The sequence below is a fragment of the Nuphar pumila genome, chromosome 5 (assembly GCF_984573655.1).
Source record: "Nuphar pumila chromosome 5, dmNupPumi1.hap1.1, whole genome shotgun sequence".
Taxonomy (NCBI): domain Eukaryota; kingdom Viridiplantae; phylum Streptophyta; class Magnoliopsida; order Nymphaeales; family Nymphaeaceae; genus Nuphar; species Nuphar pumila.
Window position 1 is genome coordinate 106,163,468 of NC_143253.1, and position 120,065 is coordinate 106,283,532.

The following is a 120,065-nucleotide window of genomic DNA, read 5'->3' on the forward strand; positions in this document are numbered from 1 at the left end:
ATTGGATGAACCCTTTTAGAATATTATTTATGGCATGTGGCCTTGTTTTGTTGTAGTTAAGTTGGTTCTTCAGTTGGCAAACTGTTGGCTTTAAATTAACAAATTTTAATAAGTTTTGTCCTTATTTTTGCTTGTCATTCCAAATGTACATTGGGTTTTATCTTGAGCAATTTTCTTTTTTGAAAGAAGCTTTTGTATTATACTTGGCATCGTTCAATCAATTTTCTTGTAACTTCTAAAGACTCTGTTTTATTTTATCATCTCCATGGTGCAGTGTAAGTATGCTCTAGATAAAAAATATAGTGATTATGTAATTGTTCATTTAAACAAATGTTGATAAGCATCAGCTAGCATGTGTAATTTTGTGATAGCTTCCTAAAATCTTGAGCAGTGGTAATTTCATTCAGAAAACAACTTGAAAGTCAGGCCCTCCAGCATGTCATTTTTACAAGTAGTAGAAAAGAAAAAAAAAATATTCGGTTTTTAACAAAAATATGACTTAATAAACCTATGGCAAAACTTTCAGTCACTCTCTCTCTCATCCTCCTCTTGGGAAGAAAAGCATGATGCTTCTCATAGTCCTGGCCCTCAATCGCCTCCTCCGGATCAGCGCTATTAGGCCTCCATAGTAGAAGGCGGCGACAACGCTAGGGCTTGCTGGAAACCGCAACGAGAGAGAGAGAGAGACGTCGGGAATAGGCGCAGGCGAGATGATTTGGCACGCCCGTTCAGAAATTTTTGTTCCATTGGTTCCTGTTATTTTTGTAACGAAGGAGGGTGGAACGAAAATAACATAGAAATAAGAACATGGCGGACACGCAGAACATCGTCCGCCACGTCCAACATTTGTTGAAAATCATCGTTCTTAGCGTAATTTTCGTGTGAATCACACCGAGAACGACTCATCAAACGTACCCTAAAGGCATCGATGGTGCAGACAGGCGAGACAATGCGTCTAGAGATTTCTGCTGCTCGTCACGACAAGATGCTAGTGTCATTCAAATGGTCCTTATTGACTGGGTTTTCCGTGGGGGGTAAACCCTCATATGGACTTCCCGTAAGTAGTCTATCAATGATGCGAAGCGGCTTTGAAATTTGCGAAGCATCGGTAAACTTTTCAAAGTCTGTGATCTCTTTGAAAATTCGTAGCATCGATAAAGTTCACTTCTCTACATCAAGGTTTGTTCATCATGCGATTCAGTAATGCTGCAGATATGTCACGAGTCCTGTTTGGAAGGCCATGGAAGTTTGCCGAACGTACTTTGGTGGCCCACAAATGGAACCCTGGATTACCACCAGTTTAGTGGCAAAAGGCATGGAAATTGACGGAAAACTGCTTCTGGATTCATCTGAGTCGCAACCTCAGGCGACCGATGGTCCTCAGCACCCTCCCTCCACAATGAGCATCCCACATGCGCTCCTTCCTGCAGTGTCGTCGGAGGCCATGGAGACCGAGGAAGCTGCTAGTTCGTCTGACCGTAGTGATGCCGGGAAACGTTTTGACGGTGACGAGAGGGTGTTGCGTGTTTGGGGGGGAGGGGGGAGAACATATAACCTGCCCCTGACGGTGACTGTCCTCATGTGACCGATGAGCGGTTTCTTAACAATTCACAAGGCCACGCTGATCGAGAAGAGTTCCATGTGGCTTCCCCCACGAGGACTCATCTGCCACATCAGAACCCCCCTCCTATTTCTAAGGACCATCCGGCCACGTCGGCTAGGCAAATGGGCACCGCCGAGAAGCCATGTACTTTTGCTCCAACACAGCAGAAACTGAACCCCGTGTTTCATGTTCGCTGCCTGTGCTTTAGACGATAAAGAGAATGTCCCTTGATTTGGTGAGGGTGACTTCTGCAACGCCCAAGGCCAGTCGAATGCATGTTCTCACCGCAATCACATGATAGGTCTTTCGACCCAACAAAGATCTCTCACTAAAAACATATTTATGTGGGGAAGCTCATTCAATCAGAGCGACTTTAAAAATGCCGAACAACAGGTGTCAACCCTCTCTACGATTCTAACTCTGTCTCAGCTATAGCGGATCCACAACAATCCAACAACGTTTCTTCCTGTAAAGATAGAGATAGTGGTTCAACTGCTCTGACAGAGGCCAAGGTGACGACCAGAAATCAGGTTCCTTCCTTCAAATCTTATGAAAATCTTAAATTGGAATGTACGGGGCCTAAGTAGAAGCTGGGCTCGGTAGCACATCGTCGATGTGCTTCGCCACCGTCAGGCAGATGTGGCTTTCTTCCTCGAAACGAAGATCTCAGAGGAGGGTCTTAATTCTATTAAATTGAAGTTCCCTATGTACCATATTGTTGGGAATTTTGAAGTGTTCCCGGCGAACCGTATTCTATATTTATGGAAGCCGCAACAAATTCGTGTTGAAGTGATGTGGTGTTCAACTCAGACTTTTTCTGTAATGGTGGATGACATGTTAGGCATCCTCCTCATTTCTGGAATCTATGCTCATAATTCATATCTTGATCGTAGATCTCTATGGCATGAGCTCCTTAACCATTGGTGGGGGTTCCTTGGCTAGTGATAGGCGATTGGAATGCCACCCGTAGCCTATCAGAGCAATGGGGCTCTACTTCTTTTCATGTTGGTGCAGATGAATTTAATCAGTTTTTAGACTGTACTGGCCTTATGGAGATTGGTGACAATCCTACCCAACTTACAAGCGGGTCCCAACTTCCGTGCAAGTAAATTAGATCATTGTTTTATCAACGATCATTGGCTTCTTAAATTTCCTACCACTACCTTGTCCCTTCTTCCTAAATTTGTTTGTGACCATAATGCCCTTCTTGTGGCTACTAACCAGCGTATCCATGGCCCTCGTCCCTTTAAATTCTTTTCCTCATGGGCAACTAAGGAGGTGGTCAGAGAAACATGGAATACCAAAATTTGGGGTTACCCCATGTTTTGACTGGTGTCAAATTTTGGGTTGGTTCGACGCCAGTTGAAAGAATAGAGGAAGCATATAGTGGTGGGTGATCTGCACAACAGAAAGGAGAAAATCAAGGCTGCTATTGAGGATCCTCAGCCTCGTGGTTGTCCTTTGGCGATTGATCACAAACTCCAGCTACATGATGAATTATCAGATATCCTTAAGTTGGAAGAAGCAAATTGGCATCAGAAATCTCGATGTAGGTGGATTAATGAGGGAGATCAAAACACTCACTACTTCCATTTATTGGCCACCAGGAACATGCAGAGAAAACAGATTCGCCGGATCCAATGGGAGGATGGTTCGGATGTAGTCGATAGGATATAGATTCTTCAGGAGGTCACTGTTTTTTTCTTTACTCTCTTCACTCGTTCCTATGTTTAAGCATTTTTTTATGTCGAAATTCATGCAGCAGTTACGAGTATCAATAGGGAGAGTGCTCCCGGACTAGACCGATTCCCATGTAGTTCTTTCTCTAGTCTTCTATTTCTAAGGATATATGTTTGGCCATCAAGGATTTTTTCTCAAAAGGAAAAATTCTTACTAGCATCAACTCGATGTTGGCGAATCCATTAAAACAAATACTGACAGGAAGCGTACCTGAATTCACCATAGTGCATGTAGTAAAATTCAGCGTTCTCCTCAGCCGGTCGACGCCCACAATGAGCCCAGGCCCTAGGTCGATGGTGAGCAGGACCCTGTTCCGCTGTATCCGAATGCGGAACTGAATTTGGCGGGGTAAATGCTATGAATGTCTCATCATCCTCACATCCCCTAACCCCTTATGTAATGGGAGATTAGGCAGTTACGTGAATGTGGTTTTCTCCACATTCACGTAACTCCCACCCACTATCCCCATTACGTGGCCACTAACGTGACCCACTAATGGGTGTCAATCCGGGTCACACTGTGGGTTGAAACCATAACTCATAATGTCCAACATTCTCCCACTTGACCAATTGACAGCAAAAGTGTACTAAATCGAGGTGTATACCGTTATCTCGATTTAATTCTTTATATGGGTTCACATGCCACCCTTTATCACAAGGATGAATCGTATGAGTCATGGATATGAACACCCCTTTATGAAATGTCATATTCCCATGTACTACGCTACAATTTACCTTCAGTGCTTAGGCATGTAGAAAATTACCTTTATGAATATGTTGGTCTCTTACCTATTCTATTGGTCCTCTAATATTGTTATTCTGTTATTCTCTTTAACCCATATGAGAGATTTTTTATGCAAAATCAACAATAACACAAAATCTTAGAGACTCAAAACATAAACACAAATGTGATCACATAATATATTGTCATACATCAGAAGGAATAAAAAAGACCCATTCCCTTTACATGTTGAGAATACAATCCCAGTGCTAGCCCTTTAGTAAGGGGATCCGCAGTCATTTCCTTCGTCCTAATTGTATCAATACATACCAGATGATTCTTAGTCCTTTCTTTAACAACAAAATATTTTAACTCCATGTGTCGACATGATGTTGAGCTCTTGTTGTTATTTGAAAAGGACACAGCTGCTTCATTGTCACAAAAGATCTTTAGTGGTCTCTCAATAGAGTCCACTATACCAAGACCCATAATGAAGTGTCTTATCCAAATGGTCTGTGACGAAGTCTTGTATAGAGCAATAAATTCTACCTCCATGGTATGAGCAGCAGTGGTAGACTGTTTTCCACTTCTCTATGAGACAACAGCACCCGCTAGAAGGAAAATATATCCAGTAGTGGATTTTCTACTGTCAATACACCCTCCTAAGTCCACATCAGAGTATCCAACAACCTCTAGGTGGTCAGCTTTCCTATAGGTCAACATATAGTCTTTCGTTCCTTGTAAATAGCGCATGACCTTCTTCGCTGCTTTCCAGTGCGCAATGCCTGGATTTGACTGATATCTACCAAGCATTTCCACAACAAATGTTATATCAGGTCAAGTGCAGGTTTGTGCGTACTGTAAACTCCCAACTGTCGAAGCATATGGACAACATCCATCTGAGCATTCGCAATATCATCCTGAGGACAGTCTTTTAAGCTCAATTTATCTCCTTTCACTATAGGTGCCGAACAAGGAGAACAATTCTCCATCCCATATCTTTTAAAAACCTTAAGGATATAGGATTTCTAAGATAGGCCAAGGACACCCTTAGTTCTGTTACGACAGATCTCGATTCCAAGGACATAAGTGGCCTCACCCATGTCTTTCATATCGAAATGAGAGGAAAGAAAATCTTTTGTTTTTTGTAAAAGACTCAAATTATTAGTTGCAAGAAGAATATCGTCAACATATAAAACCAAAATTAAGAACTTACTCCCACTAGTCTTAATGTAAATACACTCATCAACAATATTTTCAGTGAATCCAAAGTTCATTATTACCTGATTGAACTTCTTATACCACTGGCGGGAGGCCTGTTTAAGTCCATAAATTGACTTATTCAATTTGCAAACTAAGTTATTTGAGTCATCTATACTGAAACCAGGAGGTTGTTGCATATATACCTCCTCATCCAGATCCCCATTCAGGAAGACAATTTTCACATCCATCTGATGCAGCTCTAAATCAAAATGAGCTACGAGGGCCATGATTATCCTCAATGATTCCTTAATTGAGACAGAAGAAAAAGTCTCATTATAATCAATGCTCTCTATCTGTGTGAAACCTTTTGCAACAAGTCTAGCCTTTTACCTCTCCACATGACCTTTAGAGTCTGTTTTGGTTTTATAAACTCATTTACAACCAACAGGTCTAACTCCATCAGGTCGAGGTACAAGATCCCACACTTGGTTATTTGCCATAGAGTCAAGCTTTTTTTTTATGGCATTAATCCAATGTATTGATCTTTCACTTTCAATGGCTTCTGCAAATGTGAAGGGATCTTCATCAATGGCTATGAAATCATTTGACTCTTGTAAATACACCACATAGTTCGGATGGATAGCAGATTTCCTAATTCTGGTGGACCTCCATACAGGTACTACAGGTGGTTCAAAATGAGCCTTTGTATCTTGTTGTTGTTGTATATCATCATCAACAACCGGATCTATTTAGGATTGATGTTCATTGACTAAACTTTCTCTTACATTACTCGAAGGAACAATGATAGAGAAAATCAGGTCTTTATCTTTAGCAGGTGTGAAACCTGAATCCTGCATTTCCTCAAAATCAATATTTTGAGACGTATCTATCCCAACAGAACCATTTTCAAGAAATCTTGCTTTATCTGTTTCCACTATCTGTGGTGTATGAGATGAACAATAAAACCTAAAGCCTTTTTATCTTTCTGGATAACCAATGAAGAAACCACTAGTTGTTCTAGGATCAAAAGCTTTTATATGTGGGTTATACAATTTAGCTTCTGCTGGACATCCTCATATGTGCATATATGATAAAGAAGGTTTTCTACCTGTCCATAACTCGTAAGGAGTCTTTTGAAAAGTCTTCGTAGGAACCTTATTTAGAATATGCACTGCAGTCCTAAGAGCTTCACCCCACAAGGTCAAAGAGAGATTTGAGTGATTCAACATTGCTTGAACCATTTCTTTAAGCGTACGGTTTCTCCTTTCAGCTACACCATTCTGGTAAGCACTATCAGGCATGGTATACTGAGGTACAATGTCTTCCTCTTTTAGAAACGCGCTAATGGACCTTTCTTTTGTCCCATCTCAGTGAAACGACCATAATATTTGCCACCTCTATCAGACCTGACAACCTTAATAACTTCACCGGTTTGTTTCTCTACTTCTTTCTTGAAGTCCTTAAAAACCTGAAAGACTTCTGATTTTTCAAATAATAAGTAGAGATACATATACCATGAGTAATCGTCTATAAAGGTGACAAATATTTTTCACCCGTATAACACAGTGAAAAAAGGCCGCAGACATCCGTATGCACTATTTCTAACTTTTCATTGCTGCGTTTGCCATCTTTCTTATATGTGTTAGACTACTTAGCCTTTATACAGTCAACACATGGCTCTATATTCGTAAAATCAAGAGATCCAAGGATTCCCTCTTTCACGAGTCTTTGGACTCTCTCTTTCGAGATATGTCCTAACCTCCGATGCCAAAGCAAATATGATTGATCATCCTTTAGGCCACGTTTATTGCCAATCATTGTGTTCTCAATGGAGTGAGATTCCCGAATTTGGAATTTGGTTCTTAATCGATATAAACCATCACACATATATGCAGAACTTATATTCATTAAATTTTTTATAATAATAAGTTCAGATTTTTCAAATTTAAATACAAAGTCAAACTTATCAAGTTTTGAAATTGAAATTAGGTTCCGACTATAAGATGGCACATAAAATGCATCGACCAAATCCAATATAAATCCTGACTCCAACACAATTCTGCAGGTCCCAACGTTCTTGACATGTGAATGCATCTTATTTCCTGAGAAGATGCTTCTTTCATGCTCCGATGGTTCCCTTTTGTTCAGAAATGCCTGCAAAGAGTTGGCAATGTGCACTGTAGCACCAGAATCAATCCACCAACTATGCAATGAAACATGAATTAGATTGCACTCATGAGAAACAAATGACTTATTATCTTTATTTTCGAGCCACTTCTTGTACTTCAAACAGTCCACCTTATTATGCCCATTCTTTTTGCAGAAGAAACACTTTATAGAAGGGCCTCCTAACTGGGATTTGGCTTTCGCCTGAGAGTTTGATCTCTCCCCAGTGGCTCTCTTCTGATTCTTCTTTTTGAATGAGCTTTTCTTTGACCTCGACCTTTGTTTATCCTTATGAGAGATCATATGTGCACTTGGCACCCTCTCACCCTTCAATCTCTCCTCTTCTTTAACACACTTGGCCAATAAGTCATTAAAAGACCACTCATCATTATGTGTGTTGTAGGAGATTTTAAAGGGTACATACTCAGTAGGTAACGAGGTTAAGATCAGATGGACTAAGAAGGAGTCAGAGATGACGAACTTCATGTCATTCAGTTAAGTCGCAATATTTCTCATTTTCAAAATGTGCTGTCGGATGTGACTATCACCAATATATTTCATAGACACTAATTTGGACATGAGCGTATTGGCCCTTGCCTTATTAGAAGTGATGAACTGAGCCTCAATAGCTCCCATAAATTCTTTCACAGTCCTACAATGAGGAATGACACCTCGAATATTCTTAGCTACTCAAGATTGCAAAAGCAACAGGCTAAGTCTGTTCGAGCGCTTCCACTTCTCAGAGGCAGCCTTCTGATTGGTTGTACTTTGCTCTGTAAGAGCGGGGGGTTCATCAATTCTAAGGGCCAGATCTAAATCCATATAGCCCAAAGTGAATAACACAATTTTTTTCCAATAAAAAAAAAATTGATCCGTCTAAGAAAAGGATATTACTTGAACCGTCAATATGGAAGGAACCTGATAAAACAAGGAACGAAAATGGAAAGACATTACTATTATTGCTCAGACGAGACTCGTGTTGAAAAGGTAAAAGTGAGACCCTTTATTTTCACCTTTTCTGAGACAAGCATAGTTGAGCCATTATCATTCCACTTTGGTGAAAACGATAATACTCATAGTTGCTCTGTCTCTTCAATTCTCAAGGAATTGACTTCAGTTGGTGAAACTAGCAGATCATGTAACTAGAGGCAATTCAACATTGTACCTTTGGGTACGAACATGCTTCATGGGCTGGAATACACATCTACTATCACACCCTGTGTAAATTTGGAATACAACGACCTACCTTTGAGTAGAATCGATATTTCATAAATTCACACACAATCATAATTACGAATCTTAATACGGCCCAAAGAATCCCTAATTAACATGACTCAGATCACTTTAGTGATTACAAGAATCGGTCAATCAAGATCTTTTACCGAAAATCCTATTCGTATTATGGAGCACGCTCATGCAACATTTTAATGCACATATATCCATAACATAATACAAGTTCATGCTTCAACTAATATACATAAATTAATTGTCATGAATTTAGTTACAATTCATACTTAAAATCATCATGGATAACTTAACCACCACATAATACATGAATTAACATGCGTAAGTCATGCATTATTTAAAATAAATACTTTATAAAGCATGAAAAATAACAAAAGCATGCTCATATGGGTAAAACCTAGGGTCCTTAAGTAGGAACCGATCTAAAAACACTCTGAACCGGTCTGAAACCGCCCCGAACCGGTCATCTAAGGGTATGAACCGGTTCTAAACCTTATAAACCAATACTTAATATGAACAAAAGTTCATAAAACCCTATAACCGTATGCCAAAATCCTTGCATCTCTTTATATCTATGAAACAAGGTCTCAACATCTCAAAACCGGTGAAAAACTGGAAAGAATCGGTCAAAAACAGCTCTGAACCTGTTCTAGAAGGGGTCAGATCAGGTTTCTGATATGATTCAGTCTTAATAGTGTTTGGATCCTGCTTAACATGGATCTGACCCAGTTCAAATGGGATCCGGGTCTGACCCGACCCATACTTGATATGGGTCGGACCCGACCCGAACAGAACCCGGGTTAGACCCGCTCTGAAACAAACCCCGGGTTAGACCCGGTCCGAAACAGGCCCGGGTCGGACCCGACTCTTAATGGATCCGGATCAGACCCGATCCTAAATGGATCTGGATCAGACCCGGTCCTAAATGAACCCGGGTCGGACCCGGTCCAAGGGAGACCCGATTCTTTTCGGATCCGACCAGACCCGAAACCATTACGGGTTCGGGTCAGATCCAAGAATCAATGACAGACCCGGTCCATCCAAAAATGGATTTGGATCGGGTCTATCATCGGATCTCCACGCCGGACCCGATCCAGTACCCCTTTTTAACACAAAAAACAGAAAAGCCGATGGTTTTTCTGTTTATAGTTTTCAGGAAAACCAAAATGGTTTCAGCCATTTTCGGCTCCACAGCGACCCACGTCGTCGAACGGCGACCGACGTCGGTTGCCGGTGTCTGATGCCACCTACCGGCAACCGGCGTCAACCCACCGACGAAAGATGTCGCCCCACGATGATGATGCGAGATTTTGTCATCCGATGGCTGAAGAAGCAGAGGAATAAAAGGCACGACTGGTGCAGCAGCGCAGGCAAGATCGCCGGCGACCGACAGTCGATCCAGCCGACATATCGCCCTATGGCAATCCTCCGATCCGACGATAGCCCCGACACCACTGATCCTGCTGTTGTTTAAGGATGCCCAAAAAAATCCTCCGGCGACCCCACGTCACCCTCCCATTGGTGAATGATGTCGCCCCACGACGACGTGCGATTGTCGGCACCGGCTACCGGTTGGAATCGCCTGCAGATGCTCTGGCGACGATGACTCCACTGGCAGCCTGATGGAACGCCGGGCAGAGAAAAGGGGGTTTTCAAACCCGAGACGCCGGCCACCCGGCGTTCTCAACCCCGGCAACACCTCCGGCATATGCCAACCACCCTGCAACCCGACGGTACAGGGAATCTCAGGCGATGGCTCCGACGACGATCCCGGCGATGGCAGATGCTCTCTGCAGCCCGACGACCACAGGTATACATCAATCTGGTTTTTTTTTAATGAGGTTCGCCTAAGCCGACCGCTGTCGAAAAAAAAGATGTTGCCCCCATGGCGACAATTGCCGATGGAGGTTGTCGCTCCACGACAACAGTTTGTCGGAAAAATGATTAACATCCTCTGTCGCAAACAGTGATGTTTGCGACAGTGTGCAAGGATGTCACCCCACGGTGACATACTGTCGCAGAATCCAGAATTCAGACAACGGGGCGAAACGCCGAAAGGGCCTACACGGCCACGCGCAGCGGAAGCGTGGTGGGCCCATAACCCAATGTTGGTGAATCCATTAAAACAAATATTGACAAGAAGTATACCTGAATTCGCCATAGTGCGTGTAGGAAATTCGGCGTTCTGCTCAGCTGGTCGATGCCCACAATGAGCCTAGGCCTTAGGTCGATGGTGAGCAGGACCCTGTTCCGCTGTATCTGAATGCGGAACTGAATTTAATAGGGTAAATGTTATGAATGTCTCATCATCCTCACAACCCCTAACCCCTTATGTAATGGGAGATTATGCAGTTACGTGAATGTGGTTTTCTCCACATTCACGTAACTCCCACCCACTATCCCCATTACGTGGCTACTAACGTGACCCACTAATGGGTGTCAATCCGGGTCACACTGTGGGTTGGACCCATAACCCATAATGTCCAACACTTCATTCATGTAGTCCTCATTCCTAAAGAAGAAGGAGCTCATTCTCTCTCTAAGTTTTGTCCCATTGGCTTGTGCAATTTTGTGTACAAGATTATCACTAAGATAATGGTGATGGGTATGACCCCTATTCTCCAACGTATTATCTCTCAAAACTAGAGAGTGTTTCTAAAGAGACGTACTATTCAAGAGAGCATTCTCATTACCCATGAACTTGTCTCTTATATGGCTTCTAGCAAGTCTCCTGTAGTTTTTTTTTTTTTAACTGATATTGTTAAAGCCTATGATCAAGTGGACTGGCATTTTCTGGGGGGATACTTTTCATCATTTTGGTTTCAACGAGGGGTGGATTCAGTGAGTTATGCGATGTGTCTCCACCCCGAAATTTGCGGTAATCATGAATGGGGAGTCTAGTATTCAACAAGGGGATCCTCTCTTCCCATATCTTTTCTCCTTGTTATGAAGTGACTTGGTCGGAAATTGAACCAGGCTGAATATATGGGAGTTTTCAAGCCTGTGATTGTTAAGGGCTTTAGCGAGCCACACTTTCTTTGCCGACTATGCATTATTCTTTATTCGGGACAAAAAAAGAGTCCATCCGCAACTTCTTGGATGGTCTTGTGGTCAGCCAAGGTAAATCGATGTTCACTCCCTTCAATATCGCTTATGGCCGGCTCCATAGCATTAATTCCTTATGCCTGTGGCAAAAAAACTTCCCATTAAATATCTGGTCCTTCCTATTTTCAAACGTCGTTTGAGCCTCGCATTAATTATGTCAACCACTCTTTTCCAAGTTTCGTGGCAGACTTGAAAATTGGTGCAATCGATGGCAGGAAGATTAGTTCTCATTAAATCAGTACTCTCTTCCTTTCCTATTTTTTGGAGTTCATGTTTTCTATTACCAAGTGTTGTGATTTTAAAGATGAAACACATGATGAACCAATTTCTTTGGTATGATTCATCCACTAACCGGCATATTCATTCGATAGCATGGGACAAGGTTTGCATGCCCAAAGAGGAGGGAGGTTTGAGGAACAAACCTTTAAGGGAACACAATTTATCCTGTTTGGCCAAGCAAAGATGGTCGATTCTACAAGATTCACCATCTCCAGTGGTTCATCTAATTCAGGATAAACATTTACAAACCTCATCCTTATGGTTTCTCTAATTTTCATCTCACAGATCATTGGGGTGGAAAAGTATATATATGCCAAGGCTTGCACCACATTCGTGACAATCTTTCACGGCATATCGGCGATGGGCGAAGTACTTTGTTTCCGACTGATCCATGGCTTTCTTCTTCTCCTTTGATATTCAAATCCTAGCTACCACTCACCATGATAGTTTTCAAGTCCCTTCACTCTTGCATAATGGTGGACGTGTTGGACACTAATGATAGTCTGGATATAGACATTCCAAGGCATGTTTTGCAACGTTTGGAGAGCAACGAGATCCGTTTAGAAGAAATGGCCATTCAACCAGATATCAAAGACTCCATCAAATGTCAAGGATCAGTAGGCTTTCCCACGAAGGCAGCTTGGGTTGTTATTCGAACTAAGCACAATAAGGTTCCCCCACGCCAGCCTGATTTGGTGCAAGGCATTCCACTTGACAGAGGCCATCACGTTGTTGCTCGCTTCCTATCAAAAACTCCTCACTCATGACAGACTTAAGTCGCTTGGTTTTGCGATAGTGAGCAGATGTTTTTGTGAGAAAGAAGAGGAAACTACAGACCATCTTTTCGTTCAATGTCAGTTATCTCAAAAGATTTGGAGACAAACGTACACCGTGTTCGGTAAATAGAATCTCCCTCGAAGAAAGTTAGGTGAAAGATGGGGAAGGAAGAGATTAGCAATCTCACCCAGCGTTTACAACCACAAAAACCCACCCCCACTGTACTGTAGCTCAGTATAAGTTGGACCCATAGTGAGGTGGGCCAAAGCTTGAGGTTTGTGCATGATGGATTATACATCGTTGAGATTCAAGGAAGATCTGTCGAAGAAAAAGGAAAAAAAACTGATGGATTTGTTCGAGTAGAAAGAGGAGTGTTTTTGCTGGAGTTAGGGAGAAGTCAATAGTCCTCAAGGTGATTGGGACGACATCTGTTGCAACTGTAGCTTTTAAACTGGCAGATTGATATCCATGATCCATCACCACTTGGGGAAGAGAGCTCCTATCCTTATTAATATTTCTACACAGGTTAAAGGGGGCCTTACTTATTGCATAATCAATGAGTCAAAACTTATAGTTGTGACTTATTTCGACTCAATCAGACACCATAGTGTGTTCTAAATGTTTTATTTAACGAGGATCTACCCTTGGATCAGTGGATTATGATGTATGGTCAGTTTTTTTCTGACAAAGTAAAAATTCAATGGCCATTATTTTTATGTCAAAAGAACATGATCCAAAGGTCAATCTTTATTAAATAAAATATGACTTTGGTTTGCTTGAAGTAGTTTGAGGAAAAGTGGAAAAACTCTAAATCACATCTATGGTGTAGATTGATTAGAAACAAGTCACACCCATGGGTTCCAACTCATTGATACCATACAGATGCGCCTACCAAAGACATCCTATTCTTGGTTACTTTTTGGATAGAAAAATCATAACTTTTATATTATAATTTTTTTTTTTGGATTTATAATCCGAATAAATTGCACCTGTCACCAAGACCTAGTTGCATTGGCTCAGCCTGCCATACCTACAGCTGCCGTGCCAGCAGTGTAAAACTCTGAGGCTATGACCCCTGCCCCCGAGCTTATGCTACGTGTCAGTGTCGGCTTGCATAGCATCGGAGTTTTATGTTGTCGGCATGACAACCATAGGTATAACCGGCTGAGTTAGCGCGACCAGGTCTTCATGACGGGTGCGATTTATTCGGGTTATAAATCCAAAAAAAAAAGAGTCTGGGCCTAAGCTTGAGCTTTGTGCATTCCCGAGTAGGGGTGTCAATGGGTCAGGTTTACCTGGAACCGACCCATACTAACCCCATAGGGTCCGGGTATGGTGATAAATAATAAGATCTGTTTAAGACTCGGGTCTGGACCCGAAGGTCCGATTAATACATGAATCCGGGTATAGTTTGTGAAATTTTATACCAGACTTAGGCTCGACCGAGTTCTGATTAAGACCAGCAATTTTCAATATAAAAATGATAAAAAATATTATTTTTTCAGGTATGGCCTGGGTCTGGTTCATGTAGTTCTTATCAGGTCCGGGTATGGTTTCTCTTATAGTGGGTTCGATTAAACCTAGGTCCAGTCCCAATACCATACCCGAAAATCGGGGTCAGGTCTGGTTCCACCTGGGTCCGAACCAAACCCGACCCGTTGACACCCCTGATGTGTGTGTGTGTGTGTGTGTGTTTGAAGAGTGACAACTTTGTTGGTAATGTGTGTTTGTATTTGAGGTCTGATAGCATTGTTGAATTGTTGCCTTCTTTATTTCATCTGGAAGTTTGCCTTTTTTCTCTAATCTCCTTTGTTGGTATGTCAAATCAAGCAACCAGTTGCCAATGAAGCTTATCTTCTCATCACAAAATACAAATACCCGTTACAATTTTGGCCCCATCACCATTAGAAACCATACAATAGAGATGAGAAACCAAATTAAGTGGTTCACAAAGTGATCCTCTTATCACCAAGAGCCTTTAAAAATGGGGAGTGCAGTTCCTGCCCTTGCATCAATTCAACTCGGCCAAGAAGAAGAGGAGGCAAATGGAGAAGCAAAATGAAGATCCAGACCTTCCGAAACCAAGTATAGAAAGAAAGGTGCAATTTGTGTCGAGCTATGGACTGAAAGCAAACCAGAGAACCTTTTCTTTGAGAGAAAAACAAGCATCTGAATTTTGGATGCAATACTGCCCACAGTTTATAGAGCTGTGGTGTAGCCAGCAGTGGAACACAAGCCATAGAAATGAGCATGAAGTGCTGGGCCATCTTCTTAGGTTCTGAATAGTAAAATTTATTCTGCCATGCATTTATCAGTTGTCTGTACATTATGTTTTTGAAAAGGAGAGCAAGAAGTTTTCTTTTTCATCTACTTTTTATTCTACTCATTTATAATGTCTTTTGTGTTGATGAACAATTCTTGGAGCCAGCAGGATGTTGGATTCAAGAAAGGCACCAGTAAGGGGCTCACGTCATTGTCTAAGATCTGCATCTTCCAGGATTCAAGAGCATACCTTAGTTCATTTTCTTGCTCATTTTGGCATTAGCTTAGGACCCTAGTAAGCAAGGTTGATTGAGTTAGAGATTCCAACCTATGTCATAGCTCATTAAAGAAAACCTGTCATAGGGATACTTCAATTTGCACCTATGTCATGTCCCTTACTATTCCTAGTGGAAAAGTGCAAAAAAATGACATGTCTCATGCCCTTTTGTGTGTGTATGTGCGTGTGTGTGTGCGTGCTAGACATAGATTCCGATACAACCATGAGAAGATCCCTCATTTAAAGTTATGCACTCGGTCCAATTCTTCCACTAAAGCTTGCATTGATCAAGTTATCACATATATATGCACACACATGCACACAAAAAACACATGCATATGCACGGAAACATTGATGCTGGACTGAAGCAAGATATGTTGGGCTTCAGGATCTATTTGATCGTAGAAGACACACACACACACACATATATATATATATATATAGAGAGAGAGAGCTGTTAAATAAAAGAAAAAAATCATATGAAGGCCATAAACTTTGGTGTTTTGCAAATAAATTTATTTGATTATGATGCCTAATTAATACCAATGATTAGCTCTCTAAATATATATTTAATTCCCAATCAGTCAATCCATAATCAGCTACGCAGCAGGGCAGCCCAACACTAATATAGCATGGGAAATGGCCAAAGGCCAACGCATACGGTTGCATATGCATCCGCGTAAATAAAAGTTAACCACCGAGGGATATTCTGGTGATTCTTATAACAGAAAATGAATTAATTTGTTAAAATTACGGTTGCATACTATCCTGAAATTTGCCCCGTTCTCCCAAATACCTACTAATTTGTTAAAATTTTCTACCTATCCAAGAACTTAGATTCCTGACTTTTTATGAATCATTTTACCATTTGCATGTATTTGATGCGGATCTCCGACATTCATTGATTCAGTGCAGAACCACTCTGCACCATTACCACCACCATTATCATTTCCACCACCTCCACCTTTGCCACCACCACCATCCATCACCATCAACCGCCACCACCACTACCATAATCGCCATTGCCACCACCTCCATCCACCATCACCATTAATACCACCACCATCATCATCACCACCACCACCACTATCACCATTGCCACCACCACCATTGCCATCATCACTGGTTCTGATGATTTAACTAGTTTGCTGGGCAATTTTGGGTGAGGCCTCAGGAGGTAAAAGTGTTGAGGGAAGTGGGATAGGACGGCTGGGGGTATGGGTCCAAGACGTAGTTTAGTTCAGCTAAATACAATCGCTAAATACACACTGCATAGACAATGGTGATGGACAAGTGGTAATGGTGGTGACAATAGTGGTGGTGGTGGGAGTGATTGCTGGTGAAGTAGTAATGGTGATAAGGGTGTGAAATTATCGACTTGTCAAACCGCACAATGAATCAGATTACACAAAAAAAAAAGTGACTTTTTTACATGGTTCCATCAATGTGATCTACATCCACGATAATGGAACCTCTCTTTCTTTTTATTTTTGAATTTACTAAATGGAAAACTCAAAGGAACGTTTCCTATTTTAGATAGGAGTCTCACTTGAGGTAGGTTATATCCAATAGTTTTTATCTTCTTTTTTAAAACCTTCTTAAGTATTCTTCCTTTCATGGCTTTAAAACCTGTTGACTCATCACTCATTTTGTCCTTGAGTGACCCGTGACTCGGCCAGGTCATGTTAACTTTATATTTTATATAAAATATATAAATATACGTAATACCATGTATATTTTATAGTATTTTATCAATATATTATATATAATATGCATTATATAATATTTTTTTATAATATATTTAATGTATAATTTTATTAATAAATGTAAATTATATTTTATATACAATATACATATATTTATATTAGATTTCATATAATATATGTAATTATATATAAAATTATATTATATATATATGCATAACTCGACTGACTCGTTCCTGACTCGGCCGAGACAACTTGGTGACTCCATCCAGTTTTATACAAAACAAGTTTGTACTCGTTTTTTACTTAGTGACTCGACAACCTGGGCCGAGTCAACCGAGTCACTGGGTTGACCAGAGTCCAAACATGTGAGACGTGTGAATCACTTGGACCTGCGACACCAACTGAATCTACATCTCTAACAAAAAGAGATGTGCACTGAGTTTTCGTGAAAGTCCTGACCTCCATTGGTAGGCCTTGTAAAAATGTAAATCATATGTGCATGACACAGACCTTCGACATTAGCATCCATGTCAAATACCTATGAATGTGCATATTTGATTTGCATCAAATACCTACAAATGTCAAAGATCAGCTTCAAATACCTACAAATGTGCACAGCTTATTCACATTTTTAAGAGGCCTACCAGCAGAGGTCAGGACTTTCGTGAAAATTCAGTGCACATCTCCCCCATCACCATATATCACCACTTTTTCGCCACCAATTTAGTGCAGGACCACCACCATCACCACACCACCGTCATCACTCCCACTCCCACCACCTCCACCTCCACCTTTCCATTCATTCTTCCTATATAAGAGATCTGGTCCCTCAAAGCTCAGCCCAGCTTGTGCTAAGGTGACCTCCCTAGGTCTCGCCCAAAATTTGCATGGAAACTAGTTATATCATCAGGACCAGTGATATGGCAATGGTGGTAACATAGTGATGGCAATGGTGATAGCGGTGTTGTTGTTGTTAATGATGATGGTCGATGGAGGTGGTTGCAATAGCGATGATGGTGATGATGATAGCAATAGTGGTGGCGGTAATAGTGATGATGGTAGTGGTAATGGTGGTGATTGGTGGTGGTAATGGTGGTGGTGGTGGCAAAGGTGGAGGTGTTGGAATGATAATGGTGGTGGTGGTGATGGTAAAGAAGTGGTGGTCCTGCACTGAATTGGTGAATATCAAAGATCCGCGTCAAATACCTGCGAATATCTGAGATCTGTCTCAAATACTTGTGAAGGGTATTGTTGATAAAAAATCAGGAATCAGTGTTTTTGGATAGGCTGAGAATTTTAGCAAATTAGCAGATATTTGGAATAACGGGCCAAATTTTTTACGATCATTTTCTGTTGTTATAAATAGTTTGGATTCGAGTGGAATGTGGTCATTGCCAGATTCAACTAATCAGATATCAGCTAAAGGGATCCAATTTCAGATGGTGAGAATCTCATAGCAAATCTGATTTTTTTTCATGTAATCGGATGCTAATATCCATCAAATTTTGTTGTGAAAAATCAAAACCATATCCTCATCCATAGGCGAAGGGGCGGGGAGGCAAAACTGGGCTATCCTCCCAGCCCAGTTAAATAAAAAATAAAAAAAATTTAAAAGCCGAGCCCTGATTCCATATGAAATAGATTTTTATCCATTTTTGTAGCCCAGCCCTGACTGCAGCAAATAGTTTGATTTGTCCATATGAAATAGATTTTTATTAATAATTGTAGCCATTTTTTATTTTATCTCAAAATTTTATTTTCGGGGGCACTGCCCCCAAACCCCAGACTATCACAAAATTTTTTTTTTTTGCTACACCCCTGTTCATCACCCCCCACCCCACCACACACACACACACATGAATCCTAGCTACGCCCCCGTCCTCATCGAATTATAAATGAATATGATTTTAGCTTACCAAATCCAATTAAATAGTGTCAGATATCCGACAAAATCAAATCCATTGGCATCCCAAGGACGTTTATTGATCCTATTACTTGAGAGAAAAAAAGAAAAATTAAGGCACTACAAGAAAAATCATTTTTGCTAGGGCACAAATAGCGCTAGCAAAAACCTTTGCTAGCTCAAGAAGGCAAGGGGTCGAATGAGATGGCTGAATGGTTAGGTCACACCAACATATGGAGGAGGGGTCTCAGGTTCGAACAATATGGAGGTTCTTCTCCCCCTAAATTCTTTTCATTTACATTCTTAATATTTGTGAAAAAATAGTGGTGGTATTTTGAAAAAATATTACAAAATTCTTTTCATCAAGTTATTTATGAAAGCAGACACATTCTTGAGAAAATATTATGTATTTTAAAATCTCTTTTTTTTAATATATTGCATTTTTGTTGTGACAAAAACTCTTTTTTGTTTTTTTATATATTTTATTTACAATTCAATCTGTGTAATTTTTTTTTTATCTTTGTATATGGTGAGATTCCAACAAACAAACTCACGTCGAGAATTTCCCCAAGAGACTTGTGACATTGCCTCTTCCATCATGTAAAATTAGATTTTTTTTTATATATTTACACGGCGAAACCACCTCTATGAACATAGACGTAACCGTGTTGGGGCTGCCTGCCATGCTTATGGTCACTATCCTGATAGCTTAAAACTCTGTGAGCTTACCCCCTTGCCCCCAGGGAGCCGCCATGCTTGGGCTTGCGCAGCCTGCCTAATGGCCTAGGCCCTATCCCACTATGCCAAACCCTCCTTTAATTTGTACAAGCAGGAAACAGGGATGCACGAGTCAAGGTTGGTATGTTCAAGCTCTGCTTGCCCAGGTAAGCTGTTGTACAAGCTTGGCTCGAGCTCGACCCATTGTGCCAAGTATCGAGCCGAGCTCAGCACTGAGAGAGAGAGAGAGAGAGAGAGAGAGAGTCGAAAGTAATTCAACATTACCACTCATGAAGATCAACAAAATGTTGAACCCATGAACTGAACAAGAACAAAAGCCAAAAAAAATAAAGAAAGTACAAGAGAAAAGAACATTAGATAGATAAAATGGGCTCACGCCGGAGCCGCTTGCCTAGATTGCGACAAAGGATAGATAGCATCAGCAGAAGGGAGTGGAAGATCACTAAGATGCATACGCAAGATCGCATAAACATCTACCAAGATTTTATGCACCAGGTTTTGAATGTTAACTCGAATATGACGAAATGAGCATCGTTTTGCGCCATCCAAACAAACCACCAAGAAGTAAGCAACCACGTCAGCCAGATGAACCTCCACCTCTTGCTGCGCCTAATACAAACCGGCCCCAAGATCAGATCTAGCACAAAGGACTCCTCCTTAACAAATACTTCTGGATGCCTCCAGGTCCTGTTAAAGATTTTCATAAATATTGGGCAAGACCAGAACAAGTGAAACGTAGATTCTTCTGCAGCTTGACAAAGCACGCACCAACTCGGGAGTTGAATGCCCCACTTCTTTAAATTATTGTGGGTCTGGATCCTATCATGCAAAATTAACCAAGCCGGGACTCAAGAACATGGGGAAGGACCCTTCGCCCAAAGCACATCCTCGGGCAACCAATCAGCCCCTGGCGGTAGCAACTATCTATAGACTTTTTTGGTGAGAAACTCTCCGCTTGGTGCCAACGCCCACTGCAACCACTGACCAAAATTTCCGGAGACCTCAAAATGGTCTCTAAAGCAGGCTAAAGCACTCAACCACGATTTACGCAAGTGCGAGAGTGCCAAACCTCGGGTTCCCAAACGAACCAGAATAAGAGTTGGATCCCCATATTTAGCAAGAAGAAAACTAGCACAAGGGTTATCCGGTTGGTGGGCCAACCAACATTGCTTGGCGACAAGAACAATGCTTCGCAGTCTGGGCACCAGAATGCCTAAACCACCCATACGCCGAGGTAGTACCACCGAACGCCAAACAATCAAGTGACGCTTACCTTTGAGTTTACACCCAGACCATAGAAAGCCTGCCAGCAAGCGCGTCAGCTGCTTCTCTACTCCCACAGGCATCACAAACAGAGACATGAAAAATTCTGGAATAGTTGAAAGAACATGTCTGACTAAAGTTAGACGTCCAACACTAGAGAGAGAGAGAGAGAGAGAGAGAGAGAGAGACGAATCTAGTGAGGCGTCAGGCCTCGGTGAGCTTCCTGGCTATACACCACCCCTTGACGAGCGTCTCGTAGATAGCATTTTTCGAGAAGAGTCGATTAACGATCTTATTTACGAGGGACTCGACGTGATTGCAAAGCCGTGGTCATAGAGCGTTGAGACGACGATCAAGAGGGCCTCCTAATGGTCAATCTCGAACTCGAAGGTACATATCGATCTCGCCAGATGGTGGTGGAGGATCTGACGGAGGTGGAGCGCCGCTCTACCACCTTTCGTTTCCCGGTGAGAGAGAGCTTAGAGAGATAAATAGGAGAGAGAGATGGAAGCTCAAAGAGAGAGAAGCTCAAAGTGAAGGGGCTGGGTGGTCGGGGCTGGGTGGTCGGGGCTGGGGTTCAAGTTGGGCTAGGGCTCAAGGCAGGGTGATGCGATGTTTTTTAATTAATATATATTATGTATTTTATATTATATAAAATGTAATATGAGCCAAGCCTTATCGAGCTCGATAAGCCGACATGCTTGGATCATTTGCTCAGCTGCGCCTCGTAGCCTAGCTCGAGCTCGGCTCATTTAAGGGATGAGCCAAGCTTTACAGAGCCCGCAGGAAATGACTTAAGAAAAGATCGCATCCAGATCTCTCATCATATTTCACAGGATCCGAATCGACCTCAACGCTCGGGTTGGATCCGACCCGTAAAAGCCAATCATCGGATCACGAGACACCTGCCCTCCAGAACCGTTTGGAGGTACGACACACGAAAGGAAAAGTACGGAAATATCACCATTCAACGAGCCTCACGTGTCAGCAGCGACCCCCAACGTCTATAAATACTCTACCTCTCCCAGGGTTGATCCTTCTCCCCGTGAAGCTCGGAAGGACACTTCCGCCAGTATCCACCGTAGGAGTCCTTCGGAATCTGGCAACAAATAGGAACTTCCGGCGAGTTTCGGCAGAGAGATGGACCAGAAGTGGAGTTTGGTCATGGAGGGGAGGGCTGAGTTGAGAGAGTTTCAGAGGCTCGAGGGGCACCAGGATAGGGTTTGGGGGCTCGCCTGGAATCCGGTGACTGGAGCCGGCAGGTTGCCGCCGATGCTCGCGTCGTGCAGCGGAGACAAGACCGTCCGGATTTGGATGCAGGCAGACCCCAGGAATCCGTCTTCCTGGGAGTGCAGAGTAAGATTCTCTCTGCCTCTCTCTGTAATTTCATTGAATCAATTGTGCTTGCGAAGCTAGAAACCCTAGATTGGAAGATGATGGGCAGCTCTTGGTGGGGTGAAAGCAGAAAAATAAATCTAATTCTTGTTTGGGCTTTGTTTATTTGGATATGACATTATTATCCTCTGTAGTTTTAAAGGAAATAGAGGTTAGAAAAGACCCATTTCAGGGGTACGATCGTCATTTTTCTGAACATGAAGGAATGATGATGGCTTTGACTTTGGTGGAGCTGGTGGCAACATTATTTTGTTGAAGTAAACGACTTCGATTGGTTTTGTTTATGAAGAAATTGTGGAGTTGGTGGAAGGAGGGATGCCCCAAATCGATATTGTAAGAGTTTCAAGAGAAAAGATCATCACCAGAATGGGTTGCTTGACATGTACTGAGTTAGACAAGAATTTTTCCTGCCAAATTAAGTGAGAAAGAGAATAATGTGTGTATGTGACTGTATGGGTTGCTTGACATGTACTGAGTTAGACAAGAATTTTTTCTGCCAAATTAAGTGAGAAAAAAGAGAATGTGTGTATGTGACTAACCTAAAGAAGTTTTTTTAAACGACCAACATATTTGTCTCGTTTGGTCTAAGACTCTAAATTGTTTGGTTTGTTTATGTGCAAATTGGATCATGCAATTCTTATGTGATGGAAAAAGCAGTGCCTTTTTTTTTCTTTTTCTTTTGATAACTGGAGAAAGACCATCTCGCTCACCGAGTTCGTTGGCATAAAACCCCAGGAGGTGTACCCGCGGTTTTCGAATTCATGACGTAGTGTCAATTTGGTTACATTCATGAGTCGCTTCTACCAGATGAGTGGAGCCCTCTTGGGCAAGGAGCTGTGCCGTATAATGAGAACGCAATAGATAAAAAATCAAAAGCCACACAATAAGCTTTTAAGAAGAAAGAGAGGATGTATACATTTGTGATTCAAACGACAACTAGACCAAGCAAGTGATTTTATATCTACTGGCATATTTGTCTTGGATGTCCATCATGTAATCTTGGCAAATGAATTGGTTATTTGTGAATAAATTGGGGCGTGTAGTTCATCTTTGGTTGAAGGTGGGCTACCCCACCCTGATGGTAGAATGGAAATTTGTTAAGCTGTATTCCCACAATGAATTCGTAGTCACAAGCTAAATTGCTGAAAAGTTCCTACCAATGTTGGATTAAATGAGAAGAAATACTATACATGTAAATGCTAGTAATTCATATGATAACTAAAATAAGAAAGCGTTTTCCAATCAATCAGCATATTTGTTTTGAATCTAAAGGGACATCCATTTTGTACACTTTGCAATTGCTTTGTATTTTATGGTTGCAGGTATACTATTTTAAGCCTTTTAATGTTTATCTTCAGGTTAGGCTTTAGATTATTGCCAAGATTGCAGCTTTGATCCCTCGTTGAAGTGATTTCTGTTTGTACATAGTTGTTATGTATATTATAGGTGTGTGTGTACAAATATATATATATATATATATATATATATATATATATATATATATATATATATATATATATATATGTATTATGTAGGCATGCGTGCATGCGTATGTATACTGTAATTGAATACGTTGGGCATGTATACACTCTTATTCAGGGTTAAGATCCTTAGACATTTTTCTACTCACCTTTTGAATCTCTGGCACTCAAAAGACATTATGTGCTTAAAGTGTATTGCGTTATGAAATTTGCAACAGCTTACTGCCTTTTGACTATCCTCCACTGTTTTATATCTACCAAAGTGTCAAACTATTTTATTTGTTGTAAGGTGTGTGAATAAACTCCAGTCAAAATATACAATGCTGTTTTTGGTAATTCTGAAGTTCAAGTCAGTTTCAGCTGTTAGAATGTTTGTTGAATGACTGTGCGTTTATCTTCTTTGCTAGGGTGTTCTGGATGAAAATCATACTCGAACTGTACGGTCCTGTGCATGGTCACCATCTGGAAGGTTGTTAGCTACAGCTAGTTTTGATGCTACAACTGCAATATGGGAAATTTCTGGCGGTGATTTTGAATGTGTTGCTTCCTTGGAGGTATGCTTCTCTAAAGTTTGGAATTTGTCATTCATGTTATTATCTCTTTCTATAGTTCATTCAACTTAGTGTGTGTTTCCTTTTACTAGGGACATGAGAATGAAGTTAAGAGTGTTTCATGGAGTCCATCTGGTTCACTGCTTGCCACATGTGGACGTGATAAATCTGTTTGGATCTGGGAAGTACAGCCTGGTAATGAGTTTGAGTGTGTGTCGGTGTTGCAAGGACATACACAGGATGTGAAGATGGTGCGATGGCATCCATCAGAGGATATTCTAGTTTCCGTCAGCTATGATAATTCTATAAAGGTAGGTGGAGAATTTTTTTTCTAGGATGTTGCCTTTAGTGATAACCCTTTTTCCACCTGCTCTTGAATAGCATGTAATGTGTTGATATGCATCTAGAAATGCCAATTATCTTCTTTCTCTAATGGTAGGTTTGGGAGGAGGATGGAGACATGGACGATTGGCATTGTGTGCAGACATTGGGTGAAGGAAGCAGGTAACTATTCTGAAATGGTCTCACACTCTCATTAGCATCATTTGATCTTTGTCATATTCAATTTTATGAATGGTGTTTTCTTTTTGTTTCTCTTTGATGAATTTGTTGAAGTTTCTGAATTTGGGATTTGATATAAATTTGGTGGAGGGAAACCACCTTTTTTCCTCTCTGTTTTGAAGAGTGAATCTTCTTATTTTCCAGCAAATATTCAGTTCAAGCATTATCATAACTCCACTTGCCTAGAACAACTTTGTATGGTCTACATTGATTTTGACCTTTTATTAATGAAAATCATCATTGATGGGTGCAATTGATTTGGTATTTTTTTGTATCCAAATCTTGCATGATACACAGATACTTTCTTGAAATTTTATTGAATTAACATCCAACCTTTTTGCCTTGTGAAAGTGATAGTGCACAAGTGGAATGAGTAGGGATTCAAAACCAATAATGATGATTAAATGCCAAAAATGAGATTTTCCTGTATTTTTTTCGTTATTATGTTGGTATCTCTGGAATTTTATAGCGCAGTGAGTTTTGATATCTTGCAGTTACAAAGTATTTTGTGTGATTAATTGATGGTATGCCACGATTAATTTATGATAGTCCATAATAATGGATTCTTGCTATTTTCAGTGGACATTCATCCACAGCATGGGCTGTGTCTTTCAACTCCAAAGGAGACAGAATGATCACATGTAGGTATGTCTATTTTGGAGTTTTTTTTTTTTAATTTGCCCGTTTTGTCATAAAATGCTGCTTTTTTAGTTCTAGCTTCTAAGACATGGCTGGTTTCCAGTGATGATCTGACATTGAAGATATGGGATACTAGTGCCAGTCCAAAAGAAGCTAGTTCTGACAACAATAGTCCATGGTAATAAACCAACTCTTTTGCTCTGTTCACTTCTACCAATCTTTTGGAAGCACTTTTACCAGTTCTGTGGTCTAATTTGTGTTTGAGCCTTTGAGGATGCTGACTTATTGGTATAAGAATGTCTTATCAAAAAGAGATTGATGAAGATTTGAATAATAAAAGGTTAACTTGTGGAATAAAGAATGACTATCCTATACCCTTTTAATTGGAAACAACAAAATCAAATCCTTAAAGAAGATTAGGCAAAAAAAAGAAATGATACTTTAGACAAGGTTTAATATTAATGGCAAGTAGGGCTGGTATATAAGCCTAACTTGGCCTGTTCAAGCTTGTCTCCTAAATGAAACTGAACTCGAGCTTATAAGGAGCCGAGCCACGCTTGAGCTCATTATGAGCTGGGCTCATGCTTATTACAAGCTGAGCTTTAGCTAGTTCATTTAAGATAAAAGACAATTTTTTGTCATTTGTTCACAGCAGTATTTGAAGAGCTGTTTCCCAGCTATGCACCCCAACCAGCTATACTATAACATGTGACACACACACACACACACACGCACACACACGCACACACACACACACACACACACACACACACACACACACACATATATATATATATATCAGAGTCAAGCACCCCTTGTTCATACTCAACTCATGTAGCCTTCACTAGCTGCTCATGGCTTGCTCTCCAAACCCAATTTACAAGCCTGAACGGGCATTTGATGAGCTGAATCACTAGCTGCTCATCTCATTTCCCAGTCCTAATGGCAAGCACTACATATCGTTGGAAAGTGGAACCATGACTTGATCTGTCTGGCATCACACATAAGAATTGGTGCGAGCAATAATCTTTGTTCTTTATTCCTTGATTTTGTTTTCGGGGAATGAGAGAGTTGTCTTATGTTTTCTTGTGAACCTAAAAGATTGCTTGTTTGTTTTTATAGATACATCTTCCAGCCTGCTTCTAGCATATTTTGGAACTTGCAATCTCAAAGAACAATGACATAGCCTTGCTGCCTCTTAATGCTTATATGCTTCATCTAAATGAAATTAATCTCACGAGTTGTATTTGTGATGTTTTCCCATGGAATTCATAATCCCATTCCTTGTGAAATGACTTTGCAGTTCTTCTGTTGTTACTTTTGAAAAGAAGTGTTTTCCCTTGTTACGGGTCGTGGATCTGGAGATCCAGACCCGTGACATTAACTTCTCATTAATGGCATTGTGTAATTTATTTTATTGTAATTAGGGTACTTTAGTACCCTAATCTTTGTAATAGCATGTTAATATAAATGGGTTTACACAACAGCCGACCCTAAAAAAAAGGGTATCGGTTTTTCTCCATCCTCTCTCTCCCTTTCTCTCTCTCTCTTTGTTTCTCAGCTCTCACGCGTGGAACGACTTGAATATTGAAAACTTAACATGGTATCAGAGCCACGCTTCAGCTGAAATTGGAATCGATCTCCAAGGTACGTCTGAAAGATCTATCTCTTCTCGATTTTCTCTTCTAAGTCAAGGAAAACTTTTTCTGTCTCCCCAATCTCGTCTGTTTTTTTCTTCTTCTTTCCTTTCCCTGTTTACGTCTGACCTAGTATCTTCTTTTCTTCTCGATATTATTTAGATCTGATCGAAAATCAGATCTATCTATACTCTTTTTCTGTCCCTTGAACTCGATCATATCTGACGTTAATCAGAGTTGATCAAACCACAGCGTGGACTGATCTGATGTTAATCCCTACCTAATCTGAGTTAACTCAGAGAGGACTGAGTGACTCAGCCCAGATTTCCGACCCAAACCCTTTGTTGAATATACCTTGTTCATTGTTTTGATCACAGCGTGATCTAATCATGCAATCGGGACCCTACTTTTGATCCAGTTGCACCCTTGATCAGATCTGATCAAGTTGATCCAGCTACACCCTCATTTCTACCATTTTATCTCCTTTAGCTTGAAAGCCTTGCGTCAATACCGAGTGGGTATTCATATTCACAATTTTTTTGTGATTTTCATATCCGATATTCAATTTCTTATACAAATAAGAAATCTGACAGATATTCAATCTCTGTTTCAAATCAGAAATCTGATAGCCATTGATCTGAAAAAAAAAAAGAGAGTTATAGAAACAGATTGTGCAGATTGTGCTGAACACACTCTTAATACTGTGAAACATGGATTCACTTCCTAGCCAGTCGGTTCTTTCTTCAAGTTTCCTCAGTCAACTCGTGTCTGAAAAATTAAACAATGGTAACTTCTTGACTTGGAAGAGGCAAATCATACTTTTCATTAGGAGTCAGGATCTTTCTGGACATCTGGATGGATCTATTCCAGTTCCTTCTGAGTTCATATCACGAGAAGAAAGGGACAACAAAGGGGAATCTACTACAGTATATGTTAGAAATCCTGAATTTGTGGCTTGGATGAAAAGAGACTAAGCGCTAGTTGCTTATATTACATCTACACTGTCACAAGAGGTACTTGTAGCCATTCCAGATGACTGCACTGCCATGCAACTTTGGAACAGACTTGTTCAGACATACTCACAGGTTTCTCAGGCCAGGATTATGTTTCTTAAAAGAGAATTTCAAATGTTAAGAAAGGATTCCATAACCATCATGGAATACTTGAACAAAATGAAGGTTATCACAGATCAGCTAGCAGTTGTTGGAAGTACAGTAACTGATAAAGATTTGGTACAACAAACCCTCAGTGGATTGGGACACGACTATCATATGATTGTTACTTCCCTGTTATGTTTACCTGAGCTGCCCAACTTTGAAGATCTGCGTGCAAAATTGTTGCAATATGAGATGAATTTGAAGGGATTTTCTGAAGAACCATCTATGCATACTGGGGCACAAGAAGTTCTTGCTACAGGGGTTACTTATGCACGAGGTATGAGATTTCGATCTCGTATGTGTGGTTCAGCCTGCAAGAACCTGCACAGGAAAGTAGAGAGAGAGAGAGAGAGAGAGAGAGAGAGAGAGAGAGAGAGAGAGAGAGAGAGAGAGATGTAGAATCGGCTGGCGCGGCACACTACATGCTCGACCTCCAAACCCTAACATTTATAAAATACAAGGAGTATACAACGACTCTGATATTACAAGGATTCCATTAATGAAGATGAATTTAGCATGTGTGTTTCATTTAATATGCCATGCGTATGGATCTGGATTGATCCAGATCCATACGCATGATATATTTTAACACCCTCCCTCAAGTTGTACGTGATTTTGGAGCATGTACAACTTGCTCTTCAATAACCAAAATTGACGTCCTGTTAACCCCTTGGTAAACAGGTCTGCCACTTGATCTTCTGTTCGAACATGACGCAGTTCTATCTCCTTCATCTCGACTTTTTGCCGTATGAAATGTTGATCAATCTCAATGTGCTTCGTTCTGCTATGCTGGATAGGATTACATGCAATGTTTATTGCGCTTTGATTGTCACATAGAAGAAATGATCGAATAATTGTCTCCCCAAGATCACTCAATAAGTGTCTAATCCATGTGGCTTCTGCCGTGCCTGCAACCATCGATCTGTATTCAGCCTCTGTACTCGATCGTGCCACTGCCTTTTGTTTTCTGCTGCTCCAGGACACTAAATTGTGTCCAATATATACACAATATCCAGAGACAGATCGTCTCTCATCTGGATCTCCTGCCCAATCTGCCCAATGTCCTCTATGCAAATTATCGTTCTTGCGATAAACAAGTCTGTCTCCTATAGTTCCTTTTAAATAGCGTAGAATGCGCTTCACAGCTTCCATATGACCCTCCGTTGGAGCATGCATAAACTGGGATACCTGATTGACAGCATAAACTATATCAGGTCTGGTAAAAGTCAAGTATTGTAACATCCCCACGAGACTTCTATACGTTGTAGGGTTGACACAAAGATGCCCATCTTCAGAGCTCAGCCTTTGATGTAATACACTAGGAGTACTGACTGGTTTGCAATTTGTCATCCCGGCTCTTTCCAGAAGGTCAAGAGTGTATTTTTGTTGCATGCGTGTCAATGTGTCTTGTTGTCTGTCAACTTCCACACCAAGAAAGTACCTCAACTCCCCTAAATCTTTCATCTTGAAAGTTTTCATTAAAAACTGCTTCACGCCTTGCACATGATTATCTGAACTCCCAGTGATCACAATGTCATCAACATATATAAGAAGAAGTATAACAATGTCTGCCTTTTGGTAAATAAAGAGTGAGTGATCCAGAGGGCATCTTCTAAAACCATAACTCTGAATTTGCATAGAGAAACTTTCAAACCAGGAACGGGAGGCCTGTTTCAGCCCATACAGAGATTTCCTTAGTTTGCACACCCAGGCAGTAGGATCCTTCTCGGCATAACCAGGAGGTTGCTCCATATACACTTCTTCCTTTAAAGTTCCATGTAAAAATGCATTTTTAACATCCATCTGGCTAAGGCTCCAATCTCGATCGACTGCTAGGGATATGATGACACGAATAGTACCCATTTTGACTACCGAACCAAAAGTTTCATCGTAGTCTTCACCATATTGTTGTGTGAATCCTCGAGCAACGAGTCGTGCCTTATATCTGTCAATGCTTCCTTCAGGCTTATACTTTGTTTTATAAACCCATTTTGAGCCAACTACATTCTTTCCTTCTGGTCGAGGGACTATTTCCCAAGTCTGGCATTCATGAAGAGCTTCTATTTCTTCATTCATAGCTTCAGTCCAATGACGGGATTGAAGAGCTGGATTAAAACAAGTGGGTTCATCCTGTTTTGTGAGCTGAGACATAAACAACTGGAAATCAAGGGAGAAGGTCTCATAACTCACCCATCGTTGAATAGGATGCTTAATGCGTGACGGCCTTTGAGTCGGATCATTGGTGATGCTTTCCACATTCCTCGGCTCTGTATTTTTGTCCCGTCTAGTGTATATCTGCCCAGAGAAGCGTTCTACTGGGGGTGGTTCAACTGAAGACTCAACTGGAGATAATTCAACATGCATATGTGAGTCATTCAACTCCCTACTCAAGCCGAAGGAAGGACAATTTGTCTGACATGTTTCTCCTGTATTAGCAAAAAGATCTGCGCTTATCCATGGATCATATACTTCTAATTCTCGAGATGGCAACGCTGCGGAGTCATTGACCTGCAAATTTTGTTCGTCGAAAACAACATTTATGGAGGTCCTAATACGTTTTGTAGTAGGATCATAGCATCAATAACCTTTGTACTCATCTGCATACCCAACAAATCTGCACTTGACAGCCTTGTCCTGAAACTTATTTCGCAGAGATGAATCAACATGTACGTAGCATACATAACCAAAAACACGCAGCTCATCGTAAGAGGGATGTTGCCCGAATAAAGTATAATAGGGAGATTTCCGATCCAAAAGTGTCATAGGAAGACGATTTATAATATGGACAGATGTGTGAAAAACTTCTGTTCAGAGACTAACAGGCACATTGCTATCATGTAACATGCTCATCGCGCTCTCTACAATATGCCTGTGTTTCCTTTCCGCAACCCCATTTTGTTGAGGAGTATGAGGGCAAGAAACCAGTTGACTTATTCCTTTATCCCGAAGAAAGGCAATAAACTCGTTCGATGAATACTCTCCTCCACCATCACATTGTAAATGCACAATATCACAAGCAAACTTTGTTTTGACCATCGAATGGAATTCCCGAAATATTTGAAAAACTTCATGCTTGTGTTTTAAGAAATATATCCAAGTATAACGGGAATAAGAATCAATAAAGATAACATAGTAACGACTGCCAGAAAGAGAAGGAATAGGTGCGGGTCCCCAAACATCAGAACAAATAATCTCAAATGGCTTTGAAGCTCTTTTATTTATAATATGAAAAGGAAGAACATGACTTTTGCAGAGTTCGCATGAAGAATATTTATTATTATTATAAAAAAATGAACATAAACTAGACTCTGGAAGGAGACCATCAAATACAAGGTTTTCAACGAAACCCCGACTACAATGTCCCAAACGACTATGCCAAGTATCTGACTTATTACAATGAGATGAATTAAAAACTTCCAATGAAGGGAAAAACAAAGACTCTGAAGGTGAAGACACTGAAGAATGCTTGGACGACTTCAACTGGAGAACTGAGACTGAAGACACTGAAGGAATCTCCTTGAAGACGTACATGTTTCCTTGTCGCTCCCCCTTAGCGAACGTCTCCTTCGTTCGTAGATCCTTAACATAAACAGAAGAGGGAGTAAATTCGACAGAAGAATTCATATCGTCAACAAGTTTAGCTACAAAAACAATGTTCTTTTTAATATTAGGAGCAAGAAGGACATTGGACAAGTGAAGTGAGGACTTTGACATAGGGATATGTGCACTGCCAGTATGACTAATGGAATGATAAGTTCCATCTCCCGTAACTATACTACCTTTTTCAAAATAAGGCAATAAGTGAGATAACTTACTTGCATTACCCGTAACATATGTGGCGGCACCTGAATCAACATACCATTCGCCTTGTTCATTTTGCTTGATCGTCATCTGTGACAATGTTGATAACAAAAGTTGTTGCACATCTGTGGATGACCCTTTTGTGTCCACAGTAGTAGCTGATTTATTCTCAATTTTGTTTATTTTTCCTCTATTCTGTAGATTAAACCAACAATCAGCTTTCACATGTCCTCTTTTGTTACATAAGAATCAAGTGGGCACTCTCCTCTGATTCCCTGTATTAAAAACCCCTGAAATATTAGGTGTAGGTAAGATACCACGTCCTTCCTGCCCAAAACGTCCGCGGCCTCTGCCTCCTTGATGCCCTCCATTCCCTCGTCCAAAACCTACAAAAGTGTCCATGGCCAAAACTGAATGAGGACGAGCTGATTCATTTCCTTCTGCCCTTTGTTTCATAATCATCTCATGTTGGAGAAGTTTCGCTTGAAGGTCGTCAAAAGTGGGCAACTGCGGAAGGCATGATAAAGCCGTGGTAAGCATGTCAAAATCAGAACCCAATCTATCGAGAAATTGTTGAACTTTATCTTTATCTGCAATAGCACTTCCAATTACCGCCAATTGACTGTCATGGATCCTTTCTTCAAACTTTGAAATTCATTTTTTAAGTACATAACTCGGGCTTCTGATATCTGAGAATATGTCTGAGACAACTTACTCCACAGATCCGCCGCAGTGCAAGCATCTAAAAGAGTAACCGACACTTCTTGAGAGAGTGTTGACGTAATATAAGCAACCAAAGACTGATCCCGCTTCCTCCAAGCTGTATACTCTCGATTCTTAATAGAAATGGTAATTGTGTCACCCTTCTCATCCTTGGTTTCTTGCATGAGAAGGCGTGGTGGTATAGGAACTAAACCATCCAGATGTTCATCGAGATCCTGACTACGTATAAAAAGAAGGATTTGCCTTTTCCAAGTCAGAAAATTAGAATGAGTAAGTTTTTCTCTAACGAGCTGACTCAAGAAATTTGCAGAGGGACCAGATGACGATGAGTAATCCATATCAATGGGACAATGAATAAGCAAACAAAACGAATGGAAAGAAACAAACAGGTTTGAGATCACTTAATCAATAAGTAATTTTTCCTTTTTTTTTTTTGCAGTTCAGAATCAAGATTGTAAAAAGTTACAATATGCCTGTAGGCGTTGCACAGGGGACACTAAAATAGCAATAAAGAAAAATTTTTGGAATCAAAGAATTTTTGGAATCAAGGAATGAATGAAACTGACAGACATTAAAAGTTCTACGTTAAAAGTTCTGGAAATCAAAGAATGAATAAAAAAAAATTTCTGGAATAAAAGACGTTAAAGAGTGGAAATCAAAGAGATTGTTATCACGTTAAAGAGTGAAATTTCTGGAAATAGAAAGAATGAGTAGCAGGCGAAGGGAAAAGAAATGAGTAGCAGACGTTAAAGAGATTGTGATCACGTTAAAATTTCTGGAAATCGAGAACTAGCATAATAGAAAAAAAATGGTGACTACAACCAAAAAATTGAATCAAACAGGCTACAATCAGTCGTTTATGGCTGCAGTCAGAGAGGAGAATGAAAAGGGGAAAAGGGGAAAATGAAAAAGGGAAAAGATTGGGAGAGGAAGACAAGCCAAAACCTGTGATCTCGCTGAACACAATCCTAATAGTATTCCGCAACCAGGGAAAGCTCTGATACCATATGAGATTTCGATCTCGTATGTGTGGTTCAGCCTGCAAGAGCCTGCACAGGAAAGTAGAGAGAGAGAGAGAGAGATGCAGAATCGGCTGGGGCGGCACACTACATGCTCGACCTCCAAACCCTAACATTTATAAAATACAAGGAGTATACAACGAGCCTTGTAATATCAGAGATATTACAAGGATGCCATTAATGAAGATGAATTTAGCATGTGTGTTTCATTTAATATGCTAAATTCATAGGTTTTAAGTTGAGTAAGAGTAAGACAGAATACATGGAATGTCGATTTAGTAAGCAACGAAATAGAGATGGGAGTGTAGTGAAGCTTGGTGAGCAAGAAATACCGGTGGATGATTCTTTCAAATATTAGGGATCTATCATTCAAAAGTATGGAGAAATTGATGGAGATGTAAATCATAGGATAAAGGTTGGGTGGATGAAATGGAAGAGTGCAACTGGAGTGTTGTGCGATCGTAGAATGCCATTGCGGTTGAAGGGAAAGTTTTATAGGACGACTATTAGGCCCTCTTTACTATATGGTACGGAATGTTGGGCTGCCAAGAGACATCATATTCAAAAAATGAGTGTAGCTGAGATGCGTATGCTGAGATGGATGTGTGGAAATACAATAAAAGATAAGATTCAGAACGAGGAGATACGTAAGAAGGTAGGCGTTGCACCCATTGAAAATAAGATGAGAGAGAATCGTTTACTGTGGTTTGGACATATTCGACGAAGGCCTAATGATGCTCCAGTTAGAAGGATGGAGAAATGGGAAAATATATTAGTTAAAAGAGGTCGGGGTAGGCCTAGGAAGACATGGATGGAGGTGATAGAAAAGGATAAGAATGCTTTGAACCTCACCGAGGACATGGCATTGGATAGAAATGAATGGAGGAGAAGGATTCATGTGGAAGACCCAGAATGATTTTCTTTGTTGGTTCATATCGCCGACCCCAATTGTTTTGGGATGAAGGCGTAGTTGTTGTTGTTGTTGTTTCATTTAATATGCCATGCGTATGGATCTGGATCCAGATCCAGATCCATACGCATGATATATTTTAACACGAGGACGAGGAAGCTATGATATCAAGGGAAAAGGAGCACAAGGGAAAAGTGGTCAAGGAGGTCGTGGATTATGCCTACACCTAACACATATACCAATTCACAAAGACAGAGGCCAATTCCTACCTGCTTTCTGTGTAATAAAAAGGGGCATATCAAAGTTAACTACTGGTTCAATCCCCTAAATAAAGGAAAATCACCACAAACTGAAGCAAAAAGAGGCACAGACAGTACAAGGACCAACGGAGAAGTGAAGGAATTATTGATGTCAGCTTTAGCAGAATTGAATCTGAAACAAAATGAGCAAGGTACTTGGTATGTGGACTCTGGCGCAGCGACTCACTTTACTGGTGATGCAGGTAAGCTCTTAAAACTTGTTCCTTACATTGGTAGAAGTAGTATAGTTACTGGAGATGGATCACACCACTCTGTCTCTCATATTGGAAACTCCATTATACCCTTGCCCGAATCTTCCATCAACCTTTCAAAAGTTCTTTATGCTCCTAATATCAAGAAAAACATCGTTTCAGTTTCTAAACTTGTTGATGATATCAAAGCCTCAGTTGAATTTACTCCCTCCTCTATTCTTGTCAAGGATCTCTGCACGAAGGAGACGTTCGCTAGAGGAAAACGACAAGGCAATATGTATGTCTTTCAAGAAGATCCTTCAGCACATATTCGCTCTGCAGACATAAACTTGAAGCTTCAATCATCGTTGCCTTCTGAAAATCCTGCTTGTGTTTTCAGTGTCTCTGAAATCAATAAGCCAAATCTTTGGCATGGTCGTCTAGGTCACTGCAGTAGTAGTTTCATTGAAAAGCTTGTTTCAAATAACCTCATTCCCAAGTCAAGTTTAGGAATAAATGTCAATAACAACAAATGTTCTAGTTGTCTCTTATGTAAGAGTCATGTCTTACCGTTTCATTCTATCAATAAAAGAGCTTCAAGACCTTTTGAGTCTATCTGTTTTGATGTTTGGGGGGATGCTCTAGTTGCTTCTATATCTGGAACTAGATATTATCTTTTATTTGTTGACAATTATTCTCGCTATTCTTAGATATTTTTCATGAAACACAAATCTGAGACTTTCAAGTTCTGAAACTTTCATTCATTTGTCAAGAACCAATTTTCTGAAAACATCCTAAGTTTCCAATGTGACGGAGGAGGTGAATTCTCTTCCATTGACTTTACTAACTTTCTTCAAAGTAACGGGATAAGGAAAAAGGTGTCTTGCCCACACACACCTCAGCAGAATGGGATTATTAAAAGGAAGCATCGCCATATTGTTGAGAGTGCGATGAGCATGATGCATGACAGTAGTCTTCCGATCACTTTATGGACAAAGGCTTTTCATTCTGCAGTTCATGTGATAAATTGATTGCCCATGACTATTTTGGAAAACAAGTCTCCTTACTTGTCTCTTTTTGGTGTACATCCCAACTACTATGATTTGCATGTGTTTGGTTGTTTATGCTATGTTCATGTTGACAGTTCAATGAGACATAAGTTTCAGGTCAAGGCCCTGAAGTGAAGGTTTGTGGGTTATGCTGATGACTATAAATGGTACAAGTGTTATGATCCTGTGAGCAAGCACATCAAAATATCAAGAAATGTCATCTTCGATGAATTGAATTTTGATTGTCGATGTACTAGTTCTTCAGAATCAAAACCTAAAGTTGAGGCTTATTATCCTTGGTTGAATTATGAACTTCTCTCAGGAGCTAGTGATGTTTGATCAAATTGCACTCAAAAGGATAAGAAACATGTGTCTACTGATGAAATGATTGCTCATGAAAATACAAACCCAACTTTGAATCCAGAAAGGTATAAAGGCCTTGTCTACACTCGACGAGAAAAAGAGCCGCCCACCATAGTTAATTCAGACATGGACACATCCTCTACATCCAACATCGTTGATACTAGAAGATCCACACGTTCTTGCCATCCAATTGAAAGGTGGGTCAGTTATGAAAATTTCTCATTAGATTTTCAACTCTTTCTAACAACCTTGAATAAAGAAGATGAACCCACAACGTTCTCTCAAGCATCAAATTCCAAAAGATGGATTGAAGCAATGAATGAGGAGATGGAAGCTCTAGATGAATGTGGTACGTGGGATGTCGTATCAAGACCACCTGACAGAAACGTTGTTGGTTCGAAATGGGTGTACAAAATAAAATATAAACCAGATGGGACTATAGAGCGATACAAAGCGAGACTTGTAGCCAAAGGTTTTACACAGAAGCAAGGACAGGATTATGATGAAACCTTTAGTCCAGTGGTGAGGATGGGGACAATCAGAGTCATACTTTCTTTAGCTATTGAACATCAATGGACTATTAGCCAACTTGATGTGAAGAATGCTTTTCTTCATGGAGATTTGAGAGAAGAAGTATACATGGAACAACCTACTGGTTACGTAGAAGGCAATCCTATAAAATATGTCTGCAGACTAAAAAGGGCGATATATGGATTGAAGCAGGCATCTCGATCTTGGTTCGACAACTTTTCTCTTGAAATACAAAAATATGGTTTTAAGAAATCTCTTCTTGACCACTCCTTATTTATATTTAAGAACCAAGACACAATTACTTTGTTGTTGATATATGTAGATGATATCATCATCACTGGTAATTCCAATGAGCACATTGAAGAAGTCAAACATCTCTTGAATCAGGAGGTTCAAAATGAAGGACCTTGGCAAACTACGATACTTTCTTGGAGTTGAAGTCGACAGTACTTCTGAAGAGATGACTCTCACTCAACATAAGTATACCATTGATGTTCTCAATAAAGCGGGTATGAAAGACTGCAAGCCCTTGAGCACTCCTAGCGTTCTTCATCAAAAGCTTAGCTCTCAAGATGGAGATCCATTTGATAATCCTACACAATACCGTAGCATAGTGGATATGTTGCAATACCTTACCTTTACTCGCCCTGATATAGTCTACTCGATGAATCAAGTTTCTCAGTTTATGCATGCCTCATGTGAAGGGCATATGGAAGCAGTTAAACGGATACTTCGATATCTGAAGGGAACGGTTGGGGATGGCCTCATATATCAGCGAAAGACAAATGGGCAAAATGCACATGAGATCACTGTTTATTCTGATGCGGACTGGGCAGGAGACCCAGATGAACGCAAATCAGTATCCGGCTATTGTGTGTTTGTTGGGATGAATTTGGTTTCTTGGAGTAGTAAGAAACAAAAGGTTGTTGTCAGATCCAGTACAGAGGCTGAATACAGGTCAATGGTGTTAAAATATATGTAATACCTATATTTATATATATATATATATATATATATATATATATATATATAATATAGTTCTCATTCACTACCCGATAAGGGGTAGTTTTGTAATCTCGCCCAATAGGGGCATTTTAGACTTTTTCCTTTTTCTTTTTCTATTTTTTCCTTTTTCTTTTTTGTCTTTTTTATTTCTTTTTGTGCATTTAATGCACAGCCATTGGGGGCCCCAACAAAGAGTCGTTGGGCCCCCAACGGTCACAATTGTGACCGTTGGGAGCCCAACGACTCCTTGTTGGGACTCCCAATGGTCCCTCTCTCTTGCTTTTCTCTAACTCTCCCTCACTCCTCTCTTGCCTATAAATAAGTGGGGTCTCCCCCTTTGTAATGTGTGGCTTCTTCAAGCCCTTTTGTGCATTTATAAGATTTTATGCTTTCTAGCCATTATTGGCTTTTGTGTATGTCCTCTTTTGGACTTGTTCTTTGATTTCTATGTGTGAATGTCCATTGTAGGACATATATTTCTTTTCCGCATATTTCATTACATGGTATCAGAGCCTTGGTTGTGCTCTTGATTCATATTGCTAGTTGTCTTGTTTTATCTCTCTTTGTTTGTCCTCCATTCTTGATTATATAATGGAAGGAGAACAAAAGATTGATCTCTCCTTCAAGCTCAATGGTACTAACTACATGATGTGGGCCACCGCCATGGAGAACAACCTCAAAGGTAAAAAGCTTTGGGGATACGTTATGGGCACCATTAGGGAACCTCAACTTCAACTTACGAAAATTGATGGTGATCAAGAAAAAGCTCTAGAAGGAAATGCTCGCATGAAAGCTATTGAAGATCACCAATCCAAGGTAGAAGATTGGGAAAGTAAGCATGCAAAAATTCTTGCATGGTTCATGAACAACGTGGAGTTAAAGATTTGCGCCAACATTGCTAAATTCCGCCTAGCAAATGAAGCATGGTTCTTTATGAAAGGTATGTATACCCAAAAAGACCTTGCTCGTCAATTCTTCATCCAAGAAAAAATTCGTACCATTAAGCAAGGTGAAATGAGTGTAAGAGATTACTATAGCACTCTTGGCCCTTTGTGGGATGAGCTATCCCTTCTTGAACCCAAATGGGTATCAAGTGAAGATGTTGAAATGAGGAGAGAACAAATGGAGAAAGAACACTTTTTCCAATTTTTACATGGGCTTAGGCCCGAATATGAACAAGTTAGGTCCTCCCTCCTTCATAGATCCAAACCACTTCCATTGGAAGATGCCATAGCCGAAATATGCCAAGAAGAAACACGTCTTGGCATGATTAAAGGAGGAGATGAAGTTCTTGCCGTGTCTAAACCCGGCAATCATATGAAAGCATATAAGCCTCCACACTTTGGGAGGCAAAATAACTATAATGGCAATTATAGGAAAGCCATTTGCCATCATTGTCAAGAACCGGGTCATATAAGACCTAATTGTCCAAAGATAAATGAACCTCCAAAAGGTAAAGTTGCTATTATTGAAGAAATCCCACAAAAGAAGGAGGAGACAATGAAAGGGAAAGAGTCCTTCTCCCTTGCTCAACTATCCGAAGCACTACAAATTCTACTCAAGTCGCCATCAACTTCGGGAGCCGCCATTGCCTCTTCTTCTCCTCCAGGTACGCCTTCTTGGATCCTTGACTCTGGAGCATCTTTTCATATGACCCCTATTGAAAATGGACTATCCAATGTATGTAGAAACTCCAAAAATTCCTTTGTTTCCACCGCCGATGGTACCTCTTTACAAGTTAAAAGTTTTGGAACCTTAGATTTTTCAAAAGATTTTTTTGTGCCAAATGTAAGAGTAGTACCTCAACTTAATTTAAATCTTTTATCGGTCTCCCAAATATGTGATCATGGATGTGAAATCTCCTTCTCAACCAAGGATTGTTCTATACAGGATCTCCAGTCCGGGAAGCGGATTGGGCAAGGCCATAGGAGGGGAGATCTCTACTACATGACCCACTTGAAACTTCCTACTAACTCATTTTGTAATCATGTCTAAGATAAAAATATAGAAACTTGGCATCAAAGACTTGGACATCCAAGCTTCTCAAAAATGTACTCCTTTCCCTTTGGAAAGAAATTTTGTGATGAGAAACATTTTGTTTGCAAGAGTTGTATTTTTGGAAAAATGAAATCCACCCCATTTCCAAAAAGAACATTTGTGTCAAAAAGACCCTTTGAATTAGTTCATTCGGATGTTTGGGGTCCTTCTCCGGTCATATCAAAAGGAGGATACTCATATTATGTTACTTTCATTGATGATTTCACTCGATATGTGTGGATCTATTTTCTTAATTTAAAATCCGAAGTTTTTAACTTCTTTAAAAAATTTCATATGATTGTCAAAAATCAATTTTCAACTAATATCTCCATTCTTCGATCCGACTCCGGTGGAGAATATCTATCAAATGAATTTCAAGAATATTTGAAAACCAATGGAATTTGTCATCAAAGGTCATGTCCTAGGACTCCCCAACAAAACGGTCTAGCCGAAAGAAAGCATAGACACATCTTGGAAACCACTAGGACTCTTCTTATTTCCAAAGAAATTCCAAAATGCTATTGGGCCGAAGCCGCCTTAACCTCCACTTATTTGATAAATAGAGTGATATCCTCATCCCTACAAAATATATCTCCATATGAAAAACTTTTTGAAAGAACACCCAATTTTAATAGATTAAGAATTTTTGGGTGTAAGTGCTTTGTCCTTACACATAAAAGAGATAAGTTATCTCCCAAGGCTATCGAATGTGTGTTCTTAGGATACGGAGAAAATCAAAAGGGTTTTAGGTGCTTCGATCCCAAAAGCAACAAACTATATGTATCAAAAGATGTTACATTTTTAGAAAATGAGAACGGTTTTGAGAAAAATAAAGATATTGATGAAAGCGAATATGCTTTCTTATTTGATCTTCTCTCTCAAGAAGATGTGACTCCTCACGAAGAGGATGTTCCTAATGATTTAGAGGATACTCCTCTTAGTAATTTTGAAAATGCAAGTAATGATGTTGAAAATAGGTCCATTCAAACCTATGCTAGGCGTGGTCAAGAAACTCCCATTAGCGCTTTAGAAAAATATTCTCAAAATTCCAACATAGAAGAAACCTCTTTAAGGAGATCTAGCCGGATCTCCAATCCTCCTAATAGGTTTGTTTCCTATGAGTCCCTAACACCTAAATATAGGGCATGCCTAATTGCATTACACTCTTATCATGAACCGTCACACTATAATGAAGCCAAAAACATTCCTCAATGGGTTGAAGCCATGAAACTTGAACTTAGTGCCCTTGAAAAGGCTAAAACTTGGGAAATAACCTCATTACCCACTGGAAAGAAGTCTATTGGATGTAGATGGGTCTTCAAAATTAAAACTAAAAGTGATGGGTCATTAGAACGTTATAAAGCTAGGTTGGTAGCCAAAGGATATGCTCAAGAGTACGGAATAGACTATGAAGAAACCTTTGCTCCCGTAGCTAGAATGACTAGTGTTAGGACTCTTATTGCGGTTGCATCCGTTAAAAAATGGCCTGTCTATCAATTGGATGTTAAGAACGCATTTCTTAATGGCGAACTAAGTGAAGAGGTCTATATGGATCCTCCACCAGGAGTATCTATTGGTGAAAACAAAATTCTTAAACTAAAAAAGGCACTATATGGTTTAAAACAAGCTCCGAAAGCTTGGCATGACAGATTTAGTACTGTAATGACTAGCTTAAATTTTCGTTCATGTTATACTGACACTGCGTTATTTGTGAAAAGTGCAGGGTCCTCTGTAGTTATTCTACTACTATACGTTGATGATATGATCATCACTGGAAGTGATGAGCAAGGAATCCATAATATTAAGAAAATTTTAAAAGAAAATTTTGACATGTCTAACCTTGGTTTCTTAAGATATTTTCTAGGTATTGAAGTTGCATATTCACCTCGAGGGTACATCCTCTCTCAGATGAAACTTGCTGCTGACATCTGTGCCAAGTCTGGAATTTCGGATGATAAGAAGACAGAAACCCCTGAGGTTATCAATGCAAAGCTGAGATTGGAAGATGGGACACTTCTTGGGAATCCTACTCCCTACCGTCAACTCGTTGGGTCTCTGACATACTTATCCATCACTCGGCCAGACATAGCTCATGCAGTTCACTTCGTCAGTCAGTTTCAACATGCACCTACAACTGTGCACATGAGTGCAGTCTTAAGAATTGTCAGATATATTAAAAACACCATAACTAAGGGAGTTTTTCTTTCCTCTTCATCATCCCTTGATTTAATTGCTTATACAGATGCTGATTGGGGAGGAAATCCCAATGATAGAGTCTCAACCACTGGTTTTTGTGTTTTCCTAGGTGACTCTATGATTTCTTGGAGATGCAAGAAGCAACATAAAGTATCATTGTTCTCAACTGAAGCGGAATATCGTGCAATGGCCACTACAACCATGGAGCTTGTGTGGCTTAGAAGTCTCCTCTGTGATATGAGCATCGTCATACATCTCAATTCCTTCGAAGATGTGTTGCGATAACAAGAGTGCTATCTATATTGCCAGCAACAACACCTTCCATGAGCGTACTAAACACATTGAGATGGATTGCCACTATGTTCGAGATGAATACCTAAAAGGAACCATAGCACTGCCCTATGTCACATCCGAGTACCAGTTGGCGGACTTTTTCACCAAAGCTCTTGTTGCTCCTCGTTTCATGTTTCTTCTCAACAAGCTTTCCGTTGTATCCCCGTAAAGCTTGAGGGAGGGTGTTAAAATATATGTAATACCTATATATATATATATATATATATATATATATATATATATATATATATATATATATAGTTCTCATTCACTACCCGATAAGGGGTAGTTTTGTAATCTCGCCCAATAGGGGCATTTTAGACTTTTTCCTTTTCTTCTTTTTTCCTTTTTCTTTTTCTATTTTTTCCTTTTTCTTTTTTGTCTTTTTTATTTCTTTTTGTGCATTTAATGCACAGCCATTGGGGGCCCCAACAAAGAGTCGTTGGGCCCCCAACGGTCACAATTGTGACCGTTGGGAGCCCAACGACTCCTTGTTGGGACTCCCAATGGTCCCTCTCTCTTGCTTTTCTCTAACTCTCCCTCACTCCTCTCTTGCCTATAAATAAGTGGGGTCTCCCCCTTTGTAATGTGTGGCTTCTTCAAGCCCTTTTGTGCATTTATAAGATTTTATGCTTTCTAGCCATTATTGGCTTTTGTGTATGTCCTCTTTTGGACTTGTTCTTTGATTTCTATGTGTGAATGTCCATTGTAGGACATACATTTCTTTTCCGCATATTTCATTACAAATGGCAGCCGCCACTGTTGAGGCTACTTGGATTAGACACTTACTGACAGAAGTATTAGAATATGGATCCATTGAAGGATCCATATCACATGTATATTTATGTATTTTGTATTACTAATGCAGGGCAGTTTTGTCCATGCAAAAGAAGTTGTAACCCTATTAAACTTAACAGCAGAATAGAGAGATTGGTGTGGCGGCCGATTCTTAACAGGTACCCGAGTTATCTTTCTTCTTTTTCTCTTCTCATTTCTCAATCCTTGCAGCAGTTTTCACATGGTATCAGAGCATCGACCCCTCTGGGAATAAAAAGGGCCTTCATCGGGACCGAGAAAAGCTGTGTTCCCCTTCTCATCAAAGCTGTGTTCTCCAACTTCATGTCTTCCAGTTTGTCTCACGCAAGGCTGCTGACTGAATAAAGCTGCACTTGGTTTTCTTGGTTTTCTAGCCATCAAGTTTGTCTCGTCTGAATAAAGCGGCACCCTTGTCTTCTAGCCATCAGGTTTTACTCATTTATTTCTTGTCTCATCTGAATAAGGCTGCACCCTCTTTCTTCTTGTCAGGTTTTATTCTTCTTGCCTCATCATTTCTGTCTCATCTGAATAAAGCTGCCCTGGAACAGTTTTGATTCCTCATCTCACGTGACACACCTGGTAAAGTCTGGTCACACAAGTCCCTTTTATTTTTTATTTTTTTTTTTGGTCTACACAACTCAGCTCTGGTCACTTAAACACCCTGGTCACGTGAACACCTCCTGTTCACGTCATTCGTGTTTTTTTTTCCCCTGTTTTCACATCTTCTTGGTCCACGCAACTCATTGATTGAGTCTGATCTGAACCCTATATAGATTTGCTCAAGCACGCAGCAATAGAGTCTTTACATTCCTTTTCTTTTATCCACTGTTATCTATCATTGTTTGCATTTCTCATTGATTGAGTCAGATCTGAACCCTACGCAGATTTGCTGACTTAAAGCTGTTTTCCTCTTTCTTGATTCTCCATTACTCTGTCGTGACTAGTGACATAATCTCCTTTGTGTGCCGGGCCCTACCACAAAACTGTTCTCTATCATAAGTTTGCAAATGGACAATTCAGTCAGCTCGGGGCTTTCCTCCAATTTTCTTGGACAACTAGTTTCTGAAAAATTGAATACCAATAATTATTTGACCTGGAAACGTCAAATCACTCCCTTCATCCGAAGCCAAGATCTTTCAGGCCACTTGGATGGCTCTACTCCAATGCCTCCAAAATTTATTCCACAAGAAGCAAAAGAAGATGGAAACTTACCAAACATTGTTCGTGATCCTACTTTTGTTACTTGGATGGAGCGCGATCAAGCTCTCGTCGCGTACATTACTTCTACACTGACACAAGAAGTACTTGTTTCTATTCCTGATGATTGTACAGCTAAAGAATTGTGGTAGAATCTAGCTCAGACTTATGCTCAAATATCAGAGGCTAAGGTGTTGTTTCTCAAGCGCGAATTCCAACTTTTAAAAAAAGGGACAATGACTATTATTGAGTTCTTAAATCAAGTCAAAAGCATCACAGATCAACTAGCCATTGTTGGATATCCAGTGTCCGATAAAGAAAAAGTGCAGCAGACCCTGAATGCCTTGGGATCAGAGTATCATGTCCTTGTGACTTCCTTACTGTGCTTGCCTATGTTACCTAGTTTTGAAGATTTGCGTGCTAAACTGTTCCAGTATGAGATGTCCTTGAAAAGCATTTCTGATGCTTCAACAGGGCAATCGTCTATACATGATGTTCTTGCCACCGGGATGATTGCTGATCGTACACGAGGAGGGCGTGGCAACAGAGGTAGGGGAGTACAAATCCAAGGTGGACGTGGGTTGCTACCTACACCAAATGTCACTCCCAGTCTGACAAGGAATGTTCCCACGTGTTACCAGTGCAACAAACGTGGCCACATCAAAGCCAATTGTTGGTTCAATCCTCAGAATCCTCAAAATCGCAATAGAATACAAAACAATAGAAATGTTGCTACATCAGGATCTGCGGGTACCTTTCGTGTCAGTGATGATGCTAAGGATCTTCTCTTGTCAGCTATGGCTAACTTGAACCTGAAGCAGAATGATGATGGAATATGGTATGTCGACTCTGGGGCGTAAACACAGACATATTGTGGAGAGTGCAATGAGCATGATGCATGGCTCTAACGTGCCCATTAGTCTTTGGACAGAAGCTTTTCATACTGCCACTCATGTGATAAATCGTCTCCCTATGCCTATTCTTGAGAATCAGTCCCCTTATTATGTTCTCTTTGGAGTACATCCAGATTATGATGAGTTACGAGTTTTTGGTTGCATGTGTTATGTACATATTGATAAATCCGTGAGAACTAAATTTCAGGACAAAGCTTCTATATGCCAATTTGTAGGTTATGCAGATGAACACAAGGGATACAGGTGCTATGACCCTGCCAACAAGAAGATCAGAATCTCTAGAAATGTTATTTTTGATGAAAATAGTTTTCTGAAAAATAAAGCAGATCATGATTATGAACATATTGACGCATCTGTCAATTGGTATGATCCATGGCTAAGTGCTGAACTCATCTCACATGCTGCAGAACATACTACTTTGGCTCCTGGAAGCATAAACGATGAGATAGTTTCAGATGAGGCATCAGGAACAGAATGTCAAAGATATAAAGGAAATGTCTATACCAGGAGGCCCAGAGAACAAACTGATGTACCTACAGAAGGACAAGTGGCATTGTCCAGTAACAAAGAGGGACCAAGAAGATCAGGCAGGATAAGGCACCCCATTGAGAAATGAGTGAGTTATGATAACTTCTCTATGGATTTTCAGCTTTTTCTATCCAAGATTGAAAAACACGAGGAACCACTTGGATTGCCAAGCTATTCAATCCAACAAATGGATTGAAGCAATGAATGAGGAAATTGAGGCACTTCATGAGTGTCAAACATGGGAGATAGTTGGTCGTCCCCCAGATAAAAATGTTGTTGGTTCAAAATGGGTATTAAGATTAAATATAAACCTGATGGTAGCATTGAACGATACAAGGCACGTCTTGTTGCCAAAGGTTTCACTCAAGAATACGGTCAAGATTATGATGAGACATTTAGCCCAGTAGTGAAAATGGGAACCATTCGTATTATTCTTGGCCTGGCCATTGAACATGGGTGGACTCTTAGTCAGCTTGATGTTAAAAATGCATTCCTTCACGGGGATTTAAAGGAAGAGGTCTACATGGAGCAACCTCAAGGCTATGCAGAGGGAGACCCAAAAGAATATGTATGCAAATTGAGCAGAGCTTTGTATGGCTTAAAGCAAGCCTCCAGGTCGTGGTTTGAAAGCTTCTCCTTAGAGATTCAGAACCACGGTTTCCTCCGCTCCCAACTAGATCATTCGCTATTTATATACAGAGATGGATCCAATATAGTTTTCTTACTTATATATGTTGATGATATTGTGATCACTGGTAATGCTCCAGACCATATTAGACGAATTAAAGATTTGCTGAGTATGCGATTCACGATGAAAGATCTTGGAGAACTGAGATATTTCTTTGGTGTAGAGGTGGACAGACAGGATGGAAAAATGTCATTAACCCAACACAAATATACTCTTGATCTTCTTACCAAAGCAGGAATGATAGATTGCAAACCTCTACCTACACCTAGTGTTGTCAGTCAAAAGCTCAGTATTTGTGATGGTGAGTTATACCATGATGCAAGCAAGTATCGCAGTTTAGTGGGCATGTTACAGTATCTTACTTTTACTAGACCAGACATTGTATATTCTGTAAACCAGGTATCCCAATTCATGCATGAGCCAAAGACTGGTCACATGGATGCTGTTAAACGTATTCTTCGTTACCTAAAAGGCACAGTAGGTGATGGACTCACATATGTACAATCTTCATGGGGGACACCGAAACATGACATAGTGGCTTACACAGATGCAGACTGGGTAGGGGACCCAGATGAGAGAAGGTCTGTTTAAGGATACTGTGTTTTTATCGGAAGAAATCTAGCCTCATGGAGTAGCAGGAAACAAAAGGCTGTGGCACGATCTAGTACAGAGGCAGAGTATAGATCTATGGCAGCTACCACAGCAGAAGTGACCTGGATTAGACATCTACTTACAGAGATGGGAGAGAATATCTCAAGTTCGACTCTTATGTGTGATAATAGAAGTGCTATACAAATTGCGTTCAATCCTGTTCATCACAGTCGGACTAAGCATATTGAGATTGACCAGCATTTCATCAGACAAAAGAGTAATCATTTTTGGTATCTGAAGAACAAGTTGCACATGGTTCAATCCCATGCACAACTTGAGGGAGGGTATTAGAATATGGATCCATTGAAGGATCCATATCACATGTATATTTATGTATTTTGTATTACTAATGCAGGGCAGTTTTGTCCATGCAAAAGAAGTTGTAACCCTATTAAACTTAGCAGCAGAATAGAGAGATTGGTGTGGCGGCCGATTCTTAACAGGTACCCGAGTTATCTTTCTTCTTTTTCTCTTCTCATTTCTCAATCCTTGCAGCAGTTTTCACAAGAAGTAGGAGAATCGATCTCTCGATCACTTCTTTTGTGTGACAACTAGAGTGCCATTAGTATGTCCTTTAATCCAATCCATCACAGTCGTGCCAAACATATTGAAATAGACCAGCATTTTGTGAGACAAAAGGTAGAAGAGAAAGAAATTGAGCCTGAATTTGTACGAACTACAGATCAAGTGGCGGATATATTTACAAAAGGATTGACAAAAGACAGATTTTGGATGTTAAAAGGCAAGTTGTTCATGGTTCAAGATCATGCACAACTTGAGGGAGGGTGAAAAGTGTTTGAAAATGACTTGGAATACATTAGGTTCAACAATGAACCCATACACATGCACATAAAGTGCGAATATACCCATTAAAGGGAACAACACAAGCACATAATGTGCTAACACATAAACCCACAAAAGGGGAAAATGACTTAAAGTCATAAGTTGAATATTATTGAAGAAAGAAAGAGAAGGGGTGAAAACCCCATTACAATGAAGCAAGAGCTCCCTCAAGAAGTGAATAAATTACAAGGGGGAGACCCCTATTTATAACAAGAGAGGAGCCACATAGGGGGCTCCCAAAGGAGTCGTTGGGAGCCCCCAACGGTCACATTTGTGACCGTTGGGGGCTCCCCAACGACTCTTTGGGGAGCCTCCCTAGGTGGCGCAAACCACAAAAAATAAAAAATAAAAAAAGAAAAATAAAAATAAAAATAAAATTACAAACATATTCCAAACGGAATATGCGTAAAAAGGGGAAATGACTAAACTACCCCTATGCCTAATAATAGAGAAATATATATTTTATATATATAATTAGGAAGATACATATGCATATATACCATATATGTATATGTATCATCCTTTATATATATAAAATATATATAAGATTACAAGGATTGAATGATACATTTTAACAAAAAGAAGTGTTTTCCCTTGTTACGGGTCATGGATCTGGAGATCCAGACCCGTGACATTAACTTCTCATTAATGGCATTGTGTAATTTATTTTATTGTAATGAGGGTACTTTAGTATCCTAATCTTTGTAATAGCATGTTAATATAAATGGGTTTACACAGCAGCCGACCCTAAAAAAAAAGGGTATCGGTTTTTCTCCAGCCTCTCTCTCCCTTTCTCTCTCTCTCTCTCTGTTTCTCAGCTCTCACGCGTGGAACGACCTAAATATTGAAAACTTAACAACTTTGAATTTATGTTGCTGGATTCATTGAAAGATGATAACTTCATTCATTCATTTGAATCTCTCTCTCTCTCTGCACACATGCAAACCGAGAAATGATCTGTTTTTTTTCTCCAGGAGACACCTTTCCACGCTATCAGGATATCATGATCGGACAATATTTTCAGTTGACTGGTCAAGGTAATAAAATTTTCTGTTGTTTTGTCCATAGGATGTCATATTGTGGTCGGAGATAGTGGAAAGGACATTTATAGAGTTGCGCTATAGGTTTATGAAGGAGCTCTTGCATGTTCATGTGAGAGTTGGGACTTTCTTTTATCAGACAGATGTAAATGGTCCTTCTTGATAGCTGGAGATTTCATAGGAGCAGTGCCAGTTATATTGATTCTTTCAAGGATGCCTGGAGGTTCTCATAGGCCTTGTTTCAGTTATTTTGAATTGACAACTATTGTTGTTTAGTCTCTATAAGCCTAATTGGATGCTCTGTTAATTATGTCAGGGATGGTATAATTGCTAGTGGAGCAGCTGATGATGCCATCTGTCTTTTCTGTGAGCACACCAAAGAATTGGTACCCATGATTCCTCTCATCTTTCTAGCACATCATCCCTGATTTTGCTTTAAGAGCACACGCATTTGGTTACTTTGGTTCTACTGAGATCTTAATAGCATAAAGATATACTTCTTCAAGCAGTTACTATAATGAGGCTTACTACTTTGAAAAAAGATCGTCTCATACTGATTCAAGAAAAAAACTGTTCTTTGATTTTTCATCGGCTGTCTGTCCTGATTTCAGTAATAGACTAAATCTTAGAAAAGATTACTGTCAACTTCAGCTTTACCCTGGCGTGCACTGACTGTAGTTTATAGTAATGCAGTTCTCAGCTATGTGAATATTCTGGACATAAAAATTGATTCTTGCTTTGAAGGATAAATTCCTACTTGCATACGAAATTGGTTCATCTGTTACACATTATTGAGAAAGAGATTTCAATCTTTCATGATAAACATTTTTTACAAGTGTTGTCTAGATGCAGTCATGGCTGGAGGAATTGTTCTATTATGACATTTCTTTCTTCTGGGGTGGTGGTGTGTGTTGGTTTTGGAATGCATAACATGCTTGTCATGCTCGGAAGGGCTTAATGGAGGACTGTCATTTGTTGGTAAATTTTGCACACATAAATACATAAGCTAGCAAACACGTGTGCATGGATGCAGATGTTAAAATATGGCATATATATATTAGTATTTATATACATTATAATGTATATATGTATTAGTATATATAATATGTATATTGATTGTAGAATGTATTTTTTGGGTTCTTTGTATTTTATTTCTTTTCTTTTTATTGATTTTTTGTTTCTTATTTTTGTAATAGGTATGCCCATTAGGGGGATTTTTGTCCTGTCTCTAACATTAGGGGAATTTTTGTCCTGTCTCTAAGAGATGTTGGAGCTGGTCCAACTAGCTATTGGGCCTCTTCTCTTCTCCATTGTGTTGCCTATATATATGGGATTCTCCCCCATATATTATATGCTTTTCCAATGAAAGAGAAGATGAGGGAAATTCAGAGGAGGGAAGAGTATGAGCGGGCTCATACGACAAAGAGAAAGAAATGCCAAACGAGCCTAGGAACAGGAATATGAGAGGCTATAACCAGTGGGGTGAATCTCAGGTATCTGACCGAGAAAGAAAAGTTCACAAACCTCTGTTGACCCATCCGATCTAAACCACATTATCGAAATCAGACAGAAAATTAAAGTCCCTTGAGAACATGGTTTGAAACCTCAATACCAACATGAAGTATATGGATATGGATATGAGGGATTTCTCCCTGGAGGACATTCTGCCTGAAGGATGAGATGATGATGATGAAGATACTCCCCTAAAGTTTCTAAAGTTCAGTAAAAAAGAGGATCCCAAGAACTCACATAGCCCTATTCATGGGGAGTGCGGCTAAACACTACAACAGTGATAGACGGCTAATCAACTGGTTTCATAGAAGTTTGGAGGGAGAGACACTGGAATGGTTTGCTACCCTAAACCTCCAACAAATCAAGATGTTTAAACAAATCATTAACCTCTTCATGGACTATTTGTTAAAGAAGACGTGATGTGGTTCTGGATTTATGTATGGTCTAGATCCATATCACATGTTTTAGTAATTCTAATTTGCACATGTGCACATTTTGTATTTTGTATTTTGTATTTATAATCAAGGACATTATCTCCATTGTATTTGTAAGTCACTGTATATTAACACAACTTTTCTAGGTCACGAGATGACCTTTCTGTGCAGCCCTTGTCTCCCTCCATCTACCTTTCTGCTGATAATGAAGACGTGGCTGGAACTCTAAATTCTTACATGGTATCAGAGCAAGGTTGAATCGATCTACGTCGCCCATTGAAGGTTGGTTTCATTTTTTCTCTTCTTTTCTTTTATTCCTTATTCTTCCTCTCATCTTCTTTTCTGTTTCACGACAGATATGTTTTATCTTCAGATCTGGGCCCCTTTCGGAGTTACCGGAAGCGCGCTTCCCCGAAGCGCATTTCGGAAGTGCGAAACGTTGCGCTTCCGAAACGTGCAGGGAAGCACGTTTCCCTTTTATGGGAACCGCGCTTCCCCCTCGCTTCCCCTATTTTTTTTTGTAATTTTATTTTTTTCGCTTCCCCCTCGCTTCCGATTCGCTTCCTAGGTCGCTCCTGGTTCGCTTCCTAGGTCGCTTCCGAGACGGTTCATAATTTTCTTCTAAGTTATCCCACGCTTCCCGCTTCCTAAAATTTTGAAAGTGCCTCGCTTCCCGCTCCTGCTTCCCGTATCGCTTCCCGCTTCTGCTTCCTCGACTAGTAACTCTGGTCCCTTATAATCTACCTCTCATTCTTCTTATTTTTTTTCTAAAGAACATATTCGACATGCTATTTTTTGTCTAAAGAACATATCACGTCAGATCTGGTGTTGTTTTCTGTTATCATCCTTATTCTTTCTAACTAATCCTAAAATCAAATCACGTTAAATCTGTTTTGTTTTTTCTTCTCAAATCATCTTTTGTCCTTCATAATCATCTTTTATCTTGATTCCTTATTTCTTCCTTTATATTTCTCATATAAACAATCTTGATTTTGCATATTATTACTGTTGGGTGGAATTTTCTCTGTTTGACGTCAATTATTTTTGTTTTGGAATCACGTCATCGATTATCTTGGTATATTGGATCTTCATTAAGACCTGTGTTGCGGTTCTGGTACATAACCAGTAACCAGAACTCATTTTTCGCAAAAAAAAAGGTGCGCAGCACAAGGTCCAAAATTAAAGACATCTGAAAGTTATTATTTCTTTCAATCCATAATTGAAAGATATGGATTCGTCATCTACTCATTCTAGTCTTTCCTCTAGCTTTCTGAGTCAACTTGTCTCTGAAAAACTCTACCATTCAAATTTCTTGACCTGGAAAAGACAAATAATTTCCTTCGTACGATGCCAAAATCTTTTTGGGCACCTAGATGAATCAACTCCAGCCCCGCTTCAATTTATCACACAGGAAATACAAGATGATAAAGGGGTTGTCTCATCTCGGATTATTCAAAATCCTAACTTCACGGTTTGGATGAAAAGAGACCAAGCACTAGTCGCGTATATCACTTCTACTTTATCCCAGGAAATACTTATTGCAATTCCAGACGATTGTTCAGCCGCTGAACTATAAAATATGTTGGCTCAAACCTATTCTCAAATGTCGAAAGCAAAAGTTTTGTATCTCAAGCGAGAATTTCAGTCATTAAAGGACACTATGTCTGTTATGGAATATCTGAACAAGGTAAAAAGCATCACAGATCAGTTGGCTCTTGTTGGATGTGCGATCTCAGAGAGAGATAAGGTGCAACAAGTTTTAAGCGGGTTGGGAGGAGACTATCATATTCTTGTCACGTCTCTCACATGCTTGCATCTTTTACCCAATTTTGAAGACTTACGGGCTAAACTTCTACATTATGAGATCAGTTTGAAGAACCTTTCTGATGGTGATGGTGGGTAACTTGACTCACAAAATGTTTTCGCTACTGGGCTGGTTTATGGACAAGGTCGTGGTGGAGGAAATAATCATCGCGGAGGTAGAGCTCGAGGACGATATGGTGGACAAAGGGGACGTGGGTTGCTTCCTACCCCAAACATGCCTCCTAATGCTCATGTAGGAAATTTAAGAAATATTCCCACATGCTTCCTCTGTAATAAAAGGGGCACATTAAAGCTGATTGTTGGTTCAACCCTCAGAACAAAGGCAAGAATTCTATTATTCAGTCACAGAGGCAGACTGATGGGAGTAAATCTAGTGGAGATGTGCAACAACTTTTATTGGCAGCCCTTTCAAAGATGACCAGGGAGTATGGTATATAGACTCTGGGGCAGCCACCCATGTCACAGGAGATATAGGTAAACTCTCGAACTTATCTCCTTATTTCGATAATGACAGTATTGTTACTGGAGATGTAACTCATCATTTCATTTCTCACACTGGAAATGCCATAATACCCTTCTTAAATTCATCCATAAAACCGTCCAATGTTCTCTATGCTCCTAATATAAAAAAGAACATTATTTTTGTCTCCAAACTTGTTGATGATACACATTCTTTTGTCGAATTTACTCCATCTTTTGTGTATGTCAAGGACCTTCAAACGAGAGAGACGTTCGTTAAAGGGGAGCGACGAGGAAATATGTATATCTTCAAGGAAGATCCTTTTGTTCATGTTTCTGCTCTTGTCCTCTTGAAGCCTTCGTTGGAGTCCGATGAATTCTCTTCTAAATGTCTTTTTAGTCTGTCTAAATGTAATAAGTCAAATATTTGGCATAGTCGACTTGGACACTGTAGTTCCTCTTTTGTTGAAAAGCTTGTAAGAGATAATCTTATCTCCTTATCTAGTTTGAGTCCTCCTTTTGGCAATGAGTAATGTACAAGTTGTCAATTGTGCAAGAGTCATGTTCTTCCTTTCAATTCAATTAATAAAAGAGCTTCAAGAGCTTTTGAGATTTTCTACTCTGATGTATGGGTCCTGCACCTACTTGTTCTCCTTCGGGTAGCCGATACTATGTTGTTTTCATTGATAGTTATTCTCGTTATACCTGGATATACTTCATGAAACATAAATATGAAGTTCTTCAATTGTTCAGAATGTTTCATGCCTTTGTTAAAACTCAATTTTCGTCAAATATTATGAATTTTCAGTGTGATGGGGGAGGTGAATACACTTCAAATGACTTTATTGTTTTTCTTCGAAACAATGGTACAAGTCGCAGAGTTTCCTACTCACACACACCGCAACAAAATAGTGTGGCTGAACGAAAACACTGCCACATTGTTGAGAGTGCGATGAGCATGTTGCATGACAGACATATTCCTATTGAGTTGTGGACAAAAGCTTTTCACTCAATGGTTTATATTATAAATCGTTTGTCGATGGTCATTTTAGCCAATAAATCACCTTATTATACTCTTTTTGGGCAGCACCCAAATTATGATAATTTACGAGTTTTTGGCTGTGGTTATTATGTGCACATTGACAAATCATTAAGAAATAAGTTTCAGGATAAAGCTTCTAAGTGCAGATTTGTGGGATATGCAGATGATTATAAGGGATATCATTGCTACAAGCCTTTGACCAAGCGTGTTAAGATCTCCAGAATTGTGGTTTTTGATGAGCAAAATTTTAAAGATATGCATTCTTTTGAAAATATGCGTCATCGTGTTGAAGTTTATTCTCCATGGTTGAATATCGAGTTGTTTGCTAACATCAATGGAGAGTGTTCATCTGATTGAAGTGTTGCTCCCATGCCTATTCTTGTTCCAGATGAAACCTCTTGCACAACTGAAGTTGAGATTGACAATTCGCCGCCCAAGGAGATTGAGAAGTTTTCAGGACCAGTCTATACGAGAAGAGCAGCAAAAACCACTCCCACCATTACTGATGTGATTGTTGATGAACCTGAAAATCATTCCTTTGTCAGGAAATCTAAAAGAATTCGACACCCAATTCAGAGATGAGTTAGTTATGATAATTTCACTCTGGATTTTCAGTTATTTCTGTCACAGGTTGAAAAGCAAGATGAACCTACTACCTTCAATCAGGCAGTCAAGTCACCCAAGTGGATAGAGACAATGAATGAAGAAATAGAAGCGTTACATGAATGCCAAACATGTAAAGTTGTTCCCAGACCCAATGATAGAAATATCGTAGGGTCTAAGTGGGTTTATAAGATCAAGTATAAACCTGATGGGAGCATTGAACGACACAAAGCAAGACTTGTTGCACATGGTTCCACTCAAGAATATAGCCAGGATTATGGTGAGACCTTTGGTCCTGTGGTCAAGATAGGGACAATTCGTATCATATTATTGTTGGATTAACCACCATGATTTACGTGGTGGTTATCCACGATGTGGATTCATCCCCACATCTAGAATGATCGCTTCCTATAAACTAGCATGGGATAAAGGGGGAACAGTTATGCAAACCGTTTCGATCCCGTGCCCTATAAAAAGGGGGTTTCATAAACCACCCGATATAGAGTGAAATACAATGAAAATTAGTTTTTCACATACTGGGAAATACGAGAGAGGGTTTAGAATCTTACCTCTCTATTCAGAGTATTTCCATCCGGTCGCGGGAATTGGTCCTGCTCACCGACTGCATCCGGCAGCCTGCGCTTGTGGAGGGCCGCAGTCCGGCTGAGGAGAAAAAACATCCTCTGCTCCAACCACCACCAGTCTGGTTTTCCCCTGCTTCAGTCGAGTACTCCAACCCCCTTGTTTTTCTGTTTTTTACACATATACAATTTCTGCTGTGTATTTTTTCTGTTTGTGCGCATGCTGCCCATAAGGAAGACCCAACAATGGGTTATGGGCCCACACCCCGCATCCGCTACGCGGGGTGTGTCCTGGTCGTCCGGCAATACAGGTCGTCGTGGGTCGACGTTGCAGTTGGTCACCGGCACCGGCGACTGTCGCCGTAGGGTGACAAAAAAAGGGGGTTTCGGGTTTTTACCTGTGGTTGTTGGCTGCAGGAGCATCAGCCGTCGTCGATGGAAGCCGCAGACTGTCACCGATCTAATGGTCGGCATCTGTTTGACAACGCACAAGGGTTTAAAAACTTCTTTTTTCCCTGTTTCCTCTACCGTCGGGCGAAGAGAGTGTAAAATTGTCTATGAAGAGACAATACGCATACAAGCATAAACACTTTATAAAAGAAGTGCACGAAAGCACTCTCACAACACTTGAACAAATTACGCAACAAGCGTAAAAATAATAAACATGCAATAATGCATGTATTTCATAAAAGAAAGGAAATGCTTGAGACTCTCAAGCTTAGGGAATACAAGGGGGAAACACCCCTATTTATACAAGAAGAGGGAGGTGCAAAGGGGGGCTCCCAAAGGAGTCGTTGGGGAGCCCCCAACGGTCACATTTGTGACTGTTGCCCCCCCCCCCCCCCCAACGACTCTATTGGGGGACCCCCAATGCACCTTTTATGAAATAAAATAAAAAAGCAAAAAAGAAATAAAGAAAAAAGAAATACAAAAAAAGAATATTGAAAATTACAACATATTCCAAATTGGAATATGCGCAAAATAAGAAATTACAAGAATACCCTTTTTGGGTAAAAAAGAAAGAAATAAAGAAATGAATATAAATGTATATATTTATATATATGGAGATACGTATACATATAATAATTATATGTATACGTATCTCTATGTATATAAGTATATATATTTATACTTACAACACAGATTTTGGAGATACATTTTAACACCCCCCATCAAACTTACGGTGTGATAACCGCAAGTTTGTCAAGAAGGAAATGAAATCTGGGCGAACATAGTGCTTTGGTGAAGAAGTCTGTGAGTTGATACTCAGACGTTACGTATGGTAGATCAATGACCTTCAAGTATTCTTCTCTGAGATAATGGCAGTCCATTTCTATATGCTTTGTTCACTCATGAAAGGTGTGATTCTTGGCAATATAAATTTCACTTTTATTGTCACAGCACAACTTTGTTGGTTCTCTGATAAATATTCCCATATCTTCCAAAAGGCGCCGAATCCATACAATTTCCATGGTGGTGGATGCCATGGCTCTATATTCAGCTTCAGTGGATGACAGAGAGACCTTCTGTTGCTTTTTACATCACCATGAAATCAAAGACTCACCTAAGAAAACACAAAAACCAGTGGTGGAGTGACGGTTACTAGGGTCACCTCCCCAATCTGAGTCAGTATAAGCAAGTAATTTTAAATCAGAAGAAGAAGAAGATAAAAATACTCACTTATTTATTGTGCCCTTCAAGTATCTGATGATGCGAAGAACAACACTCATATGAACGGTTGTGGGAGCGTGCTGAAATTGACTGGCGATGTGTATAGCATGTGACAAATCAGGTCGAGTAATGCTAAGATACATTAAAGACCCTACCAACTGTCGGTAAGGAGTAGGATCGGTTAAGGGAACACCATCGTCAATCTTCATTTTTGCTCTCACAACTTCAGGAGTTTCGCATACTTTGTCATCAGAAATCTCTGATCTGTCAATAATCTCACAAGCAAGTTTAGACTGAGATAGAAAATAACCACGTTGCAAATAAGCAACCTCTATTCCATGAAAATATGTCAGAAAACCCAAGTCTGACATCTCAAATTTTGAAGTCAAGACAGACTTAATACCCTTGACTCCTTGAACATCGTCACCTGTGATGAGCATGTCATCAACATAGAGCAAAAGTATCACAATCTCTGCATTAGATTTTCTAGTAAATAAAGCAGTGTCAGTATAGCATGAGGAAAAACCATTTTCCAGCATTACACTGGTAAACCTGTCATACCAGGCTTTGGGAGCCTGTTTCAAACCATAGAGAGCCTTTCGAAGGCGAAGAACTTTATCTTTAGGAATCTTCATGCCTGGTGGGGCATCCATATATACTTCTTAGTTAAGATCACCATTTAAAAACGCATTTTTCACATCCATTTGAAAAATGTTCCAATTTTTAATAGATGCAATAGTAATAAGACATCTAACTGTAACCATTCGGGCTACAGGAGCAAACGTTTCTTCATAATCAATTTCATACTCTTGTCCATACCCTTTAGCGACTAAGCGAGCTTTATACCTTTCCAAAGATCCGTCAGACTTAGTTTTAACCTTAAAAACGTTTCTTCATAATCAATTCCATACTCTTGTTCATACCCTTTAGCGACTAAGCGAGCTTTATACCTTTCCAAAGATCCGTCACACTTAGTTTTAACCTTAAAAACCCATCGACAACCTATAGTTTTTTTTCCTATAGGTAGGGTTTGGAAATCCCAAGTTTCAGCCCTTTTGAGAGCATTAAGTTCATTTTGCATAGCTTCCTGCCATTCTATACATTTTTTAGCTTCTTCAAAATTTCTTGGTTCAAAATAAGAATGAATGACACTAAGACAAGCCCTATATCGGGGTGAGAAAGAATCAAAAGAGACAAAACGAGTTGGAGGTCTCTTATTCCTTTCAGATCTTCGATGATCCAGAGAAGGAACAAGTTCACTATATTGGTCAATAACACTTCTAAAGGTGCCTTGGTTTCTACGAGAGTAGGTTATTGGGTCACTTGAAACTCTACTTTCTTGTTCATTATATGAGTTATGTTCACTAACATCACCATCATTTTCCTCATCATGATTTGATGATACATCATCATCACTAGATATATCATCATTGATAGACAATAAATCAAATAGGAAGGAATAATCAAAATGTTCTTGTTGAGAAACATTTTTTTCAAAACCACTTTCATTTTCTAAAAAAGTTACATTTCTAAAAACATATAACTTATCATCTCGGAGATCATAACAACGAAACCCCTTTTGAGTTTCGGAGTACCCAAGAAAGGCACAAGGTATTGCCTTGGGAGAGAGCTTGTCATTCTTATCCGTAAGTATAAAACACTTACACCCAAAAACTCGTAACCTATTATAATCAGGTTCAAGCTTATATAATATCTCAAAAGGGGATATTTTTTCTAATATCCTAGATGGTAAGCGATTTATCAGATAAACAGAAGCAAGAGCTGTTTCTGCCAAAAAAAATTTAGGAATGTTTTGAGAAATAAGAAGGGTCTTAGTGGCCTCAATGATGTGCCTATGTTTTCTTTCGGCCAACCCATTCTGTTGAGGAGTTTTGGGACAAGACCTTTGGTGAATGATTCTGTGATCCTCAAGGTATACTTTAAATTGATTGGAGAGATATTCTCCTCCAGAGTCACTTCTAAAAATCTTTATATTGCTATTGAATTGATTCTTAATCATTGAATGAAAAGTTTTAAAACACGAAAAAACTTCATGTTTGAATTTAAGAAAATAGATCCACGAATATCTAGAAAAATCATCCACAAAAATGACATAATAAGAGAAGCCTCCTTTTGAAGCAACAGGTGCGGGTCCCCAAACATCTGAATGAACAATTTCGAAAGTTTTATAAGAGAACATAGTTCTTTGCTCAAAAGGTAAACTTCGCATTTTTCCGAGAATACAATCATTACAAGAAAATGAGCTTTTACATAGGTCTTTTGCAAAATGTAAGTAAGACAACCTGGTGATATTAGGATGACCAAGTCTCCTGTGCCACACATTTATATCTTTGTTTCGGGCAACATTACAAAAAAAATTTGGAACTTAAAGAGATTCCATATAATATAAGTCTCATTTTCTAAAGCCTTCCCCAATCAATTTCCCGGACCGGCGATCCTGTATTAAATATTTATCACAAGAGAATTTAATATCGCAACCATGGTCCGAGAGTTGAGAAACAGAAAGAAGGTTTAAGTTTAGTTTAGGTATAAATCTAATTTTTGGAATAAAAAAGTTTTGAGTTTCAAAATTACCTATTCCTTTAATTTCAAGAGAAGTTCCATCCGCAGTGGAAACAAAAGATGGAGAAACATTTTTTGAGAAATCGGAAAGCGAAAACATGTTTAGGGACATATGAAAAGATGCACCGGAGTCCAAAAGCCAAGAGACTTTACCTAGGGAAGAAGAGGTAGACACGGCGGCACCTGAGGTAGCTCCCTTGAGGAGGGGTTGAAGGGCTTCCACTATTTGATTTAAAGAGAGTGACCCACTTGATGATGCCTCCTCCTTTTGTGGTGCACCGGTGGTAGCCATTGCGAGAAGCTTTTTCCATTTGGGACATATGGGTTTGATATGCCCCGGTTATTTACAAAAATGACAAACAACTTTACTATAGTCCATTTTTCCTCTTTGCCCACCATTTTCACCTTGACTTTGAGGTCTAAAATGAGGAGGACGATAGGTCTTTACATTGTTTCCGGGTCTTGATACGACATTGACCTTATTGTTTTCTTCATAAGGAACCACAAGAACATTTGATCCTTGTTTACATAAACTCATATGAGTCTCCTCGCCACTTAATTTGGTGAGTACATCTTCAAGAGAAGGAGGAGTAAAAGAGGATAGAAGAGATGACCTTATTTGCTCAAATTCGGACCTTAGCCCATTCAAAAAATTGAAGAACCAATCTTCTTCAAGTTGCTTGTGACGGAGTTCAATTGCCTCTCCACTCCATTTTGGTTCAAGCATGGCGAGCTCATCCCAAGTGGAGGAAAGGTTGGCATAATACTCCCTAATAGTCATTTCGCCTTGAGAAAGGGAGATCGCCTTCTTTTGAAGATAGTACTTGTGGGATAGGTCCCTTGATGTATACATTTTCTCAAGATAATGCCAAGCTTCCGATGTCTTCTTGAATTTAATAATGTTGGCATTAATCTTAGTTTCAACGGATGAAAAAAACCAAGAATCTTGAAATTCTTCATTTCTCACTCATCGTGCTTCTTAGAATAATCTTCAAGGGCTTTGATCCTTTCTTCTCCTTCAAGAATCTTGATTTCACTTCCTTTTACCTCCGTTATTTTGGGTTCCGGTTCCGGAATTGTGCCTTGCACATAACCCCATAGCCCTTTCCCTTTTATGTGAGCCTCCATGTTTCCGACCCAAACATGATAGTTGGACCCATTTAATTTGAAACCAATAGAAAAATGGGACTCTTTTTCGCCCATATGAAATAAAGAGGAAGGGAGAAAGAGTGTACCAACAAAATATTTCAAATTCTAGCTTGCGCAAGATCCTTCTAAAATATTTGAGAAGCAAGATCCACCACTTCAACCTCCAAAAAATTGAAGGCACGCTTTTCAAGGCACTCGAAAAGAAAGGAGTCCCACGATCTTCTATCACCAACCTTGCTCTGATACCATGCAAAATTGTCTATGAAGAGACAATACGCATACAAGCATAAACACTTTATAAAAGAAGTGCACGAAAGCACTCTCACAACACTTGAACAATTTACGCAACAAGCGTAAAAATAATAAACATGCAATAATGCATGTATTTCATAAAAGAAAGGAAATGCTTGAGACTCTCAAGCTTAGGGAATACAAGGGGGAAACACTCCTATTTATACAAGAAGAGGGAGGTGCAAAGGGGGGCTCCCAAAGGAGTCGTTGGGGAGCCCCCTGTAATGAAATGGTGGTCTTCAACAAATGCACAAATAACTCACAAACAAGTGTCTATTGGAGACACTACAAGCATGACCCTTGAAAGGGTATAAAAGGAAGAACACTTGAAAAATAAATAATACTTTATTCATGAACAAAATGCTTAAGAAGCATGGATGGTTTACATTGAAGGGGTTCACCCCTATATATACAAAAAAGTGGAAGAGAGAGGAGAGCTCATTTTGAGCTCTCCAAAAGAGACGTTGGATTCCAACGTCTCTTAATATAGCTGTTGGACTACAGTCCAACAGCATTTATTATTATAGCTGTTGGACTACAGTCCAACAACATTTATTATTATAGCTGTTGGACTACAGTCCAACAACATTTATTATAGCTGTTGGACTACAGTCCAACAGCTATTTGCACAGTCAAGTTCCAATCAAATATCTAGTTTCTATTCAACTAGATGCTAAAAAAGAAAATAAAGAAAAATAAAAAAAGAAAATAATAAAAGAAAATATAATAATATTAAATAATATATATATATATATATATATATATATATATTACAGTTTACATTTTAACACTCCCCCTCAAACTTATGGTACAATGAGCGAAAGTTTGTCTAAGAAGAAGTGAAATCTGGGAGCAGCGAGAGGCTTGGTGAAGAAGTCTGCTAATTGATATTCTGATGTAATATATGGCAGATCAATGGCTCCATGTAAGTATTCTTCTCTGACATAATGACAGTCCATCTCAATGTGTTTAGTGCGCTCATAGAATGTCCGGTTGCTTGCAATGTAGATCGCACTTTTGTTGTCACAACACATCTTTGAAGCTTGCGTTGCTTTAGCTCCTATATCCGCTAGCAATCGTCTGAGCCAAACAACCTCCATAGTGGTGGTTGCCATGGCTCTGTATTCAGCTTCGGTGGAGGAAAGAGAGACTTTCTGCTGCTTCTTGCACCTCCACGAAATTAAGGTTTCACCGAGGAACACACAAAAACCAGTAGTTGAGTGTCTATTATTGGGATCACCTCTCCAAGCATCAGTATATGCAATTAAATTTAATGAAGATGAAGCAGACAAGAAGAGTCCTCGTGAAAGAGAGGATTTTAAGTATCTAATAATACGCAAAATCGCTCATATGTGCACGGAGGTAGGAGCATGCTGAAACTGACTGACTGTATGAACCGCATGAGTTATATCTGGCCTAGTAATAGAAAGATAAGAAAGAGCTCCAACAAGCTGTCTATAAGGAGTAGGATCATCAAGAAGTTTTTCATCATCAATTTTCATTTTAACATTGACAACTTCTGGAGTATCTACTTTCTTATCATCTGTAATTCCAGACCTGAAAACGATATCAAGAGCAAATTTAGATTGAGATATCAAATACCCCCGAGGGGAATAAGCAACTTCAATGCCTAAAAAATATCTTAATAAACCTAAGTCAGTCATTTCAAAGTGAGTTTTAAGAAGAGATTTGATATTTGCAACTCCATGTTTGTCGCCTCCGGTGATGATCATATCGTCCACATAGAGAACAAGAATAATGATGCCTGCATCAGATTTCTTAACAAACAAAGCAGTGTCAGTTAAACAAGGTTGAAAACCAATATCAAGCATAACATGACTAAATCGGTCATACCAGGCTTTTGGAGCCTGTTTAAGACCATAAAGAGCTTTTTCTAGACGAAGAGCTTTACCCTTAGGGATACTAATACCAGGTGGGGCTTCCATGTATACTTCTTCAACGAGATTCTCATTCAGGAAAGCATTTTTGACATCTAATTGAAAGATAGGCCATGTTGGAACTTGATTTGCAATTAGCAATGTCCTAGTAGTTTCCATAATGTGCCGATGTTTGCGTTCGGCTAGGCCATTCTGTTGTGGAGTGTGTGGACATGATCTTTGATGTGTAATACCATGTAAATTGAGATAGTCTTTGAATTCGTTGGACATAAATTCTCCCCCTGAATTAGTGCGAAAAACAAAAATATCATTTTGAAACTTATTTTTAACCATTTTATGAAATATTTGGAAGTTAGCAAAGACATCAGATTTATGTTTAAGAAAATAAATCCAAGTATGTCTAGAAAAGTCATCAACAAAAATGACATAATATGTATAACCACCTTTGGAAATAACTAGTGCGGGGCCCCAAACATCCGAATGTATTAACTCAAGTGGTCGTGAGGAAACAAAAGTTCTACTAAGAAATGGTAATCTTTTCATTTTGCCAAGAATGCAGTCTTTACAAGAAAAATTTTCAGAATTACAAAATTTTTCCAAACTTGGAAAATATTGAATTTTAGACATATGAGGATGGCCAAGCCTTTTGTGCCATAAATCCAATTCTAATTTCTGAATATTATAACAAAATGCATTCTTGGGTAATTCCAAAAAGTCCATGTAATAAAGTTCTTCTCTATGGCCTTCCCCAATCAGCTTCCCTGACTGGCGATCCTGTACCCAACAACCATGAGAAGAGAAAGAGATATTGCATCCATAATCAGATATTTGCGAGACAGATAAGAGATTCAAATTAAGTTTAAGGATATATCTAACTTCTGGGATAAAAAATCTTTTAGATTTTTTAAGATTTTCAAAACATCCTATTCCTTTTACTTCAAGAGATGTGCCATCGGCTGTAAAAACCTTTGACACACTTGAGTTATTTTTAAGACATTCGGATAGACTATTAACATTTGGGGTCATATGAAAAGAAGCACCAGAATCTAAAAGCCAAGGAAAGTTACCTGAACCGGAGAAAGATGCAACTGCCGCTCCAGTTGAGGCTTCGGTTGAGGAGGATACCCCTTTGAGAAGAGGTTGAAGGATTTCCATCAGTTGAGCCATAGACACAGGTGCATCTTGATCTTTTGACTCAGATTCAACATATGCAAATCTTTTTTCTTCTCTTCTTTTTAACTTTGGACATTGAGGCCTATAGTGCCCCGGTTCATGACAATGATGACAAATAACTTTTCTTTTATCAAAGTCGCCGTTTTGCCTTCCAAAATGAGGTGGCTTGTAAGTACGAGTATGATTCCCCGGTCTAGATACAGCTAAAACGGAGTCATCATCAACTTTTGGAGTATTTTTTATAAGTCTATTTTCCTCCATAGTGAGCTCTTCTATAGTATCAATAATAGAAGGAATTTTTCCACGATGTAAAAGGGCCGATTTGGTGGATTCAAACTCCGGCCTTAGACCATTCACAAATTGATAGAAATGTTTCATATCGAGTTGCTTTTGGCGAAGCTCGATGTCTTCGGCACAATGCCATTTGGGCTCAAGAAGAGCCAACTCTTCCCAAAGTTCGGACAACTCATTATAATATTCTCGAATAGTTTTATCTTTTTGAGTCATTGTCCGAACTTTATCTTGTAAATTGCATACATGTGCAATATCTTTAAGGGAATACATGTTTTTGAGGTATTCCCAAGCCTTATCGACATGCTCAAACTTAGCTAGACTAGAGCATTTTTTAATGTCTATGCTATTGATGAGCCATGACATAATTTTTGCATGCCCTATCTTCCATTCTTTCCATTTCTTTTCATAAGTGGCTAACGCCTTACTCTACTATTATTCCGTTAGAGGAACCTCATTTTCACCCTCTTTCTTGGTAAGAGATAGTTTAGGTTCCAAATCGGAACCATCCACTATACCCCATAAACCTTTTCCCCAAATGTGGTGCTTGATAATCGAAGCCCACATTACATAATTAGTATCATTTAACTTTATAGGAATGATGGTGATCTTATCATTGTCATCCATCTTTTACAAGGGTAAGAGAGGAATAAATAGGAGGAGAGAGAGAAAAATAAAAAGAAAAGAAAAAGAGTAGACAAAGGAATAAGAGAGGATACAAAACCAAAATTTTTTGTAGCACAAGTTCGCCTTTCTTCAAACAAATCTTCTTGAGCCAAGAACAAGGTGATGAAACACCTTTGTAAATTTGGCACGGAAATCGAGGTGGAAGCACTTCAAGATCTAAGGATTTCGTAGCTCTGATACCATGTAATGAAATTGTGGTCTTCAACAAATGCACAAATAACTCGCAAACAAGTGTCTATTGGAGACACTACAAGCATGACCCTTGAAAGGGTATAAAAGGAAGAACACTTGAAAAATAAATAATACTTTATTCATGAACAAAATGCTTAAGAAGCATGAATGGTTTACATTGAAGGGGTTCACCCCTATATATACAAAAAAGTGGAAGAGAGAGGCTCCAAAAGAGACGTTGGATTCCAACGTCTCTTAATATAGCTGTTGGACTACAGTCCAACAACATTTATTATTATAGCTGTTGGACTACAATCCAACAACTATTTGCACAGTCAAGTTCCAACAGGAACTTGACTGGATCAAATATCTAGTTTCTATTCAACTAGATGCTAAAAAAGAAAATAAAGAAAAATAGAAAAAGAAAATAATAAAAGAAAATATAATAATATTAAATAATATATATATATATATATATATATATATATATATATATATATATATTACAGTTTACATTTTAACACCCCCAACGGTCACATTTGTGATCGTTGCCCCCCCCCCCAACGACTCTATTGGGGGACCCCCAATGCACCTTTTATGAAATAAAATAAAAAAGCAAAAAAGAAAAAAAGAAAAAAGAAAAAAGAAATACAAAAAAAGAATATTGAAAATTACAACATATTCCAAATTGGAATATGCGCAAAATAAGAAATTACAAGAATACCCTTTTTGGGTAAAAAAGAAAGAAATAAAGAAATGAATATAAAAAAATATATATATATATATTTATATTTATATATATGGAGATACGTATACATATAATAATTATATGTATATGTATCTCTATGTATATAAGTATATATATTTATACTTACAACACAGATTTTGGAGATACATTTTAACAGATAGGTGCAGCGCCGGTCCGGGCTCCGTGAAGGTCGCCGACAGGTGTGGCGACATTGGTCGCCGGCAGGCGACATGGGGTCACCGACGGCGATTTGGGTTAACCCTAACCTCCTTTTGCAGAAAACAGAAAACCCTCGGGTTTTCTGTTTTACAGGTTTGGTTTTAATCGGATGGAACCGGGTTCGACCCGGATCAAGTTAAAACCGGGTCAAACCCAGATCCAGTTATATACCGGGTCCGACTCGGATCAAGTTAAAGCTGGGTCAAACCCGAATCCGGTTATATACCGGGTCCGACCCGGATCAAGTTGAAACCGGGCCAAACCATAATCCGGTTATATACCGGGTCCGACCCGGATCAAGTTAAAACCGGGTCAGACTCAGATTTGATTATATGCCGGGTCAGACCCGAATCTAGTTCAAGTTGGGTCTGACCCAGATCCAGTTAAAGTCGGGTCCGACCCGGATCCAGTTTGAACTGGTTCTGACTCGAATCCAGTAGGGTCCAGGCACTATTTGGCCTGAACCGGATCGGGGATTGATTCGGCCCCTTCCGGGACCGGTTCAGAGTCATTTTTTACTGGTTCCTTCCAGTTTCTCACTGGTTCCGAGATGCTAAAACCCTGTTTTCATAAATATAAGAAAATACAGGGATTTTGGCATATGGTTATAAGGTTTTATGAACCTTTGTTCATACTTGACACTGGTTTATAAGATTCAGAACCGTTCGAACCCTTGAATAACCGGTTCAGGGCGGTTTCAGACCGATTCAAAGTGCTTTCAGACCAGTTCCTGCTTGAGGACCCAGTGTTTTACCCATTTAAGCCTGTTTTTGTTATTATTCATGCATTTATTTGAAATTATGCATGCGTAAATGATTATTTAATATTGGCATTAAGGATAGTTAGATGACTTAGTGTACTCACGTCACCAAAGTGACTGAATACACGTATGCCGTCAAAGAATTTCAACACTATCATACAGTTTAAGTCGATATTAACATTGTACTTAGATTCGTGAAACAATAAACGACCCAAAGGTAGTTTTATCGTGTTTAGAATTTAAGTAGGGTAGAATAAGGTAAATGTGTCGAGATACATCACAATGTGTATCCAAAGGTACCTTGTGTAGATGGTCTTACTTCACAAGAACCTTAGTTTTACCAAATATGGTCGGTAGGCGAAGTGGTTTCGCGTGTCGGAACTCTTACCAAAGTAGAACTCTGATGACCCCTTTCACTCGCCTGAAAATAAGCATATTAAGGGCCTTTATTCTTTTGCTTTTTCTATTAAAGTTTTAGTCTCGTACGATTGCTTCTTGATATATGTCTTTTGTCGTACAGTTTCTAATCCTGTGATTTTAGATGGCTCTAGCTGTATACCTTTTCTAGATGGATCAAATTTTAGTGATTGGAAAAAGACTATACTTTTTATATTAGGGTATATAGATCTGGTTCTGGCCCTAAGGATAGAAGAACCTGCTACTCTAACTGATCAAAGCACTATTGATCAAAAGACTGCTTTTGAGAAGTGGGAGCACTTGAATAGACTTAGTTTGTTGCTTTTGCAATCTAAGGTGGCTAAGAATATTCGTAGTTTCGTACCACAATGCAGGACAGTTAGAGAGTTTTTAAGTGCTATTGAAGCACAATTTGTGAGTTCAAAAAAGGTCAGAGCTAGTACCCTGATGTCTAAACTCATATCTATGAAATATATTGGAGGGAGAAACATTCGCCAACACATTTTGGAAACGAGAAACATGGTGTCTCAGCTAAATTTAATGAAGCTCACCATCTCTGATTCTTTGCTAGTGCATTTAGTTCTAGCGTCCTTACCCTTGGAGTACGAACCTTTTAAAATCTCTTATAACACACATAATGATGAATGGACGTTCAGTGAACTTATGTCCAAGTGTGTTGAAGAAGAAGAGAGGTTGAAAGGTGAGAAGGTGTAGAGTGCACATATGGCTTCTCATGCATTCAAGGTAGGACTAAGGAAGAATGCATTTAAGAGAAATGCTAGGAAGAAGCCAACAGAGGATAAGACATCCCAAGGCAAGCAATCTCACTCTGATCCCATAAAGTGCTTCTTTTGCAAGAATAAGGGACACGGGAAGATAAATTGCATAAAGCACAAAAAGTGATTGGAAAAGAGAGGTAATTTGTCATTTGTTTCTTATGAAAGTAATTTATTACAAATTCCTGAAAATAGCTGGTGGATTGATTCTAGTTCTATTGTTCATATTTTCAACTATCTACGGTTGTTCCTGAGAAGAAGGGAACCAACAATGCATTAGAAGAGCATCTATTCGGGAAACAAGATGCGTTCATATGTGAGGGGTGTTGGAACCTGCAGGATTACTCTAGATACATGCATAATTTTGGATCTTCACGATGTCTTTTATATTTCATCATATAGTAGAAACTTAATTTCAATTTTGAAATTGAATAAATTTGGATATTGTTTTAAGTTTGAAAATGCCAAATTGTTCATTTATAGAAATTCAATTGAAATTGGTTTCGTATCAGTTTATGATGGTTTGTATAGATTGAACGTGAAGATCCAAACTCAGGAGTCTCTGACTTCTGAATACGCATTGGTTGGAAATAAACGTAGCTTGTTAAATGATAAATCTTACATGCTTTGGCATCGAAGGTTGGGTCATATCTCTGAAAAGAGAATAAAGAGACTCGTAAATGAAGGGATCTTGAAATCTCTAGATTTTACCGACAATGACCCATGTGTTGATTGCATAAAGGCTAAGCATATAAACACATATAAAGAGGGTGCAAAACACAGTAGTGAGATATTAGAGATAGTTCACACAAATGTATGTGGACCTTTTCCCCCCTGTTACACAGGCAAAAAAATAATTTGTCACCTTTTATTGATGACTATTCTCGGTATATGTATCTCTACTTGATCTTTAAAAAATCTGATGTTTTTCAAATGTTTAAAGAATTTAAGAAAGAAGTAAAGAAACAAATCGATAAAGTTATTAAAATAGTCAAGTTTGATAGAGGTGGTGAATATTATGGTAGGTTTACTAAGATGAGGCAAAGGGAATGACCATTAGCGCGATTTCTCAAAGAGGAAGACATTGTGCCTCAATATACCATGTATGATAGTGCCTATCAGAATGGTGTAGCTGAAAAGAGAAATCGAACGCTTAAGGAAATGATCAGAGCTATGTTGAATTATTCAACACTTTCCATTAAGTTGTGGGGTGAAACCTTAAGGACAATTGTGCATATTTTAAGGTACCTACAAAATCTGTGCCTAAAACTCCTTATGAGTTTGGACAGGTAGAAAACCATTTTTGTCTTATATGCCCATATGAGGATGTCCTGCAGAGACTAAGTTGTATAACCCCCACATTAAAGCATTTGATCCAAGAACAACCAGTGGATATTTCATTGGTTATCTAGAAAGATCAAAATGGTACAAGTTTTATTACCTATCTCACTCACTACAGATTGTTGAAACGGACAAGGCAAAATTCCTAGAAGATGGTTCAATAGGATTAAATGCACTTTAAAACCTTGGTTTTGAGGAAATACTGTTAAATTATATACCTAATCATTCAAATGTAATATATATATTTTATATATATAAGGTAATACATATACATATATTAATATATATGTATATGTATCTACTTATTATATATATAAAATATATATTTCTGTTTTGTTTTAGCCGTAGGGGTAGAATAGTCTTTTCCTCTATTTTACGCACATTCATTTTATGAATGTGATTGTAATTTGTTTTTTATTTTTCTTTTTCTTTCTTTTTATTTTTCTTTTTGTAATGTACCAAAAGGTACCTTGGGGGGCCCACTAGCATAGACGTTGGGCCCTCTCCAACGGTCACATTTGTGACCGTTGGAGGGGCTCCAACGTCTATGAGTGGAGCCCCTCCAAGGCTTTTCTTGTGTTGTTATAAATAGGGGTTTCACCCCCTTGTATTTTTCATGGCTTTGAGTCAAAGCCCAAGTTCTCAATAAATCGATTCCATTGTTTTTATGCCTTTGTGCATTTGTGAGTTATTTGTGGGTTGTGCTTTTTGTGCACAAGTGTTCTAAAGTGTTCTTATTGTGCTTTCGTGGTGGGTTTAATATCAAGAATATTAAGGTCTTGATATTAGTATCTTATTGGAGATACTTTCACAAATACAGGATCCAGTTTTGTCACCTATTAAGGAAAACACCGAAAGATACCGCATTATTATTTCTAATAATGATATGGTTGATCATTCGGTTGTTGATGCACAAATTTAAAGTGAACCTATTGTGGACAATGCAGAATAGCACGAACAAGATAATCAAGTTCAATCTGAGCCTGAAGAACGACCTGTTTGGAGATCCACAAGAATTCAGAGATTTGTCATACATCCTGATTATGTGGTGTACCTTCAGGAGCCTGGTGATTTCATAGATATGGATGATGACCCGTTGACATTTATGGAAGCTGTGGAAAGCAAACAATCTACACACTGGATAGAAGCCATGAAAGAAGAGTTAGATTCTATGGCTAAAAATCAAGTGTGAGATCTTATCGAGTTTGTAAAAATCAGTTTAAAAAAAATTAATTAAAAGAGATCGGACCCGGGTCGGGTCCAGACCCGACCCAGATCCAACCCGTGCCAGCCCCTCGAAAATCCTTTTCAGAGGGGCTGGCAGCCCGCAGAGGGAGGGGGATCTCCGGCGACACAAGGGGCAGGCCCTGTGTGCGCCCCTCCCTATATTAAGACGAGAGGGGAGAGGGGAGGGCTTACGAGCCTCCCCCGACCCCCCGACTCTCTCTCTCTCGTCTCTCTCTCCCCTCTGTCTCTGCTCTCTCTTTTCCCCCCGACTCTATCTCTCGCCTCTCTCTTTGCCGACGCCGGCCAACCCCCCCTTCACGGCACGACCTCTCCGGCGAGCCCCTCTTCACGGCAGCCTTTTTCCGGCGACCTCCTTTCCCTTGGCAGCCCAGGTAAACCTCCTTCCCCTCTTTTTCCTCTAGTTCGCCGGAAGGCCGGCAGGTGGCCGACGACCCCTGCCGAGCCTTCCTCCCTTTTTCCGTCAGGCAAGGGGCTCCGCCCCCTTGCTTTCCTCTTTGTAGCAGGTAGGGGGGGGGGGGCTCCGCCCCCTGCCCTTTTCACTTTTCCGGCAGGGGCCATGGCCCCTGCCCTTCCCTTCGTGTAGGGGCCGATAGCCCCTACCCTTTCCTTAAGAAAGGAAGCAGGGGCCTTCGGCCCCTGCCTCACCTCTTGGAAACCCAGCAGGGGCCGATGGCCCCTGCCCCTCCCTTGACCAACAGGGGCCTCTGGCCCCTGTCTCTCTTTCCTGTCGAGCAGAGGCTCGACAAGGGCCATTGGCCCCTGCCACCTCTCCTGATAAGCCGCAGGGCAGGGGCCCTTTGGCCCCCGCACTCCCCCTCTTTTCCTTAAAACCCAGCAGGGGCCAATGGCCCCTGCCCCTCTCAAGACCGACAGGGGCCTCTGGCCCCTATTCCATTTCTTATCGAGCAAAACTCGATAGGGGCCATTTGGCCCCTGCCTTGTCTTCCGAGGGCCGCAGGTGTGCATTTGGCCCCTGCGACCTCGTCTATCTCTCGTTTTGCCTTCCGTCAGGCCAACGGAAGGGGGTGGGAAGCCCCGCTTCCATTCGAGGTTGGAGAAGCCAAGTCTCCTCTCTACCTTTGCTCATTTTTTATGCCCTTCTAAAATCATATTTTTGCAGTTTACGCAACGGAGCCCGTTCGCGCCCCGCGAACTAAACCGACGATCACCTACGTTCGTAGACGACTCTATTCTCGCAATACCCCAAGGTAGGAGAAGTTGCACAAGGACTTAAATAATTAAATCAAGCTTAAATAATTAAAGATCGAAATGACTTAATGATATATTTATATACATATACGTATATAAGTACATTTTTAATTCAAGGACGCGGTTTCGCGATCCTTGTCCTTGCTTTCGCATTTCCTATTTCTGTTGTCGTCGCGCTTTGTGCCCAGGCTTTTGTTTTAGCAATTACTACTTAATGTCTTTTAATTCAAGGACGCGGTTTCGCGATCCTTGTCCTTTGCTTTCGCATTTCCTGTTTCAAGTTTGTCGTCGCGCTTTGCGCCCAGGCTTTTACTTTCGTATTTACTGCTTACTGTCTTTTAATTCAAGGACGCGGGTTCACGATCCTTGTCCATTGCTTTTGCATTTCCTGTTTCTGGTTGCTGTCGCGCTTCGCGCCCAGGCTCTTGCTTTTCGCATTATTGTCTCTCATTTTTTTTGCCTTGCCGTAGACTCAGCGTATTCGGGAGGAATACCTATTCCTCTTTTTACCCGATATGTTTTGGGAAAACCCTTGATCTGGGGCAAGATCAAGTTGTTGGGTGATGGGTTCATTTGTGAAGCCCATTTACCAAAACAGTGTCGTGACTTACATAGCACCCAGACACTGCGTCATCGGATGTCGGATTCGAGAAAATCACATGCCATATGTTGGCAAGTTGTGTGTCGTTTCGAAAGATTTGAAATGTTAAAATAGCTTTTAAAAACATTATATCTCTGCGAAACACACTCCCGAGGCTCCTATTAAGGACGTATATCCCTTTCCTCGTAAGTGTACTTTTGAACATGCGAGGCATGTTAGTACTACGACAATTGGATGAGAGAGTCTTATGACCTCGATTAATGCTTAGTGCACGTTGTTGAAAACACATATAAAAGTGGGATCGCCTTCATAGGCAAGATGCTCGTTTCGGTCTAATGGACCAGAGCATGAAGAATGAGGCAACGGCTAAGAAACCCCGTCGCGCTCAATTCAACCTGGCTTCGTCAAGAGAGAGGACGAAGGGTACCAACTTCGATGGACAGTCCATTTATGGCTTTCTAAAAGGGCAAAAGACCCGTTTTTCCCCAATCATCGGAGGTTAGGGGGAGGGATAGGGGCTACATAAGTTAGCCTAACACTTCTGCAGAAGTTGGATGCATCCCTATCAGGCCTTGGGGACTTACTCTCTCGACCATCGGTCGTCTCCATAGGAATAGGATTCAGTCAGACAACCGAGGTATATTAAAATACTTAACATAATGAACACTCGGCTTGGACTCGACTGTTTCGACTCACGTGCCATGTATGTACCCGCATGGCCGGTTATCAAGTAATAACTAAATTGAGCATGCACACCCTTTTCAGTTTGTTGTACTTAGCTTATTCCTCCAGTCCATCTGCTTAGTTTGCTCGTTACTACCTGCTGCATAAATTATCTATGCCTAATTTAGTTCTTTTTGTCTTTGTACTCTCCTGCTAGTTTTTCGCAAAACTAACCCATTTCATGGGTACAGGTGACGATTAGGTGCATCAGGCGATGACGCGACTGCGAGATGATTTAAGGATCCACTGTTTCTGCTCGTAGTTCTTCTCCTGGACATTTTGGTTTTTGATACGGTTTTCCCTTGAGGAAATCCAAATTTTGTACAAACTTGATACTCACTTTAATAGAAGAAATGGTTTCCTAAGTATTATTGCAGATCGTCCATGGTAAATCTTTGTTTTCTCGCTAACGTACCCAAGGTTGTCAAACCTGTCCTTTTTCTTTTAAAAGAAATCGTTTCCGCTGTTTTTTAGAAATAAACTCTGTAAAGAAAAGGAATTTTCCAACTATTTCAAGGAAATTATAAGGTTCGAAATTTTGGGGCGTTACAGAGTTACCTAAGGGAGTAAAGCTTGTAGGGTGTAAATGGGTCTTTAAGACCAAGAAAGACTCCAAAGGTAACATAGAGAGACATAAAGCAAGATTGGTTGCTAAAGGATTCACCCAGATGGAGGGCATTGACTACAATGAGACATTTTTTTCTGTCTCAACTAATGAGTCAATGAGGATAATTTTGGCCCTTGTAGCTCATTGTGACTTGGAGCTACACTAGATGGATGTGAAAACAACGTTTCTCAACGAGGATCTGAATGAAAAGGTATATATGGATCAACCTCTTGGTTTCTCTGAAAATGGTTGTTTGGTTTGTAAGCTCAATAAATCAATATATGGACTTAAACAGGCCTCCCAATAGTGGTATATTAAATTTTCCCAAGTCATTATGACTTTCGGGTTTACAGAAAACATTATTGATCAATGTATATGTTGAAACTTTAATGGAGCACACAGGAACCGAGGCATAGAGAGAGAGAGAGAGAGGTCGGCAGAGAGAGAGAGAGGGAAAGTTGTTAATTCATTAGGGCTAATCTCCTTTAGTTTAAATAGAGGTTAGCCTAAAAAGAAAATTACATATGGGTCCCTCATTATATATAAAATACTAAAAAACAACTTTAAGAATAAAAGAAGCTTTAGATGGTCGACTAATCTTAACACTCCCCGTCAAGCTGGAGCATAGATATCAATCATGCTCAGCTTGTCACAGCAATGAGAGAAACTAGGCCTCGCTAGAGCCTTGGTGAAGACATCAACTACTTGATCTTCGGAGGATACATGATTTGTGCAAATATAACCAGCCTGAACCAGGTCACATACGTAGTGACAGTCAACTTCAATATGTTTGGTCCTTTCATGAAAAATTGGGTTGTTGGCAATATATGTAGCAGCCCTATTGTCACACACCATCGACATAGGTAGGGATACTTTCACCTGAAGGTCAGTCAAAACTGATTTTACCCACATAATTTCAGTTGTTGTCTGAGCCATAGCTCGGTATTCCGATTCAACACTCGACCTGGCTACAACAGTTTGTTTCTTACTCCTCCAGGTAACAAGATTTCCTCCCATAAAAACACAAAATCCCGTTGTTGACTTTCTATCTTCAATAGACCCCGCATAATCTACGTCAGTGTAAGCAACAACGTCTAAGGAGGAATTTTGTTTAAACAATAGTCTTTTACCAGGAGATGACTTTAAGTACCTGAGAACCATCATAGCTGCATCCCAGTGAACTTTGGTAGGTTTATCCATGAATTGATTGATTTTACTCATGGCTAATGAAATGTCAGGTCTAGTAACAGTCACATATAACAACTTACCCACCAAGGATTTGAAACTGGTACTATCCACATATTCAGACTTCTCCTCGAACATATGAGTTTTGGGATCCATCGGAATACTAGCTAGCTTTGCTCCTAGCATTCCAGTCTCTTTTAATAAATCCAAAACATACTTTCTTTGCGACAAAACTAAGCCCTCTTTGTTTCTTGCCACCTCGATCCCTAGAAAATATTGGAGGGAACCAAGATCTTTAGTAACAAAATGTTTCAGAAGATGATCTTTTGTTGCATAAATATCTTAGGCACTGCTCCCTGTCAATATGATGTCATCGACATATACCACCATAACAACAATTCCAACACTAGTTTTCTTAATAAATAAGGAGTGGTCTGAAGCTGACCTGACAAATCCAAAACACGACATAACCTCAAATAATTTGTGAAACCATGCCCGAGGGCTCTGCTTCAGGCCATAAATAGTCTTCTTCAACTTGCACACCTTCTGACACTCCCCCTGAACCTCAAAACCTGGGGGTTGTTGCATGTAGACTGTTTCATGCAAATCCTCATACAAAAAGGCATTCTTGACATCCAACTAAGACAAGGGCCAACCATAGTGCACAACAACTGAAAGCATGAGACGAATAGTGCCAAGGCGAGCAACTGGGGAAAAGGTTTAAAAAAAGTCAACACCATAAGTCTGAGTATAGCTTTTTGCAACCAACCAGGCTTTATACCGTTCAAGTGACCCATCTGAGTTATACTTAATGGTATATACCCATTTGCAACCAACAATATCTACATCAGTAGGAGGGTCAACCAAGTCCCAAGTGTCCCAAGAGCATAGGGCATCCATCTCATCCTGCATAGCCTACATCCATTTCGGATCGAGTAGAGCTTGACTGTGATGAAGTGGAACGGAGGAGGCAGACAGAGTCAAAATAAAATTCTTCATAGATGTTCCAAGATTAACTTCTGAAACAAACTGAGAATTGGATGAAGAGTGCACTGTCTCTTTCCCTTGCGCAGAGCAATAGGAAGGTCATCATCAAGAGCAGAAACATCAGTATGCTCAGAGATACTTACCTCAGGAGGAGAGTTTGGGGGCATGGAGGTAGGTGGTATCCTGTGAGTGTATACTATGGGAGGGTTTCGGTAGCGAGACACACCAGAGGATGGAGCAAGGACTGTGGAGGAAACAACTCTAACGGAAAAGGAGGAATTGGCAGAGGAAGGATATCTCCATGGCTCTCCTGTAGCCTTGGAGTAGTACTCGAAAAATATGGAATAGACTCAAAGAATGTAACATCTGCACTGACATACTCTTTATGGGAAGTATGGTCATAGCAACGATATCCTTTTTTATTCTTACGGTACCCAAGGAAAACACATTTAATGGACTGTGAATCAAGTTTATCTCGATTAGGACCCAACTTATGTACAAAACACACACATCCAAAAACTTTAGGGGGGATAGGAAAAAGAGGAACCTCTGGATGGAGAATTTGAATTGGGATCTGGTCTTCTACAGAACTTGAAGGCATGCGATTTATGAGAAAGCCGACATTCAAAACCGCATCACCCCAATATGACGCCGGCATATTGGATTGAATCATTAGGCACCGAACAACATTGAGGATTTGTCTATGCTTCCTCTCCACCACACCATTTTGCTGGGATGTATGGGGACATGTAAATTGAGGTTGAATCCCATTAGCAGAATAGAATTGAAGTAAGTCTTTGGATTTGAATTCAAGAGCATTATCACTGCAAATAATCTTAACACACAAGTCAAATTGAGTCTTTATTTCAGCAATTAAAGATTTAAGAATGATAGGGCCTTGAGATTGATCCTTTAAGAGGAACACCCACGATAACCTTGAGAAATCATCAACAATAACCAAATAATAACGACACTGAATCCTACTAGGAATCCTACTCGGACCCCATACATTGACATGAAGGAGATCAAATAGTCTTTGACTCAACAGACTCTGACTATAGGGAAAGGAGCTTCGACAATGTTTTCCCAATTGACAGGTTTCACACTGAAAAGAGACTGAATGAGGTATATGAGGAATGACACGACGAAGTTTTGGTACTGGAAGGTGACCCAGACGATGATGCCATAGTAGAGGACTTGAGGATGATGTAACAACAGAGTAAACCGAACCCACACGTTGATGTAGATAATACAGACCACCTTCCTCATAGCCGCCACCAATCCTCTTCTCCGTCAGCAAGTCCTGAAAAGTACAACCCATAGGATAAAAAATCACCCTACAATTTAGCTCTTTTGCCATTTGACTGACAGATAATAAATTATGTGGAAAAGATGGAGCATGAAGAACATTCGACAATTGAAGAGTAGGGAAAATAGACATGTTTCCCTGCCCTACAATTGGGGAAGAGTTGTCATCTGTAAGAACTACCCCTTTTTTATCAGACACAGGTTTTAAACTTAAAAAGTTACACGAATTTCTGCACAATTGTCTGGATGCTCCTGAATCAATGGTCCACCTACCACCTTGGTCAGATAGGCCATCACCTGCCGAGCATGCAACCTCTGCAACAGAAGACTTCGAAGTGGATGAGCATAAAGCAAGGAGCTCGTCATATTTAGCCCCACTAAGAGTTACATAATCATTGGAGTATTCTGCATCTGATTTAACCATTTGAGCCATAAGATAAAATAATGGGCTTGATTCAAAAACGCAGGTACAACCACACACGCACACCAACAACCAACTATGAAACCGACTATATCAAGTTTTGATTTCACCAATGAAATCTGAGATACATGACCGCCGACTGTTCAGATCCAAACTTCAAATATAATTTTAAAGAAACTTGACCAAAACCTTTCACCTCAACAAAGGATGGCTATAGGTTGCATATCAAGACCACACATCCAACACGATAAAGTTGTGTCTGGTTCATGCTCAAAACTGTAGAATTATTCAACCTCCACTCTACCACCATAGACACGCTTTGAGGACGGATTCAACCTTGTCACAACTTAAAAAATCGATTACCCAAAAAAAAACTCTCCACTCCACAAAAAAAAACTTCATGAACTAAAGATATGCTCCACACTACGCAGATCAATGACTGTTATAGGCCTTCACCATAATACCCATATCTGTATCAGATCAACAACAAAAAAACTCCACAATACGCAGATAGTGGTCTGTAATAGGCCTTCCCCATTACACCTTGTTATTTTTGCGCAACTTCTAGATCTGCGATCGGATCCTAAAAAACTAGTCTGATCCAATAAAAAATATACAGATCTACGATAATTTAATACCTTTCTTCCTTTTGCGACAACTAGACCTGACATCAAATCTGATTCCAGATCAGCCTCTGACAAAAGAAAATACCTTCAACAGTCCAGATCTCCACTTGATCTGGTACCACGATCATTGGGTCTTTCTCTCCACCTTCACACAATTTCCACCTTCACGCCCGATCTTCTACACACGATCTGCCTTCACGCGATCCACCTTCACACGATTTCCATGTTGGGTCTTTATAGAGCTTCCAGATCTGGCTTCAGATCTGAGTCATGACCTCTAGTCAGATCTTCATAGTCGTGACTAGGTCTGACTGCAGATCTGTCGCCAGGTCTGATCTTCACAAAGAAGAACAGAACGCTAATCAGCAAAGAAGGATGTCGATCTTCTCCGACTATTCGATGAGATGTTGCTCGAGGAAAGATGATGCTGGAACTCAGGCACCCAAGATCGCACGCTGCTCTGATACCATGTTGAAACTTTAATAGAGCACACAGGAACCGAGGCAGAGAACGCGCGAGAGAGAGGTCGACAGAGAGAGAGAAGGAAAGTTGTTAATTCATTAGGGCTAATCTCCTCTAGTTTAAATAGAGGTTAGCCTAAAAAGAAAATTACATATGGCTCCCTCATTATATATAAAATACTAAAAAACAACTTTAAGAATAAAAAAAGCTTCAGATGGTCGACTAATCTTAACAGTATATACCTTAAGGAAAGTGGGAGTAAGTTCATTATATTGATATTGTATGTGGATGACATTTTACTTGCAACCAACGATATAAAGTTGCTTTCAGAGACAAAACAGTTTCTTACATCATATTTTGATATGAAAGATATGGGTGAGGCTGCTTATGTTCTTGGCATTGAGATCCGTCGAGACAGAGCAAAAGGTTTTCTAGGCCTCTCCCAAAGATCCTATATCGATAAGATGTTAAAGCGATATAGGATGACGAATTGTTCTCCTACTTCAACACCCATATCAAGAGGTGACAAGCTGAGCTTAAAGGATTGTTCATAGGACGATATTGACAAAGCACAAATGAGTGTTTATCCATATGCATCAGTTGTTGGCAGCTTGCAGTACGCGCAGACATGTTCTCGACCAGATATTTCTTTTTCTGTAGGGGTGCTTGGCAGATTTCAGTCTAACCGAGGTTTATCCCATTGGAAGGTTGCCAAGAAAGTCTTGCGGTACTTGCAAGGGACAAAAGACTATATGTTGATGTATCATAAAGTTGATCACCTCGAGGTCATTGGTTACTCAGATGCAGACTTAGGAGGATGCCTTGATAGTAGAAAGTCTACTACTGGGTACGTCTTCTTACTTGCTGGGGGTGCGATCGCTTGGAGGAGTAGGAAACAGATGACCACTGCTGCCCACACCATAAAGGTAGAATTCATAGCATTATACGAGACTACCTTGTAGGCTATATGGTTAAAGAACTTCATATCACAGTTAAAAGGTGGTTGATTCCATTGGGAAGCCACTGAAGGTCTACTGTGATAATGAAGCTGCAGTGTCTTTTTCGAACAACAACAAAAGTACTACTTTATATAAGCACATGGAATTGAAGTATTTTGTTGTTAAAGAAAGAATGAAGAATCATTTAGTGCATATTATTAATATTGGTACTAAAGAGATGATCGTTGATCCTCTTACTAAAGGGCTAACACCGGGATTATATTCCGAACATGTAATAACCGCAATATTTACATTTAAAATTTTGGTATTTTATGAGTAAAATGGGTGGATCTGGGCACGGATCCAGAACCCATATCTATGTGACACCTATTATACAAGATAGACATATTTAAATATTAAAATACGTAAATAAGAAAAATAAATAAATAAAATAAATATATAAGTGGGGTTTTGGATCCAATTATGAATCCATATTTTTTTTATAAGACCCGAATCCAACACGTGGTTGGATCCCGAGTGCGGGTCGCGGGTCGGACCCGGACCCGACCCACACCCTGTAAAAAGGGAATCAGGAAAAGGGTTAAAAAGGAGGGGCAACCCGATATGGGTTGCCCGATAAAAAAGAAGAACAATAGGGGGAAAACCCCTTCCCCGATAAATCACCTGTTAGGGTTCAATGGAACCCTAACACGCAAGGAGTCTGGGAGTTGGGGGAGATCGCAGCCGCCGGGAGGAGGAGCTCCTTCCTTTTCGGGTGGCCACCCTCCTACAAAAAGGGGACCCCGAACCTCTCTCTCTCAATCCCATTCTCTCTTTCTCTCTCTCTCTCTGTCTCTCTCGTTCGAATCGCCTCCGAGCTCCGGCCTACAGCACGAAGCATTTGCCGGGAGAAGCCGACCGACCTTTTCTAGTGGATGCCGCAACACCCTCGCCGGAAAATGGTAGGGTTTCTGTAAAAAAATTTCAGGTCGATCATGGATTGGGTGGGTTGTCGGTTGTCCAAAACCCAAATCGGTCGATTTGTGGGGGGGGGGGGGAAATCCCCAATTTGGGGTCGTCTGCCACCCCCAAACCGAAAACCCCAAACCTACGATTTGGGGGTTTCAGATTGTTTTGAAAAAAAAAATCCTCAAAAATCTGGGTTTAAATTTCGGGGATACAGTCTATGTCACATGGGTGCGGGTGCGGGTGCGGGTGCGGCACAATTTTAAAATTTTTGGACACGGGGACTCGTCAAAAAAAAAAAAAAATATATATATATATATATATATATATATATATATATATAATTTTATTTTATTTTTAAAATGCCACAGGTGTCTGTGCAGTCACAGACTGTGACTGTGCACAGGCACAGCACTGTGCACAGTGCACACTGCAAAGACTGTGCACACTGCAAAGACTGCACAGTCACAGTGCCTTTTTTATATATATATATTTTTTAAATAAAAAATATAAAAAATTAGTTTTTTAGAGACATTTTTGGACTCAGTCAAAGTTGACCGAGTCCAAAATGTGGACGGACTCGGCCTGGACTCGTTGACCGAGTCCGACTCGGCGTTGACCGAGTCCGGGCCGAGTCCGAAGCCGCACCCGTGTCGGGGCGTGTCGACTCGGGTGCGGCACCTCCTTAGCCGAGTCCGTGTGACATAGGTTACAGTTATGGTATCAGAGCCAGGGAACAATAAATCAAGGATCATGGTCGTGCCACACCCTGCAAACGCTCTGTAAGTATGTATTCTTTATCAACTATGATAATTGTATTGTTTTTCTGTATAAGTATAGATATATACAAGTAATGATTTTAGGCACACTACAATTCAAAGATAGTAAAACTGTGTGTATTGAAATGGTTATTAGATGTATCGTCGATCCCAAGCTAGTTCAAGCACGGCGAACGAATGGCAGGACCAAAGGGGTTTCGTGATGGAAACTCTTGGTAATCTGGCTCAAACCATGGACACCCAAATGCACCACCAGGCGGAGTTAGCCGCAGCCATAAGTGAAAGGCATAACACGAGCACAATCACGTATGAGAAGTTCTTGAAGTTGAACCCGCCTACCTTCTCAGGCAAGGCCGATCCTGAACTAGCCGAGAGTTGGATTGCAGAGACAGAACGAGCTTTTCAGGTTCTGTCTGTTTCCGATGATAAGCAAACGGACTTCGGCACTTACCGCTTGACGGAAGATGCACAGAAATGGTGGGACACAACCCAAACCATCCACTTTGCCGGAGAGGATACTATTCCATGGGAAGATTTCAAGCGGACATTTTTAGAGACATATTTCCCCCAGTACGCTCGTGATCAGAAGCATCAGGAGTTCTTGGAGCTTACTCAAGGAAATATGAATTTGGTGGAATACACTACCAAATTTCGGACCTTGGAGCGTTATTGCCCAAATTTGTTCGTGAATGATAAAGTCAGAGCAACTAGGTATGTCCGCGGACTCAAGGACGGATTACGACCACGAGTGATGATTAATCTGTCGTCCACCCTCGCACAAGCCATTGAAGTGGCTACTATGCTGAATGAAGAATGGGAGCGATCAAGGAAGAGTCAAAAGGACATACCGGGAAAACGGGGAGCCGGTCCGCCGCAGCACCACGGTGGCAAGAAGTACCAGCCACCTTACAAGAAGCAAAAGTACAATGGTGGAAATCGTCCTCCGCAGCAACAAGGACAAAATCGGGTGTGCCAGAAGTGCAACCGGTCCCACTACGGACAACCTTGCCCCAGAGACACCGGAGCATGTCTCTACTGTGGAAAGATGGGTCATTATGCCCATCAGTGCCACAAGAAGATGGCGGATATGCAGAAACGTAATGCCGGAGGAGGGCAGCAACATCCACCATTTCAGCCGCAGCAAACACCACAGCAAAATGTACAGAAGAGGGTGCCTGGACGAGTATATGCCACCACTGTGGAGGAGTTGGAGAAAGGAAATCTGGTACAAGGTACGGTATTTGTCAATGGCTGTGCTGCACTTGTTCTATTTGACTGTGGTGCTACACATTCGTTCATATCCGTAGAGTTTGCAAAATTACTTGGTGCACATATTGAATCTCTGAAACATGAATTATATGTGTATAATCCGATAGGATATAATTCGATATGTGTAAACTACATCCCTGATGTCATAATTGTACTTGAAGGGCAGAGCTTACCTGCTGACCTCATCTTGCTCGATATGACTGAATATGATGTCATATTGGGAATGGATTGGTTATATGAACATTATGCCAATGTTCTCTGTCGCCAAGGGAAAGTGGTTTTGTCCCGACCAGGATTGCCAAAGTTTGAGTTTCGGCTCTCTAGACCTGCAGTGAAGGGTCGAATTGTATCGATATTAAAGGTTCAGAAGTATATGCGACAGGGGTGCCGAGCATTCCTAGTAAATGTATTCTCCTGTGAGTCGAAGGTCACACCATTAGAAGAGCTTGAAGTGGTTCGTGAATTTCCGGAAGTGTTTCCGGATGAGTTGCCTGGACTACCTCCATCGCGTGAGGTGGATTTTCATATCGAGTTGGTGCCTGGGACGGCACCGATCTCGAAAGCGCCGTATCGTATGGCCCCAGTAGAGTTGGAGGAGCTGAAGAAACAACTCCAAGAGTTAATGGAGCAAGGTTTCATTAGACCGAGCGTGTCACCATGGGGAGCACCAGTTCTTTTTGTAAAGAAGAAAGATGGTTCTATGAGGCTGTGTATAGACTATCGGATGTTGAATCAAGCAACAGTAAAAAATAAGTATCTCCTACCTCGCATTGAAGACTTGTTCGACCAATTGCAAAAGGCTAAGGTGTTTTCAAAAATCGATCTTAGATCTGGGTATCACCAACTTCGGATCAAGGACGAGGATATTCCCAAGACAGCCTTTAGAACAAGGTACGGTCACTATGAGTTCGTAGTTATGCCATTTGGACTGACAAATGCTCCCGCCACATTCATGGATTTGATGAATAGAGTATTCAGAGCATACTTGGATACTTTTGTGATTGTTTTTATTGATGATATACTTATATACTCGGAAAGTATAGAACAACATCGTGAACATTTGAGGATCGTATTGGGGACTCTCAAGGAACACTAGTTGTTCGCTAAATTCTCCAAGTGCGAATTCTGGCTCGAGAAGGTCATGTTCTTGGGTCATGTCATATCGCGAGATGGAGTCGCTGTGGACCCGGCTAAAGTTGAAGCTGTATTAAATTGGGGTCAACCGAAGAATATCAGCGATATCAGGAGTTTTCTAGGATTAGCAGGCTATTATAGAAGATTCATTCAGGACTTTTCACGGATTGCTATGCCCATGACCAAGCTCCTGAGGAAAGGAATTAAGTTCGAATGGACGGATAAGTGCGAGGAGAGTTTCCAAATCTTAAAGAAGAAACTTACCACCGCACCAGTGTTGGCTTTACCTTCAGGTCATGGTGGTTTTGTGGTCTACTCAGACGCATCAGGTACTGGGTTGGGATGTGTTTTAATGCAAAATGGTAAGGTGATAGCATATGCCTCTCGCCAATTAAAGATTCATGAACGAAACTATCCAACTCATGATCTCGAATTGGCAGCCGTGGTGTTCGCTTTGAAAATATGGCGACATTACCTGTATGGGGAACAATTCGAGGTATTTACTGATCACAAAAGTCTCAAGTACCTGTTTTCCCAAAAAGAGTTGAACATGCGACAACGACGATGGTTGGAGTTTATAAAGGATTACGATTTTACCATTTCCTATCACCCAGGAAAGGCAAATGTGGTAGCTGACTCTCTCAGTCGAAAAACTGGTTGCGGTTTGTCTAGTCTCTTGACAAAAAGGTGGAATTTAGTGGAGGAATTCATTGATTGGAAACCGTTCTCAGAGGTCGTGGGAAGTATCAAGTTATCTAATTTATCTGCCCATCCGGAAATCCTTACAAAGATTATTGAAGGTCAGAAAAAAGATCCCCAGTATGAGAAACTGAAGTCACGAGCCCAACAAGAAAATTCACACTTCTCACTCAAAGAAGATGGCAGTATATGGATGCATAAGCGACTTTGGGTCCCTAGTGATCCCAAGTTGAAAGAAGCACTATTAGGTGAAGCACATAGGGCCAAGTACACCATACACCCAGGAGGCACGAAAATGTTTAAAGATTTACAACGAGGGTATTGGTGGAATGGAATGAAGCATGAGGTCGCAAGTTATGTCTCGAAGTGTTTGACTTGTCAGCAAGTCAAGGTGGAACATCAGAAGCCTGGTGGAATGATGCAGCAAATGGAGATTCCACAGTGGAAATGGGAAGAAATCACCATGGACTTCGTGGTGGGTTTGCCCAAAACACGAAAACAACATGACACTATATGGGTAATAGTGGATCGACTGACCAAATCGGCTCATTTTCTACCCATACGAATAAATCAATCCCTCGAGAGTTTAGCAGACTTATACATCAGAGAGGTTGTTCGACTGCATGAAGTACCAATCTCTATTATATCAGATCGGGATCCTCGATTTACTTCTCGGTTTTGGGGTCAGTTGCAACAGGCCTTGGGCACGAAACTGAAGCTGAGTACCGCTTTTCATCCCCAAACTGACGGACAATCAGAGAGGACTATCCAGACACTAGAAGATATGCTGCGAGCATGTATGCTGGATTGGAAAGGTGAGTGGGACAAACATGTTGTTTTAGCCGAATATGCCTACAATAATAGTTACCATGCGAGTATCGGCATGGCTCCTTTTGAAGCTCTGTACGGAAGACCCTGTAGATCGCCGGTGTATTGGGACGAAATTGGAGAACGGTCGGTAGAATCACCAATCGTGTTACAACATTACACCCAACAGATCAAGATGATAAGAGATAGACTGCTCACAGCCCAGAGTCGACAAAAGAGTTATGCAGATCAAAGGCGCAGGGAGCTCACTTTTGATGTGGGGGATCGAGTCTTTGTGAAGGTATCACCCACCAAAAGTGTGTTTCGTTTTGGTAAGAAAGGAAAATTGAGTCCCAGATATGTCGGACCTTTTGAAATTGTGGAACGGGTTGGAGAAACGGCCTATCGTATAGCCCTACCTCCTCAGTATGCTCAGATACATAACGTATTCCATGTATCTATGTTAAAAAAATATCTTCAAGATCCGTCACATGTCATCCAGTATGAGGACGTAGATATAAGGGAAGACCTAACAATGGAAGAAAAAACAGTGGAGATATTGGAACGAAGCGAGCGAGTCTTGAGATCAAAGACCATTCCTCTCGTCAAGGTGAGATGGCAGCACCATGGCATTGATGAAAGCACGTGGGAACCAGAGGCAAATATGCGGGAGAAGTACCCCAACCTTTTCGAGTGAGCAACCACAGGTAAATTTCGAGGACGAAATTTCTTTTAGGGGGAAAGGATGTAATAACCGCAATATTTATATTTAAAATTTTGGTATTTTATGAGTAAAATGGGTGGATTTGGGCACGGATCCAAGTTCGAATCCAGAACTCATATCTATGTGACACCTATTATACAAGATAGACATATTTAAATATTAAAATACGTAAATAAGAAAAATAAATAAATAAAATAAATATATAAGTGGGGTTTTGGATCTAATTATGAATCCATATTTTTTTTATAAGACCCGGATCCAACACGTGGTTGGATCCCGAGTGCAGGTCGCGGGTCGGACCCGGACCCGACCCACACCTTGTAAAAAGGGAATCAGGAAAAGGGTTAAAAAGGAGGGGCAACCCGATATGGGTTGCCCGATAAAAAAGAAGAACAATAGGGGGAAAAACCCCTCCCCCGATAAATCACCTGTTAGGGTTCAATGGAACCCTAACACGCAAGGAGTCTGGGAGTTGGGGGAGATCGCAGCCGCCGGGAGGAGGAGCTCCTTCCTTTTCGGGTGGCCACCCTCCTAAAAAAAGGGGACCCCGAACCTCTCTCTCTCAATCCCATTCTCTCTTTCTCTTTCTCTCTCTCTCTCTTTGTCTCTCTCGTTCGAATCGCCTCCGAGCTCCGGCCTACAGCACAAAGCATTTGCCGGGAGAAGCCGACCGACCTCCTCTAGTGGATGCCGCAACACCCTCGCCGGAAAATGGTAGGGTTTCTGTAAAAAAATTTCGGGTCGATCATGGATTGGGTGGGTTGTGGGTTGTCCAAAACCCAAATCGGTCGATTTGTGGGGGGGGGGGGGATCCCCAATTTGGGGTCGTCTGCCACCCCCAAACCGAAAACCCCAAACCTACGATTTGGGGGTTTCAGATTGTTTCAAAAAAAAAAATCCTCAAAAATCTGGGTTTAAATTTCGGGGAGTTACAGAACATGTAATGAGGATGGACTTGTTAAACTCTTTTTGACATATATATATAAATAAAGTGATCACTTTCAGTTCATGATTCTCATTATTTTTGTTGTTAATCTCATAAGGATTAGAGATTTAACTAAGGACTTATAGAATAGAATAAAAAGGTCATTCCATTCATCAAGTTATTCCCATAAGGTTTTTTGGTTAAAGGATTTATCGTCGGATCAAGTGGGAGAATGTTGGATTAACCACCATGATTTACGTGGTGGTTATCCACGACGTGGATTCATCCCCATATCTGGAATGATCGCTTCCGATAAACCAACATGGGATAAAGGGGGAACGATTATGCAAACCGTTCCCATCCCGTGCCCTATAAAAAGGGGGTTTTATAAGCAACCTAATATAGAGTGAAATACAGTGAAAATTAGTTTTTCACATACAAGGAAATACGAGAGAGGGTTTAGAATCTTACCTCTCCGTTCGGAATATTTCCATCCGATCGCGGGAATCGGTCCTGCTCACCGATTGCATCTGGCAGCCTGCGCTTATGGAGGGCCGCAATCCGGCTAATGAGAAACCACATCCTCTACTCCAACCACCACCAGTCTGGTTTTCCCCTGCTCCAGTCGACCTCCACCTACAACAGTTATACAATGGCGGCATCAGGTACTCCAACCCCCTTGTTTTTCTGTTTTTTACACTGATACAATTTCTGCTGTGTATTTTTTCTGTTTGTGCGCAGGCTGCCCATAAGGAAGACCCAACAATCTCTAGCCGTTCATCGCAAATGGACATTGAGCCTGATGGATGTGAAGAATGCTTTCCTTCATGGGGCCCTTAAAGAAGAAGTTTATATAGAACAACCACCTGGATATGCGGAAGGAGATCCTAAGGCGTATGTCTGCAAATTAAAGAGAGCTCTTTATGGTTTAAAACAAGCATCACAGTCCTGGTTTGATAGTTTTTCTCTCAAAGTTCAAAATCTTAGTTTCCGCAGATGCACTCTTGATCACTCACTCTTTATCTTCAGGGATGAGCATACCATCACATTCTTATTGATTTATGTAGATGACATTAATTATCACAGGCAACTTTTGCAGTCATATCCAGAAAGTCAAGGAATTCTTAAGTCAGAATTTTAAAATAAAGGACCTTGGAGAACTGAGATACTTCCTTGGAATAGAAGTTGATAGGAAAGACAATGTGTTGACCCTGATACAACATAAATATACTCTTGACTTGTTAAGTAGAGCGAGAATGAAAGATTGCAAGCCTTTAGCTACTCTGAGTGTTTTACAGCAGAAGTTGAGTTCCCACGATGGAGACTTATATGATGATCCCACCAGATACTGAAGTATAGTCGGAATGCTCCAGTATCTTACCTTCACTAGACCTGACATTGTCTATTCTGTAAATCAAGTGTCTCAATTTATGCATGAACTTCGAACTGGGAACATGGATGCAGTTAAACAGATATTGAGATACTTAAAGGGTACGATGGGAGATGGACTTGTTTACAAGAGGAATCTTATAGATAATGGGGCTCATAAAATTTTTATCTATACAGATCCAGACTGGGCAGGCGATCCAGATGAGAGAAGGTCAGTTTCAGGCTATTGTATATTTCTTGGCAGCAATATTGTGTTTTGGAGTAGTAGAAAACATAAGGTTATTGCCAGATCTAGTATTGAGGTTGAATATCGTTCCATGGCAGCGACCACAGTAGAAGCTACGTGGGTTAGACACTTGCTAACAGAATTGGGAGAATCTATCTCAAGATCAATATTATTGTGTGACAATCAAAGTGGGATAAATATTTCTTTTAATCCCATTCATCATAGTCGCACTAAACATATCGAGATAGATCAACATTTTGTCAGGCAAAAGGTTGAAGAGAAAGAAATTGAGCCATATTATGTTCGCACTGAAGATCAAATGGCTGATATGTTTACAAAAGGGCTGACCAAATATAATTTTTGGTTCTTAAAAAGCAAGCTGTCCATGATTCGAGATCATGCACAACTTGAGGGAGGCTGTTAAAGAAGATGTGATATGGTTCTGGATTTACGTCTGGTCCAGATCCATATCACATGTTTTAGTAATTCTAATTTGCACATGTGCACATTTTGTATTTTGTATTTATAATCAGGGACATTATCGTTCATTGTATTTGTAAGTCACTGTATATTAACACAACTTTTCTAGGTCACGAGATGACCTTTCTGCGCAGCCCCTTGTCTCCCTCTACTGATAATGAAGACGTGGCTGAAACTCTGAATTCTTACACTATTTTCATTTTAATCTTGAGGCCCTTCTCACCATAAGTCAATTATATAACTTGAAATAGAAGAAGGATGAGAGTACTTATGAGTTCATTAATAGATGGTGATCCATGGCCAATAGAATGAAAGAGTCAATCTCAGGCTCCCATGCCTTGATTATCGTTGTGGACAACTTCTCTCAACCTTTAAGGAACTTAATGAACATAGCTCTGGTCGAAACCTTTGGCGAACTCATCAAGAAGACTATCGCCTTTAAGATTGCCATCAAAAGAGGAGTGTATGTGTTAATGAAGCTCAACAAGGACAACAATGTGTATAAGAAATCAGACTCATCCAAAAGTCAGGTCAATGCGGTCTGAGCCTCAAGACAGAGTCACCAGAAGTAGGGCAATAAGGCCCAGAAGGCCGACAAGCAGCCAGAGAGGTGCTCTCAACAAGTAAAACTCAAATGGAAATGAGTATGGCAGGTGTAAGAAAATGTAACCCACAACCAAAATATCTCTTAAGAAATGCTCACAAAGAGATTACACGAACCATAAGGGTTCATAAAGAGAGCTTAATCACAAGAACCTCTAGGGTTCATACACAATACCCGAAAAAGGGTATACAAAATTAATAGGAAAAAATAAACTTCATTAATTTGGGAGAAAATCCCCCACACTTTAATACATTACAAGGAGACAATACCCCATATTTATAGAGGAAGAGGAAGGAGCCATCAAGGGAGTCGTTGGACTCCCACCAACTCTATTTAGAGCCGTTGGGAGTCCAACGACTATCTTAAAAAGTGTTTTTTGACAAGTAAAAAAGGAGATGGCTAAAAATCTAAAACCCATGGTTTAAAAAAAATTTATTATCGGAACTGGGCCAGGTCAGGTCCAGACCCGACCCGGGCCCATCCTCGTTAGGGTTTTAAAACCCGACACAGGAAAAAGGGTATTTAAGAAAACCCTTTCCCCTGTGCGTCGCACCCGCACGCATCGCTCCTTTCCCCCCTCCTCGACTGGATAAGGGAAACCCCTTGAGGGTTTCCCCGATTATCGCCCCCCTGAGCTCTTAAGAGCATCGCAGGAGGGCAAGGGGAGGCACACCTCCCTCTCGAGCCTCCTCCTCCTCGCACTGACGCCCCTTGCGAACCTCGACGCCTCCTCCCTCTGGTTCGAACGACGCCGTCGTCGCCACCATCGTCGTCGATCTTCTCCTAGGTACGTTGTTAAAATACATATGTAATCTATATATATATATATATTGTCTAAATATACCCACTAGGGGTTATTTAGACATTTCACAAGTACCCGATAGGGGTACTTGTTATTTTGTTTTTCTTTTTGTAATTATTTTGCACTTTATTTTTATATTTTTTGTTTTTTATTTTTAGCCACATAAGGGGCCCCACCATGGAGTTGATGGGGCCCCCAATGGTCACATTTGTGACCGTTGGGGGCTCCCAACGACTCCATGGGGAGCCCCCTAGGTGGCTCTCCTTTTAAGGCCTAAGGCCACCCCTCCTCTCCTTTTTTGTGTATATATAGGGGTGAACCCCTCTTGTATTCTTTACTCTTGAGAGCTCTCTCTCTTTTCAATAAGAGACATTTATATTTTTATGTTGTGTTGTCTCTTGTGGGTTTGGGTGTTAGCCCTTTTATTTATTCATTAGTGGATGTTGCAAGTGCTTAACGCACTCTTTGTTTTTCCGCATATTTCATTACATGGTATCAGAGCCTTGTGTATGCTCTTCTTCTTAATATAGCTTGTTGTGTAGCTATATTTTTTTCTTGTTATATCTCTCTTCGTTTTCCCTCTTGTGAGTGATTAAATGGAAGGAGAACAAAAGATTGATCTCTCCTTCAAGCTCAATGGTTCAAACTACATGATGTGGGCCGTCGTCATGGAGAACAACCTCAAAGGTAAAAAACTTTGGGGATACGTTATGAGCACCATTCCGGAACCACAACTCCAACTAACTAAGATGGATGGTGATCAAGAAAAAGCTCTTGAAGGAAATGCCCGCATGAAGGCCATTGAAGATCACCAATCTAAAGTAGAAGATTGGGAAAGTAAGCATGCCAAGATTCTTGCTTGGTTCATGAACAATGTGGAGCTCAAGATTTGCGCCAACATTGCTAAATTTCGGATGGCTAACGAAGCATGGTTCTTTATGAAAGGTATGTTTACTCAAAAAGACCTTGCTCGTCAATTCTTTCTTCAAGAAAAAATCCAGACTATCAAGCAAGGGGAAATGAGTGTAAGGGATTACTTTAGTACTCTTGGACCCTTATGGGATGAACTATCCTTACTAGAACCAAAGTGGGTTTCTAGTGTGGGTGTGGAATTAAGGAGAGAACAAATGGAAAAAGAGCACTTTTTTCAATTTTTACATGGGCTTAGGCCCGAATATGAACAAGTTAGATCTTCCCTTCTTCATAGTGTTAAAATATATATATATATATAAGTATATGTATACATATATGTATATATATACATATTCTATTTTATTGAAATACCCGATAGGGGTATTCTTGTAATTCAGTCAATCAGTGTTGTTAAAAGCGTTGAGGCGTAGCGAGGCGCTCCACCAAAATCTGAGGCAAGGCATAAGCCTCGAGGCCCAAAGCGTAAGCCTCAAAAATTTTTTTTTTAAACTTAAAAAAAACTATAAAAATGATCTAAAATTATAAATAAATAAGAAATGCTTTATTGATGAAGCGCCAACCAACACGAAATAAAAAATCTCAAATAAATACGAAAAAAATATGAGATTAATATGTAAAAGTAGCATTAATGCAACAACTTGATCTATATAAGTATCTAATTGCATAAATATGAGCATTCATTCAATAAAAAACTAACATTAACAACAAAATGCATATTAGCACTAACAACATCATGTCATAATTAAAAAATGCATGTTAACATTAACAACCAAATGTTAATGTATTTGTCCAGAATTCTTCAAAATGAGAGTGTTAACATTCACAATTACAACTGAAAGTCCCAAAAAACATATAAATGGCCAATAGCTCTATGATATGAATTAGGGCCTAGGCTCTTGTTGTGTCTCGTCATCATCAATATTTAAGTCTTCAATATCATCATCTGAAGAATCCATATAAATAGGTTCTTCTTCATCTTCATTCTCTGACTCTTCATCATCTACACTTTCTTCATCCACGTCCTCAATTACTTCTTTTGCTTTTCTTTTTCCTTCAATAAAAAAACATGTATTAAATATTTAGGTTATGTAATTAAAAAAATACATTTATATTCATAGCTAGGTAAAAGGAATATAACTTTACCTCGATCTCTTGAAGACATGTCTTGCCTAGAACCACTTTATGAAACATGAGGTGAAGTGACTTTTTCAATAGGAACATGCTCAATGGCATTTATGTCGAAGTTCGGATCCAACCATGAATCCTCCAACCAATTGGGATCACTTGGCAACACTGGATCTTCCTTCTCCACAATCCACTCATCGTCTGAGTCTATATGATCTAGACATATAGGGTCTTTGGTAGCCCTCCTCTTCATATTTCTCTCTCTTAATTTCATATTGTACATTACAAAAACCAATGCATTCATCTTCTCTTGTTCAAGTCTATTCCTTCGTTTTGTATGCACCTATAATTTCAAATCATTGATAATCAAATATAAGATAATTAAAATATAAAAATGTATTTCAAAAATAAAATACAAAGTCACAAACCAATGAGAAAGTACTCCAATTCCTCTCACAGCCCGATGCACTGCATGTCAAACTTAAAATTCGAATTGCAAAATTCATCAACTCAGGATTTTTGTGCCCAAATAAACTCCACCAATCAGTTGCATTCAAATAAAATAATAAAAAATTGATAAAAACATTAAGAATGTCATAATTAACAAAAACATAAAAAAATATTGACAAATAACAACATAATTGCAAACTTACCAGGACTTTTTAATTTTCTTGTTGTAACAGCTGCCTCTCTGCCAAACAAGCCATTTGCCTTTTTAAATGCATCGATTTGTGTTGTAATTTTCAACCGAATATTTGCATTAGAAACTAATTTTTCAACACAATCATAAAAGTCACCCATAACTTCTCCATCAGGGTTGAAGTTGTCAGCATAATGAAAATGTGGATTTAAATAATAGGCAGCTGCATGCAAAGGCTTATGAAGTTGCAAGTCCCATCGTCTATCAATGATATCCCAAATAGGTTTATATTTTCTTTGGACATTGTCAAGGTTTGAAGCAATTTCCTCCTTCGCTCTATCCATTGCCTCATACAAAAATCCCATAGCAGGTTCGTCTGCATCAACGAGTCGCAACACTTTGACGAGAGGTAGTGTAGCTTTAATTGCATATGATATGGCAGCCCAAAACTTATGATCATTAAGAACAATACAAGAAATGTTCTTAGCATCAGATTTCTTATAGTAATTAGATGTTCTAAAATTTGAAGATAAGAACATCGACTTTAACTCTTTCTTATAACATCCAATACTATGAAGTGTAAGATATGTTGTGGCAAAACGAGTGACGGTTGGACGCAGAAGTTCTTTCTTCTTTGTGAATTTTCTCATTAAATTTAATACCCATGCATGACTATAAATGTATCTTGTAATTTTTTTTGCCTTTTTCACTGTATCTTTAAAAATTGATATCTTTCCAATATCTTCTAACATAAGATCCAAGCAGTGGGCTGCACATGGTGTCCAAAAACATGTTTTTCCTGCTGTTAACATATTTCCAGCTGCCACATAATTTGGTGCATTATCTGTAATGAATTGCACCACATTACTTTCACCAACTTCTTTAACAACTTCTTTAAACAACTGACACAAATTTGCACCAGTTTTTTCCATGTCGCTGATGTCAACGGACTTCAAAAATATTGTCCCAGATGAGCTGTTCACAAGAAAATTAATTAAGTTTCTTCCTTTCCCATCTGTCCAACCATCTGCCATAATACTGCAACCAACCTTTGGCCACTCTTGTTTGAACTCTTTCAAAATTTCATGAGTACAATCTACCTCGTCCTTCAAAATCCACGTTCTGATCTCATGATAAGAAGGTGGTTTGAACCCTCGCCCATAATTTGCAATAGCTTCTACCATTGCACCAAAATATGGACTGTTGCAAAGATTAAATGATAAGGCATTTACATAAAAAAATCTACCAATGGCACGACATGCATTTTTTCTTTCATCCCTTTTGAAAGCAGTGTTTATTGTGGTTTGCCGTGCTTCTTTGTTCACAAAAAGGTCCATAGGACCAGCTGCACTTGTTTTTGCATCACTACCTGATCTACTAGCTTCTTTATTCACATTATCGCCGGTTGATGATCCAAAATAAACACTTCTCCCGATATTCAACTTGGTTTGCTCTAACTCTTCTTTCTTTAGCCTCTGATCCTTTAGATGATTCTGAAAAAATCTTTTCACGTCAGGTGGAACCGTTTCGCACATGCTTACACCATGTTTTGTGCCAGCTAAGTGATGTTTTAGCCTATAGATGCCTCCTGTAGTCTGTTTATGACAGTAATTGCAAATTACATGTCCTACAAGTTTGGGATCTTTAGTAGGATTTGGAACTTTAACTCCATGATCCCATCCTACATCTTTTGCCATTTTTCAACTGCAAAAATACATAACACAAAATATATATTAACATCATGCATTCTGCTGACCACATTACATGAAAACAAATGCAAAATAGACAATCTTGGTGTATAAGCTATATACGAATCCTAGAAAAAAACATAATTGACGAGAAAAAAAATAATAAATATAATTAGGTCAGTTTTTTAATTGGGTCTCAAAGTTCATTCAATAATGCACACTTATAGCCACACACACACATAGTAGAGATAGAGTGGAGGTGGTTTGGATCCCAGATTTCTTCTCAAAAACAAAAAGAAAACACCAACCAACTCCGGAGATCAACCCCAAGAAATTGTGAAAATGCCGGAAAAAAAAAACATATATTGAATATGCTAAACAGAGGTCACCATTATGTTTGAATATTTCAATTGTGTGTTCTATCTCAGTTTACACAGTAGTGAAAAGAAACCTACAACCCCACAATCTGTTTTAGTTTGCTTCATTATCCTATTGTAAAAGCACTCAAAACTGAGACGGTTTTCATACTCAAAGATGTGAGCCAATAAAAATCACAAATTAATTCAATTAAAATGGGTTATAGTGTAAAATATCCTATGGATCAACATCTAGATAGACCTAATAGCATCTTGAGAGATCCTTAAATAGTCAGTTTGAAGAAAAAGTTGCTTTTTATTGTTTCATTCAACAAATTTATTTCCAAAATGTAGGTCGGGTGGGCTCCTATACATCAGAAACTGATTGAAATAACCATACAACTGCTCCTTTATGTCCAACTTTTATCTTCAAGAGAAGTTGCGCTGAAGTGACCACCAACATGACAAGGGATACAAGTTCCATAAGAGCCTTTTCAGTTCCTTTCTTTTCAAAGCAGATTGATATTCGCCACCATGAAAAGCAAATGATGCTTTTCAAAAGAATAATAAAATATGCAAATTTAGCAACAAGGAATTAATTTCTGGACTGTATTCTGCACAAGATGTCCAGGCTCTCTCTCTCTCTCTCTCATATGCCTCAAGTAAGCAAGCATTATTGACGAAAAACCAAATCAATGCATGCTTAAACAATTCAGGACATCGCATATTTGATTGCACACCAAGAAATCATCATCGCTACAGTTATATGGACAAAAAAGGAAAACAAGGGACCGCAGTCATATGGACAAAAAATGGCTACAATTATTAATAAAAATCTATTTCATATGGACAAATCAAACTATTTGCTGCAGTCAGGGCTGAGCTACAAAAATGGATAAAAATCTATTTCATATGGAATCAGGGTTGGGGTAAGACTGGGCTTTTAAAAAAAAAATAAAAAATTAACTGTTTCGGGAGGCAGGACTGGGCTACAGCCCAGTCCTGCCCCCCCTAGATACGCCCTGGTTAATAAAAAAAAAACGAAAAAGCCATACCTGAAGGAAAACGATGATTGGCGACGGGTGGTGGCCGACGGCGAGTGGTGGCCGGCGACAGCAGTGCCGGCGGCGAGTGGTCGCACGGCGAGTGATCCCTTCTCAGCAGAGGCGGTGATCGGCGAGTGGTGGCCGGCGGCGAGCAGTGGCGGTGGACGAAAGGGGACGGAGTGGAGAGAGAAGGGGCGAGGGCTTTCCCTTGCCCCGAAGCACCTGTGTCTTTTTTAAAGACACAGGTTCTCGATCTTTCGAGAATACGGGCCCGGATCCGGGTCGAACTCAGGTCCGGGCCATCCGATGTTTAATGCGCGCCTCACTTTGAGGCGCGCCTCGCCTCAAGGCGCATGAGGCGTACGCCTTGAGGCTGTTGCGCTTTTTACGTGCGCCTCAAGGCGAAAAGGGTCTCGCCTCGAGGCGAGGAGCGCTTTTTGCGCCTTGAGGCGCGCTTTTAACAACACTGCAGTCAATGTACTTTTTTTATCTTTTTTCTTTTTCCCTTTTACTTTTTCCTTTTTTTGTTTTTTATTTTCTTTCTTTAGGATGACCACAAGGGGCCCCACTCTTGTAGTCGTTGGGGCCCCAATGGTCAGATTTCTGACCGTTGGAGCTCCCAACGACTACAAGGGAGCCCCCTTGTAGTCTCTTCTTTAGTGCCTCCCTCCTCTATAAATAGAGGAGGTGTTCTCCTTCTTATGTATGGGTTTTATACCCCTCTCTTCCTTTCTTCAATAATATCCAACTTATGACTTTAAGTCATTTCCATATTTGAGAGTTTTTGTGTGTGCACATTCGGTGTTTGTGTTTTTGGCTCTAGTGATCACTCTTAAAGAATGACACTTGCTCTATTGGTGCTTCTGCCTCTTTTCATTACATGGTATCAGAGCTCGGTTGGTGATTGGCCTTTTCTTTGGAACGTGTGACTCATTTTTTTTGAAGAAATGAAGGACTTGTTGGTGCCGATGGAACGTGACTCTAAAGTGGAGCTTTCTTTCAAGCTAAATGGGTCCAACTATCTCATGTGGGCCTCCGCTATGGAAAATCATCTTAGAGGTAAGAAACTTTGGGGTTTTGTTATGGGAACTACTCCCGAACCCTCTCTTGTTCTCACCAAGATCGAAAATGAAGTTGAAAAAGCTTTAGATGGCGATGAGCGCATCAAAGCTATTAATGATCATCAATCCAAAATTGAGGATTGGGAAAGTAACCATGCCAAAATCTTGGCATGGTTTATGAACAATGTTGACCTTAAAAATTGTGCTAATATAGCCAAATTTAGAAGGGCAAATGAGGCTTGGTTTTTCCTTAAGGGTATGTATACCCAAAAGGATCTTGCTCGACAATTTTTTTGTCAAGAAAAAATCCGTTCCACCAAACAAATGGACATGAGTGTCCGTGACTATTTTAGCTCTTTAACTCTCCTTTGGGATGAACTTGCTCTTCTTGAGCCTAAGTGGGTGGCTCCGGAAGATATTGAATTAAGGAGGGAACAAATTGAAAAAGAACATTTCTTTCAATTTCTTCATGGTCTTCGCCCGGAGCTTGAACAAGTAAGGGCATCTCTTCTCCATAGTAGCAAAGCCTTACCTATTGAAGATGTCCTCGCCGAGATATGTCAAGAAGAAACTCGACTTGGCTTAAGCATCAAGAGTGATGAAGTTTTGGCCGTTACTAGGCCCGGATCAAATGTTAAAGCGTATAGACCTCCCCATTTTAACAAAAATAATAATGGGCCTAGAAGGGGAATAATATGCCATTATTGTAATGAACCGGGTCACATTAGACTGGCTTGTCCAAAACTCAAAGGAAAGGTTGCCGCGGTTGGGGAAACTTCTCCGAAGAAGGAAGAAAGTACCAAAGAAGGAGATATCAAAGAAACTCTAAATCACATCTCTAAAGTTCTCCAACATCTTCTCAAGACTTCTCCTTCAACATCCGGGGCCGCCATTGCCTACTCTTCATCTCCTCCAGGTATGTGGATACTAGACTCCGGTGCTTCTTTTCATATGACATCTCATAAAAATTATCTTTCAAATATTTTTCCCGAACCTATATCTTCTTGTGTTTCAACGGCCGATGGTACATCACTAAAAATTGAAAGTATTGGATCACTTGATTTTAAAAACTTTTTTGTTCCTAAAGTAAGAATCGTTCCTAAAATAAATTTGAATCTTTTTTCCGTATCTCAAATCACCGATCATGGATGCCAAGTCTCTTTCTCACCTAAGGATTGCACCGTGCAGGATCTCCAGTCAGGGAAGCTGATTGGGCAAGGCCATAGAAGGGGTGACCTCTACTTTATGGATTTTTTGACTCTTCCATCTAAGCCATCGTGCAATCTTGTAAAAGACAAAAGTATTAGAATATGGCATGAGAGACTTGGCCATCCAAAATTTGTAAAAATGTCTTTTTTTCTGTTTTTGAACAATACTTGTAAAGACAATCACATGACTTGTAAAGATTGCATTTTTGGGAAATCTAAAGCTATTCTATTTCCACAAAGAAGTTACTTTACCACTCGGCCATTTGAACTTATTCATTCCGATGTATGGGGACCTTCCCCTATTTTGTCTAAAGGAGGTTTTTCGTATTATGTGGTATTTATTGATGATTTTACTCGATTCACGTGGATTTACTTCCTAAGTCGCAAATCCGAAGTTTTTTCCTTCTTTAAAGAATTTCATGCAATGGTCAAAAACCAATTTTTGGGAAATCTATCTATTCTTAGATCCGATTCGGGAGGCGAATATATGTCCAATGATTTTCGAAACTATTTGAAAGAAAATGGAATTTTCCACCAACGTTCTTGCCCCAACACTCCGCAACAAAATGGACTTGCGGAAAGAAAGCATAGGCACATAATAGAGACTACAAGAACGTTATTAATCTCAAGAAATATTCCAAAATCCTTTTGGGCCGAAGCGGTTCTAACCTCTACATATCTTATTAATAGAACTCCTTCGTCCTCTTTGAAAAATCTTTCTCCATTTGAAAAACTTTACAATATGTCTCCCGATTATAAAAGACTAAGAATTTTTGGATGTAAATGTTTTGTTTTAACTCACAAGAATGATAAACTTTCCCCTAGGGCTATTGAATGTATTTTTCTAGGATATGGCGAAAAACAAAAGGGGTATCGATGTTTCGACATACTTAAAAACAAGCTTTATATCTCTAAAGATGTCACATTCCTTGAAGAGGAAAGTGGTTTTTCGCACCAACCGAATGAAAATATTGATTATTCATTCTTATTTGACTTATTGCCTAAAGAAAACATCATAGATGATCATTTTGATCCTAATAGTGAAGATCTTGTTGAACATCCAAGCGATGATCAAAACTTAGAAGAAAATGTTTCAAGACAAATTCAAGTCTACTCTAGAAGGAATGAAAGGAATCCTCCTTGTGCCCTTGAAAATTTTTCCCAAAATGAGTCCATCGAAGAGACTTCTCAAAGAAGATCAAATCGGATTTCCAAAATACCAAATAGATTTGTTTCTTATGATTCTTTTTCGCCTAACTTTCGAGCATGCCTACTTGCTCTTCACTCTTTTCATGAACCATCTCATTACAATGATGCTAAGCAATATGCTCATTGGAATGAAGCTATGCAACTTGAACTTAATGCTCTTAAAAAGGCACAAACTTGGGAAATCATTGATCCTCCCAATGGCAAGAAACCCATTGGATGCAGATGGGTTTTTAAAGTAAAAACTAAGAGTGATGGTTCATTGGAAAGATATAAGGCTAGGTTGGTAGCCAAGGGATATGCCCAAGAGTATGGGGTAGATTATGATGAAACCTTTGCCCCCGTTGCTCGAATGACTAGTGTTTGAGCTCTTATTGCTATAGCCGCAGTTAAAAAATGACCAATCTTTCAACTTGATGTCAAAAATGCCTTTTTGAATGGTAATTTAAACGAAGAAGTGTATATGGAACCGCCTCTAGATATGGATTTAAATGGAAAAATTTTGAAATTAAAAAAGGCTTTATATGGTCTTAAGCAAACACCTAAAGCTTGGTATGATAGGTTTAGTAACGTATTAATAAATTTAGGATTTTCTTCTTGTTATACTGACACTGCTCTTTTTGTTAAAAGGACAGGTGACTCCATTATTATGCTTCTGTTGTATGTTGATGATATGATCATTACTGGGAGTGACAAAAAGGGAGTAAATGATGTAAAGTCCATGTTAAAAGAAACTTTTGATATGTCTGACCTTGGTTATTTGAGATATTTCTTAGGGATCGAAGTGGCTTATTCCCCGCGAGGATACATCTTATCTCAGATGAAATTAGCTGCAGAAATTTGTGCCAAATCAGGAATATCTGATGAAAAGAAAGTTGAGACTCCCGAAGTCATTAATGCAAAACTGAGACTTGAAGATGGTGTTCTTCTTGAGGATCCAACCCCCTACCGTCAATTAATCGGATCTCTCACCTATCTATCCATCACACGTCCAGACATAGCTCATGTGGTTCATGCAGTAAGCCAGTTTCAGCATGCACCTACTTCGGTTCATATGGCAGCCGTATTGAGAATTGTCAGATATATCAAAAATACTATATCTAAGGGACTCTTCTTATCCTCTTCCTCCTCTCTTGACTTAACTGCTTTTACTGATGCTGACTGGGGAGGAAATCCCAATGATCGGATCTCAATAACGGGTCTTTGTATTTTTTTAGGTGAATCCCTCATTTCGTGGAGATGCAAGAAGCAGCAGAAGGTTTCACTGTCATCCACTGAAGCTGAATATCGGGCCATGGCAATGACAACTATGAAAATCGTATGGCTCAGAAGTCTCCTTGCTGACATGGGCGTCCCCATTTTCACTCCCACCAAGCTCTGCTGTGACAACAAAAGTGCGATATACATTGATAGTAATCACACCTTTCATGAGCGGACCAAGCATATTGAAATGGACTGCCATTATGTTCGAGACGAATACCTCAGAGGGACTATCTCATTACCATATGTTACTTCAGAGCATCAACTAGCTGACTTCTTCACCAAGGCGCTCCCAACTCCACGATTCATGTTTCTCCTTAGCAAACTTTCGGTCTTCTCCCCGTAAAGTTTGAGGGGGCGTGTTAAAATATATATATATATATATATATATATATATATATATATATATATACATATACTTATATATATATATACATCCGTATATATATAAGTATATGTATACATATATGTATATATATACATATTCTATTTTATTGAAATACCTGATAGGGGTATTCTTGTAATTCAGTCAATGTACTTTTTTATCTTTTCTCTTTTTCCCTTTTACTTTTTCCTTTTTTTGTTTTTTATTTTCTTTCTTTAGCATGACCACAAGGGGCCCCACTCTTGTAGTCGTTGGGGCCCCAACGGTCAGATTTCTGACCGTTGGAGCTCCCAACGACTACAAGGGAGCCCCCTTGTAGTCTCTTCTTTAGTGCCTCCCTCCTCTATAAATAGAGGAGGTGTTCTCCTTCTTATGTATGGGTTTTATACCCCTCTCTTCCTTTCTTCAATAATATCCAACTTATGACTTTAAGTCATTTCCATATTTGAGAGTTTTTGTGTGTGCACATTCGGTGTTTGTGTTCTTGGCTCTAGTGATCACTCTTAAAGAGTGACACTTGCTCTATTGGTGCTTCCGCCTCTTTTCATTACACATAGATCTAAGCCTCTTCCCTTGGAAGATGCCATAGCCGAAATATGCCAAGAAACTCGTCTTGGCATGATTAAATGAGGCCGTATCAAAATCCGGCAACCATATGAAACCTTACAAACCTCCACATTTTGGAAGGCAAAATAATTTTAATGGCAACTATAGAAAAACCATTTGCCATCATTGTCAAGAACCGGGTCATATAAGACCTAATTGCCCTAAGTTGAATGAAGCACCTAAAAATAAGGTTGCTTCCGTTGAAGAAGCTACTCAAAAGAAAGAGGAAACCATCAAAGGGAAAGAATCTTTTTCTCTTGCTCAACTATCGAAAGCACTACAAACTCTACTCAAGATACCATCAACCTCGGGTGCCGCCATAGCTTCTTCCTCTCCTCCAGGTATGTCTTCTTTGATCCTTGACTCTGGAGCTTCCTTTCATATGACCCCGCTTGAAAATGAGCTTTCCGATTTGTGTAATAACTATAAAAACTCCTATGTTTCAACTGCCGATGGTACATCTTTACAAGTAAAAAGTTTTTGAACTTTAAACTTTTCCAAAGATTTCTTTGTGCCAAACGTGAGAGTTGTACCTCAACTTAATTTAAATCTTCTCTCTGTTGCTCAAATATGTGATCATGGATGTGAAATCTCTTTCTCAACTAAGGATTGCTCTATACAGGATCTCCGGTCCGGGAAGCAGATTGGGCAAGGCCATAGGAGGGGAGATCTCTATTATATGAGCAACTTAAAACTCCCCACCAACTCTTTTTGTAACCATGTCCAAGATAAAAATATTGAAATTTGGCATCAAAGACTTGGACATCCAAGTTTCTAAAAAATGTACTCCTTTCCATTTGGAAAGAAATTTTGTAATGAGAAACATTTTGTTTGCAAGAATTGTATTTTTGGCAAAATGAAATCCACTTATTTTTTAAACCGAACTTTTGTGTTCAAAAGACCTTTTGAGCTAGTCCATTCGAACGTTTGGGGTCCTTCCCCGATCATGTCTAAAGGAGGGTACTCCTATTACGTTACTTTCATTGATGACTACACTAGGTATGTGTGGATCTACTTTCTCAATTTAAAATCCGAAGTCTTTGACTTCTTCAAAAAAATTCATATGATAGTTAAAAATCAATTTTCAAGTAATATCTCTACTCTTAGATCCGATTCGGGTGAAAAATATTTATCAAATGAATTTCAAAATTATTTAGAAGTGAATGAAATTTGTCATCAAAGATCGTGTCCTAGGACTCCCCAACAAAACGGCTTGGCCGAAAGAAAGCATAGACACATCATGGAAACTACTAGGACACTTCTTATTTCCAAGGAAATTCCAAAGAGTTTTTGGGCCGAAGCGGCCTTAACCTCAACTTACTTAATAAATAGAATGATATCTTCATCCTTACAAAATACATCTTCATATGAAAAACTATTTGAAAGAACACCCGATTTCAATAGATTAAGAATTTTTGGGTGTAAATGTTTTGTCCTTACACATAAAAGGGACAAATTATCTCCTAAAGCTATTGAATGTGTTTTCTTGGGATATGGAGAAAATCAAAAGGGTTTTAGATGTTTTGACTTGAAAAATAACAAACTCTATGTATCCAAAGATGTAACCTTTTTGGAAAATGAAAATGGTTTTATGAAAACTAAAGATATTGACGAAAGTGAATATGCTTTTTTATTTGATCTTCTCTCTCAAGAAAGACTCCTCAAGAAGAGGAAATCTCTAATGAGTCTTTAAATGACCTAGAGGATATTCCTCTTGACAATGTTGCAGATGAAAGTGATAGACCAATCCAAACCTATGTTAGGCGTGGTCAACAAGCTCAAATGAGCGCCTTAGAAAAATAATCTCAAGGATCCAACATAGAAGAAACCTCTTTAAGGAGATCTGGTCGAATCTCCAATCCTCCTAATAGGTTTGTTTCCTATGAGTCCCTAACTCCTAGGTATAGAGCGTGTCTAATTGCATTGCACTCTTTTCATGAACCTTCACACTATAATGAGGCCAAAAACATTCCTCAATGGGTTGAAGCCATGAACTTAGAGCTTAGTGCCCTTGAAAAGGCAAAAACTTGGGAAATAACTTCGTTACCCACTGGAAAGAAATCTATTGGATGTAGATGGGTCTTCAAAATTAAAACTAAAAGTGATGGTTCATTAGAACGTTATAAAGTCCGGTTAGTAGCTAAAGGATATGCTCAAGAATATGGTATAGATTATGAAGAAACCTTCGCACCTGTAGCTAGGATGACTAGTGTTAGGACTCTTATCGCCATTGCGTCGGTCAAAAAATGACCTATCTATCAACTAGATGTTAAGAATGCATTCTTAAATGGCAAATTAAATGAAGAAGTTTACATAGATCCCCCACCAGGAGTATGTATTGGTAAAGATAAAATTCTCAAACTTAAAAAGGCATTATATGGTTTAAAACAAGCCCCAAAGGCTTGGCATAATAGATTTAGTAATGTAATGACAAGTTTAAATTTTCGTTCATGTTATACTAACACTGCTTTGTTTGTGAAAAATGCAGGGTCTTCAGTAGTTATTTTACTACTTTATGTTGATGATATGATCATCACTGGAAGTGATGAGCAAGGAATTAATGATATTAAGAAAGTTTTAAAAGAAAATTTTGACATGTCTGACCTTGGTTTCTTAAGATATTTTTTAAGAATTGAAGTGGTGTACTCTCCTCGAGGGTACATTCTCTCTCAGATGAAACTTGTTGCTGACATTTGTTCCAAGTTTGGTATCTCCGATGATAAGAAGATAGAAACCCCTGAAGTCATCAATGCGAAGTTAAGATTGGAAGATGGAACACCTCTCGAGGATCCTACTTCCTATCGGCAACTTGTTGGATCGCTAACCTACTTATCCATCACTCGGCCAGACATAGCTCATGTCATCCACTCAGTCAGTCAGTTTCAACATGCACCTACAACCGTGCACATGAGTGTAGTCTTAAGGATCGTCAGATACATCAAAAACACCATAACTAAGGGAGTTTTTCTTTCCTCCTCCTCATCACTTGGTTTAATTGCTTATACTGATGCGGATTGGGGAGGAAATCCCAATGACCGAGTCTCAACTACGGGTTTCTGTGTTTTCTTAGGTGACTCGATGATTTCTTGGAGATGTAAGAAGCAGCACAAAGTATCATTGTCCTCAACGAAAGCGGAATATCGTGCTATGACCACTACAACCATGGAACTTGTATGGCTAAGAAGTCTTCTCAGTTATATGGGCATTGTCATCTCTACTCCTTCAAAGATGTGTTGTGACAACAAAAGCGCAATTTATATCGCAAGCAATCACACCTTCCACGAGCGTACTAAGCATATTGAGATGGACTGCCATTACGTACGTGATGAATCCCTAAGAGGAACCATAACACTTCCTTACGTCACATCCGAGTACCAGTTGGCGGACTTCTTCATTAAAGCCCTTGCTGCTCCTCGTTTCTTGTTTCTTCTTAACAAGCTTTCGGTCATATCCCCGTAAAGCTTGAGGGAGGGTGTTAAAATACATATATAATCTATATATATTTATATATATATTGTCTAAATATACCCACTAGGGGTATTTTAGACATTTCACAAGTACCCGATAGGGGTACTTGTTATTTTGTTTTTCTTTTTGTAATTATTTTGCACTTTATTTTTATATTTTTTGTTTTTTATTTTTAGCCACATAAGGGGCCCCACCATGGAGTCGATGGGGCCCCCAACGACTCCATGGGGAGCCCCCTAGGTGGCTCTCCTTTTAAGGCCTAAGGCCACCCCTCCTCTCATTTTTTGTGTATATATAGGGGTGAACCTCTCTTGTATTCTTTACTCTTGAGAGCTCTCTCTCTTTTCAATAAGAGACATTTATATTTTTATGTTGTGTTGTCTCTTGTGGGTTTGGGTGTTAGCCCTTTTATTTGTTCATTAGTGGATGTTGCAAGTGCTTAACGCACTCTTTGTTTTTCCGCATATTTCATTACATACGTACCTCCCCCCGTCTTCTAAACCTTCTCTCTTTCTCTGGAGGTTCGCCAGAGTGCCGGCAGGGGGGGCAATGGCCCCTGCGACACCCTCTCTCCCTTGTGGGTGATCGGACGACCGACGGGAGGTCGGTTGTCCCCCTGTCACCCCCTCTCCTTTGGGGCCTGCTTGAGGGTTGGCAGCCCCTGCCGTCCTTACTCCTCTGTGACCTGCCAAGGGGTCGGCAGGAGGTTGGTGGCTCCTGTCGCCCCGGTCTCTCTCTCTGATGGTCGTTAAAGGTCTGGCAGGGGGGCTGACGACCTCTGCCCCCCCCCCCCCCCCGCCTCCTATTCTCTTCTTTACGCTGCCTGGAGGCTGGCAGGGGGGGGGGGCGAGGTCCCTGCCATGCTCTTTCCACCCCCTATTCGTCGATGTGCTGTCAGGCAGGGGTCGGGCCCCTGCCATTCATCGTTTCGTTAGGCAGGGGCATCAGCCCCTGCCGTCTACTGTTTTGTCTTGTCAGGCAGGGGCCTCGGCCCCTGCCATTTGTTGCTTCTTGAGGCAGGGGCCAAGACCCCTATCGTTGGTTGTTTCGTCAAGTAGGGGCCGAGGCCCCTGCCATTTAATGTTTGTCAGGCAGGGGCTGAGGCCCCTGCCATACGTTACTTTGTCAGGCAGGGGCCGAGGCCCCTGCCATTCGCTGTTTTGGCAGGCAGGGGCCGAGGCCCCCCTGCCATTTGCTGTTAAGTCAGGAAGTGGTTGAGGTCCCCTGCCATCCTCAGTTCTTTTGGCAGGCCAGCAAGGGCTTACTCGTTTGGTAGGGATCCTACCCATGCCCCCGTTGCACTATTAATTATATAGCATAATTGAATATTTCACACTTTTGCAGATTTACGCAACGGGTCCCGTTCGCGCTCCGCAGCCCGACACTCTTAGACATATACAGCTACACAACATCCCGAGGTAAGGGAAAGTCGCATGAGGATTTTGTATGAATGAAATAAAATATAAGGATTCTGAGATAGAATAGTTTATTTTGCATACATGCTTACCTGTAGGGTTACTTAACTTGTGATTGTCTGTTTTGCGTTTCCTCATCCTTATTCTTTTGAAATTACACACTTGATGTATGTTGTATGGGTAGACTCATTTCTAGAGAGATCCTATTACTGTATTTTTGTCCTTGTTTACTGTTGTAAGTTACTGGTTATTGCCTGATAAATCTTGTTGCCACCCTCAGGCAAGCCTTGTAGGGTGTGCAGGTGCACGTACCACATTTTGCCCCTTTATGGAAAGGTGCGAAATTGTGTACAAGCACTAAAAGTTCGAGAGAAGGTGTTTCCTTGTGCAAGGTTGACTCCTCGAGAATGAATTCCTGCTTATAAAGCTTGTGATCTAGTATGCGTTGCTAAATGCAATTATTGGTACCCCGAGGCCGTTACTCGAAAGAAATGATTGGATCCACAGCGATCCCAAGACTTGTCTGAGACTTCTTGTTTCTTAGTATTTGAGCATGCCAAGTATATTACTGATTTTATGAAATACTGTGATGGGTTATCCATCGAGAAACCCACGAATTTGCTATCGTAACCGGACCTTAAGACAAGTATGGTACAAATAGTACGAGAGGTCATGGAGTACCTCGAAGTGGACAATCAACACTTTATTGATATAAATAAAATAATGTCGGCCTCCATATGCCAAATGCTCAAAGAGCAATATATGTTATGTATGGATTAAAAGAATCACAGGATATTAAATGTTGCCCTCTCATCGTAGTCGTACCTCTAGGTATGTACGATCGTACTTTTGGACAAGTACGTCCCCTGGGTGTTACGATGTTTGGATAATGAGGTTGTGGCAACCTCGAAGCGTGCATATAGCATAATGCTAAGATCACATAAATGGTGACAACTCGCCTTCACAGGCAAGATGCTCGAGTGGGCCTAACAGACCAGAGCATGTAGAATGGGACGGCGGTTAAGAAACCCCCGTCGTGCCCATTCGACCTTCACGGTTCATCAAGGGAGAGGATGGATGGTACAAAAACTCCGATGGACAGGTTGTTAACAACCACCCTACGGGCAAAAGACTCGGCTTCCCCAGTCATCGAAGTTAGGGGAATTGAGATTATCATAAATTATCCTAGATGGTAACTCTCAGGTACTTCTGCAGAAGTTGGATGCATTCATGGGCCACGAATGCCTTTGGGGATTTACTCTCTTGGTCACTTATCGTCCCCTTAAGAGCGGACTCAGTCAGTCATCCGGGTTAATGAAAAACACCTGACATAATAAACCCCCGGATCAGACTCGGCTGTTTCTACGTTTCGCGTTTGTGCGTACCCACAGGCCAGTTAATATCAAAACTTAAAAAATATCTTTTTAAATAGTTGTAGATGATTGAGACTTATACTGCTTGAAATGTTGTCGATATACCTGTTTCAAACAATAGCTCTTTGCATATGTTACACTTGCTAGAATAGATTACAATTGTAATAAACTGTTTATCTCATGAGTGTCTTGCTTCATTTTATTCTATATTGTTTATTTGTGCACCTACTTGTTTGTTATGAAATTGACCCATTTCATGAGCAGGTGATGAGTAGGACTTCACAGGCGGCTGATGGCGTGGTGCATCATGGCTCAAGATTTCTCTTCTTTTTGCTGGCGTCTTGGCTCTGAGTTTTGGAGTTTTCTTTAGATTATTGGACATTAGGAAAATCCTCATTTTGTAATAAACTCTAGATTTTATTAATGATCTATTGCTTTATTTTCTCAATTCCTTTAAGTAGTTATTCATGTGAAATGATGGATTTTCAGCTAACGTACCCAAGATTTGTTAACTTGTGCTCCTTTCTAAATGTCTTCCGCTGTCGCTTTTAAAAGTGAAAACTTTAAATCTTTGAAAGGTTTTTCGATAATGTTTTCGAAATCACAAGTTGAAATTTTGGAGCGTTACAAAAAAAGGTCCAAAATCTAAACTAAAACCTAATTTCTAATTAAATCCTAACTAAGGCTAACTAAAGCTAGTTAAGGGAAAAGAAAAGAAAAAAGATTACATATAAGATAGAATTACACATGAGATTACATATTTTAACACTCTCCCTCAAACTTATGGTTGGATAATCGAAAGTTTGTCTAAAAGAAAGTGAAATCGAAGAGCAGCGAGAGGTTTGGTAAGGAAGTCTGCCAATTAATATTCTGATGAGATGTAGGGAAGATTGATAGTGCCACATAGAAATTCTTCTTACATAGTGACAATCAATCTCTATATGCTTAGTGCGTTCATGGAACGTCTGATTGCTGGCAATATAAATAGAGCTTTTGTTGTCACAACAGAGATTTGATGCTCCTGTATTTTTTACTCCCATATTGGAGAGTAGGCATCGAAGCCAGACTAATTCCATAGTGGTTGTAGTCATTGCCCCTGTATTTAGCCTCTGTTGATGAGAGAAAGACTTTTTGTTGCTTCTTGCATCCCCATGGGACCAAAGATTCACTTAAGAAGATACAAAAACCAGTAGTTGAGTGGCGGTCATTGGGATCACCTCCCTAATCTGTATCAGTATAAGCAATTAGTTCTAGGTTAGAAGAAGCAGACAAAAATAGTCTTCGAAAAATAGAATTTTTAATATATCTAATAATACGCAAAACTGCTTCCATATGAACAGAAGTTGGAGCATGCTGAAATTGACTTGTTGTATGAACAACATGTGTAATGTCAAGTATTGTAATAGAAAGATATGATAGTGCCCCAACGAGTTGTTTATAAGGAGTAGGATTCTCAAGCGATTCTCCATCATCAATCTTTATTTTGACATTTACAACTTCGGGAGTGTCAACGTGTCTTTCATCTGAAATACCTGACCTAACAACAATTTCTAAGGCAAACTTAGATTGAGTTAGTAAATATCCTCTAGAAGAGTATACAACTTCAATACCAATAAAGTATTTCAAAAAACCTAAATCACTCATTTCAAAATATGTTTTAAGAAACTTTTTAATATTGTAAACTTCCTGTTTATCACTTTCGGTGATGATCATGTCGTCAATATAGAGAAGAAGAATAATAATAGCTGCATCAGAATTTTTAACAAACAATGTTGTGTCAGTAAGACAAGATTGAAAACCAAAATCAAGCATAACTTTACTAAACTTATCATACCAAGCTTTCGGAGCTTGTTTGAGACCATACAAAGCCTTATTTAAGCGAAGAGTTTTCCCTTTAAGGACATTAATTCCTGGTGGTGGATTCATGTATAATTCTTCAGCTAAACTTTTATTTAGAAACACATTCTTAACATCCATTTGAAAAATATGTCATTTCTTTATAGAAGTAAGAGCTATCAAGATTCTAACAGTGATCATTCTAGCTACTGGAGCAAAGGTTTCTTCATAATCTATTCTATATTCTTGGGAATAACCTTTGGCAACTAACCGAGCTTTGAATCTCTCAAGAATGCCATCACTCTTGGTCTTAACTTTGTACACCCACCAACATCCAATAGGTTTTTTATTGGGTGGGATATCTTGAATGGTCCAGGTGTTTGCTTTTTCTAAAGCTTCTAATTTAATTTCCATAGCTTTGACCCATTCAGCATAATTGGAAGATTCTTTATAAGAATGAATTAAGGCGATGTAGGCTTGATACTTTGGTGAAAAAGACTCATATGACACAAATTTTTCAGAGACTTGAGATTCTAGTGGATTTTCCAGTTGAAGACACAGGGTCTTGTTCCTTTGTGTATTTTTCAAAGGCACATGGTCTTTCTAAGTTTCCTCGTCTAGAATATTGAATACAATCTTGGTTGCTATTAACTGGTTCTGTGTTAGTGATATCATTTTGATCATCTTGATCGATATCACTTTCATTACTCCTTGGAACTAGGTCCAATAAAAAGAGTAGTCATCTATTTTCGTAGAATCTTTATTTTCAAAGGAACCTTCATTTTCCAAAAAAGATACATTTCTTGAGACATATAGTTTGCTATTTTTAAAATCGAAACACATCATCCTTATCTGTGAACACAAAACATTTGCACCCGAATACCCTCAACCTAAAGTAATTTGGAGTTTGCTTATAAAGTTTTTCAGTTGGAGAGACATTGTTTATCGAGGAAGAAAGCATTCTATTGATAAGATAAACAACACTTAAAGTTGCTTCAACCAAGAAAATTTTTGATACTTGATGTGTAATTAGAAGTGTTCTTGTTGTTTCTATAATGTGCCTATGTTTTTTTTCAGCTAAACCATTTTGTTGAGGAGTAAGGACATGATTTTTGATGTGAAATTCTATATAGGTTCAAATAATCTTTAAATTCTTTTGATAAAAATTCTTCTCCTGAATCAGTGCGAAATATTGAAATATCCTCTTTAAACTGATTTTTGACCATATTGTGAAATATTTGAAAATAAGAGAAAACTTCAGATTTATGTTTAAGAAAATAAATCCAAGTGTATCGTGTAAAGTCGTCTACAAAAATCATATAATACATAAAGTCACCCTTTGATATAACAAATGCGGGACCCCAAATATCGGAATGTATCAACTCAAGTGGTCGTGTAGAAACAAAGGTTCTTTCTTGAAAAGGTAGTCTTTTCATTTTTCCAAGAATACATTTTTCACATGTGAAAGCTTCAAAATTATAAAAATTTTCCATGTTTAGAAAAAACTAAATCTTGGATATACAAGGATGCCCAAATCTTTTGTGCCAAAGATCCAAATCTAACTTTTGAACATTACAACATAGTGTATTCTTGGGTATTTCCAAAAAATCCATGTAGTACAAGCCTCCTTCTCTATGACCTTCCCCAATCAGCTTCCTTGACGGGTGATCCTGTACTTTACAATCACGAGAAGTGAAGAAAACGTTGCACCCATGGTCAGTTAATTGAGAAACTGATAAAAGATTTAGATTAAGTTTTTAGAATACAAAATCCTTTAGAATTTTGAGAAGTATTTTCAAAACATCTTATTCCCTTAATCTCAAGAGTTGTTCCGTCTGCAGTAAAAATATTTGATCAACTTGAGTTATGACATTGTGATAACAATTTTATTTTGGGTGTCATATGAAAATAAGTTCCAGAGTCAAGAAGCCAAAGAGATTTACCGGGATCGGATATGCCGACGGAAGCGACAGCAGCTCCAGTAGATGAAAAAGCTCCTTTTAGAAGAAGTTGAAGCGCCTCCACCAATTGAGTTAGAGACATATTCCCAATGGATGTCTCATTTGATTCTTGCGGAGATTCAACTGTAGCAGCTTTCTTTTCATAAGGTCTTTTTAATTTTGGACAGTACGTCTTGACGTGTCTCGGTTCACGGCAATAATTGCAAATGACTTTTCTTCTTTCAAACTCGCTTCCGTATTTTTCATCATTAGTCTTCCCAACATGTGGAGGTTTATATGGTCGAACATGATCTCTCGGTCTAGATACTGCTAAGACTGAATCATCATCACCTTTAGAAATTCTTTTCTTGAGTTTGTTCTCTTCCATGCTCAATTCTTCTATTGTATCTTCGATGGAAGGTACTTTACCTCGATGGAGAAGAGCAGATTTGGTTGACTCAAATTCCGATCTCAAACCATTGATAAATTGAAAGAAATGCTCTGCATTCACTTGATTTTGGCGAAACTCTATATCATGTGGACAATGCCACTTTGGTTCGAGGAGGGCTAATTCTTCTCATAACTCGGACATGCTATTGTAATATTCTCTAATGCTCTTGTCCCCTTGAACCATGTTACAGATTTTTTCTTGAAGATTGCATATGTGGGCAATATCCTTGAGAGAGTACATTATCTTAAGGTAACCTCACGCATCATTGGCGTATTCAAATTTCGCTAGGCTTGAACACTTCTTTATGTCAACACTTGATAGACATGATTTTGGCATGTCCCATTCTTCATTCTTTCCACTTTTTTTCATACATGGAAATAGCTTTAACATTTTCTACCTCCGAGAGAGGTATTTCTTTTTCTCCTTCTTCTTTGGTGAGAATTAGTTTAAGTTTCTCATCAGTTTCATCCACTAATCCCCATAATCTTTTCTCCTATATAAGGTGCTTCATGATTGAAGCCCATGTTACATAATTTGAATCATTGAGTTTTATGGGCTCAATGGTGACATTATCATTGTCATCCATTTTACAAACTTGTGAACGAGAAGAAAAGGGAGAGAAAAAAAGGCAAAACTTAAAAAAATAAAGAAGAGGATATTCTACCACAAAATAGTGAAAAATAAGTAGTCCTCCAAGCTTCTAAGTCTTCACACGACCACTCCTTCAAGGCGACTTCACTCTTTTGAAAGAAACTTGAATGACACGCTTTTCAATGCACAAAAAACAAAACTTTTGATTGGCGAAAATGTAACCCACAACCAAAATATTTCTCAAGAAATGCTCACAAAGAGATTACAAGAACCATAAGGGTTCATAAAGAGAGCTTAAGCACAAGAACCTCTAGGGTTCATACACAATACCCGAAAAAGGGTATACAAAATGAATAGAAAAAAATAAACTTCATTAATTTGGGAGAAAATCCCACACACTTGAATACATTACATGGGGACAATACCCCATATTTATAGAGGAAGAGGAAGGAGCCATCAAGGGAGTTGTTGGACTCCCAACAACTCTATTTAGAGCCGTTGGGAGTCCAACGACTCTCTCAAAAAGTGTTTTTTGACTTTAGTCAAAAAGTGCTTTTTGACTAGTCAAAAAGGAGATGGCTAAAAAAGGTCCAAAATCTAAACTAAAACCTAATTTCTAATTAAATCCTAACTAAGGCTAACTAAAGCTAGTTAAGGGAAAAGAAAAGAAAAAAGATTACATATGAGATATGAGATAGAATTATATATGAGATTACATATTTTAACAGCAGGAACCCAAAATGGACCAAGGACCGAAGGTTCACAAAGTTCAAACAAGCTCGGTCATAGGTCCTAGATCTTCTACTCCAAGATGGTTTAGTGAAGTTGCTTGAGGTGTCAAACCCACGACAGATGAAGGGTAAAGACCCATCTAAATATTGCCAATATCATAGGACGGTGGGCCACAAAATTGAAGAATGTATTGTTCTCAAGCATATCAAACAAGATAACATCGAAAGTGGTGAAATGTTTGTCGATGAAGAACAATAGAATCAGGATAATGATGACATGGGCATCTTCAAAAAGCTATTCCCGAACAATAGTACAAAAGAAGAAGTCCAAGCTTGCGAACCCAAGGGGACTAGCCCAGCGGATAGTTGGCCTCTTTTCTTCTCTGTTGTATTGCCTATATATATATATATATATATATATATATATATATATATATATATATATATATATGTATGTATGTGTGTGTGTGTGTGGGATTCTCCCCCATATATTGTATGCTTTTCCAAGCATTCAATCAATAAAATATTATTTATTTTTTATGCTGTTCCCAGCCCTTTTGTGGCTTGTATTGTTGTCTCTCGTGTGCCCTTTGTATTTGTCCTTGGAGGCTAGTGTTTTTGCAGTCTTTTGTATTGTACACACTCTTATTGTGTTTCTTTACAGCACACAGACACATATTTGTACCCATTTAATGCTGTCATTGGTGGTTAAATTTTCATCCATTCTTAGAGGCAGTTTTGCCCACTTCCAAGGTTTGTTTATTTTATCATTCTTATACTCAAATTGCAGGTCGATGACCCATCATACAAGTTGTTGCTGAAGAAAGAGAAGGCCCATGACATGGATGTAAATTCAGTGCAGTGGCATCCGAAGGTAGAGCGTTCTCCTTTGCCAGTCCTTTATCTTTTTCTCGGTTCTATCTCAAAATTCAAATAAAATGTTGCATACTACTAAAAAATGGTGAAATCTGCAGATGCCTCACCTTCTAGCATCTGCAAGTGACGATGGAACAGTAAAGATTTGGGAATTGACAGCTGAGCCATAATTCCCCAACCTGTAAGCTTGTTTTCTTGCTCTTTCCATGTATACATGTGTATAATAATCCTAGATTATGTTTAACAAGAACTGATCACGATAAAATAAAGTTCTAGTTATTTACAAATTTGTCTTTCCTCAACACATCTACTGAGTGAAAAGGGGACAACTGCCAGTGCATGTGTACCATCGGATATGGAAACGGCTTCTTTATATCAACCATTAAAGCTCTGTTTGGGAGCCTTGCATCGAGACGGAAACACCATTTTGGTGTGTTGCCAAAATATGGTTTTGAGAATGGAGTTGCCAAAACCATCCTCTTCTGAATGGGGTTAAAATGTGCTGTTGGGGCTGCAGGCTTCAGACTCCATTTTTAATGCAGTATTTTGGCAACACCACTGCTCCCAAATAGCAGAGGGCATGAGAGGGCTGGGGGAAACCGCAACACACCTCCCATTCAAGGCTCCCAAACAGACCTAAAGGTGGCACATAGTTAGTACCTTTGATTGAATCAAATGTTTTTGTCCGTGTTCCAGAGTCGTCAACGGTTCGTTATCATCCTTTTGGCACATGAGGAAGATGAGGATGAAAAAGATATGATGGTGATGCAGGTCAGAGTATATTGGTGATAGTTTCTCCATTCTCCGGATAAGTGTGATGCTTTTATTTGTTAAAAGTTACAGGAGACGTTTTATTGAATTGCCCACTGCGATGCAATTTTAGTGCAAAGTGGGGTCTTCACACATTTACTGAATTCTCCATGCGTTTTAAGGTGCTGGTCACAGATGAGGTTTCTGAACCGGTATGACCAATAAATAATTTTTTTTAAAGTTAATTTGCAAATGTCTGTTGGTGCTTACAAGGTCAATCTTGATGGCTTAAGCCTTTAACTTCAGTGATAGTCAAATGCATACATCAATTGCACTTGCACGCAATAGCATGGATGCTGCTATGGCCAGGAGGCCCTTGGTAAACAAGCTTTACCCAACTGGCTATGGGGGCGTTTGTTACACTCCCACCCAAGGGAAACTACTTTCCCTAGAAATATATGCCACAGTGCTTCTCCTAGTGGGGGAGATGTGAACCCATTTTGATAAGAGTAATGTTTTTCTGCATTTATTGTATGGGCCCCTGGTGTAAACTGGGAGGGCCCGATTTATGAGAAAATTTATGTTGCACCACTCTTACACACAAAATCGAGAACAGCAGGAAAATATGATAAAATGACTAGAAAACAGGAAAATTGCAGGAAATTTAACTGAAAATTAAAAAAATGAAACATTTATAATAATTCTCAATTCTCAACTCTCAACTGGGAATTGTCCGAAGCCTTCTCTATATTTATAGAGAAAGAATCATAATTCCAACAAACCTTAACTACCATATTTGATAAACGCCACTTAGGAAAGAAGTCTTAAATCTATTAAACTACTAAAATGATATATAGATCAATTACTAAGATCTAATATTCATTATAATGACCCAAAACAAGAAAATATTCAAACTAAATAATATGGATATCAAATGATCCCAATGAGGGATGTGAACCCAGATATGTATTGCTCCACTCTTGCATCATTCTCTCTCGGGTTGACGAAGACTTGCCCTCAAGTCTTGGTCTCTCTTACCTTTCTTCTAGTTGCGCTGTAGAAAATAATGAACCACTGAAACCTTTGGAAGACAAATTTGCTAGCGTTGGTGCGATCCGATCTAAAGAATGTTCAAGCAAGTGCGGGGTGGAGAACTGATCATCTAATGGCTCTTGTTGTTGTTCTCTAGACTGAACAAACCAAGCAAGATCTGCTCTAATATGTATCTGAAAACCCATAATGTTCTTCCTTACCCATCCATAGTCTTCAACTGCGTCTTTTTGTTGATCCGGATCAAATGGATCTAGTTTCAATTTGATCCAGTGTGAAGAAGGTGGTTCTTTTGGAATTAAATAGGTAAGTTCAGGATGATGGGCTTGGTGAAAATCTGGATCGCGAACATAATGATTTGTTGGACCCAGAATAGAATGTGTCATATACTGGGCCAGAGCTTGATGGGGGGTATGTCTGGTTTAACTCTAATCCAGATCCAAAATATGTATGAGTATGGTCTTGATCCAGTCCAGTTTGGAACTGGAGCTCCGTCCAGTTCTAATTATGTCCAGTTTGAGTTTTGATCTGATGATTCAGACTAAATTTAAGAGGTTGGGCCCAATCAAGAGGTGTGACTCCCTGGACCAAACCCACAATACCTGGAATCAGAACGTTATGGGTTGGAACCGGTGGAAATCGGCTTGAATTCAGACCCAAAATGCTCGGAACCATGTTCTGCCTGGGAACCCGGTTGAGCACCAGCTCCTGAGCCAAACCGGTTCAGTCGGTTCCAAACTCACGGGTAGCCCTTCCTGTTTCAGGAAATCGTGGAAGGGTTTTCTGAAACGGACTGGGCAGGTTGTGGCTCTCGCCCATCATCGCCGATAGGAGGAGGGGGGCGTCGAGCTGTGGTTGACCCTGTCGGCCTGCACCGTCTGATGAGGCGGTTGGTTGATAGTTGGGTCTCCCATCGTGGGCTTCCTCACCCAACTCGCGGCGGGTGGGGCAGTGAACCCAGGCCCATTGTCAGCGGTTGGGTGGACCCCCACCAGCTGGTCTTGTCCAGAGATAGCTCTCCAGTGCCAGTGGGTCGATCGTGCCCAGTCAGAAACTAGTTTGAAGGAAAATCCAGCCAGTGATAGGGGAGAGGGGCTCTCCGGTGTGTTAGGTGACTTGGGTGCTGGTGAGTCTCTCCCACCATCGGGTGGCAGTAGAGCTCCACCGTTAGAGTCATCGTCGTTTGGATCTCGATCGACGCTCATCTGTCGGCCAGATTTGGCCAATCGACAACCCCCCCTGCCTGCAGTAGGCGATGCGGGCTAGGGTGGCGCGGTGACGGTGGAGGGAGCCTCCGACGACGACCTCAAGGCTCTGTTAAGAGATTGAAACGGTTTATCTCATCAGTGACAATACCAGGACCTGATTCAGTCTAGCTTTCCACCGGTTCAGATCCTAGTCAGACTGGTTAGGTGGCCATGTGTATCGGTTCGTGCCTTCAGATCTTGTTTGTCAGAGGACCCGACTGTCCCAATTTCTTTGAGTTTATTTGTCCAAAGCCATGTTCTGAACCCAGTGTTTGGAGCACTGAATGACAAATCGAGTGGTTCAAATCCCTCATTCAACGATTTCTTTCAAATTGGATCAAGCCAGCCCTAGAACCATTCGATCCAAATCATCGGGACCCATATGACTACAGATGGTTCGGAAATACTGTTCTAGGTTTTCAGATACATCTTAGAACATATCCTGCTTTGTCTACTCGTGCAGTATAAGGATATGGTTTCATATTGTGGGCCCATATCCCACAAGGTGGAACGAGATTGAAAAAAGTGTAAGCGGGATCAAGATTTAAGGGCAAGTCTTCTTTAACTCGGGAGAATGATGCAGGAGCGAAGCGATGCATATCCAGGTTCACTTCCTTTATTGGATCATTTGATATTCATATTATTTTAGTTTGAATATTTTTTTATTGGAGTCATTGTAATGGATATTGAATCTTAATGATTGATCCATATCTCTTTTTATTAGTTTAGTAGAATTATTATTTGCCTTTCTTAATTGATGTTTGTTTGAGTTTACTAGGATTAGAATTCTTTCCTTATATTTAGAATTACTGCACAGTTGAGAATTGAGAGTTGATTTTTTAGAGATTGTTATTTCCAGCTTATTCCAGTTATTTTCTGCTTTTTTGTTAATTTCTTGTATTTTTTAGTTATTTCTATTATTTTCAGCTTTTCCTAGATAATTTTTTAAATGGTTATTTTTTTCTCGTAAATTGGACCCCTCCCAATTTACATCAGCTCTCATATTTCATATAAAAATGTTTGTTTCGCCGTCTTTAGGAAAGAGAGGCCCAGAAAAAGGGCATGAAACAAACGCTCTCATAAGAATTATCATGGCCACAATAGATCAATGGTCGATCCGGAATCAAGTTGGTGCATTATTAGGCTGGGTTAGTTTTAATTCGATAAATAAATAAATAAATACACTTGCCTCGACGTGTCTCCACAGCCAAATGGATGTATTTGCAATCCCTTCGTTGGACTGCAACATTGACAAACATCCATAGTCCCTGCGCTAGGCGATAAAAGGGGTAATATTTGCTATCCTTGTGGGTAAGGAACCACTTAGTTGAAACTCAAAGGGAAGGTTGTTTTGACCAAATCTGACCTCATAGATATGTTTAGCATGATCAAAATTGTAGAAATCGATACTTGGATTATAGTTTTTCAATGTAAAACTATAATTTTTTGAGGGTTGAAAATTTGGTAGATTATAAGTCTTGTGGATTTTTCAACCCCTGAGAAACCGTACATGTCAAGAAAAAAAACATGAT

The 120,065-nt window shown here is 39.8% G+C and overlaps 1 protein-coding gene across 1 annotated transcript; it reads left to right on the forward strand.

Moving 5' to 3' along the window:
* Positions 1 to 22,019: 22,019 nt before the first annotated feature.
* On the forward strand, positions 22,020 to 116,481 carry EMB1345 (Transducin/WD40 repeat-like superfamily protein). Its single transcript, XM_090006320.1, has 11 exons — positions 22,020 to 22,343; positions 24,271 to 24,417; positions 24,507 to 24,725; positions 24,854 to 24,918; positions 25,555 to 25,620; positions 25,718 to 25,792; positions 49,477 to 49,539; positions 49,859 to 49,928; positions 115,401 to 115,484; positions 115,585 to 115,667; positions 116,183 to 116,481. The coding sequence occupies exons 1-10, from the start codon at positions 22,128 to 22,130 to the stop codon at positions 115,654 to 115,656; spliced, it is 1,077 nt and encodes a 358-aa protein (XP_089862446.1). The 5' UTR covers positions 22,020 to 22,127; the 3' UTR covers positions 115,657 to 115,667; positions 116,183 to 116,481.
* Positions 116,482 to 120,065: the final 3,584 nt, after the last annotated feature.

What these genes read in the sequence shown, in the direction of transcription:
- EMB1345 (XM_090006320.1), top strand. Translation starts at nt 22,128, where the DNA reads ATGGACCAGAAGTGGAGTTTGGTCATGGAGGGGAGGGCTGAGTTGAGA. An exon ending in GACAGAATGATCACATGTAG is followed by an intron (nt 25,621 to 25,717) that starts GTATGTCTATTT and finishes GCTGGTTTCCAG; the next exon opens with TGATGATCTGACATTGAAGA. An exon ending in GTGAGCACACCAAAGAATTG is followed by an intron (nt 49,929 to 115,400) that starts GTACCCATGATT and finishes CTCAAATTGCAG; the next exon opens with GTCGATGACCCATCATACAA.